Source organism: Salvelinus sp. IW2-2015, linkage group LG14 (assembly GCF_002910315.2).
Source record: "Salvelinus sp. IW2-2015 linkage group LG14, ASM291031v2, whole genome shotgun sequence".
Lineage (NCBI taxonomy): Eukaryota > Metazoa > Chordata > Actinopteri > Salmoniformes > Salmonidae > Salvelinus > Salvelinus sp. IW2-2015.
This window is the reverse complement of record NC_036854.1, coordinates 39,842,664-39,986,842: the sequence shown is the minus strand read 5'-3', so window position 1 is coordinate 39,986,842 and position 144,179 is coordinate 39,842,664. Positions and strand designations below refer to the sequence as shown.

The following is a 144,179-nucleotide window of genomic DNA, read 5'->3' as shown; positions in this document are numbered from 1 at the left end:
TTGGCGTTTCACTATATTTTTGGACGGTAATTCTTGTTATTTGATTTACTTCAACCCCAGAATGTTGTAATCTCTAATCGGAATTAAGGAGGTTTCTTATGACTACTCCTTCGTTCTTTCCAACAGAGCTGTGGAACCAGGCGAAACCCAGAAGGTTGTTTGCCAGAAGAGGAATCCAGGAACGCCAGAGATTGCATGTGACGGTAAACTGCTGGGGATTATGTTAGGATCATTTCTGAGTTACAGAGCAACTGCTTTGTGATAACATCATATCCCCACCTGTGTCCTGCCATGTGGATAGCAGCAAGCCCTTAGCCTTTAGCCTTTTGCCCCAGCAGGTTTCAGTAGTAATTCACCCCAAAATCAATCAGACATTTTGTGGTGACGGCATACTGTAGCCACACCTGTCTGTGGCCTGGGGACTGCAGCAAGCTTCTAGCCTAGCGTGTTACACTGATACACTATACTGTATATACAAATGTATCAGTATGTGGACACCCCAAATTAGTGGATTTGGCTATTTCAGCCACACCCGTTGCTGACAGGTGTATACAATCGAGCACTCAGCCATGCAATCTCCATAGACAAACATTGGAAGTAGAATGGCCTTACTGAAGAGCTCAGTGACTTTACATTTTTGTTTGTTTTTTTATTTCACATTTGTTTAACCAGGTAGGCTAGTTGAGGACAAGTTCTCATTTACAACTGCGACATGGCCAAGATAAAGCAAAGCAGTGCAACACAAACAACAGCACAGAGTTACACATGGAATAAACAAACATACAGTCAATAATACAATAGAGAAAGTCTATATACAGTGTGTGCAAATGAAGTAGGACAAGGGGGGTGAGGCAATAAATAGGCCATAGTGGTGAAATTATTACAGTATGGCAAATTAAACACTGGGGTGATAGATGTGCAGAAGATGAGTGTGCAAGTAGCGGTACTGGGGTGCAAAGAAGCAAAATAAATAAAATAAACAATATGGTGATGAGGTAGTTGGATGGGCTATTTACAGATTGGCTATGTACAGATGCAGTGATCTGTGAGCTGCTCTGACAGCTGGTGCTTAAAGCTAGTGAGGGAGATATGAGTCTCCAGCTTCAGAGATTTTTGCAGTTCGTTCCAGTCATTGGCAGCAGAGAACTGGAAGGAAAGGCGGCCAAAGCAGGAATTGGCTTCGGGGGTGACCAGTGAAATATACCTGCTGGAGAGCGTGCTGCGGGTGGGTGCTGCTATGGTGAGCAGTGAACTGAGATAAGGCGGGGCTTTACCTAGCAACGACTTATAGATGACCTGGAGCCAGTGGGTTTGGCGACGGATATGAAGCGAGGGCCAGCCAACAAGAGCATACAGGTCGCAGTGGTGGGTAGTATATGGGGCTTTGGTGACAAACGGATGGCACTGTGATAGACTGCATACAATTTGCTGAGTAGAGTGTTGGAGGCTATTTTGTAAATTACATCACCGAAGTCAAGGATCGGTAGGATAGTCAGTTTTACAAGGGTATGTTTGGCAGCATGAGTGAAGGATGCTATGTTGCGAAATAGGAAGCAGATTCTAGATTTTATTTTGGATTGGAGATGCTTAATGTGAGTCTGGAAGGAGAGTTTACAGTCTAACCAGACACCTAGGTATTTGTAGTTGTCCATGTATTCTAAGTCAGAGCCGTCCAGAGTAGTGATGCTGGACGGGCGGGTGCAGGTGCGGGCAGGCAGTGATCGGTTGAATAGCATGCATTTAGTTTTACTTGCGTTTAAGAGCAGTTGGAGGCCACTGTTATGCTGTGGAATGAGGACCCAAAAGCGACGTAATAAGTAACAGAGTCTTTATTCCAGTATTAAACAAATAATGATTCTCCTGGATATAATCAATGGTAAATCCAAAACAGGAAACTGAAATCCTCTCGTCAATAGAGAGACGACTGGAGACGCGACCACAGACGCAGGTCGCTTCGGGAAGGCACTGGCCGTAGCTGACATAGACACCTGCTCACACGCAGCATCTGAAGAAGGCAAAGAAACGACAGGGCGGAACAAGGACACAGGAACAGCAACATCAAACAAGAATCCGACAAGGACAGAAGCGGAAAACAGAGGGAGAAATAGGGACTCTAATCAGAGGGCAAAATAGGGGACAGGTGTGAAAGAGTAAATGAGGTCGTTAGGAGAATGAGAAACAGCTGGGAGCAGGAACGGAACGATAGAAGAGAGAGAGCGGGAGGGAGAGAGGGAGGAGAGAGAGAGAGAGAGAAGAGAAAGACCTAAATAAGCCAGCAGAGGAAGCACAGGGACAAGACATGTAATCAATGACAAAACATGACAGTACCCCCCACTCACCGAGCGCCTCCTGGCGCACTCGAGGAGGAACCTGGCCAAGGACGAGGAAATCATCAATCAACGAACGGTCCAGCACGTCCCGAGATGGAACCCAACTCCTCTCCTCAGGACCGTAACCCTCCAATCCACTAAGTACTGGTGACCACGTCCCCGAGAACGCATGTCCATGATCTTCCGTACCTTGTAAATAGGAGCGCCCTCGACAAGGACGGGGGGGGGAGGGAAGACGAACGGGGCGCGAAGAAAAGGCTTGACACAAGAGACATGGAAGACAGGGTGGACGCGACGAAGATGTCGCGGAAGAAGCAGTCGCACAGCGACAAGTTGACGACCTGAGAGACACGGAACGGACCAATGAACCGCGGAGTCAACTTGCGAGAAGCTTCGTAAGGGGAAGGTTACGAGTGGAAAGCCACACTCTCTGACCGCGACAATACCTAGGACTCTTTAATCCTAGGTTATTGGCGGCTCTCACAGTCTGCGCCCTGTAACGGCAAAGTGCAGACCTGACCCTCCTCCAGGTGCGCTCACACGTTGGACAAAAGCCTGAGCGGAGGGAACGCTGGACTCGGCGAGCTGGGACGAAAACAGAGGAGGCTGGTAGCCAAACTACTCTGAAACGGGATAGCCCGGTAGCAGACGAAGGAAGCGAGTTGTGAGCGTACTCAGCCAGGGGAGCTGTTTCTGCCCAAACGCAGGGTTTCGAAACGAAAGGCTGCGTAATATGCGACCAATCGACTGATTGGCCCTTTCTGCTAGCCGTTAGACTGGGGATGAAACCGGAAGAGAGACTGACGGAAGCACCAATCAAACGACAGAACTCCCTCCAAAACTGTGACGTGAATTGCGGACCTCTGTCTGAAACGGTCTAACGGGAGGCCATGAATTCTGAACACATTCTCAATGATGATTTGTGCCGTCTCCTTAGCGGAAGGAAGCTTAGCGAGGGGAATAAAATGTGCCGCCTTAGAGAACCTATCGATAACCGTAAGAATCACAGTCTTCCCCGCAGACGAGAAGGCAGACCGGTATAAAGTCTAAGGCGATGTGAGACCATGGTCGAGAAGGAATGGGAAGCGGTCTAGACGACGGCAGGAGGAGAGTTACCTGACTTAGTCTGCGCGCAGTACGAACAAGCAGCCACGAAACGGCGCGTGTCCCGCTCCTGAGTAGGCCACCAAAACCGCTGGCGAATAGAAGCAAGCGTACCCCGAACGCCGGGTGGCCAGCTAACTTGGCAGAGTGACCACTGAAGAACAGCCAGACGAGTAGAGACAGAACGAACAGAAGGTTACTAGGACAACGCGCCGCGACGCAGTGTGAGTGAGTGCTTGCTTTACCTGTCTCTCAATTCCCAGACAGTCAACCCGACAACCGCCCTTCAGGAGAATCCCCTCGGGGTCGGTAGAAGCCACAGAAGAACTAAAGAGACGGGATAAGGCATCAGGCTTGGTGTTCTTATTTCCCGGACGATAGGAAATCACGAACTCGAAACGAGCGAAAAACAACGCCCAACGAGCTTACGTGCATTAAATCGTTTGGCCGAACGGATGTACTCAAGGTTCTTAATGGTCAGTCCAAACGACAAAAGGGACGGTCGCCCCCTCCAACCACTGTCGCCATTCGCCTAGGCTAAGCGGATGGCGAGCAGTTCGCGTTACCCCATCATAGTTGCGTTCCGATGGCGACAGGCGATGAGAAAAGTAAGCGCAAGGATGGACCTTATCGTCAGACTGGAAGCGCTGAGACAGAATGGCTCCACGCCCACCTCTGAGCGTCAACCTCGACAATGAAATGTTTAGTGACGTCAGGAGTAACAAGGATAGGGGCGGATGTAAAAACGCTTCTTGAGGAGATCAAAAGCTCCCTGGGCGGAACCGGACCACTTAAAGCAAGTCTTGACAGAAGTCAGAGCTGTAGAGGGGCAGCCACTTGACCGAAATTACGAATGAAAACGCCGATAGAAATTAGCCGAAACCGAGAAAGCGCTGCAACTCGACACGTGACTTAGGAACGGGCCAATCGCTGACAGCCTGGACCTTAGCGCGGATCCATCTGAATGCCTTCAGCGGAAATAACAGAACCGAGAAATGTGACAGAGGAGACATGAAAGGCGCACTTCTCAGCCTTCACGTAGAGACAATTCTCTAAAAGGCGCTGGAGTACAACGTCGAACGTGCTGAACATGAATCTCGAGTGACGGTGAAAAAATCAGGATATCGTCAAGGTAAACGAAAACAAAAATGTTCAGCATGTCTCTCAGTACAATCATTAACTAATGCCTGAAAGACAGCTGGAGCATTAGCGAGACCGAACGGCAGAACCCGGTATTCAAAATGCCCTAACGGAGTGTTAAACGCCGTCTTCCACTCGTCCCCCTCTCTGATGCGTACGAGATGGTAAGCGTTAATGAAGGTCCAACTTAGTAAAGAACCTGGTCCCTGCAAAATCTCGAAGGCTGACGACATAAGGGAAGCGGATAACGATTCTTACCGTATGTCATTCAGCCCTCGATATCACGCAGGGGGCGCAGTACCGTCCTTCTTCTTAACAAAGAAAATCCCGCTCCGGCGGGAGAGGAAGAAGCGACCACGGTACCGGGCGTCGAGAGAAACAGACAGATATCCTCGAGAGCCTTACGTTCGGAGCCGACAGAGAGTATAGTCTACCCGAGGGGGAGTGTCCCCGGAAGGAGATCAATACAACAATCATACGACCGGTGAGGAGGAAGGGAGCTGGCTCTGGACCGACTGAAGACGTGCGCAGATCCATGATACTCCTCCGGCACTCCTGTCAAATCACCAGGTTCCTCCTGAGTAGAGGGGACAGAAGACACAGGAGGGATAGCAGACATTAAACACTTCACATGACAAGAAACGTTCCAGGATAGAATAGAATTACTAGACCAATTAATAGAAGGATTATGACATACAGCCAGGGATGACCCAAACAACAGGTGTAAAAGGTGAACGAAAAATCAAAAAGGAAATGGTCTCACTGTGGTTACCAGATACAGTGAGGGTTAAAGGTAGTGTCTCACATCTGATACTGGGGAAAGACTACCATCTAAGGCGAACATGGGCGTGGGCTTCCCTAACTGTCTGAGAGGAATGTCATGTTTCCGAGCCCATGCTTCGTCCATAAAACAACCCTCAGCCCCTGAGTCTATCAAGGCACTGCAGAAGCAGCCGAACCGGTCCAGCGTAGATGGACCGACAAGGGAGTACAGGATCTTGATGGAGAGACCTGAGTAGTAGCGCTCACCAGTAGCCCTCCGCTTACTGATGAGCTCTGGCTTTTACTGGACATGACATGACAAAATGTCCAGCAGAACCGCAATAGAGGCAAAGCGGTTGGTGATTCTCCGTTCCCTCTCCTTAGTCGAGATGCGAATACCTCCCAGCTGCATGGGCTCAGTCTCTGAGCCGGTGGGAGGAGATGGTTGAGATGCGAGAGGGGAAACACCGTTAACGCGAGCTCTCTTCCACGAGCTCGGTGACGAAGATCTACCCGTCGTTCTATGCGGATGGCGAGAGCAATCAAAGAGTCCACGCTGGAAGGAACCTCCCGGGGAGAATCTCATCCTTAACTCAGCGTGGAGTCCCTCCAGAAAACGAGCGAGCAACGCCGGCTCGTTCCAGTCACTGGATGCAGCAAGAGTGCGAAACTCTATAGAGTAATCCGTTATGGATCCTCACCTTGACATAGGAAGCCAGGACCCTGGAAGCCTCCTTCCCAAAAACTGAACGATCAAAAACGTATCATCTCCTCTTTAAAGTTCTGATACACGTTAGAACACTCAGCCCTTGCCTCCCAGATAGCTGTGCCCCACTCCCGAGCCCGACCAGTAAGGAGTGATATGACGTAAGCGATCCGAGCTCTCTCTCTTGAGTATGTGTTTGGCTGGAGAGAGGAACACAATATCACACTGGGTGAGAAAGGAGCGGCACTCAGTGGGCTGCCCAGAGTAACATGGTGGTTATTAACCCTAGGTTCCGGAGACTCGAAGACCAGGAAGTAGCTGGTGGCACGAGACGAAGACTCTGAAACTGTCCTGAGAGATCGGAGACCTGAGCGGACAGGGTCTCAACGGCATGGCGAGCAGCAGACAATTTCTGCTCGTGTCTGCCGAGCATTGCTCCCTGGATCTCGACGGCAGTGTTGCGGAATCCGTAGTCGCTGGGTCCATTCGAGGTCGGATTCTTCTGTTATGCTGGTGAATGAGGACCCAAAAGCGACGTAATAGTAACAGAGTCTTTATTCCAGTATTAAACAAATAATGATTTCCCTGGATATAATCAATGGTAAATCCAAAACAGGAAACTGAAATCCTTCGTCAATAGAGAGGAACGACTGGAGACGCGACCACAGACTGCAGGTCGCTTCGGGAAGGCACTGGCCGTAGCTGACATAGACACCTGCTCACACGCAGCATCTGAAGAAGGCAAAGAACACGACAGGGCGGAACAAGGACACAGGAACAGCAAACATCAAACAAGAATCCGACAAGGACAGAAGCGGAAAACAGAGGGAGAATAGGGACTCTAATCAGAGGGCAAAATAGGGGACAGGTGTGAAAGAGTAAATAGGTCGTTAGGAGAATGAAAAACAGCTGGGAGCAGGAACGGAACGTAGAGAGAGAGAGAGCGGGAGAGGAGAGAGGAGGAGAGAGAGAGAGAGAAAGAGAAAAACTAATAAGACCAGCAGAGGGAAGCACAGGGACAAGACATGAAAATAAATGACAAAACATGACAGCCACGGAAGGAGAGTTGTATGACATTGAAGCTCGTCTGGAGGTTAGTTAACACAGTGTCCAAAGAGGGGCCAGAAGTATACAGAATGGTGTCGTCTGCGTAGAGGTGTATCAGAGAATCACCAACAGCAAGAGCAACATCATTGAAGTCAGAACCGTCCAGAGTAGTGACGCTGGACGGGTGGGTAGGTGTGGGTAAGTAGTTGGTGAACCAGGCAAGGCAGTCATTTGAGAAACTAAGGCTGTTGAGTCTGCCGATAAGAATGTGGTGATTGACAGAGTCAAAAGCCTTGGCCAGGTCAATGAATACAGCTGCACAGTATTGTCTCTTATTGATGGCGTTTAGGACCTTGAGCGTGGCTGAGGTGCACCCATGACCAGCTCGGAAACCAGATTGCATAGCGGAGAAGGTACGGTGGGATTTGAAATGTGGCACCATCATAGGGTGCCACCTTTCCAAAAAGTTATTGTCAAATTTCTGCCCCGGTCAACTGTAAGTGCCATTATTGTGAAGTAGAAACGTCTAGGAGCGACAACGTCTCAGCCGCAAAGTGGTAGGCCACACAAGCTCACAGAATGGGCCCGCCGAGTGCTGAAGCGCGTAGCGCGTAAAAATTGTCTGTCCTCAGTTGCAACACTCAGTACCGAGTTCCAAACTGCCTCGGGAAACAACGTCAGCACAAGAACAGTTCGTCGGGAGCTTCATGAAATGGGTTTACATGGTCGAGCAGCCGCACACAAGCCTAAGATCACCAATGCGCAATGCCAAGCGTCGGCTGGAGTGGTGTAAAGCTCGCCGCCATTGGACTCTGGAGCAGTGGAAATGTGTTCTCTGGAGTGATGAGAGAGAACACATCCTACGGACTAATCTGGGTTTGGCGGATGCCAGGAGAACGCTACCTGCCCCGAAGCATAGTGGCAGCTGTAAAGTTTGGTGGAGGAGGAATAATGGTCTGTGGCTGTTTTTCATGGTTTGGGCTAGTCCCCTTAGTTCCAGTGAAGGGAAATCTTAACGCTACAGCATACATTGACATTTCTAGACGATTCAGTGCTTCCAACTTTGTGGCAACAGTTTGGGGAAGGCCCTTTCCTGATCCAGCATGACAATGCCTCCGTGCACAAAGCGAGGTCCATACATGAATGGTTTGTCGAGATCGATGTGGAAGAACTTGACTGGCCTGTACAGAGCCCTGCCCACAAACCCATCGAACACCTTTGGGATGAATTGGAACACCAACTGCGAGACAGGCCTAATCGCCCAACATCAGTGCCCGATCTCACTAATGCTCTTGTGGCTGAATGGAATCCTTGCAGGAATGTGCCAACATCTAGTGGAAAGCCTTCCCAGAAGAGTGGAGGATGTTATGGTAGCAAAGGGGGAACCAACTCCATACTAATTCCCATGATTTTGGAATGAGATGTTTGATGAGCAGGGGTCCAAAAAAAGCTCAGCAAAAAAAGAAATGGCCCTTTTTCAGTACGCTATCTTTAAAAGATAATTCGTACAAATTCAAATAACTTCACAGATCTTCATTGTGAAGGGTATAAACACTGTTTCCCATGCTTGTTCAATGAACCATAAACAATTAATGAACATGCACCTGTGGAACGGTCGTTAAGACACTAACAGCTTACAGACGGTAAGCAATTAAGGTTACAGTTATGAAAACTTAGGTCACTAAAGAGGCCTTTCTACTGACTCTGAAAAACACCAAAAGAAAGATGCCCAGGGTTCCTGCTCATCTGCGTGAACGTGCCTTAGGCATGCTGCAAGGAGGCATGAGGACTGCAGATGTGGCCAGGGCAAAAATTGCAATGTCCGTACTGTGAGACGCCTAAGACAGCGCTACAGGGAGACAGGACAGACCCCTGATCGTCCTTGCAGTGGCAGACCACGTGTAACAACACCTGCACAGGATCGGTACATCCGAACATCACACCTGCGGGACAGGTACAGGATGGCAACAACAACTGCCCGAGTTACACCAGGAACGCACAATCCCTCCATCAGTGCTCAGACTGTCCGCAATAGGCTGAGAGAGGCTGGACTGAGGGCTTCTAGGCCTGTTGTAAGGCAGGTCCTCACCAGACATCACCGGCAACAACGTCACCTATGGCACCAAAACCCACCGTCGCTGGACCAGACAGGACTGGCAAAGGTGCTCTTCACTGACGAGTTGCGGTTTTGTCTGATGGTCGGATTCGCGTTTATCGTTGAAGGAATGAGCGTTACACCGAGGCTGTACTCTGGAGCGGGATTGATTTGGAGGTGGAAGGTCCATCATGGTCTGGGGCGGTGTGTCACAGCATCATCGGACTGAGCTTATTGTCATTGCAGGCAATCTCAACGCTGTGCGTTACAGGGAAGACATCCTCCTCCCTCATGTGGTACCCTTCCTGCAGGCTCATCTTGATATGACCCACCAGCATGACAATGCCACCAGCCATGCTGCTCGTTCTGTGCGTGATTTCCTGCAAGACAGGAATGTCAGTGTTCTGCCATGGCCAGTGAAGAGCCCGGATCTCAATCCCATTGAGCACGTCTGGGACCTGTTGGATCGGAGGGTGAGGGCTAGGGCCATTCCCTCCAGAAAAGTCTGGGAACTTGTAGGTGCCTTGGTGGAAGAGTGGGGTCACGTCTCACAGCAAGAACTGGCAAATCTGATGCAGTCCATGAGGAGATTTGGAGGAGATTTGGAGGTGGTCCCGTGTGGCTCAGTTGGTAGAGCATGGCGCTTGCAACGCCAGTGTTGTGGGATCATTCCCCACGGGGGGACCAGGATGAATATGTATGAATATGTATGAACTTTCCAATTTGTAAGTCGCTCTGGATAAGAGCGTCAGCTAAATGACTTAAATGTAATGTAAATGAGATGCACTGCAGTACTTAATGCAGCTGGTGGCCATACCAGATACTGACTGTAACGTTTGATTTTGACCCCCTCCCCCTTTGTTCAGGGACACATTATTCAATTTATGTTAGTCACATGTCTGTGGAACTTGTCCTGTTTATGTTTCAGTTGTTGAATCTTATGTTAATACAAATATTTACGCATGTTAAGTTTGCTAAAAAATAAACGTAGTTGACAGTGAGAGGATGTTTGTTTTGTTGCTGAGTGTACCTTTAGTCATGTAGTGTACTTCACTTTAAAATCAATGTTGGCCAGACCTTTACAGTGTAATGTCCATATGATTCCACATCCCACGCAACCTGTTCTCTATGTGCCTCAAACCCATGTGATGGGCACCTTTTTTCTTTCCAATCTGTCCCACACAACAGATGGCATGGGATGTGTACTCGTTAAATGGCATTTATTATTATTATCTTTCTAGACATTAGACCACAAATATCCCATTGACATCAATGCAAGATGAATGTGTTAGATTTGTCTGCAAACCCGTATTGGGTAGTAAGACCTTAACAATTTCGAACCATATTTAATTATATTCCTATTTCTCATACAGTATGATGATTACTAGCTTACAGAACATCAATAAAATGTCTTTTGCACAGCTGGAGGCGAGGCTGCTGGGGAAATGGAATGTACTTAGTTCTGAGGGGTTGACAGTCCAAGATAGTCTTGGCTATAATGTGTTGGCATAGTGATTGCATGTCTGCATCCCAAATGGAACTATATTCTGTATATAGTGCACTGACTTTTGACCAGGGCCCATAGGGCACCCTATTTCTATATAGGGAATAGGGTGCCATTTCGAACGCAGTTGCATGAGTGCTCAGTTAGGTCATAAATCTTGAAACAGTCAGAGGGTAAGGGCTTGTCAGTTAATCACTTTTTCCTTTTTGTGTGTGTGTGTGTGTGTGTGTGTGTGTGTGTGTGTGGTGTGTGTGTGTGTGTGGTGTGTGTGTGTGTGTGTGTGTGTGTGTGTGTGTGTGTGTGTGTGTGTGTGTGTGTGTGTGTGTGTGTGTGTGTGTTGCTATAAAAGCCCAAGGTGAAGCCTGCCCCCCCGACCCCTAATTGTTCCAAGGTGATGGAGAGCTGTATTCCCCACTCTCGCTGCTGTGATCCCTGTGCACATTCCTGTCAGCTTCTTCAATTCCATCTGCTACTGCTGGAAACTGGGATGCCACTGCCAGAAGAAATCTTAACATACTGACACAGACACACACACACACACACACACACATGCACAAAACATTCCACTGTACTGCTGGGCACTGGGCTGTCATACCTGAAGATCTGAAGACATACGTTTACATACACTCACACGTACACACCACGGGACACACAATCACTTATCCTCTAGTGCTGCCTGGAAGTAGCCCACCTACCTCCCCTTCAACCCCTGTACCACCTTATACACTCATCATGTGCTACAATATTATACAATATTCGTAGACTACATTATGTTTACATGTATTTACTGTATATGTCAACACTATCTACATGTAAAGTCAGATATATTTGTGGGGTATAATATAATTAGGATATACCTGACTGAAACTGCAAATAAGCTAATTTTGGACTGCCCAAATGTCTTAATAAGCAGTAGTTTTTATAAGGGCTAAGGATATACTTTCCATATATTTTCTCTCCACTGTGTAATTGTTTTTTACTGTAGGTTTGAGAGCAGACAAAAACCCACAAGTGGAATAATGGTGGGATAGTTATACATTATGTATGCTAATGAATGGCAATAAACATTTTATATTCATGATAAGCCAAAATTACTCAACATTTATTTAGGTAGCTGTAAAGACATAATGCATTATGTTGCAGGCTTCAAGCAAAGAGTTGCAGAAAATAGCACATGTTCCCTTGATGTTAGGTGGCTTAGTGACAAGCTCCAGCCTTACTAGTGAGAAACTAGCAAATGTAGGATAGCCCGAGTGCCCGTCTGGTTTTGCTATCATGCCAACTCCTTGTCACTCTGTGCGTTTTGGCTAGACAAAGGACAGCAATAGAGTTGGATCGAGAGCTCAAAAATATCTAGGTTAAGGGTGGTACAGTAGTTTGCTTCTGGTAGCGCCAATGTTGCAGACTATTTTATCTCTTCTTTTCAATAAAAGGACTGCTTGTCAGCACAAACTTTACCCAATACAAACCAATACTGCCTTACAAAGGCAAAACACAGTAACTACACTTTTGGTCAAAATTGAGTTAAGACTGAAATCAGGCTTTGTAGTATCTGTTTTATTTTGTGACAAAGTTTCCTGGTTCAATTATGTTCCGTTTCAGAGAAAGTGGTGTGTGAAATTTGCGTTAAATGCAGAATCCAAGTAAAACCAAGGGAAAACCTGGTGATCTGAAAATAATATTTGAGTTCCGGAAAATCGTTGGCAATAGAAAGAAGTGTAAGGAACTGGTACCACCGTGTTTTGACAACAGTTACCCGCTCTGCCATACAAAGGCAAAGAGCAGTAACTACAAAAACAGTGAAACTGAGAAAAATGGCTTTAAAGTTGATTTGCTTTCCAGACAAATATGTTGTGGGTAGATAAGTGAAGTAATTTTTTACGCATATCAACCATGACCACTGATTTAAACTATGGACCTTAAGTCAAATAAATTACCATACAACGTCAAACATGAAAAACAACAAGAAAGTTGGATAAACACATTTAGATTGTATATACATTTTTTAAGTATAAACATTCTGCGTGGTGAAATAGTCCTTACCTTATGGTGGAAGAAATGCTTGAGGGTTGCTACGATAGAACATTCAAAAGACGAAAACATAACTACATAACACTATTAAATACAGTTGGAATGTAGTTAGAATTATCGAACTGTACAACTATCATACTGTTTCCATCAAACATAAAAACAAGAAAGTTAAACATTTAGATTATAGATACTGCACTTTGCCTTTGCTTTACCCATATAGTTGTTTAAAGTCATACAAAGGCAGAGTGCAGTATCTGCATAGGTAAAATCAGTGGTCATGGTTGATATGCATAAAAATTACTTCATAATAAAATTATACATCAGTGCATTGTCACTTATCTACCTACAATATATTTGTCTGGTTATCCAAAAAACTTTAAAGCCATTTTTCTCAGTTTCACTGTTTCCATAGTTAATGCGTTTTGCCTTTGTAGGGCAGAATACGTCTGTACTCTTTTGGCTCATATTGATCCCACACTCGTACAATCCACTTGATGATAATCAATGTCCCTTTGCCATTAAAGGAATGGTGTGTCAAACAGGTACTTTTTTATAAAAACAGAATCTTACTGTTGTAAAAATAAGGGAGATCTTACTATTTTTGATAACCAAACACTGAATTACAATGTTTTTAACCAAGCTGCATGGTCTAAATAAAGCTTTATAATAAAACAAACTTCATGATTAACTCATTGTACTTCATTCATTTTCAACAACTGTGTGAAATGATTTCAACAAGAAAAGTTCAAAAACAATACAGTGCATTGTTCGTTTAAGAATGTTGCAGTTAACTTGCCATAAGTTACATATGTGAGGGGAAAATATGCAGAGTGGGAAGGAGGCTGTGCTAAGACCGAAATGAATGAGGATGTATTTTAAAAACAATACATATAGTTCATAGTTGAACTGATAAATTCAAAAGGAATAACCTAAGTGTACTTAATCAAAACTGAGACATGCGAGCAACCAGTCTGTGCCCAGTGGAACAGTACATCCAACTCCACTGAGACCTCAGACAATCTCTCACATTGTGTTTTTTTTTTCTGGACCATATGTTTTAGATCTGTTCCATGCAGAGAGATGCAGAGACGGGTAATACTGTAACGCAGCGGGACAGAAAATAATAGTTTTGGGCGACACAGATAAATGTGTTAAACTAAATTCCACAGAATGTGTTATTTTTCTTGGAAAACTACTACTGCCTGCTATAGATGTCTCCTATAGTACACGGATGACAATGATGAAAATGAATCAATGCAAAAGTTGAAATATGGTCATCTTATGTAACAGCATGTTTGGAGTAAGTTGGTGGGTTCCCCCACTCTTCACCATTACAAGCACTCTGTCAGTTGGATCACTATCTACAATTTGGCCCCAGTTCCACATGTATATAACTGCCATGGAGAGCTTTTTATTTTGAAAAAGTTGTTGCGCAGCAACTCACTGCCTCCCCGAAGACAAACAATGTATACGAAACGGTTCAGCCTGGTTTTAGACCCCATCAAACCACTTAGATGGCACTTGTGAAGGTGGTAAATTACCTTTTAATGACGTCAGTCCGAGGTTCTGCACCTGTCCTCGTGCTCCTAGACCTTAGTGCTACTTTTGATACCATCGATCACCACATTCTTTTGAAGAGATTGGAAACCCAAATTGGTCTACACGGACAAGTTCTGGCCTGGTTTAGATCATATCTGTTGGAAAGATATCAGTTTGTCTCTGTGGATGGTTTGTACTCTGACAAATCAACTGTAAATTTCGGTGTTCCTCAAGGCTCCGTTTTAGAACCACTATTGTTTTCACTATATATTTTACCTCTTGGGGATGTCATTTAAAAACATAATGTTACCTTTCACTGCTATGCAGATGACACACAGCTGTAAATTTCAATGAAACATGGTGAAGCACCAAAATTGCCTGTCTGTGTTTCAGACATAAGGAAGTGGATGGCGGCAAATGTTCTACTTTTAAACTCGGACAAAACAGAGATGCTTGTTCTAGGTCCCAAGAAACAAAGAGATTTTCTGTTGAATTTGACAATTAATCTTGATGGTTGTACAGTCGTCTCAAATAAAACTGTTAAGGACCTCGGCGTTACTCTGGACCCTGATCTCTCTTTTGACGAACAAATCAAGACTGTTTCAAGGACAGATTTTTTTTAATCTACGTGACATTGCAAAAATCTGAAACTTTCTGTCCAAAAATGATGCAGAAAAATGTATCCATGCTTTTGTCACTTCTAGGTTAGACTACTGCAATGCTCTACTTTCCGGCTACCCGGATAAAGCACTAAATAAACATCAGTTAATGCTAAATAGGGCTGCTAGAATCTTGAATATAACCCAAAAGTGTGATTATATTATTCCAGTGCTAGCCTCTCTACACTGGCTTCCTGTTAAGGCTAGGGCTAGTTCTTGTTAAGGCTAGGTTTTACTGCTAACCTACAAAGCATTACATGGGCTTGCTCCTACCTATCTTTCCGATTTGGTCCTGCCGTACATACCTACACATACGCTACGGTCACAAGACGCAGTTCTCCTTACTGTCCCTAGAATTTCTAAGCAAACAGCTGGAGGCAGGGCTTTCTCCTATAGAGCTCAATTTTTATGGAATGGTCTGCCTATCCATATGAGAGACGCAGACTCTGTCTCGATCTTTAAGTCTTTATTGAAGACTCATCTCTCCAGTAGGTCCTTTGATTGAGTGTAGTCTGGCCCAGGAGTGTGAAGGTGAATGGAAAGGCACTGGAGCAACGAACCGCCCTTGCTGTCTCTACCTGGCCAGTTACCATCTCTCCACTGGGATTCTCTGCCTCAAACCCTATTACAGGGGCTGAGTCACTGGCTTACTGGTGCCCTTCCAGGCCGTCCCTAGGAGGGGTGCGTCACTTGAGTGGGTTGAGTCACTGACGTGATCTTCGCCCCCCTTGGGTTTGTGCTGTGGGGGAGATCTTCGTGGGTTATACTCAGCCTTGTCTCAGGATAGTAAGTTGGTGGTTGAAGATATCAATCTAGTGCTGTGGGGGCTGTGCGTTGGCAAAGTGGGTGGGGTTATATCCTGCCTGTTTGGCCCTGTATTGTCGGACAGGGCCACAGTGTCTCCCGACCCCTCCTGTCTCAGCCTCCAGTATTTATGCTGCAATAGTTTATGTGTCGGGGGGCTAGGGTCAGTCTGTTATATCTGGAGTATTTCTCCTGTCTTATCCGGTGTCCTGTGTGAATTTAAATATGCTCTCTCTAATTCTCTCTCTCTCTCTCTATCTCTCTCTCTCTCTCTCTCGAAGGACCTGAGCCCTAGGACCATGCCTCAGGACTACCTGGCCTGATGACTCCTTGCTGTCCCCAGTCCACCTGGTCGTGCTGCCCCAGTTTAAACTGTTCTGCCTGTGGCTATGGAACCCTGACCTGTTCACCGGATGTGCTACCTTGTCCCAGACCTGCTGTTTTGAACTCTCTAGAGACAGATGGAGCAGAAGAGATACTCTGAATGATTTGCTATGAAAAGCCAACTGACATTTACTCCTGAGGTGCTGACCTGTTGCACCCTCGACAACCACTGTGATTATTATTATTTGACCCTGCTGGTCATCTGTGAACATTTGAACATCTTGGCCATGTTCTGTTATAATCTCCACCTGGCACAGCCAGAAGAGGACTGGCCACCCCTCATAGCCTGGTTCCTCTCTAGGTTTCTTCCTAGGTTCTGGTCTTTCTAGGGAGTTTTTCCTAGCCACCGTGCTTCTCCTACATTGCTTGCTGTTTGGGGTTTTAGGCTGGGTTTCTGTACAGCACTTTGTGACATCAGCTGATTATTTTTTTAATTGATAGATTGATTGACCGAGAGAGAGAGCTTGCGTTAAATGCAATAAGACAACATTTACATTCCTACCGTTTCAGGGACTTACAGTTGAAGTCGGAGGTTTACATACACCTTAGCCAAATACATTTAAACTCAGGGAAATTTAAACTCAGGGAAACATTTAAACTCAGGGAAAAAATCCCTGTTTTAGGTCAGTTAGGCACCACTTTATTTTAAGAATGTGAAATGTCAGAATAATAGTAGAGAGAATTATTTATTTCAGCTTTAATTTCAGCCAGTGGGTCAGAAGTTTACATACACTCAATTAGTATTTGGTAGCATTGCCTTTAAATTGTTTAACTTGGGTCAAACGTTTCGGTAGCCTTCCAAAAGCTTCCCACAATAAGTGGGTGAATTTTGGCCCATTCCTCCTGACAGAGCTGGTGTAACTGAGTCAGGTTTGTAGGCCTCCTTGCTCGCACACCCTTTTTCAGTTCTGCCCACAAATGTTCTATAGGATTGAGGTCAGGGCTTTGTTATTGCCACTCCAATACCTTGACATTGTTGTCCTTAAGCCATTTTGCCACAACTTTGGAAGTATGCTTAGGGTCATTGTCCATTTGGAAACCCATTTGCGACCAAGCTTTAACTTCCTGACTGATGTCTTGAGATGTTTCTTCAATACATCCACATCATTTTCCTGCCTCAAGATGCCATTTTTGTGAAGTGCACCAGCCCTCCTGCAGTAAAGCACCCCCACAACATGATGCTGCCACCCCCGTGCTTCACGGTTGGATGTGTTCTTCGGCTTGCAAGTATCCCCCTTTTTCCTCCAAACACAACGATGGTCATTATTGCAAACAGTTCTATTTTTGTTTCATCAGACCAAAAGACATTTCTCCAAAAAGTAAAGATCTTTGTCCCCATGTGCAGTTGCAAACTGTAGTCTGGCTTTTTATGGCGGTTTTGGAGCGGTGGCTTCTTCCTTGCTGAGCGCCTTTCAGGTCATTTCAATATAGGACTCATTTTACTGTGGATAAAGATACTGTGGATAAAGATACTGTGGATTACTGTGGATAAAGATGTTTCCTCCAGCATCTTCGCAAGGTCCTTTGCTGTTGTTCGGGATTGATTTGCACTTTTTCTCACCAATAGTACGTTCATCTCTAGGAGACAGAACTCGTACCTGTTTCCTGCCTCCAGCATCTTCGCAAGGTCCTTTGCTGTTGTTCTGGGATTGATTTGCACTTTTCTCACCATAGTACGTTCATCTCTAGGAGACAGAACTCGTCTCCTTCCTGAGCGGTATGATGGCTGCGTGGTCCCATGGTGTTTATACTTGCGTACTATTGTTTGTACAGATGAACGTGGTACCTTCAGGCGTTTGGAAATTGCTTCCAAGGATGAACCAGACTTGTGGAGGTCTACAGTTTTTTTTCTGATATCTTGGCTGATTTCTTTTGATTTTCCCATGATGTCAAGCAAAGAGGGACTGATTTTGAAGGTAGGCCTTGAAATACATCCACAGGTACACCTCCAATTGGCTCAAGTTATGTCAATTAGCCTATCAGAAGCTTCTAAAGCCATTACATAATTTTCTGGAATTTTCCAAGCTGTTTCAAGGCACAGTCAACTTAGTGTATGTAAACTTCTGACCCACTGGAATTGTGATACAGTGAATTATAAGTGAAATAATCTGTGTGTAAACAATTGTTGGAAAAATGACTTGTGTCATGCACAAAGTAGATGTCTAAACAGACTTGCCAAAACAATACTTTGTTAACAAGAAATTTGTGGAGTGGTTGAATAACAAGTTTTAATGACTCCAACCAAAGAGTATGTAAACCTCAGACTTCAACTGTACATACAAGTTGGGGGGAACATCCTATAAGTTCCAGGACTAACAAATCAGGGAGTGGACCCCAACACCCAAAGGGTGAGCTCGAATTCCTTGACTTGTCTCAAGCCTCCTGGTCGTAAAATCTTGAGGGGCCTTGAGTGCACCCTGCAGAAGGAAAAAAGAACAGCCTGTTCAGTAACCCAGGCATGCTATCCTGTAGTCTTCATGGTGGCAAGGCATCTTCCCCATATGAAATATATGTTCTCAAATCAGCGCTTGTGATCTTTCTATAGAAAGGTTCTCAAAAACAGGAAAAGCTTTGCCTGTCACCTTTATCATCTAGGGACATTAGTCAAGATGCTGTCAAACCAACACTGAACCCAGAAAGGTGATGAGTGGGATGTTTTGTGACAGGCAGACAAGCAGCGAGCCTAAAAATTGCTTTCTGATAACATTCCATGTGGTTTGAATTTATTTGAGGTAGAGGATTGACTCCTTTCTGACATGGAATGTAACTTTGATTGAGATAAAAAAAAAAAGGAAAGGCAGAAGCAGAAAAAGGGAGGAAAACGTCTCTCACACCATTGAAGCATTTGGAGCCCCTCCCCTATTGTGTACCTCTTTATGAAGTTGGCTCTCATCCCCATCCCCAGGGCTTCATTCCTCACAGAGCTCAGGTTGAATTCTGAGGCCAAAAGCAGCTACATGCTTCTGATGATTTCTGGATACTGTAAACCATAGTTCAAAGAAAACAGACAAGGGGAATCGGACCTATCACAGCTGTGTGCCCTGGCCAATATAGCACACTATTGATGCTTGACAAAGTAAGTTATACAGTTGGGAGAACCAGTATTTGATACACTGCCGATTTTGCAGGTTTTCCTACTTACAAAGTAAGTGTAACCGCCGAGTATATACAGGTATATACAGTGCATTCGGAAAGTATTCAGACCCCTTAACTCTTTCCATATTTGTTATTTTACAGCCTTATTAAAAAAAGGATTAAGTAGTTTTTTCCCCTCATTAATCTACACACAATACCGCATAATGACAAAGCAAAAACAGTTTTTTAGAAATGTTTGCACATATATATATATATATACAGTGGGGAGAACAAGTATTGGATACACTGCCGATTTTGCAGGTTTTCCTACTTACAAAGCATATAGAGGTCTGTAATTTTTATCATAGGTACACTTCAACTGCGAGAGACGGAATCTAAAACAAAAATCCAGAAAATCACATTGTATGATTTTTAAGTAATTAATTTGCATTTTATTGCATGACATAAATATTTGATACATCAAGAAAAGCAGAACTTAATATTTGGTACTGAATCCTTTGTTTGCAATTACAGAGATCATACGTTTCCTGTAGTTCTTGACCAGGTTTGCACACACTGCAGCAMGGATTTTGGCCCACTCCTCCATACAGACCTTCTCCAGATCCTTCAGGTTTCGGGGCTGTCGCTGGGCAATACGGACTTTCAGCTCCCTCCAAAGATTTTCTATTGGGTTCAGGTCTGGAGACTGGCTAGGCCACTCCAGGACCTTGAGATGCTTCTTACGGAGCCACTCCTTAGTTGCCCTGGCTGTGTGTTTCGGGTCGTTGTCATGCTGGAAGACCCAGCCACGACCCATCTTCAATGCTCTTACTGAGGGAAGGKGGTTGTTGGCCAAGARCTCGTGATACATGGCCCCATCCATCCTCCCCTCAATACGGTGCAGTTGTCCTGTCCCCTTTGCAGAAAAGCATCCCCCAGAATGATGTTTCCACCTCCATGCTTCACGGTTGGGATGGTGTTCTTGGGGTTGTACTCATCCTTCTTCTTCCTCCAAACACGGCGAGTGGAGTTTAGACCACAAAGCTCTATTTTTGTCTCATCAGACCACATGACCATCTCCCATTCCTCCTCTGGATCATCCAGATGGTCATTGGCAAACTTCAGACGGGCCTGGACATGCGCTGGCTTGAGCATGGGGACCTTGCGTGCGCTGCAGGATTTTAATCCATGACGGCGTAGTGTGTTACTAATGGTTTTCTTTGAGACTGTGGTCCCAGCTCTCTTCAGGTCATTGACCAGGTCCTGCCGTGTAGTTCTGTGTTGATCCCTCACCTTCTTCATGATCATTGATGCCCCACGAGGTGAGATCTTGCATGGAGCCCCAGACCGAGGGTGATTGACCGTCATCTTGAACTTCTTCCATTTTCTAATAATTGATGAAAATACAAGTGTTATGCATGGCATTTTAGATGCACTTCTCCTTATGCAACCACTGTGTCAGATTTCAAAAAAGCTTTATGGAAAAGGCAAACCATGCAATAATCTGAGCCCAATCAGAGCCCAATCAAGACAAAAATATATCCGCCATATTATGCAGTCAACAGAAGTCAGAAATAACATTATAAACATTCACTTACCTTTGATGATCTTCATCCGAATGCACTCCCAGGAATCCCAGTTCCACAATAAATGTTTGTTTTGTTCGATAATGTCCATCATTTATGTCCAAATTCCTCCTTGTTGATTTAGCGTTCAGTACACTTTCCAAACTCACGACGCACGGGCAAGTCCAGCGGAAAGTACGGACGAAAAGTTAAAAAAGTTATATTACAGTCCGTAAAAACATGACAAACGAAGTATTGAATCAATCTTTAGGATGTTTTTAACTTAATTCTTCAATAATGTTCCAACCGGAAAATTACTTTGTCTTCAGAAGTGCGATGGAACAGAGCTCGCTCTCACATGAACGTGCATGGTCAGCGCATGTTCAGGTCATGGTAGACCTTACTCAATCCCCTCTCATTCGGCCCCACTTCACAGTAGAAGCATCAGACAAGGTTCTAAATACTGTTGACATCTAGTGGAAGTGGAACATTACCAATATCCCACTGTATCTTCAATAAGAGCTGAGTAAGAAAATCAACCAAACTCAGATTTCTCTTTTACTGGTTGGATTTCTTCTCAGGTTTTTGCCTGCCATATGAGTTCTGTTATACTCACAGACATCATTCAAACAGTTTTAGAAACTGCAGAGTGTTTTCTATCCAAATCTACTAATAATATGCATATTCTAGCTTTTATGGCTTTGTAGCAGGCTGTTTACTCTGGGCATGCTTTTCATCCGGACGTGAAAATACTGCCCCCTACCCCAAATAAGTTAATGAGAGAACGGTTTGTCATAGAGTAAACTATGCTCAACTCAGTGGCCCTGCCCATGTGAACAGACATTGGTTATAAACTATGAAAAACACCCTTCTCTCCCCTCCTATAATAAAGCCCTTGACGAAAATGTAACTTTCTGTTCCGAGGACATTAGGGCGACAGTCCTACGTTAAAGGGGCTCAGATAATAAGCTGTTCCAAGGATGTGTGGACTTGAGGTCCCCACGTTGAAAGGACAAAGACCACTTACAGAACTAAGCCAACCTTAGAGAACATAACGAAATTAGCAATGTGAAGGTGACGACCTACATGCCGGAAGGATGAATTTTGACTATACCAGCCAGAATATAGCATGAGCATATAGCATGGCAACTTGGTATGAACTTTGAACTCTTATTCACTCCAGAAGTGATACCTCCTAGCCGCTGAGTTAGCAGCAGTCGCTAAACGTGGGCTTGACATTTTATTTGATTTAGGAGAGGACGGACAGAGTATCCATTCTACCACGCTCCAGTTCACCACTAGACATTCTTCAGAGGACCAGAGATCCATAAAGGACAAACCGGCCATCCATCGACGACCAATCTACCGAAGCGCAGCTCAGAGTAAATATTTATTGCATTCTCTTTTTTCAAATGGCCGGTAATTTAGAATGCATACGATACTGTATTTACGATAGCATAGCTTCTCCCTTTGTTACTCAGTCTTCCCGCCCTTTCACTCAAACTCAACCCCCTTTCCTTTGTGTAACCAGCCGTCATGTCGGCTCCGTTCACCAGGGACATTTTCTTTATGACATAATTTGTAATCAATGTATGATCTATTCTGTGTATATGTAATTCTGTGTGATTAGTTAGGTATTTAGTAAATAAATAATTAAACCAAATTTTGAATTGCTGATTCAACTTGTTAGCCAGGGTTCGTGAAGATAACCAAGAACTTACAACTTTCAGATGAGACTAAATAAGGTGAGGATTAAATATTGACTGCTATTGATGTAAAAGATTATCATGTCTTTAAGAGTTTATTTGGAAGATAACAGCTCTATAAACATTATTTCGTGGTGCCTCGACTTTGTAGTTAATTATTTACCTGATTAGCTTAATCAGGTCATATTTATTACAGAGAAATTATTTAATAGAATCGCATGTCATATCACTTAATCCGGCATAGCCAAAGACACGACACCACTCTACTGTAAAGGCCTGATTGGTGGAGTGCTGCAGAGATGGATGTCCTTCTGGTAGGTTCTCCCATCTCCACAGAGGAACTCTGGAGCTCTGTCAGAGTGACTAACACGTTCTTGGTCACCTCCCTGAACAAAGCCTTTCTCCCCCGATTTCTCAGTTTGGCCTTGCGGACAGTTCTAGGAAAAGTCTTGGTGGTTCAAAACTTCTTCCATTTCAGGAATGATGGAGGCCACTGTGTTCTTGGGGACCTTCAATACTGCAAAAAAATGTGCCACTCTTCCCCAGATCTGTGCCTCAACACAATCCTGTCTCGGAGTTCTACGGACAATTCCTTCTACCTCATGGCTTGGTTTTTGCTCTGACATGCACTGTCAACCCTGGGACCGAATATAGACAGGTGTGTGCCTTTCCAAATCATGTCCAATCAATTGAGTTTACCACAGGTGGACTTCAATCAAGTTGTAAAAACATCTCAAGGATGATCAATGGTAACAGGATGCAATTTCGAGTCTCATAGAAAAGGGTATGAATACTTATGTAAATAAGGTATATCAGGTTTTTTTTTATACATTTGCCTAAATTAAAAAAAAAAAAATTCACTTTATCATTATGGGGTATTGTGTGTAGATTGATGAGGATTATTTAAAAAAAATCTATTTTAGAATAAGGCTGTAACGTAACAAAATGTGGAAAAAATCAAGGTGTTTGAATACTTTCCGAATGCACTGTACATGCATGTTTTCATTGATAAATCAGAGCCATACTATATTATATTTTGTTCACTTTTTTATTTTATTTTTACAATTGTTATGTACAGTGGCAAGAAAAAGTATGTGAACCCTTTGGAATTACCTGTATAAATTGGTCATCAAATTTGATCTGATCTTCATCAACAATAGACAAACATAGTGTGCTTAAACTAATAACACAGAAATTATTGTATTTTTCTTGTCTATATTGAATACATCATTTAAACATTCACAGGGTTGGTTGGAAAAAGTATGTGAACCCCTAGGCTAATGACTTCTCCAAAAGCTAATTGGAGTCAGGAGTCAGCTAACCTGGAGTCCAATCAATGAGACAAGATTGGAGATGTTGGTTAGAGCTGCCTTCCCCTATAAAAAACACTCACAAAATGTGAGTTTGCTATTCACAAGAAGCATTGCCTGATGTGAACCATGCCTCGAACAAAAGAGATCTCAGAAGACCTAAGATTAAGAATTGTTGACTTGAATTAAGCTGGAAAGGGTTACAAAAGTATCTCTAAAAGCCTTGATGTTCATCAGTCCACAGTAAGACAAATTGTCTATAAATAGAGAAAATTCAGCACTGTTGCTACTCTCCCTATGAGTGGCCGTCCTGCAAAGATGACTGCAAGAGCACAGCGCAGAATGCTCAATGAAGTTAAGAAGAATCTTAGATTGTCAGCTAAAGACTTACAGAAATCTCTGGAACATGCTAAAATATCTGTTGACGAGTCTACGATACGTAAAACACGAAACAAGAATGGTGTTCATGGGAGGATACCACGGAAGAAGCCACTGCTGTCCAAAAAAACATTGCTGCACGTCTGAAGTTTGGAAAAGTGCACCTGGATGTTCTACAGCGATACTGGCAAAGTATTCTGTGGACCGATGAAACTACGGTTGAGTTGTTTGGAAGGAGCACACAACACTATGTATGGAGAAAAAAAGGCACAGCACACCAACATCAAAACCTCATCCCAACTGTAAAGTACGGTGGAGGGAGCATCATGGTTTGGCACTGCTTTGCTGCATCAGGGCCTGGACAGTTTGCTATCATTGACGGAAAAATGTATTCCCAAGTTTATCAAGACATTTTGCAGAAGAATGTTAGGCTATTTGTCTGCCAATTGAAGCTCAACGGAAGTTGGGTGATGCAACAGGACAATGACCCAAAACACGGAAGTAAATCATCAACAGAAGAAAATATGGCTTCTGGAGTGGCCCAGTCAGAGACCTGACCTCAACCCGATTTGAGATGCTGTGGCATGACCTCAAGAGAACAGTTCACACCAGACATCCCAAGAATATTGCTGAACTGAAACAGTTTTGTGAAGAGGAATAGTCCAAAATTCCTCCTGACCGTTGTGCAGGTCTGATCCACAACTACAGAAAATGTAAGGTTGAGGTTATTGCTGCCAAAGGAGGGTCAACCAGTTATTAAATCCAAGGGTTCACATTCCTTTTCCACCCTGCACTGTGAATGTTTACACGGTGTGTTCAATAAAGACATGAAAACGTATAATTGTTTGTGTGTTGTTAGTTTAAACAGACTGTGTTTGTCTATTGTTGTGACCTAGATGAAGATCAGATAGAATTTTATGACCAATTTATGCAGAAATCCAGGTATTTCCAAAGGGTTCACATACTTTTTCTTGCCATTGTATATATTCTGTGCATGTCAACAAACACCTCAATTCCCCCCAGGGAACAGTTAGGATCCCTTGCTCCTCACAGGGAGCAGAGGTGTAGTCTCCCCCTTGGTCCTATGTACCGTAGGCCAGGGACACAAACTGTAATATTTGGGGGTCCCGCTGCATTTAATGGGAATAGTTCAATCTACTGCACAGGGGGAAGCAGCCCGAGTCCTCAGAGATGAGATACAGAGGGTGACCATCCTGGTTTACAGCACCTTAACAAGCAGCTGAGGAAGTTGGAAGAAGTTAAGCTACAGTAAAACGACCCATAAGAAAAATATAGTTTACTCAACTCAAGTAACTTTGAAAAGTAGTTCACTCACTACATCTAAACTATTTTGTGATAAATGATCATATCTAAATCTGAAATGTTGTATACTACATGTTGCAAGAACAGATCACTCTGGAGTTAGATGTTAACGTAAGGTGTAATTTTGCCTATTAAACACAAAAACTATGTTTCAAGTGAATTTGGCAGGTCTGATGCTGAAAAAGAAAGGAATTTATTGTCACGTAGCTAGGAGTGGTGGGTGCGGAGTCAGGCGCAGAGAGCAGAGGTTTAGGGAAAACCGTATTTATTCCAGTAAGTATGGTCACGCCAAAAACAACAGGCGAAATAATGACCAACCCAAACAGGACACCGGACAGTCCGAAAAATAACAAACACAACCATCCACAAACAGAACAGAGAACAAGCCCGCACAAAAGCAGGCGGGCATAGAAGGCTTAAATAGCCCAGAAACAACCCCCAAACAAGAAACAGGTGAAACCAATACAGACTTAACCAACAGAAAAAGAAAAAGGGAATCGGTGGCAGCCAGTAGACCGGTGACGACGAGCGCCGAGCGCCACCCGAACAAGAAGAGGAGCCATCTTCGGTGGAAGTCGTGACAATGAATGCCTATTTCCCCCATTTTCCCCCCCAGGAAAAGCAGTGTGTAGGCTAGTTCCAGCAGTTAGCTACACAGGTACATGGTAAAAAAATTATTCAAGGCGAAGTTCACCAATTTTTTACAAGTAGACTTAATTTCGATCTTTCTGTGATTGTACAGTCGTGGCCAAAAGTTTTGAGAATGACACAAATATTAATTTCCACATAATTTGATGCTTCAGTGTTTTTAGATATTTTTGTCAGATGTTACTATGGAATACTAAAGTATAATTACAATAATTTCATAAGTGTCAAAAGCTTTTATTGACAATTACATGAAGTTGATGCAGAGTCAATATTTGCAGTGTTGACCCTTCTTTTTCAAGACCTCTGCAATCAGCCCTGGCATGCTGTCAATTAACTTCTGGGGCACATCCTGACTGATGGCAGCCCATTCTTGCATAATCAATGCTTGGAGTTTGTCAGAATTTGTGGCTTTTTGTTTGTGCACCCGCCTCTTGAGGATTGACCACAAGTTCTCAATGGGATTAAGGTCTGGGGAGTTTCCTGGCCATGGACCCAAAATATCGATGTTTTGTTCCCCGAGCCACTTAGTTATCACTTTTGCCTTATGGCAAGGTGCTCCATCATGCTGGAAAAGGCATTGTTCATCACCAAACTGTTCCTGGATGGTTGGGAGAAGTTGCTCTCGGAGGATGTGTTGGTACCATTCTTTATTCATGGCTGTGTTCTTAGGCAAAATTGTGAGTGAGCCCACTCTCTTGGCTGAGAAGCAACCCCACACATGAATGTTCTCAGGATGCTTTACTGTTGGCATGACACAGGACTGACAGTAGCGCTCACCTTGTCTTCTCCAGACAAGCTTTTTTCCGGGTGCCCCAAACAGTCAGAAAGGGGATTCATCAGAGAAAATTACTTTACCCCAGTCCTCAGCAGTTCAATCCCTGTACCTTTTGCAGAATATCAGTCTGTCCCTGGTGTTTTTCCTGGAGAGAAGTGGTTTCTTTGCTGCCCTTCCTGACACCAGGCCATCCTCCAAAAGTCTTCACCTCACTGTGCGTGCAGATGCACTCACACCTGCCTGCTGCCATTCCTGAGCAAGCTCTGTACTGGTGGTGCCCTGATGCCGCAGCTGAATCATCTTTAGGAGACGGTCCTGGCGCTTGCTGGACTTTCTTGGGCGCCCTGAAGCCTTCCTCACAACAATTGAACCGCTCTCCTTGAAGTTCGTGATGATCAACCATTTGGTTGATTTAGGTGCAATCTTACTGGCAGCAATATCCTTGCCTGTGAAGCCCTTTTTGTGCAACACAATGATGACGGCACGTGTTTCCTTGCAGGTAACTATGATTGACAGAGGAAGAACAATGATTCCAAGCACCACCCTCCTTTTGAAGCTTCCAGTCTGTTATTCGAACTCAATCAGCATGACAGAGCGATCTCCAGGCTTGTCCTCGTCAACACTCACACCTGTGTTAACGAGAGAATCGCTGACATGATGTCAGCTGGTCCTTTTGTGGCAGGGCTGAAATGCAGCGGAAATGTTTTTTGGGGATTCAGTTCATTTGCATGGCAAAGAGGGACTTTGCAATTAATTGTGTAACAGTTTAGCTTCCGTCCCTCTCCTCGCCCCTACCTGGGCTCGAACCAGGGACCCTCTGCACACATCAACAACTGACACCAACGAAGCATCGTTACCCATCGCACCACAAAAGCCGCGGCCCTTGCAGAGCAAGGGGAACAACTACTTCAGGTCTCAGAGCGAGTGACGTCACCGATTGAAATGCTATTAGCGCGCACCACCGCTAACTAGCTAGCCATTTCACATCGGTTACAGTTGCATTTCATCTGATCCCTCTTCATAACATTCTGGAGTATATGCAAATTGATCATACAAACTGAGGCAGCAGACTGTGAAAATTACTATTTGTGTAATTCTCAAAACTTTTGGCCATGACTGTAGCTGATCCCCAAAACCGTTTTTCTTTTACATTTAGTTTAATTCCAGATAAAATTGTTAAACACATTTTTCTGAGTAATCGCTTGTCACTAAATACAATGCTCATGTGTCTCAAGCATGTTATAGAATGTTACAAAACACTCCTAACCAAATCATGTTATATCAGAATCCCATTCTGAATGACGTGTCTGCTATAATTTTTTTATTGCACTGTCCCATAAATTCATATTTGCATATTTCTGTTGTTGTTGTGTACAACATCAGTCAAACATGGATTTATACTCATAGATAAACAACACTCAGCAAGATCACTGAATAATGTTAACGATGGCCCATGTTTATATGCATACACACATCAGCTACTCGCAAATAAGTTGGTTATTGTACTAGTTGTACTATAACTTGTGCCTTCCTGTATTATACTTATGCCAAATGATTTATTCTACTCTACTGAGCCATTTAATTTATGTTTCTATTCTTATCTTTTTAATTATTACTATTCTGTGGCATTGAGAAGGAACCTGCAAGTAAGCATTTGTTGGACGGTGTATACCATGTGTATCCTGTATGACTAATACAACTTGAAACTTGTTTACTTATAACGAGGAGGTTTTATAAAGCGCTCACATGATAAACCTGCTCACATGTGCACTGCACCTGTAAATGGTGAGAATCAGAGAGAGCAGCAGCACCCACATACTGTAGCCAAAGGGCCTTCCAAGACTTCATCCAACTCTTAGAACCAAGCTTAACTTATCACAAAAGAATTTACGAAACACATCCATGAATGATGAACTGCAGAATACCAAGGCACATTTTTGTAACACCCAACAACTTGTTTTTTTTTGCATGGATGAAACAGTATTTTTGTTTCTGCTGTTTAAATTTAGATCAAGGTCTAATTGAAATGATGAAGTACCTGTGAGAAACTTAGAGGTTCCTGGGAGAATTCAATCTGGATATAATTACACAGAGTTTAGGTCACCTTCATTATTCAAGTATATAGTCTGTGTATTCTTAAGTAATGAATGAGAATATTGGTGTATTGTAAAGTAATGGAGCTTTGTTTCATAGATGTGATTGAATCCCTTCTCTGTCTCTCTCTGTCTCTCTCTCTCTCTCTCTCTCTCTCTCTGCCTTTGTCTCTAATTCTCTTTCGGGTTGAGTCCACACACACAGCTTTCATGGGAAAGATTGTGAACATTATGGCTCGAGTCAACACTAAAAAAGACTTTGGCGTCCTCTGCTGGCCCGGGCACACACACACACACACACACACACACACACACACACACACACACACACACACACACACACACACACACACACACACACACACACACACACACACACACACACACACACAAAACCACCACACACACACACACACACACACACACACACACACACACTTTCAAGGAAAACAATTATATTATTATTTAAGTTGCAGTTCAAATTACAGTATACACACTGTCTTATTGTCAGTTATTCACTGATTGCATTACACAACCTCAGATCTTTGTCTCAAAATGCTTTCAATAGTTTGTCACATGCGCTGAATACAACAGGTGTAGGTAGACCTTACAGTGAAATGCTTACTTACAAGTCCTTAACCAACAATGCAGTTAAGAAAAATAAGTGTTAAGAAAGTATTTACAAAAAAAAATTTAAATAGAAAAATAACAAATAATTAAAGAGCAACAATAAAATAACAGTAGCGAGGCTATATACAGGGGGTACCGGTACAGAGTCAATGTGCGGGGGTACAGGTTAACTGAGGTAATTGAGGTAATATGCACATGTAGGTAGAGGTAAAGTGCATAGATAATAAACATAGAGTAGCAGCAGCTTAATTGGTTGTTAATTGATTGGAGAATGAGGCCTTGTCCTCTTGAATAAGCAACACAGGGGCTGAATGGCCCAATAATAATTATCTCTGGGGGATTGGGTGCAGGGAGCCAATGACTACTGACTGCTTGTTTTTGTCAATTCTGCTGTGGCCGGTCTTCACACTTGCACACAACAAAATGGCAAGGGGGTGGCCACAAGCAGGCCATCATACACCTGCCAAAAAAAACAGAAAAAGCTTAGAGACATAAGACTTATACAGGGAGGAAGCACAGTGACTTTGCATAGACTATAGCCACTACATAGCCTATGTCTGTCTGGAGGAGCCAAAGGGGAGGCATCAATAATCTTGGTGCCTGTAACAATAAGATTATATACTCATAGTACCTATTTGTTGTCTCAGGAACAGACAATCTCATTTTCAGGTGTTTCAGTGATATATGAAGTTTTTTTTAATAGTGTTAAAATTACTTTTAGAGAGCCTATTGACAAATCTAGCCATAACAGCACCAAAAACTTGACAATGCAATCTCTACAATAGACTGAGATAATCCAGCAAGCATTATTTTTTACAAATTCTTCTTATTATGGTCACTGGTTGAAATGTACATTTATTTTCGTAGCCATCAAAGTATTCGGTCCAGGCCAGCTACGAGCCTGCGTTTCCACAGGAAGCCCAAATCTGATATTTTTTTCACGAATTGGTCTTTTGACCAATCAGATGAGATCTGAAAAAGATCAGAAGTGAAAAGACATGAAAAAAGACGTGATTGGTCAAAAGACCAATTAGTGGGAAAAATATATCAGAATTGGGCTGCTTGTGTAGACGCAAACGTAGTGACATAGTTGGGGTGGCGTCAGACGTCGCCGTCTGCGTCTGTTTTTGCTGCAGGGTGTCTTGCTACCAGAGAGGGAGAGGCAAAGCGAGAGGATTTACTCTGCCCAAAATCTGTTTACGTGATATAAGCCTCTTTTTGTATGGAGGTCTATCAGAAAGTGTCGAACTACTTGAGGCTTATTTGATTGGATATAAGTTTAGTCATGTATAAGCTGTTACAAATGTACTGTTATAAGTGGATTCACGCGGCATTCCGTCAACGTTGAGAAAAACAACGTATTGTGCCTGTTGTTTATGCGGGTATTGGCCCTCTCATTGGCTAGAACGGTCCCATCTGCTCTCTTCTGCCTTCAATCATCGAGGACATATATTTTCCATTGTTAGAGCGGTCACTCTGTTATCTTGTCAATATAATGCAGGACTCATAAACTAGATTCAGCCACTGCCCGATTTTCTTTTCATGAGCGGTGGTCAGGGTGCCGGAACCTAATTACTAATACTTTGTAGACTGGAAATTGACCACAAGAAGCACATAAATATATAATATTTGACTAAAGCATAATCACTTCAAACTTTGCTTACATTTGTATACGATCATATATATATATATATATATATATATAGTATTATGCGTGGGAATACTTAGGAAACAGATTTCTAAAATACATATATATTTTTTACAGTTTATGTCCAACAATAAACCATGTCCGGTGGAGTTGAGCGATGAATAGTGTGGACTGGAGCTCCGACATCACATAAAATGACGTTTTTATTCAAAACGACTGATTTCAGGACAAAACGAATTGCCCGAAATTATACATTACATTGTTATATGCGGGCTATTCGTTGGGTGCAGAAATCAGTCGTTATAGATAAAAACGTCCTTTTTATTAAAATAAAGTATGCGTATGTGACGTTGGAGCTTCAGTCCGCACACGCAAATTGTCGCACAACTCCTTCATAAATCGTGGAGTTGAGTTTAGTCGGCTACTACCGTTTATGCGAGAACCCGTTTGTGACGTGAGACGGCAATCGTAGCTGGACGCTCAGCCTGAGAGGTTAATGCCTGGCTGTTTATCGAGAGAACATAGCTACAGGGAGTTTATAACACCGGGTTGGAGCTACAGGCACGGTAAACCACCCACACTTAGAGACGTTGGATGTTTGTCCTCTACAATTCTACATTCCTGCTTCAAGCTGAGCCTGCTTGTATTTCAGCTATCTCACATTAGCTAGGCTAGCTACGTTCCTCCAACTCAATTGACTTGGGATCTTTGCTTGAGGTAGCATAGGATCTTGTTTAGCGAACTAGATAGTAGCTAGCTAATTAACTGAAATAACAGATTAAATAGCTTAACTAGATACCAAGTGATTGGCTACTACTAGCGAGCTGATACTAACGTTAGCTAGCTACAATATATTTGTTTGAAATGGCTAGCTAACTTTAGCTAACGTTAACTGGTAATGGACCGTGCTATCATCATCAGTAAGTAATGCCAGCAAAAGATGGCGGACACCTAACCAAGCTACTAGCTAGCTATCCGACTGCTGCTATGGCCTCGCTAAGTAGTTAGCTAGCTAACTTAGCTGTGTTTGACCACCCGATTGTTTGTTTTTGTCGGTTGTGATCAGTGTGCCCGGTCTAATACACTCCCAAATGATTGCGAGACATGTAATGTTAACGATCTGGCTAGCCATCTAGTTAACTAACTTAGCTAGCTGGTTAGCTAAAATACACGGAATCACCCAATATTTCTCATGGTGATTAATGCCAACGTCCTTGCAATTTTATTAAAGATTAGCTAACGTTAGCTAATTAGCACCTTTACCATTTCATAAAACTAGTTACACTTGACTTGTAGCTAATAATGTTGTCGGTATATTGTGTACTCTGGGTAACTTCATGGTTATTGCCCTAGAGAACTCCATCTAGGGTTAAAGAAATAAAGCTAGTTAACGCTAGTTCCACGGTTGTTTTGTTGCAACACGAGTTGAACTATTGATGTAATGTTATAGCTAGCTAACGTTACGTTTAACTCTGGCTAGTGTCCGTGATGTGGTTCTGGCAATGTGGCCTCGAAATTGCTATGGTACTTTACAGAAACTAACAACTAACCTGTTTGGACACTATTTTGAGAAAATAGGACGATTTTCTAATAGACACTTCCCTCAGATACGCCAACTTTTAGATCTTATAGATTTGACTGCCTTCATTATTCTCTCAAATTTGTGTGAGGATTTGATGACGAGCCTAGATCAAATTATTTGTCCTCTGTAGCCCTATTGAGGCCTAGGCTATTTGGAGACCAAGCCTGTGACTTGGGAGAGAATGAAACAAATAAGGCCTCCAGTTTTTTTCCTAAGTGCTCTTCCACACATGTTGGGCTTTTGTGATTGCAGGCCTGCGGGTAGCATCCTCCCATTGACAGTAGTATTGTATGCTTTGGCTGTCACAGTGTGAAGGCATTAGTTATATGATGCTGTCACTTGAGCAGCGCCTTTGGCAGGCTCTGTCCATAATGCTTATTTTGCCTGTTTCCCGCTCTGTTGACCTTTCACAAGAAAACAGCTATGTGTGGGAGTTCTTGAGTTGTCTCTTGCACCCAACTGTGTGAGGCTAGTGGCTCATGCCAAGGTAAATAAATGTTGCAAGTGTAAAAAGGCAATGCCCCTGTTTTTGGTAGATAAGTCTGGGTGGGTGTTGTAACATCAGTTTGTCAATCATTCCTGTGTTTCAAAATATATATATTTGCATAAGCTGAATGCAATCAGTGGACATCTTGGTAAAACGGTTCATTGGTTTAGAGTGAAGTCAGTGTTTTGTGCTGGTGTGGTTGCAGGCGTCTAGCTAGCCTAATCTGTCTATTTGAAATGAAGACGTCTCTAATGCATAAAGTCTGCCGCTCCTTGTAGGTCAATCACTTTAAATATGAATAAGATTTCAATGCCTTAGTGTTGGCTGAAGTTTAGGCCTGCATGGAGCGAGACTACTAGGCCTAGATCAGATATCTCTATTCAGCCGCGGGCCAATTATTATTATTTTTTCTTGAGTGGATGGTCGGGGGCCACTTAATTGAAATACTTGACCAGATTTCCAAAATTATATTAACTTGAATCTGATTTCCTGGTGTTTTTACAGCCTTGTGTCCAACAATGAAAATTCATCAACAGTTTTTTTTATTATTTACATTTACATTTAAGTCATTTAGCAGACGCTCTTATCCAGAGCGACTTACAAATTGGTGCATTCACCTTATGATATCCAGTGGAACAACCACTTTACAATAGTGCATCTTAAACTCTTTAAGGTGGGGGGGGGGTTAGAAGGATTACTTTTCCTATCCTAGGTATTCCTTAAAGAGGTGAGGTTTCAGGTGTCTCCGGAAGGTGGTGATTGACTCCGCTGACCTGGCGTCGTGAGGGAGTTTGTTCCACCATTGGGGTGCCAGAGCAGCGAACAGTTTTGACTGGGCTGAGCGGGAACTGTACTTCCTCAGAGGTAGGGAGGCGAGCTGGCCAGAGGTGGATGAACGCAGTGCCCTTGTTTGGGTGTAGGGCCTGATCAGAGCCTGAAGGTACGGAGGTGCCGTTCCCCTCACAGCTTCGTAGGCAAGCACCATGGTCTTGTAACAGATGCGAGCTTCAACTGGAAGCCAGTGGAGAGAGCGGAGGAGCGGGGTGACGTGAGAGAAACTTTGGAAAGTTGAACACCAGACGGGCTGCGGCGTTCTGGATGAGTGTAGGGTTTAATGGCACAGGCAGGGAGCCCAGCCAACAGCGAGTTGCAGTAATCCAGACGGGAGATGACAAGTGCCTGGATTAGGACCTGCGCCGCTTCCTGCGTGAGGCAGGGTCGTACTCTGCGAATGTTGTAGAGCATGAACCTACAGGAACGGGTCACCGCCTTGATGTTAGTTGAGAACGACAGGGTGTTGTCCAGGATCACGCCAAGGTTCTTAGCACTCTGGAGGAGGACACAATGGAGTTGTCAACCGTGATGGCGAGATCATGGAACGGGCAGTCCTTCCCCGGGAGGAAGAGCAGTTCCGTCTTGCCGAGGTTCAGCTTGAGGTGGTGATCCGTCATCCACACTGATATGTCTGCCAGACATGCAGAGATGCGATTCACCACCTGGTTATCAGAGGGGGGAAAGGAGAAGATTAATTGTGTGTCGTCTGCATAGCAATGAAGGAGAGACCATGTGAGGATATGACAGAGCCAAGTGACTTGGTTATAGCGAGAATAGGAGAGGCCTAGAACAGAGCCCTGGGGGACACCAGTGGTGAGAGCACGTGGTGCGGAGACAGATTCTCGCCACGCCACCTGGTAGGAGCGACCTGTCAGGTAGGACGCAATCCAAGCGTGGCCGCGCCGGAGATGCCCAGCTCGGAGAGGGTGGAGAGGAGGATCTGATGGTTCACAGTATCAAAGGCAGCCGATAGGTCTAGAAGGATGAGAGCAGAGGAGAGAGAGTTAGCTTTAGCAGTGCGGAGCGCCTCCGTGACACAGAGAGAGCAGTCTCAGTTGAATGACTAGTCTTGAAACCTGACTGATTTGGATCAAGAAGGTCATTCTGAGAGAGATAGCAGGAGAGCTGGCCAAGGACGGCACGTTCAAGAGTTTTGGAGAGAAAAGAAAGAAGGGATACTGGTCTGTAGTTGTTGACATCGGAGGGATCGAGTGTAGGTTTTTTTCAGAAGGGGTGCAACTCTCGCTCTCTTGAAGACGGAAGGACGTAGCCAGCGTTCAAGGATGAGTTGATGAGCGAGGTGAGGTAAGGGAGAAGGTCTCCGGAAATGGTCTGGAGAAGAGAGGAGGGGAAGGTCAAGCGGGCAGGTTGTTGGCGACCGGCCGTCACAAGACGCGAGATGTTCATCTGGAGAGAGAGGGGAGAAGAGGTCAAAGCACAGGGTAGGGCAGTGTGAGCAGAACCAGCGGTGTCGTTTGACTTAGCAAACGAGGATCGGATGTCGTCGACCTTCTTTCAAATGGTTGACGAAGTATCAGCAGAGAGGGGAGGGGGGAGTGGGAGAGGTCAGAGAGAGCATGCGTGAGCGATTGACTGTGCCAGTGTGACGGCTGGAGTAGGATGCGGAGGATTACTGCAAAAGGTGCGAGCGGTATAGCGACGATCGCTAGACATAAGTCAGAGAGTGCGAGGAGGGTGGAGAGGGTGGAGGAGGAGTATTAGAGGAGTTGTAGGAGGAGCGAGAAGGTGGCAAAGAGCTTCCTAGGGTTAGAGGCAGATGCTTGGAATTTAGAGTGGTAGAAATTGGCTTTAGCAGCAGAGACAGAAGAGGAGAATGTAGAGAGGAGGGAGTGAAAGGATGCCAGGTCCGCAGGGAGGCGAGTTTTCCCATTTCCGCTCGGCTGCCCGGAGCCCTGTTCTGTGAGCTCGCAATGAGTCGTCGAGCCACGGAGCAGGAGGGGAGGACCGAGCCGGCCTGGAGGATAGGGGACATAGAGAGTCAAAGGATGCAGAAAGGGAGGAGAGGAGGGTTGAGGAGGCAGAATCAGGAGATAGGTTGGAGAAGGTTTGAGCAGAGGAAGAGATGATAGGATGGAGAAGGAGAGAGTAGCGGAGAGGAGAGCGAAGGTTGGGACGGCGCAATACCATCCGATAGGGCAGTGTGGAAGTGTTGGATGAGAGCGAGAGGGAAAAGGATACAAGGTAGTGGTCAGAGACTTGGAGGGGATTGCAAGGATTAGTGGAAGAACAGCATCTAGTAAAGATGAGGTCAAGCGTATTGCCTGCCTTGTGAGTAGGGGGGAAGGTGAGAGGGTGAGGTAAGAAAGGAGTAGAGAGAGGTAAGGAGAAGAGAGGAGAGTAGAGTACAGAAGGGAGAGGAATGGTAGGGGATGAGTTAAAGTCACCCAGATCTGTGAGAGGTGAGCCATCCTCAGAAAGGAACTTATCAGGGCGTCAAGCTCATTGATGAACTCTCCAAGGGAACCTGGAGGGCGATAAATGATAAGGATGTTAAGCTTGAAAGGGCTGGTAACTGTGACAGCATGGAATTCAAAGAGGCGATAGACAGATGGGTCAGGGGAGAAAGAGAGAATGTCCACTTGGGAGAGATGAGGATCCCAGTGCCACCACCCCGCTGACCAGAAGCTCTCGGGGTGTGCGAGAAACACGTGGGCAGACGAGGAGAGAGCAGTAGGAGTAGCAGTGTTATCAGTGGTAATCCATGTGTTCCGTCAGTGCCAAGAAGTCGAGGGACTGGAGGGAAGCATAGGCTTGAGATGAACTCTGCCTTGTTGGCCGCAGATCGGCAGTTCCAGAGGCTGCCTGAGACCTGGAACTCCACGTGGGTCGTGCGCGCTGGGACCACCAGGTTAGAGTAGCAGCGGCCACGCGGTGTGAAGCGTTTGTATGGTCTGTGCAGAGAGGAGAGAACAGGGATAGACAGACACATAGTTGACAGGCTACAGAAGAGGCAACGCTAATGCAAAGAGATTGGAATGACAAGTGACTACACGTCTCGAATGTTCAGAAAGTTAAGCTTACGTTGCAAAAAATCTTATTGACTAAAATGATATAGTACTGCTGGCTGGTGAAATAGGCTAGCTAGCAGTGGCTGCGTTGTTGACTTTGTTTGAAAGTGTAGCTGGCTAGGTAACCTCTAACTGGCTAGGTAACCTCGACAATTACTCTAGACTACACAATTATCTTGGAAACAAAGACGGCTATGTAGCCAGCTAAGATCAAACAAATCAAACTGTTGTACTGTAATGAAATGAAATGTAATACTACCTGTAATACTACCTGTGGAGCAAAGCGGAATGCAACTACTCGCTCCAAACCAAACCGGGAGTGCGTATCGTAGAGGGAGAGGCAATAGAAGTGTTGTTTCTTGTATTATTGTCTTTTGTGTCTTTAGAGGACTGCTTCACCTTAATGTCCCCTTTCCCTTTTCTTCTGTCCTTATTTTGTCCCACTTTGTCCCTTCTTTGTCCCTTCTTCTCTTCTGCCAACTAGACACTCCTTGTTAGCTAGCTAGCTTCTTCCAGGAATGTCCCTAGCAACTGCCTAGCAACAGGTAAACAACTTAGCTAGCTAAGAAAACGGTATAATTTTATGAAAAATTGTTACTTTTTCAAAAGCCTTTCTTCTTTGTTTGCTGCTTGTTTGGTCTCCTATTCAGTTTGRAGTTTTCTTTTGATTTTTTTTCGATGTACTTTACTCTAAAAAAAACATTTAAATTTCAATATTTGTAGGAGCTCATCTTTTCAGCTGCTGCTGCTTAATTTGGAACTCCGGAACATATATATATATACAGTACCAGTCATTCCAAGGTTTTTATTTTTACAATTTTCTACCATAAGAGAATAATAGTGAAGACATCAACTTTTGAATAACAATCATGTAGAAACCCAAAAAAGTGTTAAACAAATCAAAACATATTTTATATTTGAGATTCTTCAAAGTAGCCACCCTTTGCCTTCATGACAGCTTTGCACACTCTTGGCATTCTCTCAACAAGCTTCATGAGGTAGTCACCTGGAATGCATTTCAATTAACAGGTATGCCTTGTTAATTTGTGGTATTTCTGTCCTTAATGTGTTTGAGCCAATCAGTTGTTGTGACAAGGTAGTGGTGGTATACAGAAGGTTGCCCTATTTGGTTAAAGACCAAGTCCATATTATGGCAAGAACAACTCAAATAAGCAAAGAAAAACAACAGTCCATTTAAGACATGAAGGTCAATCAATCCGGAACATTTCTTGAACTTTGTGCAGTCTCAAAAACCATCAAGCGCTTTGAAACTGGCTCTCTTGATGACCGCCACAGGAAAGGAAGAACCAGAGTTACCTCTGCTGCAGCTGATACGTTCATTAGAGTTATAAGCCTCAGAAATTGCATCCCAAATAAATGTCTCTTACTTGAACTCTGAAATGTCTCAACATCAACTGTTCAGAGGCTGTGTGATTCAGGCTTTCATGTTCAAATTGCTGCAAAGAATCCACTTCTAAAGGACACAAATAAGACGAAGAGATTTGCTTGGGCCAAGAAACATGAGCAATGGACTTTAGACCAGTGGAAATCTGTCCTTTGGTCTGATGAGTCCAAATTCCAACCACCTTGTCTTTGTGTGACGCAGAGTAGGTGAACGGATGATCTCCGCACGTGTGGTGCCCACCGTGAAGCATGGAGATGGTGTGAGGGTGTTTTGCTGGTGACACTGTTTGTGATTTATTTAGAATTCAAGGCACACTTAACCAGCATGGCTACCACAGCATTCTGTCATCCCATATGATTTGCGCTTGATGGAACTATCATTTGTTTTTCAACAAGACAATGACCCAACATACCTTCAGGCTGTGTACGGGCCATTTGACCAAGGAGAGTGATGGAGTGCTGCATCAGATGACCTGGCCTCCACAATCACTCGACCTCAACCCAATTGAGATGGTTTTGGATGAGTTGGACCGCACAGTGAAGGAAAAAGCAGCCAACAAGTGCTCAGCATATGTGGGAACTCCTTCAAGATTGTTGGAAAAGCATTCCAGGTGAAGCTGGTTGAGTGCCAATAGTGTTCAAAGCTGTCATCAAGGCTAAGAGTGGCTACTTTGAAGAATCCCAAAATATATTTTGATTTGGCTAACACTATGTTTACTACATGATTCCATATGTGTTATTTCATAGTTGTGATGTCTTCACTATTATTCTACAATGTAGAAAATAGTAAATAATAAAAACCCCTTGCATGAGTAGTTGTGTCCAAACTTTTGACTGTGTGTGTGTGTGTATAATATATCACACAGTACCAGTCAAAAAAATTATATATAATTTTTTTGCTTAGTTCTTGAGGGGCCAAATAAAACCATGGGCCAGTTGGAGAACCCTGGTCTAGATGCTAGGATTATGACGGCTTGTTTTTGCCTTTCAAAGTGTGGCAGGGGTGTGGGCTGGAAGATATTCTGACCATTCGGTAGACCTATGTCAGGAAACACCCCTCTCTTAATGGTCTCCCAGCCTGACTTGTGGTTACTGGTGTGTGTTTACTGGTGTGTGTATCAGCTGTTTGTCGTGGCCTGTTAGCGTGATGGAGGAAGTAGATGCCTTAGAACTATGTTCACAGCATCGCAAGCAAGTCCACTGTGTATGTAAACTGTCACACGTGTGAAGTAAAAGATACGTTCTGTGTTCATCCGAGTACAGACGATTGTGCTCTGAGGTTGTCAGATCCTGCTGGTAAAAGTTCAGAACACATTCTTCAAGACATACACACTACAGTCCGACCGATTTAATCGGCAGGGCCGTATTCATAAGAATCGGTAATCTGCATTTTTGGACGTAGATTACATTGCATTCCTCGAGGAAACTGCGTAGCCTGTTGCTAGCTAGCATTTAACTTATAAAAAAACAATCAATCGTCACAATCACTAGTTAACTACACATTGTTGATGATATTACTAGGTTAACTAGCTTGTCCATTTATTCCTAACAAAGACCGTAATTCATTTGCTAGAATTATACATAATTATGACATAACATTGACGGTTGTGCAATGTAAAAGCAAGATTTAGGGTTGCCACCCGTTCTATAAAATACGGAACAGTTCCTTATTCCACTGAAAGAATAAACGTTTATTTTTCGAAATTATAGTTTCTTGTTTTGACCACATTAATGACCAAAAGCTCGTATTTCTGTGTTTATTATAATTAAGTCTGACTGAGCGGTGGTAGGCAGCAGCATGCTCGTATGCATTCATTTAAACTTTACTGCGTTTGCCAGCAGCTCTTAGCAATGCTTGATTCGCGCAGTGCTGTTTGAGTTCAAGCCTATCAACTCCTTAGATTAGGCTGGCAATACTAAAGTGCCTATTAGAACAGTCAATAGTCAAAGGTATATGAAATACAAATGGTATAGTGAGAAATAGTCGCTGCGTCATAATTCCTATAACTTCTTAACTGGGAATATTGAACCACCAGCTTTCATATGTTCTGAGCAAGAAACATAAACGGTAGCTTTTTTTTTTTTACATGCACTTTTACTTCTCCAACACTGTTTTTGCATTTTTTAAACCAAAATGAGCATGTTTAATTATTTATTTGAGATTTAAATGGATTTTATTTATGTATCATATTAAGTTAAAATAAGAATATTGTTCATTCAGTATTGTTGTCATTAGTCTCTGTCTGCTTTTTTTTGGTCCTCCAATAATCGGTATCGGCGTTGAAAAATCATACTCGGTCAACCTCTAATACATACACATAAGGTCACACACACACTAACATGCATGGAGCTGGTAATGGAGAAGTACAAAATAGTTAACCTCTAACGAGCCTCTACCCCGGGTCCGGGATCACCCCCCACCCCCCCACACACTGATTAGCATAGCTAGCATAGCTTCACAAGTAGATAGTAGCATCTAAATATCATTAAATCACAAGTCCAAGACACCAGATTAAAGATACAGATCTTGTGAATAAAGCCACCATTTCAGATTTTTAAAATGTTTTTACAGGGAAGACAAAATATGTAATCTATTAGCTAAACACGTTAGCAAAATACACCACTTTTCTAACTCCATCAGTTTCTTTACTACTTCAGGTGCTATCACCAATTCGGCTAAACTAAGATATTGATAGCCACTAACCAAGAAAAAACCTCTTCAGATGACAGTCTGATAACATATTTATGGTATAGGATAGGTTTTGTTAGAAAAAAGTGCATATTTCAGGTAGAAATCACAGTTTACAATTGCACCGACCATCACAAGACGACTAGAATTACTATAGAGAGCAACGTGTATGACCAATTTACTCTTAATAAAACATTTCATAAGAATAGACAAAGCATAGCAATGGAAAGACCCAGATCTTGTGATTCCAGACAATATTTCAGATTTTCTAAGCGTTTTACAGCGAAAACACAATAAATCGATAAGTTAGCATACCACATGTGAAAACGTTACCAGAGCATCGATTCCAGCCAAAGAGCGCTAAACGTAATCACCGCCAAAATATATTATTTTTTCACTAACCTTCTCAGAATTCTTCCGATGACACTCCTGTAACATCATTTACACATACATATACAGTTTGTTCGAAAATGTGCATATTTAGCCATACAAAACCGTGGTTATACAATGAAAATAGTAGCAACTCAAGCATCAAAATGAGGGACGTCAGCTTTCAGAGTGATCTAGTTTAATRGAAAGCTAATCATATACTTGACTAAAAAATACAGGGTTGACAGGAATCGAAAGACAAATTAGTTCTTAATGCAACCGCTGACTTACATTTTTAAAATTATCCTTTTCAATACAGGGTTCGCCAAGTGACGCGATAACAAACAAAATGGCGAAATATGCGTTTAAAATATTTCGACAGAACAACGATTTATCATATTAAATATTGCTTACTTTGAGCTGTTCTTCCATCAGATTCTTGGGCAATGTATCCTTTCTATGTTGTAATCTTCTTTTGGTCGATAGATGTCCTCTGTCCTTCGAAATATCCACTAACGATCGAACGGGACCCCAAAACYTGTCCAAAGTTTCAGAGTGCACAACAAATAAATTCCTCAATCGCACTAAACGGATATAAATTGCTATAAAACGGTTCAAATTAACTACATTATGATGTTTTTAACAACTATAACGACTGAAAACATGACCGGAGAAATATCACTCTCTAAACAACGATTTGGAAGGAGGCAGGTCTGATGCCCATCTTGCGCACGACGCATGCAGGAAGAGAGCGGTACTTCTACGTTTTCTTGTTTTTTTTAGTGGCTGTGATTGTGCAATAGACTCCATTCAAAACGTGATGACGTACAGACACCCAGAGGAAGACGTAGGCAGTGTCGGTTTCTTCATAGCATTCACTGTCGCCTTAAAAACAGACTCCAGATCAGGGGTAAAAATTTCTGAAATCTGACCCCTGTCATGAAAAGTGCTGTAGATATTGTTCTGTACCACTCAGAGACAAAATTCCAACGGCTATAGAAACTAGAAAGTGTTTTCTATCCAATAATAACAATAATATGCATATTGTACGATAAAGAATTTAGCACGAGGCAGTTTAATTTGGAGACCCAAATATGCTAATGCGGAACAGCACCCCCTATAGTTCCAAGAAGTTAAAGTAATTAGTGGAACTGACCGTTTTAACTACTTTACAGATATGAAACAGACAATTTATAATATCAGTACAAAGTATGACATTCTGAGTTTGCTACATAGCCAACTTTGTAAGAGGTTTAAAAAAATAGGTTATATTCTACTGAAAATTCCATGTCGTACAGTAAGGCATTGTTGGCAGAATAGATGGATGCAGTTCAATGGATGATTAATATAATTCACCAACACATTTCTTGTTAGTCCAACAGATATTGCTATCAGGTTGTAAATCACAGCTGGCCGAGGAACATTGTTTGCTGCCGACAGTCATTCAGGATGCACTGTTTCAGAAAAAAGCAAATAAAGACTAATGTAACTACGGCTGGGAATGTCAATACAATTAAACTAGCAGGGGCAATGATCACAAATTAGCCATGTTATGACTGATAAGTTATCCTGTCTATTCATGTAGCTACTTATTTAGTGAGATAAAAACATAGAGCCTAACGCTAGCTAGCTGCTGGGAGGATTTCATACCAGTGGATGAGTTGCCGACTTTCCCACCCATATCGTTTTTCTGTGGCTACAGGTGTCATTTGGTTAGCTAGCAAGAAATGTGAATCACTTTGTTAGCTATCTATGCTGAACTTGAAAAACTGTTATCCACACTTAGAATATCTCTTGTCAACTTATATTTGGCATCAATCAAACGGGCAGGCATGTTCCCATTCAGTTGTCAAAACGTGGGTTGGGACAAGAAGGCAAGCTGCAGAAGTGCGAGCAGGCTACTATTCCCCATCGTTTATCATTGCAATTTTGACAGCAAGCTGTAAGTTTGAGAGGGTATATCTACTGTTCCCTTGTTAGATTTGAGGTAATTTTTCTCTGGCTAACATTAGTTGTTGATGTGCATAGGCAACTGAGGGAGCCTACCTATTCATGGTTGTTTGGTCAGTGGGATTGCAAAGTTCCCAAATGTAAAAGGACTCCCTTGGGATTTACATATTTGCAGAAATCCATTTAGGCGTGATTTTTGGCATTTTGGTGAATGTTTTCTAATGATCAAAAGTCACGATGTTACAAGACAGAAGTTTATTTCCTGAAGTGTCTATTAGTTGTCCAAACACACGGCGGCTTTCCCGATCTATATTGCTATAGAATTAAAATATGAAAACTTGAAAATGTCTGTGCTCGCTTGTCAGAAAATGTTCAGCCGTTCTTCCTGAGGTTGTATATGAACACATTTCTTTTTTTTAAAGATTTAATGTTGCTCAAACACTGTTCCACTTTAAAAGGCAGCTGTAGAATTTATAGTGGATATGTTATTACTCACTCACTGTATGTGTGCAGTTTGCCCATGTGTTTTCCCAAGCTGCCTTACAGAGATGTGGGCGTGTCTGTCTAAATATAAAAAAAGTCAGCACATACTTTTTATGTGAATTTTAGAATTTGGGTTCCAAATCCAACCATGCTTTTTACTTGTTTACACCAGGGATAGTGTTGTCACGATAGCAGAATTTTGACTTCGATTCCAAAACAATACAACTGCAAAAAAAGGCGTATTAGCCAAAGTCACAGAATGGAACTTGATCCAGATGGCTCTCTTGAGTTCAATATCATTTATAATAGAAATGTTTGATTTTTGGATGTATGCATTAATTAATCAATTATACAATTCATTTGACTTTGGTAAACTGACTAACTACATAACGGTCATTTATTTGAATGGTAAATCTGTAGTCTATTGATAAACTGGGTAAATCAAGTACAGGTGACTGCCTATTCAATAGGAGTGTGCACATTCATTGAGTTACTGAGCTTGTTTTGGCTGATTTCATGGGGCCACAGATGATAAACAATCGGTCTTCCATTTGGGACTTATTGTCCTGATCAACATTTGCGTAGAAGAAGCAACCACGTCTTTTTATAAAAGTGTGCGCTGTCTCTTTAAGACCGATGACCTCATTCACAGTCAGCTCCAGCAAAGATGATATTGATGGGGAGAGGAAGTGAATTAATAAAGTTTTCGGTGACAATCTTTGAAATCAGCAATATTTTGCGTTATGGTTTGAATATCACAAACAATATACTAGGGTAGTTAATTAATGTTAGGTTCAGCTGTAAGTTAGCAAGGAAAGTTAGCCTACAAAGCTGAAAGCTACCAGTATCGTCTTGTATTGTGCAGTGTTCTAGCCTGTAATGGACATTGTTTTGCGAACAGTAAATAAATCAACATTTCTACATGCTGTGTTGCGTTATTCGAGTGTGTTAACTTCTGTGCAGCGTAAGTGGTGACGCAACCAGACTCCCAGTGGGTGCAGTGGTTCCTCAGGACAGGCTAGACTGGAGCTAGCAGTGAGCAAGTGGAGCAGGCACGGTGCTCTCGCACTATAAAGGAGACATCGGCTGCCCTGCTAGACTTGATCCTCTCTGTCGATGACGTGTGACACATTTGACAGAAGTACAGAAAGTGCTAGTATCGGAAAAGTACAAAAGTTTTGGTATACCGTGCAACACTACAAGAGTATTGAGCACATGGTCTTCCTTTTACTGTCTGTGTAGCCTAGTTCTAGCCTAGGCCTATATGGTAGCACTGGAAAGCTACTCACACGCACTATGAATACCAAATATCACACAAACCTGTAAATTCCCCCCCCCCCCCCCCTCTCTGATCTAGTGAGTCTGATCTATTCTTGAGTCAGAGCCATTAGTTATAATGATATCCAATTCAGTGATGCTAGCTGCATGGGCTGTTGACGTCCCCAATGGTGTGCCAGCACAGAGGCCAGCTCTCAGCAAACTGACTGGGAGAACAATGTTCCTCAGCCTTCACGTTTAACTAGCAGCTTTACAAGCGATGAAGCGACACTGAACATATAATAATTCTTTGATTCAGTTATATTTTTGAGTTATTTATCCCATAAGTGAAGACCTTTTTGCTTCTAGACAGTGTTGCACCTCGGCACATACCCTAGTCTTTGATGGCTTCCAAGAAATCAAAACGGTATCTCAGAAGAATTCTAATAGAGAAATGTCTTAGTGTTGCAACTGCTCTGAAACACCGTACGATTAGATGCCTCAGTCTCCCCAGTCTGTCAAAACCAATGATGACACTTGTCTGACTGACTGGCCCTTAGTCAGGCTTTGTCAACCAGCCTAAATGACTAAACACGCACACACACCTCATCTTCTCTGTCTGTCCTTAGTTTTCCCTCTGTTTCCCTGTCACCTAAGGACAAGAAAAATAACCAACTGTACGAGGCTTTAAACTAGCAGGTAACCTTGTACCCGGAAGCTGCTTTTCTAATTGCCGGCTATTTTTTTAATTCCGCGTCTTTAAGACGCGTGATACCCAACTTCCATCTACACGTTTCCCTCGCCACTAAGGGCGAATAAGTCCTAGACCGTTGTTACTCTACCCAGAAGCAAGCATACAAGGCCCACCCTCGTCCCCCATTCGGCAAATCAGATCATGACTCCATACTCCTGCTTCTTGTATACAAGCAGAAGCTCAAACAGGAAGTACTTGTGACTTGCTCTGTTGAGAAATGGTCCTCAGAAATTATGCTACAGGACTGCTTTGCTAATGCTGACTGGAACATGTCCCATTCTCCACCGATAGCATCAACGAGCTACCCACCTCCGTCACCGGCTTCGTTAGGAAATGGTTCAGAGACGTTGTTGTCCCCACAGTGACGGTTTGCTGTTTCCCCAATCAAAAGCCCTGGATTAACAGAGGTTGGTGTTACGCGAAAGGGCAGGGCTATCGCAGCCAAACCTGAGGCTAAGGCTGAGGAAAGGTACAAGTACAAGAAGTTCCGCTACGACCTCCGCAGAGCCATTTAACAAGAAAAATAACAATATAGGAACAACAGGGACCTATGAAATCCATTTTCTTTTCAAATTCCTATTTTAAGATTTATTTTTCTGAACTGTGTTTTATGATTTAAGCTAATTTGATCATAAAGTGTCTAATGTGAATGAATAAAACAACAATTTAATAAGATAAACGTTAAATTTGTAATGATGCAACACATTGCACTTTTTTTATCAAGGCAAGTGCTTCAATACAGAGTTCTACTAAGTGTTTCATTATAAATAATAAAAAGTAATGCAAGAATATAGGAAACAATGCAATCGGAAAAACCTAATTATACTTGTGTAACAACTTTGCATTGTTTTTTTTGTGTTTTGTGAAATGAAGTGTTTCACATGTGTATCATTATAAATAAAGATTCATGCAATAGGCAACCTATGGAACTACCTTATGAGCTCCCATGTCTGTCCATTGTAAGTTTTCCATCTATCACAGACCACTCCATTTGAAGTACATGATTGTCTGTGAGTAGAGTCTTGTATTTGCTGAAACTCCTCTGTCGACTGGGAGTAGATGTAGGGCACTGCCACTTCTGCAACTCTTGGGAATCTCGCACCTAGGCCCCTCCAGTAATCAGCAAGCTCCAAAGCAGTTGAGGGCTTCCTGGACACAGTTCTGGTAGGCAATCCATTCTTCACTGAGCTCTGTTGATGGGTTTCAGTTGTGTGAAGCTGGAGGCTGGAGCCTGCCTGGGATCGAACACCCTAGCCAGCCTGTAGACCTCTCTGGTCCAAGTAGAATGCATCATGGAGATGGTCAAGCACCTCCCTTCTCTCTCCAATCGCCATCTTTCTCAATAGCTCATCTGTCTTGGCACTATACCCACATATTTTTGCCGTTCCGTTCACTAGTTAAGAGCCCAGATCTTCCATGACATTGTATGCAGACACTGCTGTGGGACGGTGGGTTCCTTCCAGGATTGACAGAGCTGTCATCAGTTTGGAGCAGCCCTCCGAGATGGTTCGCCTAACAGTGATGGCCTGCATCTTCTCTGTTTCCAGCTGGCTGAGGATGTTTGTGACTGCTTGGGATGGTGACTTTTCTGCCAACAAAAACTCTGTACAGATGAACATGCTCTGCATGGTACTTCACTGCCTCAAACCAGCTATTCCATCAGGGGCTCACTGCTTCAGGAGGTGCCTTGGCCTGCACAAACTCCTTCATAATGAGGAAGCTCCCCCATCGCTTTCTGGCAGGCTTCTTGACAAAGACAGATCTCATCCATGTTACAAGTGATGCAACTTCAGAGAAGTATTTGTAGTACTGCCAGGTCTCACGCACCAGATTGATGACATGGCGGGTATAGGCTAGTATAACTTGGGAGAATGTTCTCCACCAGAAAGTACTGGTTTTCAATACCTGCAATGAAAGTTGAGGAAACGTTTTAACCTAAAATAATATTGTGACAAAATAAAAGTGTAAAAATAATATAGAGATAGTTAGCTAGATGGAGAGACAGACCGCTGCTGACATTATGCATCGCTATATTTCACCATGATAGCTCGTCGTTTGGAATATCATAATTTGCGTGCGGACAATTAACACTGCGGAATGTAAATGTAGGCTATTGCAACAGTATATTAATAAGCTGTTAACTCACCAATGATTAGAATGCTGCAATCCCTTGCATCTGTCTCAACAACCACTGCAAACTTCTTCCAACGGATCTTCTGTAGAACGGCAGTCATATGTTGGTCAAACACACGGGGCAGGTGAATTTGAGAGGCTGCTCTCATTTTCGGGCAACGCTCCTCCCTGTTTGCAATGCTTCACTAGAAATGTCCATAGCTTTCTTAGCTTTTCTAAGGGGATGTCAGACTCGGCGCACACAGCCACAAAGTCCTGAATAAATTCTCGTCTTGAATCTGCTGATGCGCTTGCACTAGTAATGGTCGTTTGAAGAGGCATGCTCTGGCTAACACGGTACTTTTCCTTGTTTTTCACATGGGCTTTAGACTAAGTGGTCATCACACATTTTTACGGGTCTAATCAATAGTATGTTGACTGAATTTGCGAAACCGCTTATCACCTGACGACTCATAGTCCTTTCGGTGTTGCGCTGCTCTGAATTTAGAGTTGAATTCTAAAGTTTTTTTTTTGACGACTTGGTTGACATGTTTCTCAAAGTAAATGCCAAGTTAGGGACCCCCCCCCCCCCTCAAAACACCCCAATTGAAACATAATTATTTCTTTAGGCCTACTCATCTGTAATTTTAACAATTATGAAATCATTTAGGTTACTATTAGGCCTCCTTTTTTATCGATTTCAGCCATATTATGGAAACTGCTGCATATACCATGTTTCAGTTGATTCCATTTTTATGACCAAATTCTGCGATTCAGTCTGCATTTTCTGCATCGCGGAAATCATAGGGCCCTAGAACAAGGTGGAATCCTTTACACAGGCCCCGCCGCATGTGGCAGGGCCATTACGGATTACAAAGGAAGACCCAGCCGTGATCTGCCCAACAATGCCGCTACCAGACTAACTCAATGCATTTTATGCACACCTCGACAAAAACATTGCCGTCGTGAGGGCTCCCACTAACCGAGGACTGGCTGATCTCGCTCTCCGAGGCCGATGTAAGTTTTTTTTTAACCTTTGTCAACAATTGCAAGGTCGCGTGGCCGGACGGTATTCTAGGGCGCGTTCCTAGAGCATGCACTGGACAACAGTCATGTTCACAGTAATTTTCAACCTCTCTTTGTCCCGGTCTGTAATCCCCACATGTCCCAAGCTGACCACCAATCAGTCCTGTTCCCAACAACTCAAAGGCAACATGCCACAATGACTACTGCCCTGTAGCACTCACCTGTAAGCATGAAGTGCTTTGAAAGGCTGCTTATGGCACACATCTATCATCCTAGACCCACTCCAATTTGCATACTACCCCAACAGATCAATAGATGACGCAATCTCAATTGCACTCCACACTGCCCTCATCCACCTAGATAAGAGGAATACCTATGTGAGAATGCTGTTAATTGACTACAGACCAGCGTTCAACACCATAGTCCCCTTCAAACTCATCACTAAACTTAGGACCCTGGGACTGAACACCTCCGTCTGCAACTGGATCCTAGACTTCCTTACGTGCCGACCCCAGGTGGTGAGGGTAGGTAACATCAGCACAGCAACGCTGACCCTCAACACGGGGGCCCCACAGGGCTGTGTACTTAGTCCCCTCCCGTACTCCCTGTTCACCCATGACTGTGTGGCTACGCACGACTCCAACACCAAGTTAGCGGATGACAGCTGCACCATTGAGCATCTTAACTGGCTGCATCATTGCTTGGTATGGCAACTGCACCTCTTTTGATCACATGACGCTAAAGAGGGTGGTCCGGACAGCCCATTACATCACTGGGGCTGAGCTCCCTGCCATCCAGAACCACTATATCAGGTGGTGTGAAAGGAAGGCCTGGAAAATGCAGTATGTCAACACATTTCAACTGCATGAGTCTCCTGTTCTGTCCAAATTAGCTCCATCTGCTTTACAATGTCAACACAAAGGTCCAGTTTGTCTCCATCTTTGAAACGTGATATGTAGGCTAGAAAGAGGAAGAAAATAATAATCAAGCCACTGACTGTCACCCTCAAACATTGATAACTTGCAAGTTTCTTGTGGACAGATGCACGTAACATAAATGGTAGTGGTCGACAGACTTAGGGCTGCGATGACTAATGAGGAACTTTATTCCGGTACGCTGATGATCTTTCGTCACTAGCAATATGGTTTCCATCCAATTGGTGACAGATTTTAATGTGAAAATTCTCAAATCTGCAGAGATGTTTCCATCAAATGGACTTATAGCGGCTGAAAGGGTGTGTGATGACATAGTGATGGGGGGGAATCAATAGTTCAATATCGAGATATTAATACCAACTATATATCGTATCACTTTTGTCAATATCGCAATATAATTTTTTTGCCTGTTGGCTGTACCTGCACAAACTTTTGTATTTCCTTCATAGCTTGTTCTCCAGCTTTTTATATAGGGAGCCAATTAAATTTCAGGACTTTTATTTGCATGACCGATCAACTCGTTTTCTCATGGCTCTCGTCCCTCTGCAGCAGACTTATGGTGAGCAATATGTTTGAAACATCAAATCGCAATAAAATCACAGTATCAAATTGCAATATATATGGTATCGGCTCGTAAGTAGCGTGATGGGATGGTGAGGTCCCTGGCAAGTGTACCTGCCCTATTAGTGCTCATTAAAAAATGTACGGTTAAATTCCCATGTACCAAATAAAAAGATAAGTTCAATGGGGTTAAACTATTTTGATGGTTTTGTCAACTGTTTATAGAGCAAATTTGCCCATTCTGGTCTTGGCACATGCCCCTCCCCCAAAAAAAGAAACCTTTTTCCACAGGATCCCCAAAATGCTAGGGCTGGCTCTGACTGCATGTGTGGGTATGGATGTCAGCACAGAGACCTGCAATCCATGTTATATATAATAGTAGTTATATAAATATTTGCCCATAAAGGCTCTTCTACCCATTCTTGCATAATTAATTTTGCAAACACAAATATCCCACCATGGCAAACTTCTTTAAATTATTATTTAAAAAAAAATTCAACCATCAGTTAATTGCTGAGTAAATTATTTGTCATTTAATTTTTGCGGACCTCACGGTGAAGCCAATGCCTATGTGCCATGAGTTTCTCCCGGTCTTTCTCTATTGGCTAACTAAGGCCAAGTTTTCTGCGTTAGTCCACCAGACTCTTCGCATTTGGGGGGGGGACAGTGTCGGAGTGAGATTACCTGTGCTCTTGCCCTCTAACCCCAGACAGACTTCCAGGGCTGAGGGGATTATAAACTGCTCCCTGGCCTGTCTGGCTGGCAGTATCCCCTTTTCATTAGTCAACCTTCTTAATTAGAGACTGATGGCAGCTTACTGTTGGTCTCTGCTCTGCCCCAGTCCTATGTCTGTCACTACTCCTAGTCTGTGTCTCTCTCTACTCCTAGTCAGAGGTCAGAGTACTCTTGATGAGATATTGCTATAGGTCTCTGTGCTGTCAGATTAAGCAGAACATCACACTTTCTTTCTACGGAGGAAAAAATGAAATTTCCTTTGCAATCTGCACATTTAGGATGGACAGCTATGATGCTTTAAAAAAAATTGTTTTTTTTGCTGCAGCCTGTTCATTCAGCTCCAGACCAACTGAGCACTTCTGTCTTTGAGGCACGACATCACTGTAATGGCCATGACATTTTTGCTGACCGTAATTGGCCAGCCAAATGACCGCGGTCACCTTAATAACTGTTTTGACGCACATTTTCTCCTCCTCTTCTGACGGCATGGGCTGCCATAGAAATATAATGAATATAATTGGCTTCTCCATTTTAAGTTAATGATGGCGTAATGTGTTTACTGGCGGACATTGTGAGTGTACCCATGGGAGCAAAGCAGGGAGTAAATGTCTTAAGTGTTTTTTTGTGTGGTTTTCTTTACGGTTATTTCACTTTTCATGACGGTCTTCATCCATAACCGTCGGTTATACAGTAATTGTGCCAGCCCTAGATGTCGCGCTGGTTCACCTTTGAGGTTATGCCAGGTATCTGTTCTCCTGTCATGTCGCTGTTATAGCTGGAGGCGTAATGAGCAGAGTGGTGCTGCGAGTCGCTTGGTTGTTCGTTCAGCTGGTCAGAGGTTGTTAATCTCAGACATTGGTTGGTTTCCATGCCAGACTCACTCCGTAATGCTGTGTCATTGGTTCTGATGCCAACATCCCCACTCTCCCCTGTACTTCCCTTCCCACATCCTCCCCTACTCTCCTATCCTCCTCTGGTTGGGCTGCTCTGTGTCTCTAGACGGAGGGGATCAGGGAGAGGTTTTATCTTGCCTGCCTGCCGGTAGTCTCTGTGCCACTCGGCTGAGCTGGAGCTAATGCAAGGCAGACGCATACCGTCCGTCCCCCTATGCCAGCCAGACGGGTACAGGAGAGCAGTGGAGTTAGGTGTGAAGGAGAGGACAGGAGATAAAAGGTGAGCAAAGGACTGAGGGAAGTGTTTTGCAGAGGAGAGGATTGATAGAAGTGCCGCGTAGAAGTGAGAAAAGGGACGAGTGCAGTGTGTTGGAGTAGGGTGAAGTGCCCTTCAAGATCTTCTGGATTCTGCACCCTCTCTAATGACTTCTGCTGTGTTCCTTGAGATGTTTGGATGAGGATGAAGCCCCGGGGCATCTATATCAAGCATCTCACAGTAGGAGTGCTGATCTCGGATTAGTTTGGGCCTGAAGATCATAATACATAGCCTATTGATTATATGGAAAGGCAGGACCTGATCCCCCTGGTCTAAAGACAATGGAGGCTTTCTCCTGTCCTGATGAACAGCACTTCACCCTTAGTCAGCTGGGAGTCCTCTGGCTCCACTCATCTCAGCCTTTAATGCTCTGAGATGATGGCCTTGCTTGCCCTGTTTACTCGTGAGTGTATGTTACACTGAGGCAGTCTGAGACAATTTGTGTGCATATCTGCACTTTAATAATGGTTTGTGGCTGTTTTCATGTCCCTTTGCTTTGCCAGTGTGTAACATGATTTTCCTGTGTTTTTTTGTTTGTGTAGAAATATCACATGGCTATGTTTGTCTGTGGTGTTATGCCCTCAGAATTGAGTGGTGGTGGCGTATGTATGCTGACAATGGATCATTTTCTTAGCCTGCTCTCCCTCTCGCCTCCATCTGCACAGTTATCAGTTTTGAGCTCCCTGGGCCTGGGTCTGTGGCTCTCAGCTTCTAAGTACACGACTCCTAGCGCCCCATCTGTGTTTGGACAGGAAGGGAATGGATCTTGTGGGAGCTGTTTTATCTTGGCAGTTTAAGGACATTCATGTTGTCACTCCTCTTTACCAAACAAACCTTACATCAACACTTTGTTCAGATAAAGAAAGTTCCCCCTTTTTTCTTTTCCCTGTGACTGGTTCTGTTAGGTTAAAGCCTTCTTTGCACAACCCAGATCAGTGTTAATATAACAGCTGACAGTGCATGACTAACTTTTCCCGGTCTCCTGTTACAGGGCAATCATGGGCCACGGAGTCGGCTGAGGATCCGGAGGGTTCTGCAAAACGCACCAATCGTGAGTAGGGATGTATATTTGCCATTCTAGTACTTTCCCCCCCCCCCTGGATGTGAGCTCGAGCTAATGTTAGCCAAGGATACGAAAGTACCCACACCCCTTGACTTTTTCCACATTTTGTTACAAAAGTGAGATTAAAATGAATTTAATTGTTGTTTTTTGACAACTCAAAATAATACTCTGTCAAAGTGGAAGAAACATTCCAACATTTGTATAAAAAAAAATATGAAAGTTAAAAATATATATTTTATTAGATAAGTATTCAACTCCCCCTGAGTCGATACATTTTAGAATCACCGTTGCCAGCGATTACAGCTGTGAGTCTTTCTGGCTAAGTCTTTAAGAGCTTTGCACACTTGGATTGTACAATATTTGCACATTATTCTTTAAAAAATTCTTCAAGCTCTGTCAAGTTGGTTGTTGATCATTGCTAGACAGCCATTTTCAAGTCTGGCCATAGATTTTCAAGCTGAATTTAAGTCAAATCTGTGACCAGGCCACTCAGTAACATTTCAATGTCGTCTTGGTAAGCAACTCCAGCGTATATTTGGCCTTGTGTTTTAGGTTATTGTCCTGCTGAAAGGTTAATTTGTCTCCCAGTGTCTGTTGGAAAGCAGACGAAACAAGGTTTTCCTCAAGGATTTTGCCTGTGCTTTGTGCTTTTTATCCCCCCCATCCCTCAAAAAAAAATCCTTGCCGATGACAGTCATACCTATAACCAATGTTCCCTCATTGTTTTAGACAGAGGTAATTTCTGGTCTGCCGAGCGCAAGCTTGAACGTTGTGAAAATTCGGTGCAATTCTTCCAGCGCACGTTTACTGTGAACAGAGGCTGTACCCTCTTTTTAAGTTAGCCACAGTATCCTACTTGGACACTGTTAAAACTATTTGATCGTAATGTAGGCCTAGCCGATTGGCCTACCCGTCAAAAACAATGAAGAAAATGAATCCCGTAACATTTTAACACGTTAAAATAGCTGTTCTATCATTCAGCCTACAATACATTCCGTGAGATAAAAAAAAAAAAAAATCATGCAGGGCATGACATTAACCTGTTTTTATCCACTTGTCCTTTAGACAAGGTGACTGAAAGTGTTTGATGCAAGAAACCACTTTACAAAATAAAAATGCATTATTATTCCCATACCATTATTACAGAGAATCTGACAGATTATGCCACCCAGCATCCGAAGTGTAATTAGTAACTTCAACTTCAAAACATCTACAAATAGGTGCCCTTCGTTGCAAGGCATTGGAAAACCTCTGGTCTTTGTGGTTGAATCTGTTTGAAATTCACTGCTTGACTGAGGGACCTTACAGATAATTGTGTGTGTGGGGTACAGAGATGAGGTGGTCAATCAAAAATCATGTTAAACATTATTATTGCAACTTATCATGTTACTTGTTAAGCACAATTTTACTCCTGAACTTATTTAGGCTTGCATAACAAAATGGTTGAATACTTACTGACCGAAGACATTTCAGCTTCTCATTTTGTATAAATTTAGAAAACATAATTCCACTTTGACATTATTGGGTATTTTTTTGTGTGTGGTAAGCCAGTGACCACCTCAATTTTAATATAATTTTTTGTATTGTTCCGCGGGTCGCCATTTCTATCAAATGTCTCACGGATCAACTCTGTATATCAGCGCAGTCATCAACCGATGTCCCCCTTATGATTAAATTGGCCAAAGATTTGGCTAATAACTTCATTGTTTTGCTGTGGTGTCATTCTTGGTATCGTGATACTCGGTATGGAAGTCAAAAGTTATTGCAGGGCAAGTCATTAATGGATAAGGAGTTCAATGTCCGAATACATTTCATTGTAATTGGAAGCACATATTCGTGCATTCGGAAAGTATTCAGACCCCTTGAATTGTCCACATTTTATGTTACAGCCTTATTCTAAAATTGATGAGGGGGGAAAAAACGATTTAATCAATCTATACACAATACCCCATAATGACAAGGCACATTTCTTTTTTTTTTTATGTATTAAATATAAAACATAAGTATTCAGACCCTTTACTCAGTACTTTGAAGCACCTTTGGCAGATATTACAGCCTCAAGTCTTCTTGTGTATGATGCTACAAGCTTGGCAGACCTGTATTTGGGGCGTTTCACCCATTCTTCTCTGCAGATCCTCTCACGCTCTGTCAGGTTGGATGGGGACCGTCACTGCAAAGCTGTTTTCAGGCCTCTCCAGAGATGTTCGAGTCCGGGCTCTGGCTGGGCCACTCAAGGACATTAAGAGACTGGTCCCGAAGCCAGTCCTGCGTTGTCTTGTCTATGTGCTTAGGGTCGTTGTCCTGTTGGAAGCTGAACCTCCGCCCCAGTCTGAGGTCCTGAGCCGGTTTTCATCAAGGATCTCTCTGATCTCTTTGCTCTGTTCATCTTTGCCTCGATCTTTAGCAGTCTCTCAGTCCCTGCTGCTGAAAAACATCCCCACAGCATGATGCTGCCACCACCATGCGGTGACCCATAGGGATGGTGCCAGGTTTCCTCCAGACTTGACATTCAGGCCGAAGAGTTAAATCGTGGTTTCGTCAGACCAGAGAATCTTGTTTCGGAAAACTCCAAGCGGGCTGTCATGTGGCTTCCGTCTGGCCACTACTGTAAATGCCAGATTGGTGGAATGATGTAGAGATGGTTGTCCTTCTGGAAGGTTCTCCCACTTTCACAGATCTGTCAGTGACCATTGGGTTCTTGGTCACCTCCCTGACCAAGGCCCTTCTCCCCTGATTGCTTAGTTTGGCCAGGCGGCCAGCTCTAGGAAGAGTCTTGGTGGTTCCAAACTTCTCCCGTTTAAGAATGATGAGGCCGCTGTGTTCCCGGGGACCTTCAATGCTGCTGAATTGTTTTTGGTACACTTCCCCAGATATGTGCTTCGACACAATCCTGTCTCGGAGCTCTACGGACAAGTTCTTCGACCTCATGGCTTGGTTTTTGCTCTGACATGCAGTGGCACCTTATCTAGCGGTGTGTGCCATTCCAAATCATGTCCAATCAATTGAGTTTACCACAAGTGGACTCCAATCAAGTTGTAGAAACATCTTAAGGATGATCAATGGAAACAGGATGCACCTGAGCTCAATTTCGAGTCTCAAAGCAAAGGGTTTGAATACTTATGTAAATAAGGTATTCTGTTATGTTCAATTTTGCAAAAATGTCTTAACCTATTTCTCATTGTCATTATGGGGTATTGTGTGTAGATTGAAGAGAAATGTTTTATTTCATCCATTTTAGAATAAGCCTGTAACGTAACAAAGGGGATCAAGTCAAGGGGTCTGAATACTTTCCGAAGGCACTGTATATCACATCGTTTTAGATTGCTGGTGACTTTTCTTAAGGTTGTCCTCGTTTTGACCACCTTTGTTTTGTGTATCTTCAGGCTTCCACTGCGGTGTATGACATGGCCACGGCCTCTTCCAGAACGGAGTGTAGCTATAACCACGGACCGACGTCGCAGCTACATGCCGTCGTTGCCTGTGCCAAACTCAAGCGGAAGAAGAGCTTGTTTGGGACGTCCATCTATGTGGAGGTGACAGCGGAAGGGGAGTCGCGCCGCACGGCAAAGTCCCACAGCTCCTCCAACCCCAAGTGGGATGAGCGACTCACTCTGTAAGGAACCCTACCTTCTGTGTGTGTGTTCGTAATGTGTGTCATGAGTAGCCCATTTTAATTCGCTCACCACCTTAATCACTTACTGTGGTCTGTTTGGTATGCTCGAGCAACGTTGTATTCCTTTCTGAATCAAGTCCCACTCTTTTTAGAGTTAGACCAATGGTGGTGTGTTAATTCGGTATGAATCGTTTTCTGTAGTGCTTCAATCTAACGTGTTCTGTACTGGAATAGGAAGACTAGAGGGAGAAGGAATCTAGACTATTTTTTGTTGTTGCAGGAACCAGGTTACTTATGAGATGCCTGAGCATTTATGGTAAAACACAAAGATTAGTTTTCTCAAAGGTCTTATTTATCTGTGGGAATCTGGGGGTGGTGCTGAGGTGGGAACAGTGTGGATTCATTAGAACACACAGTGGGCTTGTGGGAGAGCTGACTAACAACTAAAAGTCTGAATATCTCTAATACTTAGTCATCCAATCTGGGCAGATGGCCTACAGCACAAGGAAATGACGATGATTGAAAAACCAAAGCAGACATACTGTAGCTTTCCTCTGAACACTCTGTTCCCAAAAAGAGCCTGTTGGCTTTATTGTTTTATTTCCCTTGTTGGTGCGGAGGTTTGAACTGTGCTGAAAAGACCCTTCTGTATCTGTTCAGTTGCAACTCTAGCAGAGCTGCCTGTAACCTAGCAGCTTTTATGGTTCTCTGGCTTTAATGAGTCAAAGCCAAATGTCAGGCTGTGTTCCAAATGACACCTTATCCCGTATGAATAGTGCACTAGTTTTGACCAGAGCCCTATGGGCCTGCTCAAAAGTAGTGCACTAAGGCAAAAGGGTGCCATATCAAACTTGCCCTCAGAAACTCATTAACCAGGCCACTAATTGCCTTGATGGGGTAATTATCTCAGACAACCTCCAGGGCTCTGTTTGTTTGGTTTGTTTTTGTGTATGCTACATGTTATAGGAGTAGCTAGCTGTCTGAAGCTCAGCTGTGGCCTGCAAGTCATAGTCGACTGGTTCTAAAACCAGCTCTATTATGGTGGCCTCTGGTACATTCTAATGCTAGATCGTATTTTCAACCAGCAACTGTCAGGAAATAACACTGATACCTTTTAAGTGTTGGTTTCATCAGCTGTTGTACGGTATATGAAACACAGGACAAAAATAATTGATTGCAAAGGGCCTTTAAAGCATACTGTAATAGTCTCCTGGCTTAATTTAACAGCAGGTAAGGAGCCAAATGCAAAGCTCTCTTAACGATGCAATTCGATAGGCTACTGACGAGTCACTCACTTTAATGTCTTGCAAGTCCTTATGGACTATATATCAAAAATACCAACGGGATCTTTAGTTTACTTGTCCTGAATTGATACCATGGAGATATAACTACGTTGTATGATTTATGAATGGTAAGGATTTATGAGGGACTTTATTCAGTCATTTCGACACCTTAAAAAAAGAAAAATGTCCAGCTTGCTGTTCGTCAATCAAGGCACAGTCAGCCTATGCGCCACCACTCTGTGGCCGCCTATGAAACACACCATGGTCCAACGTGGCCCGGTCGAGCCATTTGTCCAAAAATCTACTGGTCCGAACAGAATTTTTGCTGGCCCTGGCATGGTGTAGTTCTTAAATGCATTGGGGTCATGCAGGGCCTATAGGTTTGTATGCTTTCGCTCTGCTAACATATGGAATTGTTTTAAGATGGTCGTACCATGGATCATTTAGCTATTTGATATAGAATTTTAGGACCCCTGTAGGTAATTTTTTTCTATTTTTTAAGTGTGTGTGTGGGTGGACACCCCTTCAAATTCGGCTATTTCAGCCACACACGTTGCTGACAGATGTGTATATAATTGAGCACACAGTCATGCAGTCTCCATGTACAAACATTGGCAGTAGAATGGCCTTACTGAGCTCAGTAACTTTCAACATGGCACAGTCTTAGTATCCTACCTTTCCAACAAGTCAGTTTGTCAAATTTCTCCCCTGCTAGAGCTATCCCGGTCAATTGTAAGTGCTGTTATTGTGAAGTGGCAATGTCTAGGAGCAACGATGGCCACACAAGCTCACAAAACAGCACCGCTGAAGTGCGTAGTGCGTAAAAATCATCCGCCCTCGGTTGCATCACTCATTACCAAGTTTCAAACTGCCTCTGGTTTAAACGTCAGCACAAGAACTGTTCGTTGGGAGCTTCACGAACATTTATTTTGCTGACATTTCTTCCAGAGGCAGTTTGAAACTTGGTAGTGAGTGTTGCAACCGAGGGCAGATTATTAAGTGCTTCAGCACTCGGCGGTGCCGTTCTGTGAGCTTGTGTGACCTACCACTTTGCGGCTGAGCCATTGTTGCTCCTTGACGTTTCCACTTCACAATAACAGCACAAGGTAAGATCACCATGCACAATGCCAAGCGTCGGCTGGAGTGGTGTAAGCTTGCCGCCATTGGACTTCTCTGGAGTGATGAATCACGCTTCACCATCTGGCAGTCCGACGGCCGAATATGGGTTTGGCGGATACCTAGGAGAACGCTACCTGCCCGAATACATAGTGCCAACTGTAAAGTTTGGTGTAGGAGGAGTAATGGTCTGGGGCTGGTTTGGGCTAGGCCCCTTAATTCCAGTGAAGGGAAATTGTAACGCTACATCATACGATGACATTCTAGACAATTCTGTGCTTCCAACTTTGTGGCAACAGTTTGGGGCTAGGCCCTTTCCTGTTTCAGCATGACAATGCCCCCGTCCACAAAGCGAGGTACGTCCAGAAATGGTTTGTCGAGATCGGTGTGGAAGAACTTGACTGGTGCCCAACCTCACTAATGCGATTGCTGGGGGGACTTGCTTCCATTCAGGCACAATGTTCCAACATCCAGTGGAAAGCCTTCCCAGAAGAGTGGAGGCTGTTATAGCAGCAAATGGGGGGACCAACTCCATATTAATGCCCAGGATTTTGGATTGAGATGTTCGAGGAGCAGGTGCCCACATACTTTTGGTAGTGTATGTATACTTTAACATTGCAAGTCATTACTCTATTCTTTGTTGTATTAATTGCGTTCATTTTTGTTTCTAAATTAGTATGTGATTTGAGAATAGGACGCTGCCCCTGTAAGACAGACGTTCCAAAAAGAGATATTGACATTGCTATAGTCGGCTAGACAAGAGGAATGCTAGGCAAGGTTGCCATGTACTTGATTTTCCCGCAAAATTGGGGAACTTTTTGTAACCAATGTTGCGGGTGAAAATGTATTGGTTGCAGGTTTTTGGCCTACTTCTAAGTTGCACGGTGAACGTGGCCATGGCATTTCTCTTTAAAAATCTATATTTCACGATCAGGTAGTGAGTGCAGGAGTGTTTGTTGAGTGCTGCAGTCGGCAGCTGAGTCCACTTTTGGCTGAGTCACGTGAGAGGAGACGGAGCAGACAGGACTTTTTACCAGTTGTACAATGTCATTATGGAGACAATTACTTTCCAACCCTTTTTCCATGAAACATATTAACACGCTGGAACTGATGCGCATCAAGAAATAACGGTGACATTGTACTGAAACTACTAGTGGTGCACTAGAGCACATTAGAAAAAGTCGCTTGGAGGTGGTTCAAATGGTACTTTAATATCTACTTTGCTCATGGAAAGCCACATCAAGCGACGTGTTTTACACGTGCTCAGAACTCCTTTGCGTGCTCCTGTTATAGGGAAAATGTTATGGGGGGGGGGGGATTCCTCAGTGGAAAATGCCATTTAAATGTGGCCAATAATACATTTTCATCTGTTGGCCATCCAAGTATCCTATTAAATGATATGCCATTGTAGCCTACCATTTGATAAATATGTTAAAATGGCAATATCACTGGAGTCATCGCAAATCAACTTGTGCCACTTGTGTAGCCTAACTGGAGCTGCTAAACAGATTTAATAAATAGCCTATAACTATATTATGCATATTAATGGACATGTTTAGTTAATTAAATGAGATTGATGTTAAGTCAGTCAGAATAGGCTACAGAACAAGAAACAATGTCAACAGCCATTCAGTTCATATTATTTGATTCAGTGATTTGTAATTACAACCCCATCCTCTGTAGCCTATTCCAGCAGGATATTGGGCAACACAATCACTTCTTACTTAGAAATCGCCTCACTATTCATGTTGAATGAATTAGTTTGTCAATTTGAACTAAGCAAGCTGCTAAATCGTTTAGCCTACGCGACATGTAGGCAATCTGAAATTAGATGTAGGTCTATCAGGGGCAATAGGCTACCTGCGTCTAGCTAAGAAAACCATGGCAAAGTTGAATTGCAGTCATTTTAGTCTGTATTCCAGCATTTCCCAAGCTCTGTCATCAGGACCCCAAGGTGTGCACGTTTTAGTGTTTTGTCTTAATTTGAAATCCGCTTTGTAGTGTTAAGACAAAAACCAAAACGTGAACCCCTTGGGGTACTGAGGACCGAGTTTGGGAAACCCTGCTCTAGCCTATGACAATAGAGCCCCACAGTGGAGATGTCATAAAACAGAGCGGTCAAACACGGAAATAGTTACATTCATTTTTCCTGTAGGGGATTTTAAAAACACTTAAAACAAGGGTTGTGTTTTGTGTAGGATTACCCTGGCGGGATGTTTTGATAACTTGTCCGAGAGATTTACATAGTTGACTTTTATCAATATTTTTGTCTCTACTCTGATTCGAAAATGCTAATTGGTGTCAAAGTAGACCACGCAAGACTACAATTTCCTGCAAGCTCCTGCACATCTCTAGCTGGCACCTTTGCTAACATGTAAATGTAAATACATTTTGCCAATTTATTAATTACTACATTTAGCTAACATTTGATAGTTAATCAGATGTTTTTAATTGTTTAAAATAAAACTTTTTACCTCTTTTTCTCCCCAATTTGTCTCATCGCTGCAACTCCCGTACAGACTCGGGAGAGGCGAAGGTCGAGAGCCATGCGGTCTCCAAAACACAACCCAACCAAGCTGCACTGCTTCTTGACACAATGCCCGCTTAACCCAGAAGCCAGCCACCAATGTGTCAGAGGAAACACTGTACACCTGGTGACCGTTTCAGAGTGCATTGCGCCCGGCCCGCCACAGGAATCGCTAGAGCGCGATGGGACAAGGATATCCCTGCCGGCCAAACCCTCCCCTAACCCGGACGACGCTGGGCCAATTGTGCTCCGCCCCATGGGTCTCCCGGTCGCGGCCGGCTACGACAGATCCTGGACTCGAAACCAGGATCTCTAGTGGCACAACTAGCGGTGCAGTGCTTTAGACCACTGCGCCACTCGGGAGGCCAATCCAAAGATTCTTACCTTTGCCTTGATTCGGTAGTCTCGTCCAGATCCTCATTGCATTTGTATTTCTTTATGATAGCCACCTTAGCAGCTAATTAGCATTTCATTTGTTGGGGTAAATACAGGCGAACATATTGATTTAAAGTCACCTTGTCTAAGAGGGAGTACTCATACTGTTGTGCTCTGACTTGTAATTTCTATAATCTCACAATGGGCCGTTTTACAATGGTTTGTCGTCTTAATATCTGGCACATAGTAACGAAACAATTGCCAGAAAATAGCATACATTATTTTTTTTATAAAACTGGTCCAAGTATATATTCCGCAGAGTTTGAGATCCTCTGTCCAACTCATCACTCAAATTCTCCTGTTGGATTCATCTGTAGTTTATCAAGTTTGCAGACGTCACAACAGTAGTAGGCCTGATTACCAACAATGACGAGATGGCCTACAGGAAGGAGGTGAGGACCCTGGGAGTGTGGTGCCAGGAAAATAACCTCTCACTCAACGTCAGGGAACAGCAGAGGGAGCACACCCCCATGCACATCAACGGGGCCTCAGGGGGAAGTTGAAAAGCTTCAAGTTCCTCGGCGTACACATCACTGACGAACTGAAATGGTCCACCCAAACAGACAGTGTTGTGAAGAACCTCAGGAGGCTGAAGAAATTTGTCTTGGCCCCTAAAACCCTCAGTTTTACAGATGTACAATTGAGCGCATCCTGTCAGGATGTATCACCGCCTGGTATGGCAACTGCACCGCCCTCCAGAGGGTGGTTCGGTTCTTTCCAATGCATCACTGGGGGCAAACATCCCGCCGTCCAGGACACCTACAGCACCTGATGTCACAGGAAGGCCAAAAAGAAGATCAAGGACCTCAACCACTTGAGCCACGGCCTGCTCACCTCGCTATCATCCAGAAGGCGAGGTCAGTACAGGTGCATCAAAGCTGGGACAGAGAGACTGGAAAAACAGCTTCTATCTCAAGACCATCAGACTGTTACATAGCCATCACTAGCCGGCTTCCACCCGGTTACTCAACCCTGCACCTTATAGGCTGCTGCCCCATATACATAGACTTGGATTCACTGGCCACTTTAATGGAACACTAGGCACTTTAATAATGTTTACATACTGCTTTACTCATCTCATATGTATATACTGTATTCTACCCTATTTTAGTCAATGCCACTCCGACATTGCTCAATCTAATACTTTTATATTTCTTAATTCCATTCTTTTACTTTTAGATATGTGTGAATTGTTAGATATTACTGCACTGTTGGAGCTTGGAACACAAGCATTTCGCTACACCCACAATAACATCTGCTAAATATGTGTATGTGACCAATAACACTTTATTAGATTTTTATGCAGGAAAGGGATTTATTTACAATTTTATAAACCGGGTTTGAGCTCTGAATGCTCATTGGCTAAAACCTGGGGTATATCGGACTGTATACCACGGGTATGACAAACCTTTTACTGTTTTATTACGTTAGTAACCAGTTTTATAATAGCAATAATGCATGTTGGGGGTGTGGTATATGGCCAATATACCACGGCTAACGGCTGTATCCAGGCGTTCTTTCAACATTCGAATTCCTTTTACGTCTCGTCATGGCTCGCAAAAAATGTACGTATTGCTAGTATGTTCACTATTGAAGGTTTGGTTTTGCAAATCCCTTTCCCTAAAATAAATAAGCCTAGCGAGTAGATTGCTGGGTGCTACTTTTTGCTCAGGACAGCTCGCATGTGCTGTGTGAAACTATCAACTGATGTACTGCTCGAAGTTGTGACTCGTGGGACAGAACGTGGTGGTGCTTGAATGAACGGCCAATCCTATTGCTCAATGGTAGACGCGAGGTCTCCAATGGTAGTCTGTGACAGAGCAGGTAAATGTTGAACTGGAATGGAAAAAATGTGCTGAAAAGTTAATTGCTCTGTCGTGCCAGTGACTGACGAGATCCACTGGCCCCCTGGGCCGGTAATATCGGACCGTGCACAGGAAAATGAATAAATTAATGTGCCAGAAAACAATAGGCTAAGTGGATTTTGACTCGTTGCCACACTCCATGTAAAGAAATTCCGACGCAACCAACCCCAGCGCACACAACACACACCCATGTACCAAGTGGTGGGGCAGACTGTTAAACCAGGAGTGTTTCTCTTCATCGCCTGCTCTATCAATAGGTACTTTAAGTGGAAAAAGTACCTGGCTGAAAGTGAGTCTGTAGACAGCTGACACTAGTGCAAAACACTGCTGGTATATTGCACTGTATTTTCTGAGAGGGCCACCATTTGCATTGGGGTTAAACACACTTGGTTAGCTATCAGCTTTTCCATTTATCAAACGGCTTATAGAAGGATTTACTGAAGATGTGTCCCAAATGGCACTATTCCCTATATAGTGCACTACTTTTGACCTAAACGACTAGGCCAGGGGATGCCATTTGGGGCACAATCTGGATGTGTTTACTACCTTTGTCTTTTTTTTTGTTTACTTCCGGCATCTGCCTCTGTACGCTTTCTGGTCGTCTCTGTTTTCTTAGCTCTCATTCTTGCACTCTCTCTAGGTTGCCTGTGTTTCTATAGACCAGGGTAGTTCTTTATTCTGCAGTCAGAGGCAGCCCTCGGTCTCTGAGGGGGAGGGGACCCGTGCCTGTGAGGAATACTAACCGGTCTGATCTGCAGAGAGGGAAGTCTGGAAGAGGGAGTGTGATCAAAGGCTCAAGAAATTGTAATTGTCAAGGGAAATGGCCAATGCGATAGTCATTGTATCATAGCATGGAGGTGCGATTTAAAATCAATGCCTAAACACAACTCTTTGAAGTCTTAACAGGGTAACGACAAGATGGACTCCTGAGTCTCCCTTCCCTTCAGATGTTGTGTATGCCACAGACAGACCGCTGAGACCTCTCCCTGTTAAAGCGTGTCCTGTGTATAGAGCTGATTGGATTAGAGCGCTGTCAGTGGCTGTGCCCAGACGAACGCAGACATGTTCAGATTGATGAGGGAGCCCTTCTAAGGATGGCTGAAAAACATGAATTACCATTATTATCAAATGCTGCATATCACCCCAGGTTGTGACACCTTGCTAGAAGTCACAAGATCCTTCCTATCTGGCTGGCTGTCTGTAGCTAGGTATTCATCCAATTGGTAACAGGTTTTCAAGCGAATATTCAAAAATCTGGATAAAACATGCACATTTTCCCACCAGACATGTTTCCATCAAACTGATTTATTGGGATTAAAGTGTGTGTTGACGTAGTGCACATAAAAATAATGAATAACTAATTTTAGACACAAAAAAATCCCGAATGATTAAATTGTCTGTTGACATTTTATAAAATTGTTCCGGCAGTCCCCGTTTCCTTAATCCTAGTTGTGACTTTTTTTGTGTCGGGTAATTAATCTGCATGAAATGGTTGGATGGAAGACAAAAACCAGGTTGTCTGCCCATTGACTTCAGTGGAGCGACGTAAAGTCAGTGGGGTAACAGGCCTTACAGTCATTGCATTGAGTCATGGTGATATTGTGACTAATGTATGCTGTGCATCCTGAAAAGCATATCAGCACTGAATGTGCTGTAATAGTGCTGGTAGTTTGTTTCTATAGCAGAAGAATTGGATAAAGAAACCACCAGTTAGTTGGTGTAAGATACGATAAGAAAAACATGTTTGCTCCCAGGGGGGAAATTGGCTTGGACGCACATTACGGCTTTATAAGAAATGAACACTGTTGTGTAGCCTAACAGGTGTCCAGGTCACTTTCTGTGTGTGTGCGCGCTCACGTGTGCATGCGGTATAGTTGATGTGTGACCGCTGTGTTGCAGAAATGTCAGGCCACACACGCAGGTGGACTTTAAGGTGTGGAGTCACCACACCCTGAAGGCTGATGCTCTGCTGGGGAAAGCCACTCTGGACCTCCTCCAGGCCTTGGAGCAGCATGACAGGAAATGTACGTAGTTGGCAGCCCGCCTCATCTCTTATTCCTCACGACTTTTTATGTTCTAACCTTGACAAGAACAATGTCAATAGGCAACAAGCTGAACAGGATATCAGCTCTGATATTATTTCCTCAAAGAATTTGTTCTTACTCTTCAGGATGAGCTGCAGGATGCCTTTCTGCTGTTGGGCACAGTATTCCACAGTAAATGGTTTAGAAAGAATGCTGTTACAGTATTTGGGGCCCTACTTGAAAGTATCAGACATTTTCTCACTAATGAGTGTTACTAATAGCTGTTTTCTCTTCCATCCTGTCTCTGCCATGTTATGTCTCCCCTCCCTCAGTGGAGAACGTGAAGGAGGTGTTGAAGCTGGTGCTGGACAATAAGGGGGCTGTGGTTGCTACGGGAGAGCTGACTGTGTTCCTAGACGGTCTGACCGTCAACCAAGAACAACTGCTCAACGGCAACACTGCCACCTCTACCAGTGAGTACCGCTGTGTGTGTCTGGCTGTCTGTTTTAGTATGCGTGTGGCTTGTCATCATATCTTTGGCTTTATTTATAGTATGTATGCGTGTTTGTTTAGTTGTAGAATATTGTTTAGGATAACAGTGCCTTCGCCTCCCTTTCAGAAGTCCAGCAGAACGGCGATGCCATTCATGAAAATGGAGGGGACACTCCATCAAGGGCTCCCAACAGGTAAGAGAAGAACTCCTGGCAGAAAACCATGTTGTGAATGAATGGGCACTGAGTCAGCAGAGACGTTTGGTTTAGATGGCTGCGGAAAGAATTGTATCAGCAGAAAATGTGGTGCCGCTTATATTGGAAGCAACCATAAGCCAATGCTGAAAGGCAATGCGGTCGTCTCACACACACACACACACACACACACACACACACACACACACACACACACAGATAGAGCCCGGTTTTCCTGCCTTACGTCATTGTGGTAGGGACTATATTTGTCCGGCTCTTGGAGCGTTCTCAGAAGCCTGGGATATTAGAACTCACCTTGTAATTTATCAGAGCTCCGACTGCACATGTTCTGTCCCTCTGTCTCCCTCTGTCCCTAAATCAGGACTGCTTGCATGCAGGCCTAGCCACACAACCCTAATCTTTATTATCTCACTCACTCTGTAGAAGTGCAGTTAACAGGGCTAATATGGGTTGTATTAGAATCCTCAAAAAGTGTATGTTGGCAATTTATTCAGACCGAGAGGTGAAGGAGATGGCAGACAGACTTCATCTGCATTGCAGTTACTGCTGCGTCCAGCCTGTGATGACTGCATACACTGCCTTTGCACTTGTGTTGTCTCTCTCTCCGTCTCCCCCCTTTCGCCCTCTCTCCTACACTTCCTATAACCCCTGTGCCCCTTCTCCCAGCTGTTAAAACACATCCACTGTCCCACTAGGCCTGACTTTCACAGTATACACAACCTACTGTGGATCGTGTGCGTGTGTCCGCCCACCTCCAGCAAAAACACTGCCCAGACTGATTGTGTTAGTGGTGTGTTTGGGTTGTCCACATTGTGGCGCAATATACTGCATGTGCTGCCTGCCTCATGTAGGCTAGTTACATCTGTCCCTGGGACCTGTATGTCTGTCTGGTCTGTGGCAATGAGTGCAGAGACGAAACCTTGTGAACCAACACAAAGGCTCTCCTTCAGTCTTGCCTGTTTCATCACCATAGCACCCTGCCCCCTCTCTCCCTCATCCTCTGCCCTGCATGACAATAGTCTCAATGTCACAAAGCGTTGCCTCTTCTCAGAACAAGGACTGCGTCACTAGTGCCCCGTACAGAACAGGACATACGCAGGGCGGAGCGCCCAGGCTCCCTTTACTCCCACTCTGAAAGACTGGCATCACAAGTCCTTCCCTCACACACACACACACACACTCACATAGACGCACTCACATACCCTCTGTACTCTGACGTGCCACAGAAGCATTGATACAGAGGAAGTGGAGTTGGCTGCATGTGCGTGGCCTGCCTGAAAAACAGGAAGAGGGTTAATGGAGGTAGTAACATTTCTGCTTGCCGCTCTGAGGTATTGTGGTGCTGTTATCCTGGCCAGAAAACAGATATGGACATTTTCAGAACACACACTCAAAACACCATATATATATATATGTGTGTGTGTGTGTATATATATATATATATATATATATATATATATATATATATATATATATATATATATATATATATATATATATATATATATATATATATATATATATATATATATATATATATATATACACACACTAGTCTACAGAGAATGCTGTCAGGCACGCTCCATCATTAGTAGTGCTTTCAGACAGTGATTCGTCACCCCCATTGTGTTGTGGGAAGACGCGTTGTCTCAAGGTGGTTTGTCTAAACGAGGGGCCTCCTGACACATGGGGAGTCTAGCCTACTGCCCCCATGTTTAACCCCACCATCACATAGGTCATAGGATCTGTCTCTGCACACATGTGGATAACTCAGCATTACATCCTTATTTGCCGTGTCCTATTTGTAGGGCTGGGCGATATGGACAAATATTATTTTTTTTACGGTGTTTTATGTTTCAAAAATTAAAGTTGGGAAAATGCTTTGAGTAGTTCATGATCCTAGGGTTGCAACTAGAGGTCGACCGATTATGATTTTTCAACACCGATACCGATTTATTGGAGGACCAAAAAAGCCGATACCGATTAATCGGACGATTTTATTTTTTATTTTTTTTGTAATAATGACAATTACAAAAATACTGAATGAACACGTATTATATTAAGTTAAAATAAATCAATAAAATCAATTTAGCCTGAAATAATGAAACATGTTCAATTTGGTTTAAATAATGCAAAAACGAAGTGTTGGAGAAGAAAGTAAAAGTGCAATATGTGATATGTAAGAAAGCTAACGTTTCAGTTCCTTGCTCAGAACATGAGAACATATGAAAGCTGGTGGTTCCTTTTAACATGAGTCTTCAATATTCCCAGGTAAGAAGTTTTAGGTTGTAGTTATTATAGGAATTATAGGACTATTTCCCTCTATACCATTTGTATTTCATTAACCTTTGACAATTGGATGTTCTTATAGGTACTTTAGTATTGCAAATGTAACAGTATAGCTTCCGTCCCTCCTCCCTGGGCTCGAACCAGCAACACAACGACAACAGCCACAACGACAACAGAACAACTACTAGAAGGCTCAGAGCGAGTGATGTTTGAAACGCTATTAGAATGTGTTCTTAACTGACTTGCCTAGTTAAATAAAGGTACATTCAAAAATCAATTTTAAAAAATCGGCAAATCGGCGCCCAAAAATACCGATTTCCGATTGTTATGAAAAACTTGAAATCGGCCCTAATTAATCTGCCATTCCGACTTAATCGGTCGACCTTTAGTTGCAACACATACATGATAGCCCCATTGAAAATCAGTTTTCTCCATTTTATACTGTTCAATTCAACTCCAAACAAAAATAGTCAGCATTTTCATACATTTCTGGATTTCCTGCACTTTTATTATCAATTAGACTCTGCCACGCAGTATGATATGGGCAAAACATCTAGGCCTAGTTAATTGAACTGTTTGAAGTCATGAAAATATAATGATTATTCTAATTCTCTAATTGGAATATAGTGGCAGCACCTTGCTAAGAAAAGACAAACTAACAGACAGTAGTTTGCTGACAGTAAGATGCACTATTAGTTTGTGTAATTATTGAACGCTTGTTGAAAGCAGCATGTTACCAACATGGTTGCGTTCATCTGACCATGCTAAGTGAGTGGCTGTGGCTCTGGTCGAGCAACTGCTTTCTCCTTTAGTAACGGGGTACTGCTTGGTGTGTTTAGCGGCATGCAGGAGGAGAGCGAGAGAGGACTCAAGTATCAAATGGCGTAAACTATAAGCGCCGGAATTGTGTATCACATTTAACAAACCAAACATTGAAATGACATTTTAAAGGTTAAACTCAAACTGGTCCATTCATCAATACTGGTATACGGTATACTGCCCAACCCTATATTTGTACTGATATTTTACTTGATATTTCTTTGACGGTTTATTGAGAATTTCAGTATTTTTATGAAGTCTCTTTGTACCTTCAGAGCATTCGAAAACTTTTCAGACCCCTTGACTTTCTCCACATTTTATTTCGTTACAGCCTTATTCTAAAATTGATTAGTATTTTATCTATCTACGCACAATCCCTATAATGATGAAGCTAAAACAGGTTTTTATAAAACTTGTAAAAAATGTAAAACTGGGTATTTCTATTTTTACACAAGTATTCAGAAACTTTGCTGTGAGACTTGAAATTGAGCTCCGGTGCATCCTGTTTCCATAGATCATCCTTGAGATGTTTCTACAACTTGATTGGAGTCCACCTGTGGTACATTTATTGGACATGATTTGGAAAGGAGTGTGCGTGTGGATAAGGTCCCAGAGGTGACAGTACATGTCAGAGCAAAATTAAAAGCATAATTAATTAAAATTGTCCGTAGAGCTCCTAGACGGGATTGTGTCGATGTACAGATATGGGGAAGGGTACCAAAAGGTTTCTGCAGCATTGAAGGTCCCTAAGAACACAGTGGCCTCCATCATTCTTAAATGGAAGAAGTTTGGAACCACCAACACTCTTCCTAGAGCTGGCTGCCAGGCCAAACTCAGCAATCTGAGGGAGAAGGGAGCTCCAGAGTTCCTTTGTTGTTGAGATGGGAGAACCTTCCAGAAGGACAACCATCTCTCAGCACTCCACCAATCAGGCCATTTATGGTAGGGTGGCCAGACGGAAGCCATTCCTTCATGAAAGGCACATGACAGGCCGCTTGGAATTTGCCAAAAAGCACTTAAAGGACACTCAGACCATGAGGAACAAGGTTCTCTAGTCTGATGAAACCAAGATTAAAGTCTTTGGTCTGAATGCCAAGCATCGCGTCTGGAGGAAACCTGACACCATCCCTACGGTGAAGTATGGTGGTTGCAGCATCATGCTGTGTGGATGTTTTTCAGCGGCAGGGACTGGGATACTAGTCAGGATCGAGGGAAAAGATGAACGGCGTGAAGTACAGATCCTTGACAAACCTGCTCAGGACATCAGACTGTGGCGAAGGTTCACCTTCCAACAGGACAACTACCATAAGCACACAGACAAGACAACGCAGGAGTGGCTTCAGGACAAGTCCTTGAATGGCCCAGCCAGAGCCCGGACTTGAACATAACCGAACATCTCTGGAAAGACCTGGAAATAGCTGTGCAGCAATGCTCCCCATCCAACTTGACAGAGCTTGAGAGGCTCCCATTCTTCTCTGCAGATCAACTCACCAAGTACAGGTGTACCAAGCTAGTGGCGTCATACCAAAGTCTAACTATGTACTGAGTAAAGGATCTGAATACTTATTTCCATTTTTTTTTTTTTGTAAAAAGGTTTAACCTGATTTTCTTTGTCATTATGGGGTATTGTGTTTTAGATTGAGAGTGTAAAAAGAATAATGCTGTAACGTTAAACATGTGGAAACTCAAGGGGTCAGAATACTTTCTGAATGCACTGTATACAATACATTACCTTCATATCAAATATTTTATTCACATGCAGAGATTACAATTGTAAACTTTTCCTCCTACAGCTCAGTGAATGGTGCTCCCACCTATAACGGGGTGGACAGTGAGGGTCCCTCCACCTCCTCTGCCCACAGCGACTCCAGCCCCGGCCCCGCCCCTGTTGTCAACGGCGACGCAGCATCCTCCCCGACCCACCAGACGGCCATCCCCAAGCCCACGCCCAACCTCGCCCCCACCGACAGTGACGTGGCCAATAGTACTGGTGAGAGAAGCACCTCATTTGAATATAACCTATGGGTTATGTTCACTCACCCACATGTCATGCTGAGAAAAACAGGTTGTCACTGTTGTAGTAAGAGATTCTCCATTGAAGTGACTTTTAGTTTAAGACTTGGCTTAATCTTTGTCCGGGAAACTGTCCCTTATTGATTTTGACATCCAAAAGGCGAAATGTCCATGCGGTATATGCATACCAACCATTTGATCTCAATCAGTTTTCATGGGAATATGCTGAAGCATGCATGAGTTCACCAGCTGTTCCGGATGACTGATCACGCTCTCCGTAGCAGATGTGAGCAAGACCTTTTTAAACAGGTCAACATTCACAAGGCTGCGGGGCTAGATGGATTACCAGCACGTGTACTCGGAGCATGCGCTGACCAACTGGCAAGTGTCTTCACTGACATTTTTAACCTCTCCCTGACCGAGTCTGTAATACCTACATGTTTCAAGCAGACCACCATAGTCCCTGTGCCCAAGAAAGCAAAAGTAACCTGCCTAAATGACTACCGCCACGTCGGTAGCAATGAAGTGCTTTGAAAGGCTGAGGTCATCACTAAGCTAAAAACCCTGGTACTGAACACCTCCCTCTGCAACTGGATCCCGGACTTCCTGACGGGCCGCCCCCAGGTGGTAAGGGTAGGCAACACATGTGCCACGCTGATCCTCAACACAGGGGCCCCTCGTTTCCTTTCTTAGTCCACTCCTGTACTCCCTGTTCACCCACGACTACGTGGCCAAGCACGACTCCAACGCCATCATTAAGTTTGCCTACGCCACAACGGTGGTAGGCCTGATCACCGACAATGAGACTGCCAGGGCCCTCACCTTCTCCCTGTAGGCTGAGTAATGCCAGGAAAATAATCTCTCCCTCAACTTCAACAACACGAAGGAGCTGATGGTGGACTTCAAGAAACCGCAGAGGGCGCACACCCCCATGCACATCAATGGGGCCTCGGGGAAGGTGAAAAGCTTCAAGTTCCTCGGCGTACACATCACTGACGAACTGAAATGGTCTACCCAAACAGACAGTGTGGTGAAGAACCTCAGGAGGCTGAAGAAATTTGGCTTGGCCCCCAAGACCCTCAAAGTTTTAGATGCACAATTTACAGCATCCTGTTGGCCTGTATCACTGCCTGGTATGGCAACTGCGCTGCCCGCAACCACAGGGCTCTCCAGAGGGTGGCTCGGGTGGCGCAGGCAGTGTGCCCAACGCATCACCGAGGGTACACTGCCTGGCTTCCCAGGACACCTACAGCACCCAACGTCACAAAGGCCAAAAAGATCATCAAGGACATCAACCACCCGAGCCACGGCCTGTTAACCCCGCTAGCATCCAGAAGACGAGGTCAGTACAGGTGCATCAAAGCTGGTACAGGGAGATAGAAGCTGTTTTTCAATCTCAAGGCCATCAGACTGTTACATAGCCATTGCTAGCCGACTACCATCCGGTTACTCAACCTTGCACCTTAGAGGCTGCTGCCCCATAGACATGGAATCACTGGTCACTTTAATGTTTACATACTGCTCAAAACCATATTAAAGTGAGATTTCAGTTCACGTAACAGTTGACCTGTTTATTTGTTTACATAAAAAGTAATCACATTAAGTAAATATTAATCTCTAGAAATGACAAAATAAGGCTTTACAATGATGGTGAAAACTTACTCTTCCTAGAAGTCAGAGGGTGCCCAGTGGGACAGAGCAAAATGCAGAATTTTTGCCCTTTAGCAAGTCTTTTTCATATTAAATATCCTGACGTTTGCAGTGTACATAGCTGGGCTGCTGCAGAGTTAATTTCCCTACTGTTTTATTCTAGCCTTGTTCATGGTTGAGTTGATCCGAGGGAACAGAATGGATTCATTTAGATCAGCCTGTAATCCCTCTCTGCTGCTGTCCTGTCAGCACCTCTGGCTCTAAGAAAGCCCCTAGGAGGGATCAGCCAGACACCGAGGAGAGCAGTGATTAAGCTTACATATTTCGGCAAGCCACAGTGGAGAGGGGGAATATGGTTAGCTAGGCTCTCAGAGAATGGTTGGAGTAAGGTTTGAACCATATTAAGGTAGGTCATTGGAATCATTGTTTAACCCCTTAGAGTCTATGTCCACGCCCGGATGTCCTTCAGTTTAAGCTAGATGTTTTTTTGTTTGTTGCATGGGCTGCGTCTCAATCACTGCATCCGCCAATGTCGCCCTTCCACATCTGCAGTGAAAGGTGTCTTTAGCATCCGAACGGTTTGTTCTACAAACCTCACTGAAAATAAATATATTTTTTCATGAGCTGAAATAGAATATCCCAGAAATTGTTCCATACACACAAAAAGCTTATTTCTGCCAAATTTGTTTACATCTCTGTTAGTGAGCATTTATCCCTTTGCCAAGATAATCCATCCACCTGACAGGTGTGGCATTTCAAGAAGCTGATTAAACAGCATTGTCATTACACAGGTGCACCTTCTGCTGGGGACAATAAAAGGCCACTGAATTGTGCAGTTTTGTCACAATGCAACAGATGTTTTGAGGGAGCGTGCAATTGGCATGTTGACTGCAGGAATGTACCCCGGAGCTGTTACCAGAGAATTTAATGTTAATGTCTCTACCATAAGCCGCCTTCAACGTCGTTTTAGAGAATTTGGCCATAGGTCAAACCGTTCTCACAACCGCAGACCACGTGTATGGCGTTATGTGGGCGGGCGGTTTGCTTATGTCAACATGAACAGAGTGGCCCATGGTGGGGTTATGGTATGGGCAGGCGTAGTCCACAGATCACAAACCCAATTTGCATTTTATCGATGGCAATTTGAATGCACAAAAATACTGTGACGAGATCCTGAGGCCCATTTTTTTGTTTTTTTTGTTTAAGGTATCTGTGACCAACAGATGCATATCTGTATTCCAAGTCATGAAATCCATAGATTAGGGCCTAATGAATGTATTTAAATTGACAGAATTCCTCATGAACTTTAACTCTGTAAAATCAATGACATTTTCATGTGTTTTAAATATTTTTTATTTTATTATTGTTGAGACTCATGAACATGATGGGGTTCTCCTCTTTGCTCTACGACCCCCCCACAAACATCACGGGACTCGTTTGAAGTCGGTACAGCCGATCTGACACATTAAGACTCTCATGAGCACGTACATATCGGTTGTTTTGGACGCCCACAAGACTAATCTGAAGGTAGCCGGGTACCAGTTTTTAAAAAATTAATGGAAATATATATTATTGCTTAAAATAAAGGGTTAAATACATCTAAAAAAAAAAAAATCAAACTGCAGTAGTTTCCTGGTCTTTTTATTTCAGGAGGTAGATCAGCTTTCATATTGCAGATTGATGGAAGCTACAATCTAATTGTCTGCATCACTTCCAATCCCCCATATATATTTTTTTGCATATACACACACTCGTGTGTGTGAATTTTTTCTTCTTCATGTATTTCCTTTATTACCCTACCACCCCCCCTCCAATTGGAGCAAACTAGTGGTTTGGTCTTTTTATATCTCTCAGATGTAGGACAGACACTTCAAAACAAACTTCAATTTACATGTTTGTTTTTTTTACTATGTTTGTCTGTGTATGAAGCTCTTATTCAATGAGTTTCTATGGGCTAATAGCCATAAGGCCAAAACAAATGTTTATTCTTTTTGATACCTTTAACACTGCTGTTGAATCTCTTTTCTTCACCGATTTGTTGTCCTTTCTGTTTTCTCTTGCTCTTTTTCACTCCTTTTCAATTGTCCTTTCCCTCTGTACCTGTAGTTAAAGGTGAGGCCGCTGCTCCTGCCCCCACCACATCCACAGACGAGACCCTGCCCCCTGCAGACGGCCCTGAGGACTGCAGCGAAGCCACGTCTGACCCTGCCCCAGCCACCAACCCAGCCTCCACTTCCACAACTGGTCCCTCTCCCCCTCAACCCACCACAGAGACTCCCTCCACTGAGCATGACAGTGCTGCTGCTCCCCCCTTCTCCTCTTCAGCCTCGGGCCAGGCAGCCCCAGCCTCCTCCACCCCCAGCTCCACTCTGGAGGCAGCAGGGGGCTCCAGTGTGGCAGAAGCAGATGAGGCCAAGCCCAGACAACAGGCCCCCAACGCAGGCACTTCAGACCCCCTCCCCCCTGGGTAAGTGACGTCTCACTGGATTTTTAACTGTGTTTCTGCTGTACCTGTGTCAGTCGTGTTTTAATATCTGTGTTGAGTTTGTCATCCTGTCTTGTGACCATGTGTATTGCTCTGTAGGTGGGAACAGAGGAAGGATCCTCATGGAAGAACCTACTATGTGGATCACAACACTAAAACCACAACATGGGAGAGACCACAGCCCCTCCCGCCAGGGTCAGTAAGATGGCTATTTGCACTGTGTTGACTAACACAATGTCAGCATGTTACCAGGATCTGCTCTCTGCCATCTGTTATTGTCGATCCCTTATAGTAGGACATATTGCATATTGGTCTTCTGTCTCCATCCGTGAAAAATTTATGTACGCATGACTAAGTCGCTGCTAAATGGCATATAATAATAGATATACTTTCTCTCGCTCTCTCAGTTGGGAAAGGCGTGTGGATGACCGAGGCAGGATCTACTATGTGGACCACAACACCAGAACCACCACGTGGCAGAGGCCCACCATGGAGTCGGTGCGTAATTTTGAGGCATGGCAGTCCCAGCGCAGCCAGCTCCAGGGGGCAATGCACCAGTTCAACCAGAGATACCTCTACTCGGTAGGGACCTCGTCTTCCTCCTGCCCCCAGCAACTAATCGTTGGTTATGTCAGATAGGAAATATTAGTGCTTTCAGAAAGTATTCAAACCCCTTTACTTTTCCCACATTTTGTTGTTACAAAGTGGGATTAAATGTCAGTGGAAGAACAATTTTAACATATTTGTAAACAATGTATGAAAAATAAAACACATAGATCTTGATTTAGATAAGTATTCAAACCCCAGAGTCAATATGTGGTTACAGCTATGAGTCTTTCTGGTTGTTGGTCATTGCTAGACAGCCATTTTTAAAGTCTTGCTGTAGATTTTAGCGCCACATTTTAAGTCAAGTATAACTAGGCCACTCAGGAACATGCAATGTAGTCTTCATTAGCAACTTCCACGTACACCAAGTGTACCAAACATTAGGAGCACGGGTTGTACACTGTGGCCTATGTTGACTCCAATGCGTCACAGTTATGTCCAGTTAGCTGGATGTTCTTTGGGTGGTGGACCATTTTTGAGAGACACAGGAAACGGTTGAGTGAAAAACCCAGCAGCGTGGCAGTTCTTGACACACTCAAACCGGTGCGCCCAGCACCTACTACCATACCCTGTTCAAAGGCACTTAAATATTTTGTCTTGCCTATTCGCAGTCTGAATGGCACACATACAATCCATGTCTGAGTTGTCTCAAGGCTTAAGAATCCTTCTTTAACCTGAGTGATACTCATTGATGTGTTGTTGGATTTGCCCCAAACTTAATGCTTTGTATTCAGGATATATAGTTTTTTTTGCTATTTTAATTTACTGCCTTATTGCGAAATGAATGCATGTTTTGGAATATTTTTTTATTCTATATAGGGGTTCCTTCGCGTTACTCTGTCAATTAGTTTAGTATTGTGGAGTAACTACAATGTTGATCCAGCATCAGTTTTCTCCTATCACAGCGATTAAACTCGAACTGTATTTAAGTCACCATTGGCCTCGGTGAAATCCCTGAGTGGTTTCCTTCCTCCCCGGCAACTGAGGTGGGAAGGACACCATGATCGATCTTTGTCGTGACTGGGTGTATTGATACACCATCCAAAGTGTAATTAATAACTTCACCATGCTCAAAGAGCTATTCAATGTCTTCTTACATTTTTTTTTAACCCAACTACCAATGGTTGCCCTTCTTTGCGAGGCTTTGGAAAACCTCCTTGGTCTTTGTGGGGTTACAGAGATGAGGTAGTCATTCAAAAATCATATTAAATACTATTGCACACAGTGAGTCCATGCAACTTACTTGACTTGTTAAGCACATTTATACTCCTGAACATTTATAGGCATGCCATAACAAAGGGGTTGAATACTTATTGACTCAAGACATTTCAGTTTTCATTAATCAATTTGTAAACATTTCTTTAAAAAAAACATAATTACACTTTGACATTATGGACTATTGCGTGTCGGCCAGTGACGACAAATCTCAATTTAATCCGTTTTTAATTTGGGCTGTAACACAACCAAAAAGTGTGAATACTTAATGTACTGTATGTTAGCTACATTAAAGATACCTCTGTATTTTGAGAGGAAATACAATTCTCAGTTGTAGGCAACGATACACTTTTCTGTTTTGTGAGGAGCAAATGTCATTTCGGTGTAACATATTGCATATTCATATTGACCTTTCTGGCCCATCAAATAAACCCAGGGTCCCTGCCATCAGCTAAATGCCAATCAAATTATAGAATGTGTTTTCAGTTTATTCTCAGAATGATCATCAACCAATTACTCGGCAGCATAAACAAACCAGATAGGCCTCTGGTCTGAAGCTACAGGAGAACTCCTGGCTTTTATGTAAAACAAATCTAGTAGATTTCACTTTTTGTATGCGTATCCATGTGTTCATTTTAATCAGCCTTTTAAAATAAATCCTATCATTGATTGTAAAGGCACAGACATGAGTGAATCTTAATCTTACCGATAGACATGTCTGTCTGTAGTCTCACCCCATGACCTCACATCACTCATTGTTAGTTATCACTCAGTCCTGGTCCCTATAGCCAACATTGACACCTCTGATGTAGTGCTTTGAGAGGTTTCACTGGGCTCCCCTAACCCTTTGAACTCTCCTGTAATCTCATCTGCTCTGACGATGATTAGCACACTACACTGACTACCATGGCGGGATCTGATGTAGTCAGCATTTTGCTGATGGCTGGCTAGCTAGCTGCTCAGTCACTCACTAACGCAGTTACTCACTTTAGTTGGGAAATCATCTCATTTGGACTATTTTGCCTTCGTTCCTTCTCTTCCCTATCGATGCTTTATGCATGTGTATGTGATCTCCATTCCACGGTTCATCCAGGCTTCCATGATGTCGGCAGAAAACGACCCTCTGGGACCGCTGCCGCCTGGTTGGGGTAAGTTCAGTTCTGAGTTTGTGATGTTCTGATTGTTCTCACTGACTGTGTTCACTATTTGATCTGTAGTGAGGTTGTTCCATAGTTGGCTCACTGTCTATCACCGTTTGGATTTCATCATGGTTTATCTTGGCTTGGTTCGTGGCCAGATGTACAAGATTGATACTAAAATGATCTTGTATATATTTTTTTCATGCATATTCGGACTCTTTCTGTCATACCAATCCTTTTTGAACATTCACCTCTTGTCGTCTATTTGCAGTCTTGTCTGTTCCTCCTGTTCTCTCTCTCTTTCTCTCAATTCAATTTAAGGGCTTTATTGGCATGGGAAACATATGTTTACATTGCCAAAGCAAGTGAAATAGATAAACATTACACTTACAAAAGTTCCAAAAGAATAAAGACATTTCAAATGTCATTGTGTGTGTTAAATAATGTGCAAATAGTTAAAGTACAAAAGGGAAAATGAATAAATGGATACTTCAATTATATTGAGCTGATTTTCTGATGTGCTGTTATTTTCCTGTGGTGTATTTCTGTATTGTTTTAGTGATTCACCAGTCTCTGTTTTTGGTTGGATCGGTTTCTTAATTTCTTTCTTCGGTTTTTGCATTCTTCATCAAACCATTTGTCGTTAATTTTCTTCGGTTGTCTTCTTGACATTTTTAGATTTGATAGGGAAGCTGAGAGGTCAACAATAGTGTTTAGGTTTACTGCCAAGTTACACCTTCACTATTACAGTGATTCATTTTGTCCAGGAAATTGTCTAGAAGGGATTGAATTTGTTGTTGCCTAATTGTTTTTTGATAGATTTCCACACTACTCTCCTATCTATAGCATTGTCTTTATATTATTTAGCTTCTTTGGCTTTGATGCCTCATGTTTGAGCAAAGTTCTGAATTTGCTCTGATCTGAGGGGGTGTCAGTGGACTGACTGAATGCTCTTTTTTATTTAAGTAGTCAAGTCGGTTTAGAACAAATTGTTTAAAATTGCGGCCTACCAAAAGGCATCCTGCGGGGACGGGGGCTGGGATTAAAAATAAATATAGAACAAAACACACATCACGATAAGAGAGACGACACTGTTGGTTAGGGCTTGTAAGTTCTACACCTGTTGTATTTGGCGCACGTGACAAACTTTGATTTGATTTAAAGAGAGACCTAAGACGACAACGTAGCAACGCATGACAACAACATGGTAGCAGCACAACATGGTACAAACATTATTGGGCACAGACAACAGCATAAAGAGCAAGAAGGTAGCGACAACAATGCATCACGCAAAGCAGCCACAACTGTCAGTAAGAGTGTCGATGATTGAGTCTTTGAATGAAGAGATTGAGATAAAACTGTCCAGTTTAAGTGTTTGTTGCAGCTCGTTCCAGTCGCTAGATGCAGCGAACTGAAAAGACGAGCGACCCAGGGATGTGTGTGCTTTGGGGACCTTTAACAGAATATGACTGGCAGAACGGGTGTTGTATGTGGAGGATGAGGGCTGCAGTAGGTATCTCAGATGGGGGGGMGGGGCTAAGAGGGTTTTATAAATAAGCAACAACCAGTGGGTCTTGCGACAGGTATACAGAGAGTGCAGGGATGTGTCCTATAAGGAGCATTGGTGGCAAATCTGATGGCCGAATGGTAAAGAACATCTAGCCGCTCAAGAGCACCCTTACCTGCTGATCTATGAATTATGTCTTCGTAATCTAGCATGGGTAGGATGGTCATCTGAATCGGGGTTAGTTTGGCAGCTGGTGTGAAAGAGGAGCGATTTACAATAGAGGAAACCAAGTCTAGCTTTAACTTTAGCCTGCAGCTTTGATATGTGCTGAGAGAAGGACAGTGTACCATCTAGCCATACTCCCAAGTACTTGTATGAGGTGACTACCTCAAGCTCTAAACCCTCTGAGGTAGTAATCACACCTGTGGGGAGAGGGGCGTTCTTCTTGCCAAACCACATAACCTTGTTTTGAACACCTCCAAAACAAAAGGTAAAGGGCAGAGAAAGCTTGTTGGACACTAAGAAAGCTATTGTTGTAGAGCCTTTAACATAAAATCCGGGGAGGGGTCAGCTGCGTATGAGACTGTATCATCCGCATATAAATGGAAGCTCTCATCCTATTGCCTGAGCTATGTTGTTGATGTAAATTGAAGCGTGTGGGGCCTAGGCTCGAGCCTTGGGGTACACCCTTGGTGACAGGCAGTGGCTGAGACAGAAGATGTTCTGACTTTATACATTGCACTCTTTGAGAGAGGTAGTTAGCAAACCAGGCCAAAGGCTCAGAGACTCTGGGTTGAGGTCAGTGATAAAGTAGTCTACAGTACTACTGCCAAGAGATGTACCTACCATAGGAGTCCCCTCGACACCTACCATTGACTATGTACATTCCCCGTGTCCGAATTTGTTGGTTATGTTGCGTCTAGGGGGGCATATGTGGGTGGGAATGTTGTCACCTCCACGTAGGTTTTTGTCCCCCCGTGTGCCGAGGGTGTCAGGTTATGGCTTTTAGGTTGCCACAGACTAGTACATGTCCCTGGGCCTGGAAATTATTGATCTCCCCCTCTAGGATGGAGAAGCTGTCATCGTTAAAGTATGGGGATTCTATTGGGGGGATATAGGTAGCACACGACATTTTTCTCTGAGATAATTTCCTTATTTAATTAGCCAGATGTAAAATGTTCCTGTTTTGACTAATTTAATAGTGGGTTAGGTCTGCTATATACAAAATGAGCATACCCCCAGAGTCTCTTTCCTGTTTCACACCTGGTAGTTTGGTGGATGGGACTACCAGCTCTGTTTCTCTTTCCTCTCTCTCTACTTGCATGTTGCTGTGTGAGCTAAACTGTTCTCTCCTGTGTTTTTCCCCCCACCAGAGCGACGTGTGGACTCCAACGACCGGGTGTACTTTGTCAACCACAGCACCAAGACAACACAGTGGGAAGATCCCCGCACACAAGGGTGAGCCCAGCTAGCTCTGTGGCAACGCCATGTCGATCTGATAGTATCTATCAAAAACAGAATTTAGTAGTGTCTCTCTTTAATATGCTCGCTCGCTCTCTCTTGCTCGCTCTGCCTCTCACCCCCCTCTCTCCAGGCTCCAGAATGAGGACCCTCTTCCTCAGGGTTGGGAGATCCGGTACACGCGGGAGGGCGTCCGCTACTTCGTAGATCACAACACTCGGACCACCACCTTCAGTGATCCGCGCACAGGGAAGTCCTCTGTGTAAGTAGTGGACTGAACTCTTGATTTTTTTGGGGGGGGGGCTGTACGTATGACAGACTGGGCCTGTTTAAGAGCAACTGCTCATGAAACAGTCATTAGTTAGTGTCTTGTGATGCAATGAGCAGCAAACCTCTCTGCTTGTTATTGTTTAATTTACATATTCAAGAAAACCACCAACATCCCTGAATCATTTTAAGATCTTTTGGGATATTTTTCCAGTTCATTATGGCTTCATCAAACAATTATTCTGGCCACATGACGATGATTAGTTATATCCTGTTACTGTGCCCCTTGTCCCTGACCTCTAACCTCTGCCACTCCCTCCTCAGCACCAAAGGCCCACAGATAGCGTACGAGCGCAGCTTCAGGTGGAAACTAGCACACTTCCGCTACCTCTGTCAGGTAATATTACTCTCCCTATGTTCTTCTGTTTGGATTGTTTTAGTTCGGATGAAGGGATGGTTGTTTTGCACATTCCAGTCACGGTTTGATTTCACAGCCACTTTGTCTTTCTTTCTCCAGTCCAACGCACTCCCCAGCCATGTTAAGATCACCGTGTCTAGGCAGACGTTGTTCGAAGACTCTTTCCAACAAGTAAGAGTTGGTCTCCATCTGTGGAACCGGTTGTAAGAACATAATATGCAGGAGACACACAGGCAGCAACACACAAACACACGTACAGTTCCTTATGGCATGTCACATTGTTCCTCACTGACTGTATATCATTTGTGCAACTCAAAGTAAGACAATTGTATTATTACATGTGATAAGTTGCAGGATGGTGATTGTGTTTTATGTTATGGACTATGTTACCCCTGCCTGCAAACCACATTTCACTCTGGGTAAAATGTTTTAACAGTGGCTGGTTCTCTGTAGGCTAATGCTAGTATTTGTGTTTCCAGATTATGGCCCTGAAACCTTACGACTTGAGGAGGAGATTGTACGTCATCTTCAGAGGAGAAGAGGGACTGGACTACGGTGGTCTAGCCAGGTCTGTCACAACCACTCACATCGCATTTGCACACAATGATAATCACCCTTTATGTCTTTTAGGACATTTCTGTAACCATATGCCTGTCAGTAAGATTATTCCAGACTTGTTGTTTGAAAGAAACATGCATAATAAAATTACGTTCCAGATCTTTTTTTCATTGCCAGTCTTCACTTCTGACTCCCTCACTCTCTCTTGTTCCCACAGAGAGTGGTTCTTCCTGTTATCCCACGAGGTGCTCAACCCCATGTACTGCCTCTTTGAGTACGCTGGCAAGAGTAACTACTGTCTGCAGATAAACCCAGCCTCCACCATCAACCCTGACCACCTCTCCTACTTCTGCTTTATAGGACGATTCATAGCCATGGTACAGCACACGCACTGAGATCATGTACATAGTCTTGCATACACAAACACTCCTTCAGCAGAATCATGTGAACATTCCTGGTCTCTCCTGTCCACAGGCCCTCTTCCACGGGAAGTTCATCGACACAGGCTTCTCTCTGCCGTTCTATAAACGCATGTTGAACAAGAAGCTCATCATTAAAGACCTGGAGTCCATCGACCCTGAGTTCTACAACTCTCTGATCTGGATCAGGTAGGCAGACCTACCACTCTCTTGACCCATCCTGGCCAGGAACCACAAGTTTGTGGGTTCCATTCGCACAGGGATAAAAGCATCTGCTAACTGGCATATACAGTGCATTTGTAAAGTATACAGACCCCTTGACTTTTTCCACATTTTGTTACGTTACAGCCTTATTCTAAAATTGATTAAATAAAAACATCTCAGCATTCTACACACAATGCACCATAATGACAGTGAAACCAGGTTTAGAAATTTTAGCAAATGTATTAAAAAAATAAAACAGAAATGCCTTATTTGCATAAGTATTCAGACCCTTTGCTATGAGAGTCGAAATTGAGCTCAGGTGCATCCTGTTTCCATTTATCATCCCTAAGATGTTTCTACAACTTGATTGGAATCCACCTGTGGTACATTCAATTGATTGGACATTACTTGGAAAGGCACACACCTGCCTATATAAGGTCCCACTGTTGACCGTGCATGTCAGAGAAAAAAAACCAAGCCATGAGGTTGAAAGAATTGTCTGTAGAGCTCCAAAACAGGACTGTGTCGAGGCACAGATCTGGGGACGGTTCTTAAAACATTACTGCAGCATGTAAATCCCCAAGAACACAGTGGCCTCTATCATTCCTTAAATGGAAGAAGTTTGGAACTACCAAGACTCTTCCTAGAGCTGGCCACTGGCCAAACTGAGCATTCGGGTGAGAAGGGCCTTGGTCAGGGAGGTGACCAAGAACCCAATGGTCACTCTGACAGCGCTCTAGAGTTCCTCTGTGGAGATGGGAGAACCTTCCAGAAGGACAACCATCTCTGCAGCACTCCACCAATCAGGCCTTTATGGTAGAGTGGCCAGACTTCTCCTCAGTAAAAGGCACATTACAGCCCGCTTGGCGTTTGCCAAAAGGCCCCTAAAGACTCTCAGACCATGAGAAATATGATTCTTTGGTCTTTTGAAATTAAGATTGAATTCTTTGGCCTGAATGCCAAGCGTCACATCTGGAGGAAACCTGGCACCATCCCTAAATGAAGCATGGTGGTGGCAGCATCATGCAGTAGGGATGTAATCGCTGCCAAAGGTGCTTCAACAAAGTACTGTATAAAGGGTCTGAAATTATGTAAATTTAATATTTTAGTTTTTGCTTTGTCATTATGGTGCATTGTGTGTAGAATGCTGAGATGTTTTTATTTAATCAATTTTAGAATAAGGCTGTAACGTAACAATGTGGAAATAGTCAAGGTCTGAATACTTTCCGTATGCACTGTACACTGAATGTACAAAACATAAGAATCTACTCTTTCCATGACATGGACTGAACAGGTGAATCCAGGTGGAAGCTATGATCCCACTTGGTAAATCCATTTCAATCGGTGTAGATGAAGGGGAGGAGACAGGTTAAAGAATGATTTTTAAGTTGAGGCATGGGTTGTATGTGTGCTCTTCAGAGGGTGAACAGACAGGAAAAAATATTTAAGTGCCTTTGAACGGGGTATGGTAGTAGGTGCCAGGCGCACCGGTTCGAGTGTGTCAAGAACTGCAACACTGGTGGGTTTTTCATGCTCAACAGTTTCCTTTGTGTATCAAGAATGGTCCATCATCCATAGCACAGCCAGCCAACTTGACATAACTGTTGGAAGCATTGGAGTCAACATGGGTCAGCATCCGTGTGGAACGCTTTCGACACCTTGTCCATGCCCCGACGAATTGAGGCTGTTTTGAGGGCAAAAGGGGGTGCAACTCAATATGAGGAAGGTGATTACCCATTTTAATCATTGACTACCAAACCCCTAAGCAATTTTCTCCTGTGTAGGGATAACAACTGTGTGGTCTAGAGATGTACTTTGTTTATTCCTGAGCCACCCTTAGCGGGTCAGAAGAAACTGTAAAACATCCAGTTTTCAGGGATACAGCATCACCTAGATAGTATTTTTCCCTGAAAACCGGATGTGGGTGCCCAGGTCAGGCGTTTTATTTTCCGCCTGCTACTACATTATGTTAGTCCATAGCATTCTCCCCGTCTCTCCAAGGATAACAACATCGAGGAAATCAACATTGGTCCTGTGCTAGCCAGCTTACACTGGTGCTCTCTCCTCATCTCCAGGGATAACAACCTAGACAAGTGTGGGGCTAGAGGTGTATTTCTCTCTTAACATTGGACCTGAGCTTAGCCTTGATTCTGTGGTCCTTCACTTCAGGGATAATAACATCCTGCAGTGTGGTCTAGAGATGTACTATATATAATGGTGCTTGTCCTTCATGACAGGGATAACAACATCGAGGAGTGTAGTCTAGAGATGTACTTCTCTGTGGACATGGAGATCCTGGGGAAGCTCACGTCACATGACCTGAAGCCTGACGGCAGCGACCTCCTGGTGACGGAGGAGAACAAAGAGGAGTACATCGGGTAAGGAAGGAGGCGCCGCCCGAGTGACGGACCGATCACAGAGCAGCTTGTTCACGGAGACGCAGAGGCATCCAATGATATGCGATGAGCAATTGTGCCCATGTATTTTAGTATCATGTTAACATGGTGATAATAGTGCTGCCGCTTAGTGACGTACGTCTTCATTTTGCTAATCTTACTGCTGTGTTATGGATTTTTTTGCTTAAAGGTACTTGCAATAGAGATTCTCCATTGAACAAGCTTTTGAATCCAGGATTGGGCTAAATCTGTGTCCTAAACTGGCCCGATATCAACTAGCTAAATATTTGTCATCTTTGCAGTCCTTACATTGATCAAACCTGAGGCTGCTTAGGGTCTCATCTTTCTAATCATAACTGTCACTACATCATGTTTCCTACAGGTTGATGGCAGAGTGGCGGTTCTCCCGTGGCGTGGAGGGCCAGACCAAAGCTTTTCTGGACGGCTTCAACGAGGTGGTGCCTCTGCAGTGGCTCCAGTACTTTGATGAGAAGGAGCTTGAGGTGATGCTGTGTGGCATGCAGGAGGTGGACCTACAGGATTGGCAGAGAAACACTGTGTATCGCCACTACACCAGGAACAGTAAGCAGATCATCTGGTTCTGGCAGGTAGGTACATCCGAGCCTCCAAGGTCATGGGTTCAGTCTCCGCGACTGCCTTTATTTTCAGTGAAATGCCTTTCTTGCAAGCTCTAAACCCAACAATGCAGTAATCAATAACAATGTCATGCAAGAAAATAACAAGGTAATACAAAAACACAAGATGTATAAAAAAAATAAGAACACGAGAAAGTAAGCAAGCATACTATTTACAATGAGCAGGGATACTGGAGTGCTGGAGGTAGACGTTTATTGAGGTAAGGTGACCAGGCATCAGGATATATGATAAACAGAGTAGCATCAGCATATATGATTGTGTGTAGAGTCAGTATACATGTGGGTTTTAAGCAAATTATGGATTGTGTGTGTGCTGGAGTGTCATTGTGCATGTGTAGGGCCCTGTGAGTGTTTACAGTCTAAAAATAAAATACAATGGTCAACTCTCAAAATGGCTACACGGACTATGTTAGCTATTTAGCAGACTTATGGCTTGGGGATAGAAGCTGTTCAGGAGCCTGTTCGTGTCAGACTTGATGTACCACTTGCTGTGCAGAAGCAGAGCGAACAGTCTATGGCTTGGGCCTTCCTTTCACACCGCCTAATATAGAGGTCCTGAATGGCAGGGAGCTCGGCCCCAGTGATGTACTGGGCTGTCCGCACCACCCTCTGTAGTGCCATGCAATCAAGGGTGGTGCTGTTTCCATAGCAAGCAGTGATGCAGCCAGTCAAGATGCTCTCAATGGTGCAGCTGTAGAACCTTTTGCCAAACTTTTCCAACCTGCTGAAGGGGAAAAGTGGCTGTCACGCCTTCTTCACGACTGTGTGTGGAGCATTTTAAGTCCTTAGTGATTTGGACACCACTTGCCCTGAATTCCCATATGTTTCTGTACAGATGGGGTACAGGTAGGTAGGTAGGTAGGTATATGTTGGTAAGGATGTGTTAATGTTGTCGCAGTGTTAATCGTCTGTGTGTGTGTGTGTGTACAGCTGGTGAAGGAGGTGGACAACGAGGTGCGTCTGAGACTCATGCAATTTGTTACGGGGACCTGCAGACTGCCTCTAGGGGGCTTCGCTGAGCTCATGGGTTAGTGACACACACACAAGACTAACCTCCATGTCTACTGATATGGGGTTGAACAATTAGTCAGGATTTATCTATGTGCCGTTCTGGCTCGGAGAAGGCTTGCTTGTCTTAGACTTAATTACCCTCTTCTGTGGATAACGTAGATAGTACTGGGGGAAACGGCTATTTAGTTGGCAAGTATTTGCAGTGATTTATTTTGTTCACCTCATCTTTCTCTCTGTCTCTGCAGGTAGTAACGGGCCCCAGAAGTTCTGCATTGAGAAGGTCGGAAAAGACACTTGGCTCCCTCGGAGTCACACTTGGTGAGTGGTCCGTCTCCACGGCAACACCCTGCTTGTAAATCAAATCAATGAATGATGTTTCAATGTCAAATAATGTGTTGGGTGTAAATCATGTCATACTTTAATACAATGACTGTTTCTTGTTTTGCTTTCAAACTCAATTACTGGATTTTTGCTTATTTTCTTCAGCTTTAACAGGCTGGACTTGCCCCCGTACAAAAGCTTTGAACAGCTGAAGGAGAAGCTGCTCTTTGCCATCGAGGAAACAGAAGGATTTGGCCAAGAGTAGAGAAAGATGTCTCTCTCTCTACCACAGTATATCCAGCCATGTAAAACAACAAAAAATGAAACATTGCACAGAACTACCAATGTACATAAGCTATTTTGTCATTTTAAAAACCAAATCTTGATTCACAACCTCATTTTYGCAATCCCCCTTATATTATACCCCATAAAATATGCAAGAATTTCAGCTTTTCCTCTGCTTTTAAAAACTGAAAAATCTATGTATGATTCATTTTTTTCCCCTTTTTTGGCTGGTTTTTAAAAGGAGACTGAAAACGTAGAGAGGATTTTATAGTTGAACCATAACTTATGGCTCTAGTTTTATAGAGCTTTTAAGGGTGATTGTAGTGTTTGGTCCGGTGCCTGGGTTTTTTGGACCTGTAGTTGTGATTGTGCTGCGCTTGCATGGCTGCCTCCAGAAAAGAGGAAGACTGCCTCCAACCCCAACTGCACATCCACTCCTATCAACAAAAGCCAGCTACCCATCAGCCTGTCAGTATTGTCATTGAATAAAAACCAGTATTCAGTAGCCCTGACTCGAGTCCCCTCCAACTCTGCACCAAGATAAGAGTATGGTGATTAAACGTCCAATGCAGCTGTTTTTATCTCTATATCAAATCATTTCTGGGTAACAATTAAGTACCTTACTGTGATATTTAATAAAAATAAAAACATTTTAAATTTAAAACAAACCAATAGCTTCTTAGCAAAGAGCAATTTCGCAAGGAAGAATTTCGCTAGGACTGTCTGGCCGTGGTATGGGAGGGGATAACTGTAAATTAGCTGTTATTTGCAGAGGGGTTTGGAACTTATTGGTCTATTAACCAATTTACAGCAGGGTGACGTCACCATGGAATGCCAAAACCCTCCCACCAAAACAGGCAGAAATTTCAGGCCGTCCTTTCAAACAGCCCTTACACTAAAAGGGCATTATAATTTTCACAATATTATTCCAACCTCATAGTGTGGAGATATATATTCATACAAACAAGAATCACATTTTTGACTGCACTGTGCTTTTAAAGTCTGGATGAGTGGATGGTACCTTCACTTGAGATTATCCAGTCTTGTTGTACCTTGGATTATGTGTAAACTTGGAGCTGTCGACGAAAAGGAAACGCTTACTTTTTTTTCTGGGCTCGAGTCAAGAACCAACATCCTTTACTGTTGAAATTTGTGAGAACATGACTCAAGGAGGACGATCATCAGTTTTTACTCCGTGGTTGTGTGTAGCCTACACAGGTTTGTTGCTTCAGAAGAGGACATGGATCAAATAAGTGGTTCCATTTTATGAATCAGGTAATGGGACCCCCCCCCCCCCCCCCCTTTATTTTCCTTTTTTTTTTGTAGTTGCCTGATAGAATGGTACTTGCATAGAGATCCTATACTTTTGAGTTCTAGGACCTCTATGGGTGCTTGTTACTGGCTGTTTGTGTACACCAGCTCTGAGAGAGACATGTTGTGACTGAGTGGTGTTGACTGGTGGCCGGGGTTGGGGGCTTCTAGGTCTGTTGCAGTGGCAGGTTTATCACTGGCACTCAAAGCTTTGCTTTGCCATGGCACTGCACCTTGCTACTCTTCTTATATCATTTACCTGCCTATTTAATTTATTAAGTCGTGTTATTTTTTGAGAGAGAGCGATTTATATAGCCTTCGTCTCAAATGCTGTATGTTCACCCGACGCAAAGCAGTTGCTACTAATGGAGAGAAATAAACACGAAATGAAAAGGAGACATTTAGTTATGGATGTATCTATCTCCCGTGGCCATTTATTTATTTTTTGCAAGTGTGGTGCACGAACTCCCTTTCTGGGATAGTAAATTGATTAGTTACTTGACTTTCCCTGCTAAGAATGTTGATCTGTATGTCACATGCATACAACAGAAATGTCAGTACCAGAAGTGCTTCCTAGTGCTAGTTGCTACCCACTAAATGAATGCTCATGTATTCAGCAAAAGATGTCCAAAAATGCAGTAAAATCACAATGTTTCCTTGCCATGAAATGAATGAAAATCATCGAGTGACCTTTTTTCTTACTCATAGACTTAGTAGCTAAGTAACTGAGCAGCCTTCTGAAGGGACAATGATTGTTAGTGTTACGCAGTGTATATCCCACCTTGAAACCCTACAAGGTCATATGCATCATCTCTGTGCAAGGATACGTAGGTGTTCCAGCTCCCTTGAGCTATAGTGTGATATTGTGCCATCGCCGGTCAAATAGAATAACCTGCGATAACATTCTGCAGTGCAAACCCCCTGAACCCCACCCCAGTGCAAGTTCTTCCATTGGTAGCAAACCCCACACCATGCCAGTGCACATTCTCCTATAGGTAGTAAACCCCATACCAGTCCAAGTTCTATTAGTATGTCAGCAACACATTACCTGCCATGCCAACCTTGATGCTTTAGGCTGTCCTTCTCTTAGTTTGCAGATGTTTATTTTTTTGACATTTTTCTCTCTTGTAATGTGAAATCTCTACCAACACCTCTGGTGCTTTTTTTGTTTTGATTGTCTGGTGAGGGAGGGACAAGCCCTAGTCCATCAGCTGTGACAAAGCAGTCTGCGTTGAAATCTGTTCTGACCACTGCAAACCATCATTTAGATTATAGTTAGAACTTCACCATGAACCTATGTCATGTGTATATAACATCTATTCACTTCCTATTGGTGAGAGGGATGGCAGAGGAAAAGGAGCATTTGTGTAACTACCCTTGTATGAATGACAGAAGGAAATCAACCCGCCACCTAATGACATGCTTCCTTTTGAACGAATCAAAGTCAATTGTAAATGAACAATGTAAAAAAGTAAAGTACTTAATAATTATTCTTCAGAGCCTCACCAACATCGACAGACGGGCTCTGTGATGCCTCACTCATATCAGAGATGAACTGTAACATATCGACGTAGATGCACACTGTAAAACACCTAATGCTACACTGTACAGAGCGCCCCCCCCCCCCCATACCGGAGACTATAGAAAATGCATTTTTGGTCTGCTTTAACCCATGTTAATGAATGACTAGAAGATGGATTTATGAGACAAAGAAATAAACCCATACCCCTCATGCTTTTCTGTTTTGAGAGACGTGGGGGTGTCTGAGGCCTTCTGCTCAGGATTCACAAACCTATCACCTATTTTTGTTCTTAAAAACATGTATTTTTTTTTTTTGGTTGGGTCTTGCCTGTGGAAAGAACCATATTTAATAAATATATCTGACCATCTTTACAACTGGCTTTGAGTTCATTCAAATAATTGAGAGTGAAACTGCATAGATTTAAGGCCATGGTTGGGACTGAATACCATTTCAACAATGAATTGACCACAACTGACTAATGTTAGTTTTCCACAATTGTTTACACACGTATGCTGAATCTTGAGGCCATTTTCACAAAACCACAAACACAAAATGCAAAACTCTACCAATCTCTAGCAAAAGCAAACATTGCATTCAAAACTGTTATGTAAAAAAATAAATGAGTCATATGAATACAGTTGAAGTCGAAAGTTTACATACACTTATGTTGGTGTCATTAAACTATTTTTCAACCTCCACAAATTTCTTAACTATAGTTTGGAAAGTCGGTTAGGATATCTACTTTGTGCATGTCACAAGTACTTTTTCCACCAATTGTTTAGACAGATTATTTCACGTATCATTCACTGTATCACAATTCTACATACACTAAATTGACTGTGCCTTTTAAACAGCTTGGAAAATTCCAGAAAATGTCATGGCTTTAGAAGCTTCTGATAGGCTAATTGACATTTGAGTCAATTGGAGGTGTACTTGTGGATGTATTTCAAGGCCTACCTTCAAACTCAGTGCCTCTTTGCTTTCAAAAGAAATCAGCCAAGTCTGGTTCATCCTTGGGAGCAATTTCCAAACGCCTGAAGGTACCACGTTCATCTGTATAAACAATAGTACGCAAGTATAAACACCATTGGACCACGCAGCTGTCATACCGCTCAGGAAGGAGACGAGTTCTGTCTCCTAGAGATGAACGTACTTTGGTGTGAAAAGTGCAAATCAATCCCAGAACAAAAGCAAAGGACCTTGTGAAGATGCTGGAGGAAACGGGTACAAAAGTGTCTTTATCCACCAGTAAAACGAGTCATATCAACATAACCTGAAAGGCCGCTCAACAAGGGAGAAGCCACTGCTCCAAAACCGCCATAAAATAGCCAGACTACGGTTTGCAACTGCACATGGGGACAAAGATTGTACTTTTTGGAGAAATGTCCTCTGGTCTGATGAAACAAAAATAGAACTGTTTGGCCATAATGACCATTATGTTTGGGGGAAAAGGGGGAGGCTTGCAAGCCGAAGAACACCATCCCAACTGTGAAGCACGGGGGTGGCACCATCATGTTGTGGGGGTGCTTTGCTGCAGGAGGGACTGGTGCACTTCACAAAATAGATGGCATCATGAGGTAGGAAATTATGTGAATATATTGAAGAGACATCAGTCAGGAAGTTAAAGCTTGGTCGCATGGGTCTTCCAAATGAACAATGACCCCAAGCATACTTACAAAGTTGTGGCAAAATGGCTTAAGGACAACAAAGTCAAGGTATTGGAGTGGCCATCACAAAGCCCTGACCTCAATCCTATAGAAAGTGTGTAGGCAGAACTGAAAAAGCGTGTGTGAGCAAGGATGCCTACAAACCTGACCCAGTTACACCAGCTCTGTCAGGAGGAATGGGCCAAAATTCACCCAACTTATTGTGGAAGGCTACCCGAAATGTTTGACCCAAGTTAAACAATTTAATGACAATGCTACCAAATACTAATTGAGTGTATGTAAACTTCTGACACACTGCGAATGTGATGAAAGAAATAAAAGCTGAAATAAATCATTCTCTATTATTCTGACATTTCACATTCTTAAAATAAAGTGGTGATCCTAACTGACCTAAGACATGGAATTTTTAGTAGGATTAAATGTCAGGAATTGTGAAAAACTGAGTTTAAATGTATTTGGCTATGGTGTATGTAAACTTCTGACTTCAACTGTAGATCTGTCTACCAACCAACAACATACTGATGTGCTCAACACAAAACACTACTATGAATAGCCCATCAGTAGGTTTATGCCTTTTCAGTGTTACACTGTAGCCGGTTGCAAAAGATTGTTACAGTCATGTATACCTACTCAAATGTAGATAAAACAAAAGCAATACAGTAACAAAAACATTTATTTCCAAAATTCTGTATTTTTGAACACTTGTGTTTTGTATGTAACACTTCCCATACCCAACAGCAGAAAACCAGGAAAAACATTCAGTAAGAAAGGGTTTTCTGTACAAAAATAAAGACAAACTCTAAAGACAAAAACACTTGCAAAATGTAAGAGAAAATACAGGCTGCCTCCAATTTTGGTCTGGCCATAGCACCTCATCTAGATCACAAGTGATGTTCTTCCTGGCTAAACAGCGGGGAAAGAATCTTCTGGAGTGATGGTTCCAGCTGCCAAAAGCCCCCACATCAACTTCACCATATGCGTCCTCCATTGCCTCAGCAAAAAAATAAATGTCCACTCACTGTCAACTGTGTTTATTTTCAGCAAACTTCACATGTAAATATTTGTATGAACATAAGACTCAACAGCTGAGACATAAACTGAACAAGTTCCACAGACATGTGACTAACATAAATGGAATAATGTGTCCCTGAACAAAATGGAGGGGGGGTCAAAAGTAAGTCAGTATCTGGTGTGGCCACCAGCTGCATTAAGTACTGCAATGTATCTCCTCATGGACTGCACCAGATTTGCCAGTTCTTGCTGTGAGATGTTACCCCACTCTTCCACCAAGGCACCTGCAAGTTCCCAGACATTTCTGTGGGGAATGGCCCTAGCCCTCACCCTCCGATCCAACAGGTCCCAGACATGCTCAATGGGATTGAGATCCGGCCTCTTCGCTGGCCATGGCAGAACACTGACATTCCTGTCTTGCAGGAAATCATGCACAGAACGAGCAGTATGGCTGGTGATATTGTCATGCTGGAGGGTCATGTCAGGATGAGCCTGCAGGAAGGGTACTGCATGAGGGAGAAGGATGTCTAACCTGTAATGCACAGCATTGAGATTGCATGCAATGACAACAAGCTCAGTCCGATGATGCTGTGACACACCGCCCCAGACCATGACGGACCCTCCACCTCCAAATCGATCCAGCGTACAGGCCTCGGTGTAACACTCATTCCTTCGACGATAAACGCGAATCCGACCATCACCCCTGGTGAGACAAAACCGCGACTCGTCAGTGGAGAGCACTTTTTGCCAATTCTGTCTGGTCCAGCGACGGTGGGTTTGTGCCCATAGGCGACGTTGTTGCCGGTGATATCTGGTGAGAACCTGCCTTACAACAGGCCTATAAGCCCTCAGTCTTGCCTCTCTCAGCCTATTGCAGACAGTCTGAGCACTGATGGAGGGATAGTGCGTTCCTAGTGTAACTCAAGCAGTTGTTGTTGCCATCCTGTACCTCTCCCGCAGATTTACCGATCCTGTGCAGGTGTTGTTACACGTGGTCTGCCACTGCGAGGACGATCAGCTGTCCGTCCTGTCTCCCTGTCTTAGGTGTCTCACAGTACGGACATTGCAATTTATGGCCCAGGCCACATCTGCAGTCCTCATGCCTCCTTGAAGCATGCCTAAGGCACGTTCACGCAGATGAGCAGGGACCCTGGGCATCTTTCTTTGGGTGTTTTTCAGAGTCATTAGAAAGGCCTCTTTAGTGTCCTAAGTTTTCATAACTGTGACATTAATTGCCTACCATCTGAAAGCTGTTATTGTCTTAACAACCGTTCCACAAGGCACGTTCATTAATTGTTTATGGTTCATTGAACAAGCATGGGAAACAGTGTTTAAACGCTTTACAATGAAGATCTGTGAAGTTATTAGAATTTTTACGAATTATCTTTGAAAGACAGGGTCCTGAAAAAGGGACGTTTCTTTCTTTGCTGAGTTTATTTACTTGCACATAGTCATAACGCTGTTCTTTAACTCTCTCTGAGTTTCGCTCAAATGGCACCTGTAGACCTGTTTCATCCAGATTCGGTTGCGCTGTAATACACGGTCCAATGTAGACAAGCCCACATGGAGAATGTTATTGAATATTGTGTTGTCTGCAATTATGTGGTTCTGGATTTCTCGTAGTCTAATGGTATTGTTTGCCACCACCATGTTCACAATAGCGGTCTCCTGTTCTGGTGTGAACAGCCGGTGTCTTCCACCATGGCCTGGCCAGCTCTGTTCTGCAGAAGAGCTACAAATATGATATGATTGGTTACAGTAAGCTAAAATAATCTTTCTTTCAATATGAAATGACATTACTGACATTTGCTATTACTAACATTGGCCAACAATCACTGAGTAACATAGGCCTACTGATATGTCGGATTGCAGTATACTACAGTATACATACATAAAGAGCATAGTGTAGATGGTAGCCGACTTACCGGTTGTCATTTCTGAATGTACGGATGATAGATGCAACCGTGTAGCGGCTCAGGTTGGGCTGAACTCTCTGCCCAGCCTCCCTCATACTCAATCCACGGTTGAGCACATGGTCAACCAAAGTGGCCCTGATCTCATCTTTGACAACTGTCCTTCCTCATCCTCATTCTCCTCTTCCTCTCACTCCTTCACCTCTAGCTCTTGCTTCACCATTGACTTCCATTTTCCTCCAAAACAGGAGAGCTCATCTGTGGCCTTTTATAGTGCTAAAGCTCTGATTTCTAAGTGAACAATTCAGCAACTAGTGTTTACACCTGTGAGGAGTGGGTGTTGCCAATTGGTGTATAGAGCTTGGCATTGTGATTGGCGATGCTTTCCAAAGGGGCTAAAGAAATGTTAATTTTGAATGTTGTGCCTAATGTAGAGAACTGTGTGTCGTGTTTCGCAAAAAGTGTGATGTAGAATTGAAAACTGAGTGTAAAGCAGGAATTGTGCTTGCAATTTTGCAGACTTGGTTTAGGTTTCGGTGATTGCGTTTCAAGTTCCAATTTTAGTATGTAAACAATTGGGAAAAACTGTAATATTTGCATGGAACACATTGAATCCCATTCATTGACCGCATATTGGGAATTTAAAATCAGACACCCATTCTACTTTCTATTTACAAAGACAAGATGCCTGCCTGAATGTTACAATCCCAAGCTATCACAACAGACTTCATACGCATATTAAATTAAAATAAAGTTTAATTAAAGTTAAATCACAGCATCTGTAAATCACTATACACAGGTTAGTAGAAAAGCATGTATCATTTCCTGTTAAGGCCGTACAGTATAGCCTATGTACACTCTTGCGTTAGGAACAAAAATATACATACAGTAGATAGACATAGATTACACCTATTATCAACACAGTGCACTCTTGCCTCCATGTGACTAGGTCATCTTATGCACTGAGCTTCTTCAGAAGGTCAAGGGTTTCTTTATGGACCTATGAAGAACAGGAAATAAACCAATTAGCTCCTATACAATCAGAGTATACTGTGATAATGGTGCGTTCACGTGCTGTGGGAGTTCTCAAGTTCTGAGTTCCGACTGGGAAGTTTCACATCACACCCTCGAGGTCGTTGTGGGAAACTCAGAACATGTTGTTGCCTAGTTGTGACGTTTCACCACTGATCTTTCAATCAAAAGATGACAACAAATCAGTTTGACTATTACAAACTTGTCAATGTGGATAATGTAACTAGTATGACCATATTGTCAATGTAAATGAATTCTGGCTAACTTGATTATTAATAAACTTAGCTTATTTAGCTAGCTAAAATATTATTGGTTGAATCATTTTCCGTCTTCAAAAGCACTTGAATATAATGTCAGACTTGCGACTTCCTTACTGGGAAGTTTCCCACTTTCGGCGAGCACGTAAATGTCCAATTAAATTACAGTTAAGTTATAGGGCCGGTTTCTGGACACAGGTTAAGCATAGTCCTGGACACTAAAACACCCTTTCAATGGAGAATCTTCTGGACCAGGTTAAATATGTGTCCAGAAAACCGGCCCACACAGTATTGCATTTTACCTGCTTGTCTTCCTCTGTGTGAGGGGGGTAGTCCCGTGCCTTTCTCAGCCAGAGCACAGCATTCCCCTGGTCCTTCAATGCCATGTAGGACTTCCCCAGCATAAGTAGATTCTTACTGTAGAAGTTTGGGTCCACTATGGAAAGATGATCAAATGAGAGATAAACGTTGACTTGTAATTGCATAGAATTTGGCTTTAGAAACACAGACGGAACAATGAGACAGATATTTCATAGAATGTATAAGTGTGAAGCATCCGGTTGGCGTTTCCACTCACTATCAAATATGGTGGTGAGAGGAAGCCCAGTGGCCGGCAGTGGGAAAAGATGGAGCGAGATAGATTTTTGCAGACATTATGCTAATTTTCTCATCAATTAAACATTTAATTTCAATACAGTTTTCTGTTCCCAAAACTAAAATATTTTACGAACAGAGTGGAATATGTTTGTTAGATTTTTCGCTTTGCCAAAGTTGAAAAAATTGTGTTGATTAGAAGGAGTGCAAGGGCAAATTGGGTGATTGCACACATCAGAGTAGGCGTTCCCTAACGGATTGATGCAAATACATGCTAGAACGTGCCAATAGGATCTCGCTAGCTCATGCTTTGCTCTGCCCCCCTCCTTGCTTGTTCTGCATACTATGACTCATTTGTTCCTATTGGAAACGACAGGCTGTGGTCTATCTTTACATTGTATTGTGTTCGAATTTTACATTTAGAACAACGAACCTTCTTCAGCTTTCAGGAAGAATGCCAAAGCCTGAGGTGAAACAAAAATGATAGTCAAACATGATGCCTTACATTTTTCAAAGATCTTGTACTGTTCATATACAAAGAACTGTGGGTAAAAAAATAAGTATGACATCATCACGCATCTCTCCCAAATTGCCCCCTATCACCTATATAGTGCACTTCTTTTGACTAGTACCCATAGGTCCTAGTCAAAAGTAGTGCATACAGTGAGCTCAAAATGTATTGGAACAGTCCAATGTTCCATCTACTGCGCAGCTCACCTCAGACTGCCGCACAGAAGAAATATGAGCCAGCACAGAGAAGCACGAGATTGAATTTCACTCAACTTTCTCAACGTTTCACTCTACTGTGGCAATTGTGATCGAATCAACACAATATTAGCCACTTTCAATGTAATACTGTATACCGAAACAAAACTATTCAGGATTTATTATGCAAAACGAACTATGCAAGAGATTTTATTGTAAGCAGAGCGCATTGGAGTAGGATTCTATTCCATTTACAGGCACGACCTGCTGCATAACCAATCAGAGCTGCAGTAGGCCTATATGTAAATAGCCATTGCCATATGTGGATCTGTGCCATTCGTCGTGAGTAGATGCGCTTGTTTTGAGATCAAAGTGAGAACTGCATATTCTTAGCTAGTTAGTGAGTTATTAGCCCAGCTCTAGTCAACAATGGGGGAGTGGTTACTGCCAACAAGAGCATAAAATGTGTGCATTTCTAGCCATCTTTCAAAAGCGAGTCAGGCTTTTCTATGTCTTAAAGGGGTAGTGTTGTATTTTGAGACGTCTTGAATAAACTAAGTAGCCAATAGGCAGAGCGTAGCATAATTTGTCTGATTCTCTGTAATAATGGTATGAGAATAATAATTAATTGCATTTTGTAAAGTGGTTTCTTACATCAAATACAACATTTCAGTCAACTCGTCTGAAGGACAAGTGAATAAACAGGTTACTGCATGTTTTTCTTCTTCAGAAGTCTAATAGGATGTAGGCATTGAACACCACACATTGGCTGCTTCTGTAGGCTGAATGATAGAACAGTTATTTCCATGTCAAAATGTTATGGGATGTGTTTTTCTCCATTGTTTTTGATGGTAGGCAACTGCTAGGCCTACATTATGATCAAATAGCCACAGTATCCTACTTGGCCACTGTTAAAATGAACTTAAAGTGGGTACAGCCTCAGTGTTCACAGTAAACGCGCGCTGGAAGTCGCACAGAATTGTCATACTGTTCAAGTTTGCACTCATTGACAGTGACACATTTTCAGCAATGACATGTGTCACTGTCCCAATACTTTTGGAACTCACTGTATATAGAGGATAGGGTGCCATTTAAGATGTAACACACCTCTTCGTATGTGGCAGTGGGAGGAGAGGCGAAGATCATGGCTGCCACTTTACGTTGATACCACGCCAACTCAGCGAAGGCAAAACACCTAAATGAGAAAACAGGCTGTGTCACTACCCCATTATTAATTTTAATATTGTTTTAGACAGGAAACGTGTAATTAAAGATTGGGAGACAGACATAAAGAGGAGTACTGAAGGTACAGCACAGACAGTTGACCAAGCTGGGCCTCGAACCCCTGAAAACCTTGTTGCCCTGGTGCCATGTGTGGTCAGGAATCGGGATCTTAGACCACTACCCCAGACTCCGGCAAAACAGGCTGTGTATCTTTAGACACGGAACAAAAACTTGCCTAAGAAGTAACAGTTCCATTTTATATACACTACCGTTCAAAAGTTTGGGGTCACTTAGAAATGTCATTGTTTTTGAAAGAAAAGCTAATTGTCCATTAAAATAACAAAAAATTGATCAGAAATACAGTGTAGACATTGTTAATGTAGCTGAAAACAGGCAGATTTTTAATGGAATATCTACATAGGCGTATTATCAGCAGCCATCACTCGTGTGTTCCAATGGCACGTTGTGTTAGCTAAACCAAGTTTATCATTTTAAAAGGTTAATTGATCCAATGCTTCCCACAGTTGTGTCAAGTTGGCTGGATCATTCTTGATACACACTGGAAACTGTTGAGCGTGAACCCAATTCTTGACACACACCGGCACCTACCACCATACCCCGTTCAAAGGCACTTATATTCCTTGTCTTGCCCATTCACCCTCTGAATGGCACACATACACAATCCATGTCTCAATGCCTAAAAATCCTTCTTTAACCAGTCTCCTCCCCCTCATCTACACTGATTGAAGTGGATTTAACAAGTGACATCAGTAAGGGATCATAGCTTTCACCTGGATTCACCTGGTCAGTCTGTCATGGAAAGTGTATAACTCACCAATAACCCAAGATATGGATAGATGTGGCATCTTTTGGATTTAGCTCGATGGCCCTCTATGGAAGATACATTTTGTTTTAGAATGCTGCCAATATTTAAATGAATAATCATATGATATGACATACTGTAAATTATTAAAACACTTACCTGTAAATGTTCTTTAATGATGTAAGAATTTCCTATTTTTACTTTGACCCCCTCGTAATCGCCTATGTCACTGAGGCACACTGCATACCACTAACCAAGAGAGACGAGGGATAGAAGAATTAGAATAGCCACATAAATAATACTGTAGGGGCCGACCAGGATGCCAAAACCATGACCAAGATCGTCGTCCATATTCTCACATATTTTTGCTTATGATTAGCATTAGCATTAATATGATTCGCCTACTTAATTGCTTGCACAACTTTAAAACGGTCTGAAGTATTTTATAGATCTACAAGTGTTTTCTATTATCAGAGTTCAGAACACAGAATTATAGGTCTCAAAAACAGACAATCCTGCCTTGCACTTGGTTAACTGCTGAATTTTCCTCTTTGTACCAGTAAACATGACAAAGTAGCAAATGTTTCACTATTCAATTGAAAGTTGTATCAGTTTCCTATGAACCAACGTCTGTACTGATGCATGTATACATACAGTATATCACAAAAGTGAGTACACCCCTCACATTTTTGTAAATATTTGAGTATATCTTTTCATGTGACAACACTGAAGAAATGACACTTTGCTATAATGTAAAGTAGTGAGTGTACAGCTTGTATAACAGTGTAAATTTGCTGTCCCCTCAAAATAACTCAACACACAGCCATTAATGTCTAAACCGCTGGCAACAAAAGTGAGTACACCCCTAAGTGAAAATGTCCAAATTAGCCATTTTCCCTCCCCGGTGTCATGTGACTCGTTAGTGTTACAAGGTCTCAGGTGTGAATGGGGAACAGGTGTGTTAAATTTGGTGTCATCGCTCTCACACTCCCTCATACTGACTGGTCACTGGAAGTTCAACATGGCACCTCATGGCAAAGAACTCTCTGAGGATCTGAAAAAAAGAATTGTTGCTCTACATAAAGATGGCCTGGGCTATAAAAAGATTGCCAAGACCCTGAAACTGAGCTGCAGCACGGTGGCCAAGACCATACAGCAGTTTAACTGGACAGGTTCCACTCAGAACAGGCCTCGCCATGGTCGACCAAAGAAGTTGAGTGCACGTGCTCAGCGTCATATCCAGTGGTTGTCTTTGGGAAATAGACGTATGAGTGCTGCCAGCATTGCTGCAGAGGTTGAAGGGGTGGGGGGTCAGCCTGTCAGTGCTCAGGCCATACGCCGTACACTGCATCAAATTGGTCTGCATGGCTGTCGTCCCAGAAGGAAGCCTCTTCTAAAGATGATGCACAAGAAAGCCCGCAAACAGTTTGCTGAAGACAAGCAGACTAAGGACATGGATTACTGGAACCATGTCCTGTGGTCTGACGAGACCAAGATAAACTTATTTGGTGTCAAGCGTGTGTGGCGGCAACCAGGTAAGGAGTACAAAGACAAGTGTGTCTTGCCTACAGTCAAGCATGGTGGTGGGAGTGTCATGGTCTGGGGCTGCATGAGTGCTGCCGGCACTGGGGAGCTACAGTTCATTGAGGGAACCATGAATGCCAACATGTACTGTGACATYCTGAAGCAGAGCATGATCCCCTCCCTTCGGAGACTGGGCCGCAGGGCAGTATTCCAACATGATAACGACCCCAAACACACCTCCAAGACGACCACTGCCTTGCTAAAGAAGCTGAGGGTAAAGGTGATGGACTGGCCAAGCATGTCTCCAGACCTAAACCATATTGAGCATCTGTGGGGCATCCTCAAACGGAAGGTGGAGGAGTGCAAGGTCTCTAACATCCACCAGCTCCGTGATGTCGTCATGGAGGAGTGGAAGAGGACTCCAGTGGCAACCTGMGAAGCTCTGGTGAACTCCATGCCCAAGAGGGTTAAGGCAGTGCTGGAAAATGATGGTGGCCACACAAAATATTSACACTTTGGGCCCAATTTGGACATTTTCACTTAGGGGTGTACTCACTTTTGTTGCCAGCGGTTTAGACATTAATGGCTGTGTGTTGAGTTATTTTGAGGGGACAGCAAATTTACACTGTTATACAAGCTGTACACTCACTACTTTAAATTGTATCAAAGTGTCATTTCTTCAGTGTTGTCACATGAAAAGATATACTCAAATATTTACAGAAATGTGAGGGGTGTACTCACTTTTGTGATATACTGTAATTCAGAATTACTATATAATCTTGAGACACAGAAGAATCTTTCAGATTTTTAGCCAGCAGCCCATTAAAACATTTAGCCTCTGTGCTATTAGGGTTTGAATTTTCACATGACCACCTTTCACCAAAGCTCTGTATTAGAATGTTTACCTCAAACGGACTTGTAGCAACTTGTCCACTTGGTCGATAGCAGCAAACCAGGCGTTAACGGATTAATCTTATTACCATAGCCCCAAAATTATGCAGGCAAATTAACCTGATCAAAACCATGATTTAGCTTAGTTTCACAGCAGTAATAGTGTAGTAGGTTGTCTTCAGAGATTCAATGAGAAGAAACCATAGGCTTTATTACTTTGTGTGCTGCGAAGCAGGCCTCATTTTTCTCCAGGGCCTTCTTGGCATATTCAAACGCCTCAAAGGTCAGCCTCTTCTTCTCGTCAGCAGCAATGTGAGCGAGGAGGGAGAGGTCACGAGATGCCCGCGCCAGCCTCCACAGGAACTCCGCATCATCACTGGACACACAAACACACAAATATTTTATTTCCAAAAATGTCATTGCTGAATGGTCAGTAGAATATAGTGGGACAGAAACAGAAAGAACATTTTAACAGTATTTGGAGGGCATTCAGTGTTGTTGTTTTACGGCTTAAGTCACCTGACCTCGATTGCTGAGTTCCTGAACGGTACTGTAGCTTTGTCACGGATTTTTACTCGTTAGTTCAAAGACCCCAAACTGATGCCTAAACAGTGAGACAACCTGACTGGCAAACCCAATCAATACATACTACCATTCTGTTTTTGCAATGGTCACTGTCTGTCTTATACACATGCAATGGACAACACATGCCTTGACATGTTTATGAAATACAGTAGGGCTACCTGTCCTTATACTGTAGCAGAAGCTGGTAGAGTTTCTCTGTCTCCCCACAGCTGTACAGGTAGTCTGCTTGTTCCACAGCCTCTTCAGCTAGAATACAAAATAGAGATTGCAAAATGGAGGTGCCTCTGGATAGGAAAAAGCCCAAAATCATACATTTGCATGTTTAATCATGCATTTTTCTGTCTGATTCAATAGCTGTATCCCTTTCAAATTATTTTTATATTACATATAATTAAAACCCTTCTGAATTACTCATTTCCAGGTGGTGTGTACCTTTTTCCAGAGCATGGACCACAGTTGCACTCTGCACCCTCCTGTAGGCTTCCAAGCCTAGATAAGATAGTACTGGTAAGGTGAGAAAGAATGCAGTTCTTCCACCCTGCACCAGAGAACGGGACAGACAGAGGTAGTTGAGTTGAAGACATAAAACACTTGTCAATGTCAGTCACAGCCTGATAAAACCAGATATGACTAAGGACTGCTTCACAAGATGTTATATGCTCAGTAGGTAGACCATGCCTATATTGAAAATTTCACCACAGTTACCTCTCTGGCTAGTCTATATTAGACCCCCTGCCACCCACCCTTTCACTACTTGTGAGGAATCCACTTGTTGGTGTGCATGAGACGTTTTGTTTTTCACACTGGCTCAGGTCCCTCTGACCGAAAGTAGCCCTACCGAAAGTACCCAAGTCAAAACAAATGCAGAGCGACAATTCTGAGGGAGAATCTCAATTGCATACTCCTTGCGTCCTCTCTCCTCAAAAACCATTGGAGGAGAAGGTTAAAGGTGCAGGACCTCTGGCTTTCTCATCCAATGGGTTTTGAGAAGGAGGTGAGGAGAGAGGACGATATTAACTGAGATTCTCCCCTAATCAAGGCAGTAGGCCCATTGGCCTATTTATTCAAGACACACTGTTGTTGTTTGTCTTGGAACCTGTCCAAGCTTTGCAGGGGAAAAAATGTATTGTATGCAAGTAATATCAAATGAACACAACAATAATGATAACAAAATGTCAATATTGTCAAATGTAATTTATATTGTCATGTGTATTCTGTATCATGTGCATCCTATTGTCCTTTCAATAGTGATACTGAACAAATGTTAAACAATGTGCAGAGACAATCACATCACATAAGAATACCCTACCTACCATACTGTATAACCCTACTGACCTTTCACCTACATCCATTCAGATAAGGGTAGTTAATCTAGTTACTGTATGTTTTACATATTCAGATACTTTCAACAAATAGCCTACCAATCTGGTTCTATTCTACCAGGTCGCATGTAACACTTTCACATCAGCAACTGTAGAAACTGGGCGGATGAAGTAAATAGAGGTTTATTTACGTTAATAGTTGAGGTATTGCTCCTGAAAGTAGTCAAGTATTGTCGATGATATCCTCGGATCTTGACGGCTTTACAAGCAGGTGCCGATAGCACAGTCCGGGCAGCAAATCGCATAAAAGTTGCTCCTGACATCTTTTTCCCTAATCAAGTCAAGAGCTGAATGATCACTTCTAAGTCTGAGCCGAACAGCCTGGACTTTGAAAGGTAGAATGCGATACAAACGCGGGTCATTCAAGATCGCAATTAGCTAAAACGTTGCGAAACAACACGAACTTCAAATCAGGTTGTTGTAAATCTGTTTAAGATTAATCGGGCATTTTTACAGTTTAACTTGTATTTCCCACAGTATTTTCTCTGGTATCAATTGTTCAACTTCGAAACTATTGCACTGGTGGGTATGCTTTTCAAAACAGTTTTCCGAATGGTTATCTTAAATGCATCTTCGCAAAATACGTCCTCGGTTTATGGTGTCGACTAGAAACAAGAAGCTACTTCATAGGTTCCGTAGTCAGAACTGACATCAACATAATATATAATTATATGAGACCAGTTTCTCACCGTTGCAAACCGTAGCAAAACGTTTTGCAACAAAAAAAACAAGGGTTTTAATTGGACACGTTCAGTACTCCCTCTCCATTTTGGTCCGTTTTTCTCCGTTTGTTTTCGACACAACGCAAAGTATGTATCTGGGACACACCTAAGGCGGGGTTTGGGCCGGAGGGTCCATTCGACACGGAATAGTTGTGGAACAGCTCTTGATCCGAGTAGCACACAGATTACTTCAGGGACTCAAAGTATTGTAAAGTAAGTTAATTTAGGTAAGAAACGATTTCATAAATAATACCGTGCATGGCTTGTTTATGTTTAGCTATTGCTGTGAAATTGTTTGACGCGTTGTGTTTCAGGAGCTAATAGAAACCGCTAACGTTAGCTAGCTAGAGAAACAGCTAACGTTAGCTAAGCTAGAGAAACAGCATGCTAGCCAGCTGTCAGTTACATGTCAAACCAAAACCAGGATAGAAAGACAGCAACAACTGTCATTCGATTACTGTGTCTAATATGTTATAGGTAATACCGGTATATGGCTAGGTATGTTATTAAATTAGCTAACAAGTAACATTACTCTGCTAGCTCCCACGCACCATCGACAGTATGATAAATTTGTGCTGCGTTCATAACCAAGTGGGAAGGTGGTAATTACTATTAGTTAAGTCGTAAATACTAGTTAGATGTGCTTTGAATTCGTTGAGAAACGCTAATTAGCCAATGGTCATCAAGCTGGGTCATAAACTAAAAGGTACAGCTATCATGCTTGTAAAATTAGTGTTAAAAAATTATACGAATATGTTTTACATTTAACTTTTGAAAATGCTGTAATTTAGGTCATTTTTTAAGTCGGTGATGCCAGAGGCCAGCATGTGGGAGAAGTCAGAGCTCAGGGATGATAAACGATTTTCCTTTTACACTGATTAAAAATATAAACGCAACATGTAAAGTGTTGGTTTCATGAGCTGAAATAAAATATCCCAGAAATGTTCCATACGCCCAAAAAGCTTATTTCTCTCAAATGTTGTGCACAAATGTGTTTACATCCCTGTTAGTGAGCATTTCTCCTTTGCCAAGATGATCGATCCACCTGACATGTTTGGTATATCAAGAAGCTGATTAAACGGCGTGATCATTACTTGACTCCCGAGTGGCGCAGCGGTTTAACGCACAGCAGTCCCTGGCTTGAATCCAGGCTGCATCACATTCGGCCGTGATTGGGAGTCCCATAAAATAAAACAGGTGCACCTTGTGCTGGGGACAATAACAGGCCACTCTAAAATGTGCAATTTTGTCACAAAATGCAATGCCACAGATGTCTCAAGTTGAGGGAGTGTGCAATTGGCAAGCTGACTGCAGGATTTCCACCAGAGCTGTTGCCAGAGAATTGAATGTTAATTTCTCTACCATAAGCTGCCTCCAACATAATTTTAGAGAATTTGGCAGTACGTCCAACCGGCCTCACAACCGCAGACCACGCCAGCCTAGGACCTCCATATCTGTCTTCTTCACCTGCGGGGTCGTCTGAGGGGGTATTTCTGTCTAATGAAGCCATTTTCTGGGGAAAAACTCATTCTGCTTGGCTAGGCATTGTTCCATCTAAACTGCTGTGAAATATATTTTCAATTACCAAAAATATTGTATTTTCAGCTGTTTGAATCTGGTGTAGAAAAGTAAAAGACAAAAAACGAAATTTTAAGAATGGGAAGCATAGAAATAGCGGACCTAGAACAGATCTACCGCTTCTTCAACTTGCTTTCAATGAGAATGACAGATCTATAACTCACATTTAGCCCAAAAAGTTACATATTGCAGCTTTAACTCAGCTGTATTGATATAATTTTTAAAACTAAAATAAAAATAATAGCTAATGTTTCCTACTGTAGTGCGTTAACAGTCAAAATAATAGTGACGTTAGACATTTAGCTTAGCTGTCCACACCCTTGCTACTCAGGTTTATTGCCTAGCCTCACAGTTAATGTTGGTAAAGTATCTGTAATAAAAGCAAACTTTACATCAAACCTAGTTAGAAAAAACACATCTTTGGATGCTCGTATGTACAGTAGCTCACAGATTGTTTAATTTTGCCTAGGGACATTATCTGTCTCTTCTGTGTTACAGGCAGGTCCAATGGCGACACAGTGTGTGACAAAGGTGGAGCTGACTGTCTCCTGTGAGAATCTTCTGGACAAGGACATTGGCTCCAAGTCTGACCCACTGTGTGTTCTTCTCATGAACACTACTGGGTCACAGTGGTACGAGGTCAGTCACAGATTCTTGTTTGTCCAAGAAACACTGTGACATTGTTAAATGTTAACCCAACTAGGCAAAAAAACGATTTCTCCCCAAAGCCATCATCATGCAAAATTGATTAGCTTGAATCAGTATTCCGCTTCACTGTTTGGAAAAGCAGCTCAGCGTTGTAGAATGGCTAAAGTGAGCATTAACTATTTCCAGGAAGAATCTGAAATGTTGGGCCAATTCAGTATCACTTGATGTTGTTGATTAGTTTCATGAGGGTGTGAGAGTGTGTTTTGATTACTAATTGACTGAATTTGTGTTCGTAGGTGGGCCGCACAGAGAAGGTACAGAATTGCCTTGCGCCAAAGTTTGCCAAGAAGTTCATCGTCGATTACTACTTTGAAATAGTGCAAAAGCTGAAGTTTGGAATTTACGACATCGACAATAAAACTGTTGACCTAAGTGATGATGATTTCCTGGGAGAGCTGGAGTGTACCTTGGGACAGGTGAGGTCTTTTTCTTTCCCCTCCTCACTTAATAAAGCCCGAGAAGCCTGTGTTTGTGGGATATATTGGCACGGGTGTTGTTAGGCCAAACACCGACTTCGAGGGCATCACTTTTTATACAACGGGTTACCAACATGTTCAAATATTGATTGATATATTTTAGTTAAACTTTATTTTTATTAATTTATTCATACTATTTCATCCTTCCACGAGATATAGTCCTCACACAAATCTAGGGTTGCTACCCAAGCTGGCAAGTCGTTTGTTCTATCGGTTCGGTTGCCCGAGACGTGACCCAGTCGTTAAGTCTTTTTTAGTTCTGCATCTATCGAACCGACCCAGTCGTTCGTTCTAGATGTTCTATTGCCATACTGGCTGGCAAGATTCTTATCCCTTGCTTGCTAGCTAGCCAACTACGGCTAACTCAGTCACATCAAACAGTGCAGCTAGAATAACAACAAAGTATTTGCATTTGTTTAAGCTGTTTTCTAGAGACATTTATTTGTATATGTCTGTAGAAATGATGCTGATTCATGATTTCGACTGGCTGAGAAAAGCTGCCTGTCTGTCTCGTCCTGACTCCCACAAGTTTTATACAAATGTTTGCTATTGAAAATCAATTGCTAGTCTAAAAGAAATGGGAGATAATGTCTAGATGCTTTTTACAGTGGAAATCAAGTTTATAAATTGTCTGGCTAGGCTGATGAGACAGTGAATTGCGCAGTGAGATGGAACAGGGTAAATAGGCATTTCAACGTCATAGCTTTAGCCGGTGGTAACTTGTGGAATAGACACCGGCTGGATTGCGGTTTTAACCAATCAGCGTCCAGGATTAGACCGACCCATTGTATAACTATTGATAGACGTTGCAGTAGTCTGTTTTGGTGATTCCAGTCAGTGTCCCACTGTCACTCACGTAGAGAGTTAGCATCATGCACAGTCGATACAACCCCTATGCAGACGTGCAGTGGCTGTGCAATCTGTGACTTGACACTAAAGGTTTCTTTTAACTGTTTGTTCAGGTGGCTGAACAAACAATCTGTATGGACTTTGTCTGTCTCAAGTGCATCGGTGTCAATGCAGGCAATAAGGCCTGAGGTGGTGTGGTATTCACCCCCTTGGTTTTTTCCCACATTTAGTTGCGTTACAAAGTGGGATTGAAATAGAATTAATGTAGATTTTTTGTGTGTCATTGAACTACACAAAATACTCCATAATGTGAAAGTGGCAAGAACATTGTAAGAATGTTTACTAATGAATAAAAATTTAATTACTAAAATATAGTTGTTGCATAAATATTCACCCCTTTGTTTAGGCAAGCCTAAAATAGTCCAGGAGTAAAATGTGGCTTAACAAACCACATAATAAGTTACATGGACTCTGTGAAATAATAGATGTTTTACATGATTTTTGAATGACTACCCCTTCCTCTGTTCCCCATAGATACAACAAATAGTCCCTCAGTCATGTATTTCAAGCCCAGATTCAACTACAACAGCTACAATAGTTAATTGGCTGTGATTGGAGAAAACTTAGAATGGATCAACAACATTGTATTGACTCCACAATAATGACCAAAAAATGTACAGAGTAAACATATTTCAAAACTTGTATCCTGTATATTCTCTACTTTACGTGCAGATAACAGGCTACAGGTGAGGTTAGATCAACATGAGATAAAGCTGAATCGATGTCTGCAAGATCACGTAATGATCACAGGATTCTACTTAACATACATAACCGAATATAATAGCATAGTATAACGTTACTATAAGACAAAATAAACACCAAATTTTTCTCAACAGCGCGCGCCACTAGGCAAAATGCACAGGTAGGCTATGCTAATGCTACAGTTTAACACCATCTGCACTAAAATTAGCTCACTGTACATCATTCAAAACAACACTGTAGGCTACAACGACAACACTGTAACTCAAGATCAAAGTGCATATCCCCATGAAACTGATTGAGATCAAATGGCTCATTTACTATGGGTAAAACTCATTCACGATTGAATGCGGTGATGTTTGTGTCTTACAGTACTGTTATACTACGCTATTATATTTGGTTCTGTTCTGTAGAATACTGTGATCATTATGTGAGATCTTGCAGACATTGATTCAGCTTGATCTAACTTTATTAAACGACCACCATTCGCCTGAGTAGCCTGTTCTCTGCGCGTGAAGTAGAGAATACACATGTGCAGAATCTTCGGGAAGCTCTGGATCTTTTAGTCAGCTGACTAAAGATCCCCAACCTGAAAAAGTTGGATCTACAGCCATGGCCTAAAAATAATCTGGATGGAGCTAAGCACAGGCAAAATCCTAGAGGAATACCGGCGTCAGTCTGCTTTACACCAGACACTGGGAGAGGAATTCACCTTTCAGTCGGTCAATAACCTACAACACAATGCCAAATCTACATTGAAGTTGCTTACCAAGAAGACAGTGAATGTTTGTGAGGGGCCGAGTTAGTTTTGACTTAAATCTGCTTGAAAAGATCCCCAACACCTTGACAGATAATGGGCAAATATTGCACAATCCAGGTGTGCAAAGCTCTTAAGAGACTTACCCAACATGTTTCTAATATGTATTGACTCATGGGGGAATGCTTATCTTATTAAGATATGTTAGTGTTTTATTTTTCATTAATCTTCACACAAAAAAAGACCGTATTTTGTGTTGATCGCTGACAAATCATTTTAAAACCTCTTGGACGTAACAGGGACCTGCGTGGTTATGGTACCGGTTCCGACTGACATTTTCGCTTATAAATCGATCTATAGACACCGTAGATCAAAATGGCTTGCTTTGAGCGATAGCCCTGGTTCCCGCAGACAAACTAGTATTTTTTCTGAGCCTGTGTTGACGTAGAATGTGAAATCTGAAACCACTTGAAGCTGGGATGTCCCTCCTACCATTTCATTTGCTCTTTTGACTGTACATAAACTCCTGGCTGAACCCTACATCACAGCCACTGACATGCCTGCAATCGTTACATCGTAGCGCAGCAGGAGATAGTGGTTTCACCACAGTAGCCCATTCAGAGATCGATTTATAGCCATTAATCTAAAATAATTCATTGATTTTAAGCAAACACTTTCTGTTTGTCATAGACGGACAATATTGACATGAGATGAAAGGTGATTTCCCAGCGAGTTCAGGAAGCCAAGCTAGAGTTTTGTGAGACATTCACAGCAATAGGGGGCAAATGTTTTGATCAAGAGAGACCTTTAGAAAATATGCAAATGCTTTCTCTAACGCTAAACATACAAATATGTATTTTACAGTTATAAGGAAGGTGAAATCTTAGTTGGTAATTGTATTATTTGATTATGCTATATTTAGAAAGCATATGTAATTTCAAGCCTTATTCATACAGTTTTTTGTTGAATAGGAAATACATCATAAAATATTAATATTTTCAAATTTGTACTATGTACTTGAGCTTTTGTCCTCAAAAGTGACTACACCTCAGCAATTTATAACTCGTTTTACCAGGAAGGTGATATTTTGACCTTTGAGTATGTAGCATTTATAGTTATGGTTTATGGCCCTCATGATAAATAATTACTTTTTATGGATTGCGTAGATTACATTTTTGATTATATTTAGTTACATTTAAGTGATTAATCCCACTTTGTAACACAATGAAATTGAAGGAGGGTGAATAATTATGATAGGCCCTATACACAATGCAAGGCTGGGCGCCTGGATACAGCCTTCAGCCATGGTATATTGGCCACAAACCCAACATAAATAGAACCGTAAACAAGTATTTTTGCATCATACATGTGGTATATTGTCTTATATACACACACAGCTGAATGCTGTTTCAGCCAATCAGCATCCAGGATTCAAACTACCTGGTTTGTAATACATTTTATAAACCGGGTACCAGTTTATAATAGTAGTAAGGCACTTCAGGGGTTTGTGGTATTTATTTTTATTTCACCTTTATTTAACCAGGTAGGCTAGTTGAGAACAAGTTCTCATTTACAACTACAACCTGGCCAAGATAAAGCAGTGTGACACAGACAACAACATACCATGGCTAATACCAAGGGCTGTATCCAGGCACTCCGCTTCGAGTCGTGCGTAAGAACAGCCGTTAGCCATGGTATATTGGCCAATGTACCACACCCCCCCGGGGCTTATTGCTTAAGTGTCCATGTACATTACAAGTGTTTCTTACTCATCAAATTGTCTTTTTCAGGTGGTGTCTAGTAGAAAGCATACTAGACCACTGGTGTTGAAGAACAACAGGCCTGCAGGAAGAGGATCCATTACAGTGAGTCATTTACAGAGATGTTTGTTGTTTATCATGTTATGTTTGTCGTTGTCTGTTTTTTTAAACTTCATTTTCTTTATAGATAATTGCTGAAGAAATAAAAGACAACAGAGTGGTGAATTTTGAGGCTGAAGCAAGGAAACTGGACAACAAGGTATCGATACAATATTGAAGAATGTGCACCAAGCACGGGTCATCCCATGAGTGACGAATCTGTTGAAGTGATACTTGCTGCTGTGTAAAGTCAACAATTGAGGGAAATAAAGCCGAGTTGCTTGTGTCTGTTGTGTGACTGTTTATGACTTATGTTTTGACATTTTACTTTTTTAAATTTTTATTATGGCTGTTTCCAGGATTTCTTTGGGAAGTCTGATCCTTACCTGGAGTTCTACAAGCAGACAGAGACTGGATGGCAGCTGGCTCACAGAACGGAGGTACAGTACAACATAGACATATTTCTACGGAGTACAACACAGACTCTCATACGGCCCATTTCAACTGAGACTTTTTAACTGGTTTTACAACTATATACGACTTCCATCCAGTTATGCAGCACATAGTGTACTCCTGGTCTTCTTTTGCATATTGTGAATGTTAAAGGAAGTTTTATTGTCTGTGTGAAATGTGACGGCAATAACCATAGACTACGTAATATCCTGTTGCACACTAGAGATGGCACGGTTAATCGAATATCCGGATATCCTAACAGACATTAGGACTTTGTGAGTTCAATTTTGTCAACAAAGAAAAAGAGGCCTATTTTAACAAGCACACAAGGATACGACATTTGAAATGCTTAATTTAATAAAACAACAAACGTAAGAATGTAGTGTTTATGTACACCGCATTGAGCCACTGCTGCTTTAGATATCATGTGGCTTTGACAGTACGTTGTTTACAGTTGGGCATTGTAAATGTAGCCTACAGTTCTAAGGACGCACAAAGTAGTTTTATTTTCAAGCTAATTGCGTTTTACATGAAAAGGCATTTTACTATCATAGCGTATTTAGCCCTCCAACGTTTTGCTATTTTCCCCACTTCAGGGATTAGCCTGTATGCGCGCCAACGGAGGGTCCACAAGACCTGACACAGATCAATGCAAAATACTCACCAGATACCCTTTTTGAAACAATCAGTTCTTTGATAGTGAACATCGGACTTCTTTCACCTTTGCTGTTAGCTGAGGCTACCCTTAGCCAAAAACTACCGAGCTAGCACCCTGAAAACAACTATGCGCTGTCTGCATTTTGCGTAATTCTAATTGGTCAAGAGAGTAGCGCTTTTTTTTAAACTTCGTTATTATTCAAATAGTGAAATAGTTTCAAATGCCCATCAGTATTGTGCACTGTGTTCACTGACTGACACTGGAAACAGTATAACATTTGCATGGTTTCCTCCTTTTGTCTAGAAACTCATTACTCTCCTCCTATTCTTTGTCCAGATGCCTCTAATGTGATTGAACCAAATGCTATGTAGCTAATGAGTGTCTGCTCTTGTACTGTGTCCAGACACTGGTGTTGTGTTACAGATTGTGGTTAGTGGTAATGCGATACAGATAACGGTTACCATATTTGTCCCTGTGCCCTGCATAAGGTGGTGAAGAACAACCTGAACCCAACATGGAAACCCTTCAGGATCCCCCTGCAGTCTCTGTGTGGAGGAGACATGGACAAACATATAAAGGTATGCAGACCCACAACCACACCTGTACCAGTACTAACCTAACTTACACATCAGCAACTCTTACCGCACAGACACTGAACTATTCCATATCTTTTGTATTTGATTTGGGGAATGTTTTGTTGTAACACCCTTCCTGGAATTGTGTGTGGTTTGCATGATAATAACACAGGTAAATAACCTTAAGATACGGTCACCTCCACAATTATTGGCACCATTTGATAAAAAGATAAGCAAAAAAGATTGTATAAATAATACAAATATTGAGCTATATTGTATGCAAGAAAAGGGGGGAAATTATTATTTTATACGAATACAATTGCTCAGAGAAAGATTCTGTTTAACAAGTTTTTTTTTTTTTTTTTGCATCAAAAAGATAGGTGTCAATTATTGGCATCTACTTTGTGCTTCCTCCCCTTGCAAGGCTAACGCCACTGAACCTTTTTCTATAATGTTTTGAGATTGGAGAATTTAAAATTGATTAAATTGAAATGTTGTGTCACTGATCTACACACAATAGCCCATAATGTCAAAGTGGATTTTGTTTGTATACATTTTTTTTAATTAATTAAAAGAAATCTGAAGCTAAAATGCCTTGAGTCAATAAGAATTCAACCCATTTTGTTATTGCAAGCCTAAATAAGTTCAGGAGTAAAAATGTGCTAAGCAAATTGCATAATAATTTGTTGAGTAATAGTGGTTAACATGATTTTTTTAATGACTACCCTATCTCTGTACCCCACACATACAGATAATTGTAAGGTTCCTCAATTGAGTTGTGAATTTCAAGCACAGATTCAACCACAAAGACCAGGGATGATTTTCAATGCCTCGCTTAGAAGGGCAGGCACCGATTTGGTAGATGTCAACAACAGCAAAAAAGCAGATGCTGAATGAATATCCCATTGAGCATGGTGAAGTTAATTACACTTTGGATGGTGTATCAATACACCCAGTCACTACAAGATACAGGCGTCCTTCCTAACTCGGTTGCCAGAGAGGAAGGAAACTGCTCAGGTATTTCACCCAATGCAATGGCGACAATGGCGATTTAAAACAGTTTAATGGTTGTGATATGAGGAAACTGAGGATGGATCAACATTTTAGTTACTCCACAATACTAACCTAAATGACAGAGAGAAAAGGAAGCCTGTACAGAATAAAAATATTCCCATATATGCATCCTGTTTGCGACAAGGCACATAAGAAATACTGGGGGGGAAATGGCTGTAAAGAAATTAACACTTTCTATTTTAGACAAAAAGTTATGTTAGGGGCAAATCCAACACATCACTGAGTACTACTCTTCACATTTTCAAGCATGGTGGTGGCTGCATTATGTTATGAGTATACTTATCATCGGCAAAGACTAGCTATGGCAGGGGTGTCAAACTCATTCCATAGAGGTCCTATTGTCTGCTGGTTTTTGGGTTTTCCCTTCAAGTAAGACCTAGACAACCAGGTGAAGGGAGTTCCTTACTAATTAGTGATCTTAATTAATCAGTTAAGTACAAGGGAGGAGCGAAGACCTGCAGACACTCGGCCCTCCGTGGAATGACTAAGATGTTTTTTGGGGGGGATAAGAAAGGGAATACAGCTAAACACAGGCAGTTTTGACTTAAATTTGCTTGAAAATGTATGGCAAGACTTGGTAATGGCTGTCTAGCAATGGTCAACATTCAACTTGACAGAGCTTGAATAATGGGCAGATATTGTACAATCCATGTGTGCAAAGCTCTTAGACTTACCAAAAAAAGACTCAGCTGTGATCGCCACCAAAGGTTCTTCTACAAAGTATTGACTGAGGGCTGTGAATACTTATGTAAATGAGGTATTTCTGTATTTCATTTTCAGTAAATTTGCTAAAACTTCTCACTTATGTTCTCACTTTTATTATGCGTTATTGTATGTAGAAAAAAAATCAAATACATTTTGAATCCAGGATGTAACACAATGTAGAATAAGTCAAGTGGTATGGATACTTTCTGAAGGCAATGTATGAAGGGCAAAAATCATTAGTTTCTTCATTTTTGAGTTCTTTGCCTTTCCTCATGGTGATGGTTGACGTTTTTTTAATATATTTTTTTACATGTGTGTTACCTCATTTTTATACCCCAGTTGAAACAGGAAGCCATGGTTGGCCACAATAAAGTTCCTTAAACTGAGATTAACTTGAAAAAAGTAGAATGTTAATGCAGATTTGATTATGTTTGATTTTATAAGAATCTTTAGGGGTGCCAATCATTTTGACACCTATCTTTTTTTAGATTTTTTGTATTAGTTTAACAATCTCTTTCTCTGAGCAATTGTATTAGTGTAAAATAATATAATTTCCCCAATTTTGGAGGCCATACAATATAGCTTAGTATTTGTATTATTTATTTTATAGTCTTTTTTTGTTGCTTATCTTTATCAAGGGTGCCAATAATGTTGGAGGTGACTGTACTTGCTAACGGTTTTAAACAGAGCGGGGGGGAAATAACTGCATTAACTCTCACGTTTTATAATAGATTTTAAATGGTTCTTTCTCTACTATTAGCTAAGTGGACTACTACTGTACATAATCTGTACAGCATTAGAGGGCATTGATTGATGTTGACAATTGGTGATTTTTCAGCTGTAAATACCCCTAATGCAGTCTTTTAAGGAACAACTGATACCCACACTGGAGGACATGTGAGTTACCCTCGGACCTGGGTTCAAATTTTTGAGGGTTTGATTGAGCCTGCCTGTGCCTACACTTTAAGGACTCTTTCATTGGTGTCAATGTCACAGACAAGCTCAATCGAGCAGGAAACAAATCTTATTTAAACCCAGGTCATCTACCGTCATCAGCACGGTGTGTGTGTCCAACTCCAACCTCATGTGCCTTCAGTAGAAGGGTGAAGTGACTAGTCAGTAGTGGAAGACTGGAATGGGTGGGGAACACTTACCCTGTAGTAGGCTGTATCCATCCTGTACTGATAGCCACGGATCCAGCCCTTCCATAGACATCCATATTGTCTTTGTTGGACAAATGGCGGAAATTGATGAAGCCTCCTCTGTCATCATGGCATCATCTTTTTGTTGTGCATTAGTGTTAGTTAACTTAGTGTGTGTTACCTTTGCTCTGAGTTTGGTTTGCCGTCTTGGTTTGGTGTTTTCCATTGCATGATCTTCTTGTTCACCCGCTGTCTGATTCTTACTGAGTGTGATGTGAATGATGTTTGTTTGGGGTTTGAAACCGTTTGTGTGTTCATGTTACACACCTTTTTGAGGAGTCTATTTGTGGCTTGTTGCTAACCTGTTAACTCAGACTCTATGCTCGTCCTAAGGTGGAGTGCTACGACTATGACAATGATGGATCTCATGACCTCATTGGAATCTTTGAGACCACCATGACACGTCTGCAAGAGGCATCGCGCTCCTCACCGGTGAGATGGAGTCCAAGGGTTACTCTGCGTGTGTCTGCCTGTGTGGTTCTTCTCATCCTTGCTCCTCTGTCCCTCCCCAGGCTGAGTTTGAGTGTATCAACAGTAAAAAGCAACAGAAGAAGAAGGGATACAAAAACTCTGGTGTGGTGAGTGTGAAGCTGTGTCAGGTGGTGAAGGAGTATACCTTCCTGGACTACATCATGGGAGGTTGCCAGATCAACTTCACTGTGAGTAAAGATTTCTCTCTAAATGACCTCTAGCACAGAAATGGCCCTTTCATGCTGAGTTTTTCTGTATTGTACGTCACACTTGTTTGTTTTTATTATTCATTGTCTTTCAATTTGTGTCCTATGCCTGCCAGCAAAAATGTCTTGAATAAAGTTCATTGAATTGAACTGCCACCACAATAAGCTCGGTCTCCCTCTCCATCTGTAGGTGGGTATTGACTTCACAGGGTCAAACGGTGACCCCAAGTCTCCCCAGTCTCTCCACTACATCAGTCCACAAGGGGTCAATGAATACCTGTCTGCCATCTGGTCCGTTGGCATGGTGATCCAAGACTACGACAGGTAATCTGACCTGTACTACTCCCCATATGCTACATTATATATGGTGCGGTGACTGGGAAACTCAAACCCATAATATGCTGAATTATTTATTTTCCCCATGTAAATGCAATGGTGCTGTATGTTTTTACTTGAACTGCCTGCCTCTGGAACTGTTGGATGCAAAAATACCATTCTTACCATTTATCTGGCTTTGCATTCTGTTAACCTTAGGCAATAGTTGTATGTGTGAATATTAATGATTAGGAGGAGTGTGTGTGGATTGTCATGTTTAAAGATGGAATGTGCTGATGCAGGTTAGCAAGTTAGCTCTTTAGTTAGACTGAGGTGGTTTCAATAGACAAGGTGTGAGGATATGATCCTGCCTCTTAGTTTCCATTGTGGTTGTATCATTGTTTTGAATGATAGGGAAGTATCTGACTGAAATGTTCCCTGCAGTGACAAAATGTTCCCTGCCTTTGGCTTTGGAGCACAGATCCCACCTACCTGGCAGGTAAATATGGATTTTCATATGGTGAACATCATCATCTCTTGTGGACAGATGCATGTAACAGAATGATCCAAGGAAACCCTATCACAATGCTAATAAAATTAGCACAAACTAATAGCGAAATCACATTTTGCCGCCACTGTTAGCTGAACGCTAATGAGCGAAAACGAACAAACTAATTGCAAAGACATGCAAATCCATAAACTTAAACAAGCATAGCTAGTTGCCACCGAATGTCATTTTTGGTGGGTGTGGACATTTTATGAGCGAAATTGTGCAAAAGAACAAAGTTGTGATGCATGCTTTTCTGAAGGAAGAGTAGCATGTGTACGCAGAGAAGAACGAAGGACTAAAAACCACTATTAGGAAGCACAGGGAAAAAATGGCATCCAGAGCTCTGACTTCTGGCAGATATCGTATAATGGCTATCTGATGGCAAACATTTAGTAGTGAATTGCATGCAAGTGTAACTTCATCACCTCGTGCACCACATAACAGGGACTCGCCGGTAGATGTAGAACGCTATCGACTCAACAGCTCCCACTTTCTCCCGTTGTGATATTTACAAACACCTGACTGGCTCAGCTGTTCTAGGGAACTATGGTAAGCTTCATAATGTAATCAGTGAAATGAAGAACGCAATCTGCTTTATCTCCTAACGTATTTCACAAGTTGACAGCAGGTATTAACTGTAAAAAGTAGCTACAAATATTCAAATTTGGTGAAAAACTTAAAAGAAATAGGTTTGACGGTATTGAAAAACCATCCCGTGGCTTTTTCCAAATACCCCGGTATATGGCATATATGGAATACCGCCCAACCCTACCATGTAACTAAGAAATTTGCTGGAAAGAAAAGTATTTTTTGTTGAATAGTCATGACTGGTTCGAGATATCCGTCGTAAAATGACAGTGGAGAAGGATATCATTGCTACTTAACGCAGATCCAAGTTCAGTTTTGAGATCCAATGGTGTCATTAGTGTAGGGTTAGCTGGACATTTCTGATTGGTCTTGGAACTGTGACAACTGTCAGCCTCTCCCCGCTTGACTAAGTTGGATATTTGGTGATTTTGCCAACACAGCCAGATATGTTCACAATCTTTAACCCTTAACTTTGTTTAAACAATTGTATTTGTTGATTTAAATCAGACTTTATTAATGCAATGAGTAATCCAGGAATGTCAAGTTAATTGACACAAGAAAAATAGCAACTCTACAGGGCACAATGACTAAAATGAAAGGCTAAATTAATTCCGGACACAAAGGATCCGCGGAGCTCTACCTTCTCACCAATCTATTAGGCAAAGTTTTAGTTCTGGGTTTCTGGGATTGTGAACATCGCGATCCCGCATGAAATGATGTTCAGTTTATAAAGGCTTCATAAAGCCATAATGCCTTTATAAGCACTACATGTGTTAGAAAGCATCTGTCATGTGGCGTAATCACCAATGTCGAATGTGACATAACCCACTGTCAAATATGATATAAGCACATGCTTTATAAAGGGTTGCATGTTGTGCTACAGGGTGGCATATGCTCTGAAGTGATGTGCTGTCACATTACACCTAATCTCATTCCCAGACACTTCTACCCAAATGCCCGGAAGGTCTGGTGGACCAATGCATCAAACTTGGCCTTCACTAGTTAGGGTTAGGTTTAAACACTTAATTTAAAGTCAGACCCATTTGGTAATTTTATAACACATACATACATTTCTTGTATCATGACCCTCGTGTTTTTTTACATTGGATAAAAGTAGAAACTCAGAGCTAGAAAATGGTATATCACACACTACAGTTGATGAACAATGGGAAAGATATTCTGCTTTGAAAGTTGAAAAACTTGTAACCCCACTTTTGAGAAAATTGCCATTGAACGTTTTGGTACACCTACTAGAGAGCTTTTCTCTACACCCATTCAGCATTGTTCACACCCTCTTAAGCTTTAGCCCCACCCATCTCTTTAAGGATTCACATGTGAGGCCATGTGCTAAACAGAGTGAGTACGGTACTAAACAACCAAAGATTTCAAGACTAAAGGCTGGCTTATACTACGTCTATTGACATGTCTGTAGACAGTTGTCGCAGTGACATCATGAACATTCTGTTGTCGTTATGAAAAAGTATAAACACAAAAACGACAGGCTGCATGACATCAGCAGCCTGGTAGTCCAAAATAGTATAGTGTATTTTAACGACCAACCCATCTGTTTAAAAATGTATTTAGTATATGTCAATCTAGCAACTAAAAGCAACTTTCTAACAATGTTTTGGTTCGTTTCTTGCTTGTTAGCTAGTTAACGTTAAGTTCGCTGGCTAGCCAGTTCAAATAATGACCATATCATAGCTGACAATGTCTTAAATTTAGATCATTTGTATTCATTATTACAGAAAATAACCTCACAACAAGATTATTATTTACAAGTTAACGGCGAGCTAATTACCGACAATAGCTTACAGTTGTGAGTGCAATGAAATAAAAGCAGGGCATTCTACCGGAGAATTTTTGAACTTGCATAATGGAGTCTTTTGTTTAATCCCAAATTATAACGTTACTACCATGCATGAATCTGCAGGTAGCTAAAGCGAACCAACTAGGTTTAATGTTAGCTAGCTAGCTAACATTAGGCTATAACTAGTAACGCAAATGGCTTTCTGAGATACTAATAATGTTAGCTACTACACAGATCCTACTCGTAACTTTAGTTAGAAAGCCAGCCAGTTCATGATAGCTAGCTAGCTAACAGTATGCTTTAACTTGCAATGAAAATGATTTTGACAAAATTAGAAACGTATAATATCAGAAAATGTTGCTAGTGAGACTCTCTTACCTGTATACATGGATGAGCGCTTCTCCCTCTGTCACAGATGCCATGGTTTCCCTTAGTTTGAAGATATAGTCCAGAGACAGGTGTTTTATACAACAGCCTTCTGTGTGTTCTCATTTCGACTCCCTACGCATATTTTCAAACGCCAGAATTTTCTCCATCTCCTTAGCTATCATACTCTGCTTCCACTGGGCATTCCACTGATTTCAAAACTCAGACTTTCAGAAAGTGGAGAGCATTAGCAACACTTTTCAGGTCTTCTTTCATAAAAGCAGCGTTAGAAAGGATGACCTGAGCAGCTCATGTTACAGAGAAGTGTGCTACATGGCAGACCAATCTGAACTCATCATGTCCAGCCAATAATGGCTAGTGGGAAGGTTCCTGACTTTTTCTGTGGCTAAACCAACTAGGCTTGTATTATAACAATTTTATTTCTATTTACAGATGGCATAAACATTTGTTATTAAGGCACATGAAAGTTCCTGTTTAGTAGTGATGTGTGACATGCCCCTAGTTTCCTGAAACGAGTCATTAACTATTAAGGTCAGACACCTTTGGTCATTCATAACACATACAATAAGGCTTAATGATTTAAACACAAATGTATTAACACTTAGGGAATTAGCACTAACAGCTGAAACAAATAATCATTAGACATGTTTAAACCATACATAATTTATTTGTACATTTTTGAAACAATACAAACACATGAAGTTTCAAAATGTCCAGCAATGTAATTACATTAAACATTACACGGGGCTGTGAATAGTGTAGCTTGTCCCTGAGCTGGCGGACGAATGGTTCTTGCCGCTCTTCCTGCTGGAGGTACTGCATGTTGGTTCCAACCTTAAAGGTACATCTAAGAGGGTTAGCAGGCCTGTTAGGAAATTCCTTTTTCACACCATCTGGATAAAGGGAAGATTGTGAACTCCATTCAATTCATATTATTGTATTCCTCTTTCATTTACAATTCTCCTGATGTGACATGGCTGTATCGAGGGGGATTTAAATTTATCTGAGCCTGCTAGCTAGCACAATTTAATCTAGCTGACGTGATTTCCCCGAAATTATTTGAAATGACGACTGAGCTAGCTACAGTATGCAATTTAACTCAACACTTAACTACTACAGTACAAACTAATTTAAATGTAAAAAATAAAGCTTTACTTGTTTTTTCGCTGTCCAGTGGCAGCACAAGCGGGGTATTTGTTTTGCGAACTCATCACATGATCAGCGTCTCGTCAGCAACACTAAAAAAGTACTGCCTGATCACGAATTTTCGGAAATGTTCTAAATAAATGTCCCCCACGTAATAGTAGAAAAGTGTCAACCATTACATTTACATTTAAGTCATTTAGCAGACGCTCTTATCCAGAGCGACTTACAAATTGGTGCATTCACCTTATGATATCCAGTGGAACAACCACTTTACAATAGTGCATCTAACTCTTTTAAAGGGGGGGGGGTTAGAAGGATTACTTTATCCTATCCTAGGTATTCCTTAAAGAGGTGGGGTTTCAGGTGTCTCCGGAAGGTGGTGATTGCACCTTCCTCTGTATCCTGGCGTCGTGAGGGAGTTTGTTCCACCATTGGGTGTCCAGAGCAGCGAACAGTTTGACTGGGCTGAGCGGGAACTGTACTTCCTCAGAGGTAGGGAGGCGAGCAGGCAGAGTGTATGAACGCAGTGCCCTTGTTTGGGTTAGGCCTGATCAGAGCCTGAGGTACGGAGGTGCCGTTCCCCTCACAGCTCCGTAGGCAAGCACCATGGTCTTGTAGCGGATGCGAGCTTCAACTGAGAGCCAGTGGAGAGAGCGGAGGAGCGGGGTGAGTGAGAGACTTTGGAAAGTTGAACACCAGACGGGCTGCGGCGTTCTGGATGAGTTGTAGGGGTTTAATGGCACAGGCAGGGAGCCCAGCCAACAGCGAGTTGCAGTAATCCAGACGGGAGATGACAGTGCCTGGATTAGGACCTGCGCCGCTTCCTGCGTGAGGCAGGGTCGTCTCTGCGATTGTTGTAGAGCATGAACCTACAGGAACGGTCACCACCTTGATGTTAGTTGAGAACGACAGGGTGTTGTCCAGGATCACGCCAAGGTTCTTAGCACTCTGGGAGGAGGACACATGGAGTTGTCAACCGTGATGGCGAGATCATGGAACGGCCAGTCCTTCCCGGGAGGAAGAGCAGCTCCGTCTTGCCGAGGTTCAGCTTGAGGTGGTGATCAGTCATCCACACTGATATGTCTGCCAGACATGCAGAGATGCGATTCACCACCTGGTTATCAGAGGGGGGAAAGGAGAAGATTAATTGTGTGTCGTCTGCATAGCAATGATAGGAAGAGACCATGTGAGGATATGACAGAGCCAAGTGACTTGGTGTATAGCGAGAATAGGAGAGGGCCTAGAACAGAGCCCTGGGGGACACCAGTGGTGAGAGCACGTGGTGCGGAGACAGATTCTCGCAACGCACCTGGTAGGAGCGACCTGTCAGGTAGGACGCAATCCAAGCGTGGCCGCGCCGGAGATGCCCAGCTCGGAGAGGGTGGAGAGGAGGATTCTGATGGTTCACAGTATCAAAGGCAGCCGATAGGTCTAAGAAGGATGAGAGCAGAGGAGAGAGAGTTAGCTTTAGCAGTGCGGAGCGCCTCCGTGACACAGAGAGAGCAGTCTCAGTTGAATGACTAGTCTTGAAACCTGACTGATTTGGATCAAGAAGGTCTTCTGAGAGAGATAGCAGGAGAGCTGGCCAAGGACGGCACGTTCAAGATGTTGTGGAGAGAAATAGAAAGAGGGTATTAGGTCTGTAGTTGTTGACAATCGGGAGGGACTTCGGAGTGTAGGTTTTTTTCAGAAGGGGTGCAACTCTCGTCTCTTGAAGACGGAGGGACGAGCCAGGGTCGCGGTATGAGGTGATGAATGCGAGGTGAGGTAAGGAGAAAGGTCTCCGGAAATGTCTCGGAGAAGAGAGGAGGGGATAGGGTCAAGCGGGCAGGTTGTGGTGGCCGGGCCCGTCCCAAGCCGCGAGATTTCATCTGGAGAGAGAGAGGGAGAAAGAGGAGGTCAGAGCAGGGTGGAGGGCGAGTGTGCGAGACAGACTGTGGTCGAGTGGACTTAAACGGGGATCGATGTCGCTGTACCTTTTCAAAATGTTTGACGAGTCATCAGCAGAGAGGAGGAGGGGGAGGAGGGGAGGAAGGATTCAGGAGGAGGAGAGGTGGCAAAGAGCTCCAGGGTTAGAGGCAGAGTGCTTGGAATTGTAGAGTGGTAGAATTGCTTGGAGAGAGAGAGACAGAGAGAGGGAATGTAGAGAGGGTGGTGGGGGGGTGGTGAAAGGGAGGTGCAGGTTCCGCGGGAGGCCGAGTTTTCATCCATATTCCGCTCGCGGTGCTGTCGGGGGAGCCCTGTCTTGGAGCTCGCAAATGAGTCGTTCGAGCGACGGAGGCACGGAGGGGAGGACCTGATGCCGGCCTGGAGGTATGGGACATAGCGAGTCAAGGATGGCGAGAAGGGAGGGAAGAGGGAGGTGGGAGGAGGGGATGCGGGAGATAGGTTGGGAGGGGAGGAGGTGAATTGTGGGAGGAGTAGGGAGAGCAGGTGGCGTGGCTAGGAGTTGGAAGAGTAGTGAGTCAGGCGGAGAGAAGCGAAGGTGGGCGGCGCATCAGAGTATGGGGCAGTGTGGGAATGTGTTGGATGAGACGGGAGGGAAACGGATAAAGGTAGTGGTTCGGAGACTTGGAGGGGAGTTTGCAATGAATTAGTGGAAGAACAGCATCTAGTAAAGATGAGGTCAAGCGTATTGCTGCCTTGTGAGTAGGGGGTGAAGTTGAGAGGTGAGGTCAAAAGAGGAGAGGAGTGGAAAGAAGGAGGCAGAGAGGAAGATCTAAGTTAGACGTGGGGAGGTTAAAGTCACCAGAACTGTGGAAGGTAGTACCATCCTCAGGAAAGGAACTTACTCAGGCGCTAGAGCTCATTGATGAACTCTCCAAGGGATACTGGAGGGCGATAATTGATAAGGATGTTAATTGCTAAAGGGCTGGTAACTGTGACGCATGGAATTCAAAGGTAGGCGATAGACAGATGGGTCAGGGGAGAAAGAGAGAATGTCCTTTGGAGAGATGAGGATCCCAGTGCCACCACCCCGCCCGCTGACCAGAAGCTCTCGGGGTGTGCGAGAACACGTGGGCAGACGAGGAGAGGCAGTAGGAGTAGCAGTGTTATCAGTGGTAATCCATGTTTCCGTCAGTGCGCAAAGTCGAGGGACTGGAGGAAGCATAGGCTGAGATGAACTCTGCCCTTGTTGGCCGCAGATCGACAGTTCCCAGAGGCTGCCTGAGACCTGGAACTCCACGTGGGTCGTGCGCGCTGGGACCACCAGGTTAGAGTAGCAGCGGCCACGCGGTGTGAAGCGTTTGTATGGTCTGTGGCAGAGAGGAGAGAACAGGGATAGACAGACATAGTTGCAGGCTACAGAAGAGGCTACGCTAATGCAAAGGAGATTGGAATGACAAGTGGACTACCGTCTCGAATGTTCAGAAAGTTAAGCTTACGTTGCAAAAAATCTTATTGACTAAAATGATATAGTACTGCTGGCTGGTGAAATAGGCTAGCTAGCAGTGGCTGCGTTGTTGACTTTGTTTGAAAGTGTAGCTGGCTAGGTAACCTCTAACTGGCTAGGTAACCTCGACAATTACTCTAGACTACACAATTATCTTGGATACAAAGACGGCTATGTAGCCAGCTAAGATCAAACAAATCAAACTGTTGTACTGTAATGAAATGAAATGTAATACTACCTGTGGAGCAAAGCGGAATGCAACTACTCGCTCCAACCCGGAAGTGCGTATCGTAGAGGGAGAGGCAATAGAAGTGTTGTTTCTTGTATTATTGTCTTTTGTGTCTTTAGAGGACTGCTTCACCTTAATGTCCCCTTTCCCTTTTCTTCTGTCCTTATTTTGTCCCACTTTGTCCCTTCTTTGTCCCTTCTTCTCTTCTGCCAACTAGACACTCCTTGTTAGCTAGCTAGCTTCTTCCAGGAATGTCCCTAGCAACTGCCTAGCAACAGGTAAACAACTTAGCTAGCTAAGAAAACGGTATAATTTTATGAAAAATTTTTACTTTTTCAAAAGCCTTTCTTCTTTGTTTGCTGCTTGTTTGGTCTCCTATTCAGTTTGCAGTTTTCTTTTGATTTTTTTTCGATGTACTTTACTCTAAAAAAACATTWAAATTTCAATATTTGTAGGAGCTCATCTTTTCAGCTGCTGCTGCTTAATTTGGAACTCCGGAATTCCATTCATGATATATGAAAAATAATTGTCTACAAATTAACAATGATTCATATTTGTTCATATTTAAGTGACATTTGCATTCAATCTGGGGTTTAAAACCTGTTCCATGGTCAAGTTAATGCACACAATGCGAATCACTGTATATGAAATACATATTTGCTTAGAGCAAGAACCATTCTCGGTACAGCAGTAAAGGTATTTTAGGGAATGCTCAGTAGGGTCTGTACAATGCATATATGATGTCATTTCATGGGGCACTGAATAATACAGAGTGTTGCTGGCCTTTTACTCCACCCATTTCCATTGGTGGCCGAATCACATACAGTTGAAGTCGGAAGTTTACATACACATAGGTTGGAGTCATTAAAACTCGTTTTTCAACCACTCCACAAATTTCTTGTTAATTAACAAACTATAGTTTTGGCAAGTCAGTTAGGACATCTACTTTGTGCATGACACAAGTAATTTTTCCAAAAATTGTTTACAGACAGATTATTTCACTTATAATTCACTGTATCACAATTCCAGTGGGTCAGACGTTTACATCCTTGGGAGCAATTTCCAAACGCCTGAAGGTACCACGTACATCTGTACAAACAATAGTACGCAAGTATAAACACCATGGGACCCCTCAGCCGTCATACCGCTCAGGAAGGAGACGCGTTCTGTCTCCTAGAGATGAACGTACTTTGGTGCGAAAAGAGCAAATCAATCCCAGAACAACAGCAAAGGACCTTGTGAAGATGCTGGAGGAAACGCGTACGAAAGTATCTATATCCACAGTAAAACGAGTCCTATATCGACATAACCTGAAAGGCCGCTCAGCAAGGAAGAAGCCACTGCTCCAAAACCGCCGTTAAAAAGCCAGACTACAGTTTGCAACTGTACATGGGGACAAAGATCGTACTTTTTTGGAGAAATGTCCTCTTGTCTGATAAAAAAAATTGAACTGTTTGGCCATAATGACCATCGTTATGTTTGGAGGGAAAAGGGGAAAGCTTGCCAGCCGAAGATCACCATCCCAACCGTGAAGCACGGGGGTGGCAGCGTCATGTTGTGGGGGTGCTTTTCTGCAGGAGGGACTGGTGCACTTCAAAAAATAGATGGCATCATGAGGCAGGAAAATGATGTGGATATATGGGAGCAACATATCAAGACATCAGTCAGGAAGTTAAGGCTTGGTCGCAAATGGGTCTTCCAAATGGACAATGACCCCAAGCATGCTTCCAAGTTGTGGCAAAATGGCTTAAGGACAACAGTCAAGGTATTGGAGTGGCCATCACAAAACCCAGAACTCAATCCTATCCACTTGAAAATATGTGAGCAGAACTGAAAAAGTGTGTGTGAGCAAGGAGGCCAACAAACCTGACTCAGTTAATCCAGCTCTGTCAGGAGGAATGGGCCAAAATTCACCCAACTTATTATTGGAAGCTTGTGGTAGGCTAGCCAAAAAGTTTGCCCCCAGTTAAACAATTTAATGGCAATGCTACCAAATACTAATTGAGTGTATGTAAACTTCTGACCCACTGGGAATGTGATGAAAGCAATAAAAGCTGAAATAATAAATCACTCTCTACTATTATTCTGACATTTCACATTCTTAAAATAAAGTGGTGATCCTAACTGACCTAAAACAGGGAATTTTTACTAGGATTAAATGTCAGGAATTGGGAAAAACTGAGTTTAAATGTATTTTGCCTAGGTGTATGTAAACTTTCGACTTCAACTGTATATATAAGGCCTTTTTTAAGCGGTGCTTATGCCACCTTTTGTAAAGCATAGGTTTGTCATATTTGACAGTGGGTTGTGTCACAGTTATGCCACATTTTTGAAACCTTTATAAAGCATGACATACAGTTATAGATTTAACACATTTATGTAGAGGTTATGAAGGCTTTATGGAGCCTTTATAAGCTGAACGTCATTTCAATCGGGACCCATTTGGGTCTACAAGTATTATTTCTAGCAGAAATTCTCATAAAAATGTTCTGGGTGTATTGTGTTTTACAGGTTTCTCATGAGTTCCCTCTCAATTTCAACCCTGCAAATCCATTCTGTGCAGGTATGTGTGCAGACAGGTTTTGAAGGAAACAGTTATAATATGGTAATATAGGGTTTGGGAGTTTTTCAGTTTGTGTGTGCGTCTACAGGTATCGAGGGTGTAGTGGAGGCCTACAGAGTGTGTCTTCCCCAGGTGAAGCTCTACGGTCCCACTAACTTCTCTCCCATCATCAACAATGTAGCCCGCTCCGCTATGCAGGCTACCCAGCAGAAAACTGCCTCTGTGAGTAGCTATAGTATGCTACATACTGTACTGCCTCTGTCTGTACTGTAAGGTTTTCCAGCACACAGATTTGACCTACTACAGTAGCTATGTTGGTCTACTGTACTTCAAACAACATGTATGCATGTTGCTTAGGATTCCAACCTCAAATTGCCTAATTCATACTCCTCATCCTCTTCTCCTCCTCCAAGCAATACTTTGTCCTCCTGATCATAACGGACGGCGTGATCACGGATCTGGACCAGACACGCTCCGCCATCGTTAACGCCTCCCGTCTGCCCATGTCCATTATCATCATCGGTGTGGGAGGGGCCGACTTCACCGCCATGGAGTTCCTGGACGGTGACGACGGGCGGCTCAGAGCGCCAACGGGAGAGACTGCTGCACGGGACATCGTCCAGTTCGTCCCCTTCAGACAGTTCCAGAACGTGAGTAGATCGTCATGCTGCTTAAAGCTGCTCTGCTCTCTGGAAAGGCTTGGATGATGGTATCCATATGTTTCTACAACGTTGTTTATAGGATGACTGAGGTGTTGATACCATAGAAAATTGTCCACAATTATGGCATCATTGACTTGAGTGGGAATCCTGTTCTGCTCATTCTAGGTCTGTGGGTGTAGTCTGTCTCCTGTGCACTGACTAACTGCCTGCTTTAACTAAGGCCACCCAGCAAAAACATCTCCTTTCCAATCATCATGGATCCTCAATTGCTGAAATCTGCATCACTTCAACGATCCCCCCCAACCCTTAGAGCCTCTCCCACCCAGCATTGTTACTGTACCTTCTCATCTTGTTTCAGGCACCCAGGGAAGCTCTTGCTCAAAGCGTACTGGCAGAGTTGCCTGGACAAGTGGTGTCCTACTTCAGTATACACAAACTGAAGCCTCCCCATGACCCTGAGTCCCAGCCCTCAGCCCCGTCAGCCTCAGCCCTATGAGTCCCAGCCTCAGCCCAGTACTTCGTAGAAATGTAGGGATACATCCCCCAAATGCTTCAGCTACTTCCCATTGGCTTCTTCAACCCAACCCCTGCCTGTGTGCTTGCTTCCATGGTACGCCTGTCCTAGCTACTAGCTAGCTTAGAATAATCGTAGAGCATGGCTGCTTGCAGGGCTCACCCAGCCCTATTTTTGTCATTGGTGATTTTGTATGAAAATAAAAGTACAAGGGACTTGAATAAATGAAAGTAGTCCTATTCAATGCATTGTTCTGCTCACGCCTGTATTGTCAGCCTGGTATTTAATCATTGTCAAAATGCCTGCCCTATATGATCAGTTGTCACAAATTGATACTCATTTTCTCAAACGTTTTTTTTCCCACTCTGCATTTTCCTTTACTTTCTCCATTACCCCCTCTTTTCTTTCCATCTCCAGTCTCCTAAAGAAGCTCTGGCCCAGTCTGTGTTGGCTGAAGTCCCTGGTCAGGTGGTCACCTACTTCAACATGAACAAGCTGAGTCCTCCCAACACTGACACGCCCCCTGCCCCCGTCCCTACACCGCCAGCTACCGCAGACATGCCCACCCTCACCTCCTAGTGCCCAGGAGAGGAACCAACCCCAGTACCCAGCACCAACCCATCCCCACCTGACCGAAGACAAAGTACACTGTCAGGATGAGTAGACAGTCGCTCATCTCAGTAGCTACCATAAGCACACTCTGCTATTTATCATTGTGTCAAAGGGATCATGACAGGTATACAAAGCTCTAGCCATTACTAACTAGCATGTGTCAGGTTGAATTGAGCAGGATGGAAGTTTTGTAGGAGGAAATTCTACAAAACACTGCATGTGTACTTACAGCAACCAACAACACATTGGTTCAGTCTGGCTTGTTCCCAATCTCCGTCAGCAGGCCAGTCCCAGAAGCATGTGTACATATACCCATATGCACAGTGTCTAGTGAAAGTCTACACATCCCTTGCACAGATGTCACATTTTGCTGCCTTACAATTTAATCTCTTTTTAGATTTAGATTTATTTCTTCCTACGATATGTATTGCGATTTGAAGTTCCAAACATATTGCTCACTATATGTCTGCTGAACGCATGATACATTTTTTGTTTGTTGATCAGTCATGGAAAGGAAAGTTAGCTTTACTATTTAAAAAGATGGAGAACAAGCTATATAGGATGAAAAATACAGGCGTTTTGGCGCAGGTACAGCCGACTAGCCAAACAATTGTAATAATTTTTTTACAAATCAATACTTGTCAAAGTATCGATATAATATTATGACATGTAACTATCAATTACTGCCCCATCACTACTTTAATTGCTGCCAAAGGTGCTTCCACCAAGTATTAACTCTGGGGTGTACATTTTTTGCAATTCATTTTGACAATTTTCTTTACTTCATTCAATTTGAAAATGTGGAGCAGGCTGTTTAGATCAGTATGAAAAAAACATCTAATGAAATCCCTTTTAAAGATGTAAAATGTGACAACTGTGGAAGGGGCGTGTAGACTCACTAGGCAATGTATATATCTTTTTTAAGTAGCCTAATGCTTCTTAGTTGCTCCTATTTTATACTGTTTTGCCATTTTTAGTAGACACTTAACCATAATTGCTCCTGTAAGTTGCTCTGGATAAGTGCCTTGCTCAACGACATATTTTTCACCTAGTCAGCTCGGGATTCGAACCAGTAACCTTAGTTACTGGCCCAACGCTCTTAACCGCTAGGCTACCTGCCACCCTATTTCACTATAAACCTTGCTTCATCAGTTTTTTTTATAGTTTGGTACATTTGTATATTTTTACTACGTTTAATGCTCAGTAATCAAGCTGTGAGTAGCATTATATCTTCAGTAATTATCCAGTCCTCAAATTTTGAGGTAAATTTTGTTTATTCAAACAGGCTAAATTCATGCTTCTTTTTAAGTGATGGTTTTTAAACTGACGGCTTAGCAAATTGGATATTGTGTTGTGAATGCAGCTTTTGAGTGAATGACATTCATAGTGTATTAATCGTTCCACTCCAGAATAAGGATGATTTCTGGATGTTTGTGTATTGAGTCGCTATAGAGCGCTCGCTTTTCTTCCTCTTGTGCCAATTATGCTTGCAGAGCCACTTTATGGACTAGCTTGCAGAGTTCCTATTCCATTTGAGCATAAATAATTGAATTCAATTATGACCATATTCATTATGTAAATGTCAGCTTTAGCTCAGAGTATACATTTTGTGTTAATATAGGTAATATTGATAAACAATTTACTTTATTTAACCTCTCCTTCCCCACTGATAATTGATCAGGTTTAAACTGGATTAGTTATTTTGTCATTCATAATTGTTTATGGGTTCCTAAAAATTGAGGGCCTTATATTATAGATACTACTACAGTATAGTAAGTAACACAATCAAATGGTTCTTTCTGCTCTTCCATTTTATGTCAATGTTCTATATTATATACTGGGTGGTTCGAGCCCTGAATGCTGATTAGCTTAAAGAAGTGGTATATCAGACCGAATACCATGGGTATGACAAAAAAAGTACTTTTACTGATCTAACTAGTTTCGTAACCAGTTGCGTCGTGTATAAGAGCAGCCTGTAGCCATATACCACACCCTCTCTGGCCTTACTGCTTAAGTATACTCATGTGTGCCTTGTGCCATTAAAGCTGTTTTCCCCCCAAAGGAATTGAGCATATTTCTAATATTGTATGATGATCACAAGTAAACGTTGTTTATCTACCACAATGTGTCTCATCCTTCTTAGGGGAAAAAAAAAAAGTTTGCTTCAACTTGTTTTTTTAATGTTACATTGATTCCATAGAATTCTAAGGCTGCGTTTACACAGGCAGCTCAATTCTTAATTTCATTAATTGGTCTTTTGACCAATCAGATCAAAAAAATATCTGATGTGATTGGTCAAAAGACCAATTAGTGGGAAAAATATCATTATTGCGCTTGTTAACTGAAATGAAAAAGATGGCAAGACTGCAGTTGTAGTAAACATTTTAATAGTTTTATGAAAAGTACTATTTACAGTGTACAAAGTTTAACATGCTGGTATTCTCCATCATATTGGCTAACAGCTCAGAGATCAGAACTCACTCACTCACTAATCAAAGCATAATAAATTGTCAACAACGCACGCAAAATTTGGTTCTGGGTTCAATCAACAAACAAAAATATTTCTAACATGTTGCTAAACGTTTTGCTATGGTGTGCACTAATGAATGCACTCCAGCACAGTAGAGGAATATAAACGAAGATGGCGGATCCAAGTAAAGGATCAGATGTCTCACCCTCTACTCTTTTTTTTTTTTTTTTTTTTTTTTTACTTCCCCTGCTGCTCCTTCGCTTGTGCAGCCTGGAAAGAAAGAAGAAAACATGAACCTCATAGATATTTCTACTGTAGGTAGCCTTTATCCTTATAAATCAAATACTGTATGAGATTTAAGGGTTGATCACCTAAGCCAGATAGCATCTACAGTGCTGTGAAAAAGTATTTGTTCCCTTTCTGATTTTCTCTTTTTTTTATACTGGATGTTATCAGATCTTCAACCAAAACCTAATATTAAAGGGAACCGGAGTTTACAAATAAGAAAATGGATACCTATTTCCTAACAAAGTTAGGCATCACCCAATTCCCCTGTGTGAAAAAGTAATTGCCCCCTTGCGCTCAATATCTGGTTGTGCCACCTTTAGCTGCAATCACTGCAACCAAACGCTTCCTGTAGTTGTTGATCAGTTTCTCACATCGCTGTGGAGGAATTTTGGCCCAATCTTGCATGCAGAACTGCTTTAACTCAGCGACATGTGGTTTTTCAAGCATGAACCGCTTGTTTCAAGTCCTGTCACAACATCTCAATTGGGATTAGGTCTGGACTTTGACTAGGCCATTCCAAAACTTCAAATTTGTTGGTTTTTAGCCATTTTCATGTAGACTTGATTGTGTGTTTTGGATCATTGTCTGACCCAGCTGCGCTTCAGCTCACAGACGGATTGGTCCCATTATGCCTGGCGAAAACCAAACACTGCATTCCACAGTAAGAACCTTTTATACCAACGGTCAGGCATGGTGGTATTGTGTGATAGTTTGGGGATGCTTCGTTGCCTCAGGACCTGGACGACTTGCCTAATAGAAGGAACCATGGATTCTGCTCTGTATCAGATAATTCTACAGAAGAATGTCAGGCCATCAGTATGAGCTGAAAATAATCAAGTCTCATGAAAATAGTTAAAAGCAACAAATTTGAAGTTTTGGAATGGCCTAGTCGAAGTCCAGACCTAATCCCAATTTAGATGTTGTGGCAGGACATTATGCTTGAAAACCCACATGTCGCTGAATTAAAGCAATTCTACATGGAAGAGTGTGTCAGAATTCCTCCACAATAACGTGAGAGACTGATCAACAACTGTGTTATTTGTTCACTCAGGTTCCCTTTATCTAATATTAGGTTTTAGTTGAAGGTCTGATAACATTCAATATCAAAAATATGCAAAAGAAAATTAGAAAGGGCCTAATACTTTTTCACCGCACTGTATCCCGGTAACAGTGCTCAACTCAATATTGAACACAGTCTGGTTGACAACATGGACATGCTGCAATGTCAAGAGCTATATCTTGTCAGTGGGTGCTATGCCATGTGTAATGCGGGTGCTCTGTCGTAGTGCGTAATAATAATGTAAAGGGAGCTGTAGCTGAACTGTACCTTGAGTTTCTCCAAGAAGCCTCCTTTGCCAAAGCCTCCGAAGATCCGTGCCATTTTAGGAGTGGGGGGTTTGGGTCCGAACAGCGCCATTCCTTTCGTCTTGTCAACCTCACCCTTAGCACCAGCTGGACCCTTCGCCTTCATCAGTTTCCTTTCAGAGCAGACTCGCAACAGTCAATAATCTCAGAGACACACAACGATCACAATCTTGCAGAGCGGTTGATTAAAAACACACACAACTTGATTTAATTCTGGCAAGTCTAACTTTTCTCATTCTTAGTATAGGTCTCATACATTAGCTAGCTCACACAAAGAGCGTACCTTCCTTTCTTGGCCAGCACTCTCTGGGAATTTGGGTAGTGGACCAAGATGTCAACCAGGTCTTTCTTATCCAGGACAAAAAGGTTGACGAAGCCATGAGCTTTTACGTTAGCTGTCCTTCTGTTCCCGCCATCTTTGGCAGACTGTAGCAGACTGAGGAAGAGCACCGAATCAGAACGCTGAAGATCCTCGACCAACACTCACACTTAGAAATTCATCTGTAATAGTAACCCACTGGGCACAGACCACAGTTCAACATCTGCTTTTGATTTATATTTGTTTTGTATTGTCAACTAATGTGAATTTGCCGAAAAAGAAAAAATGTCATTGGATTTAGGATAAGTTGGGTGGGAAAAAATGAATTCACTTACATTGACTTTTTTCAAATATAATCAGTTTTCCACGTTGATTCAAGGTCAATCACATAGATTCTTTGGGTTGAAATGACGTGGAAACAACTTTGATTCAACCAGTCTTTGCCCAGTGGGAAACTCTTCTACTGGAGGTTAATATTATTACATTGGAATATTGTAGTGTAATGATATAATGATAATACCTGATTTCTCCAAACACACAGCCGGCCTTTAGCGTCACAAACACAATGGAGTTATCTGGTCCACCAACCACCTGCACCTCTCCACCCTTTATGATGTACATCTCTTTACCAATGTCACCCTATAGAAGACAACGATCAAACAGAACACAGATTGGAAAATGTAAACTCTGCAAAAAAAAACAAATGTCCTCTCACTGTCAACTGCATTTATTTTCAGCAAACTTGTGTAAATATTTGTATGAACATAACACGATTCACATCTGAGACATAAGCTGAACAAGTTCCACAGACATGTGCCTAACAGAAATTGAATAATGTGTCCCTGAACATAAGTGGGGGTCAAAATCCAAAGTAACAGTCGGGTGTGGGGTGTATCGGGTGTGGCCACCAGCTGCATTAAGTACTGCAGTGCATCTCATCATGGATTGCACCAGATTTGCCAGTTCTTGCTGTGAGATGTTACCCCACTCTTCCACCAAGGCACCTGCAAGTATAGACCATGACGGACATTCCACCTCCAAATCGATCCCGCTCCAGAGTACAGGCCTCGGTGTAACGCTCATTCCTTCAACGATAAACGCAAATCCGACCATCACCTCTGGTGAGACAAAACCGCAACTCGTCAGTGAAGAGCACTTTTTGCCAGTCCTGTCTGGTCCAGCGACTGTGGGTTTGTGCCCATAGGCGACGTTGTTGCCGGTGATGTCTGGTGAGGACCTGCCTTACAACAGGCCTACAAGCTCTCCGTCCAGCCTCTCTCAGCCTATTACGGACAGTCTGAGCACTGATGGAGGGATTGTGCATTGCTGGTGTAACTCGGGCAGTTGTTGTTGCCATCCTGTACCTGTCCGGCAGGTGTGATGTTCGGATGTACCGATCCTGTGCAGGTGTTGTTACACGTGGTCTGCCACTGCGAGGACGATCAGCTGTCCGTCCTGTCTCCCTGTAGTGCTGTCTTAGGCGTCTCACAGTACGGACATTGCAATTTATTGCCCTGGCCACTGCAGTCCTCATGCCTCCTTGCAGCATGCCTAAGGCACGTTCACACAGATGAGCAGGGACCCTGGGCATCTTTCTTTTAGTGTTTTTCAGAGTCAGTAGAAAGGCCTCTAATGTTCTTAGTTTTCATAACTGTAACCTTAATCGCTTACCGTCTGTAAGCTGTTAGTGTCTTAACGACGGTTCCACAGGTGCATGTTCATTAATTGTTTATGATTCATTGAACCAGCATGGGAAACAGTGTTAAAACTCTTTACAATGAAGATCTGTGAAGTTATTTGGATTTTTATGAATTATTTGTGAAAGACAGAGTCCTGAAAAAGGGATGTTTCTTTTTTTGCTGAGTTTAGTTTAAAACCACATGGTGACGTTGTGGATGCTCTGAAATTACATATTGACTTTTATCCTCATTGCAAGGAAGAAGCCCCTCCCTCATGGAAGGAAGCCATCATAACTGTCATACCAAAAGAGGGTAAAGAACAAATCAGTAATTATAGGCCAATCTCGATTTTGAATTATGACTATAAGCTATACACCTCGGTAATTACCAAGAGACTTGAAACCTTTGTCGGATCAAATTGAGTTGGACCAAACTGGGTTTGTTAGAAGCCGTCAAACCCAAGACAACTACATATCATAAATCAGATTAAGGAAAAGCACTATTGGTCCATTTAGATGCAGAAAAGGCATTTAACATTAATTTTACTCATGTCTAGTTTTAGAGAGATTTGGCTTTAAAAAGGACGCAATCCAATATTTAAAAAAACATTTGTCATTAAAGTGAATGGCCATCTGACAAAATAACTTTACAGCGTGGCACATGTCAGGGATGCTGCACCTCACCTGAGTTATCGCCTTGTACATTGAGCAGAGCGATTAAAGCAAAATTATGATTTACAAGGTATTAGCATCAGAGGAAAAGAGCATAAAATTGACTGACCATAACACTTGCTTCCCAAAACTAATGAACATTCTGGAAGAATATGCCATCAGAACAGCCTCAATTCGTAAGGGCATGGACACAGTGTCGAAAGCGTTCCACAGGGATGCTGGCCCATGTTGACTCCAAGTCACAAGCGAGTCACAAGGTCTGAGTCTAAAATCGATTCCCAAGTAGAATGGGTCTAGACTCAAGTCAAGTCCAAGTCATGCATTCTAAGAGCAAGCCTAAAAAAAAAAATCGATACATGCAACGACTTGTTCAACTACATATTTTTGTCAATTTATTGAGTCTACCAGACAACCCTTTTCATTACTTTGTCTATACACATTTTAATGATGTAAATTGTAAAATAGGGACCCCAGGACCATACCCAATTGGCAATAACAACCAATAAACTGGTTCTACAATGTAAAAGGCCATTTCTACATCCATTGTTACATTGGTATATTAGTCTTAATCAGACTAAATGATTATTATCAGGGCTTGACTTGGGCTGAAATAGGTGCAGGTACTGTTTATATTTAGGTTCAGGAGCTCCACAATAATTTTGAGCTAATATTCTATAAGAGGAACAGGAGCTCAAGCAGTAGAACATTTGAGGTGGCCGTACTCAGCTCTGATGAGGGACTGCCCAAGTCAAGCACTGATTATTCATGATATTCCAACACCATGCATATATCAAACAATCATTTTATCTTATTCAACGACTCCAACGTGTGGAGTGCAGGCCACGTAGCTTATTACTCGCTCTTATTACGCACAACCAGAATGACAGAGACAGAGGACACAGAACTCTGACATAACCCGGGAAATATGAACAAAGAAAACCAAACATTGAATTTAATAAACAGAACTTCTACCTCGTGAGTCTTGTGAACATTCATGTGCAGAATAAACATTGTGCCCACTGAGGGTAAGAAATGGTTGGCTATATAAAAATGTATCGTAGGCCTATCAAACAGAAATGTCTGTGTTGCAATAAACTCTACGGGGATGGAATGATGAAACGCCAGCAGTTATTGTAGTATGAGATGGAATATAGAGTTACCACATGGGGCCGGCCTATGCATTTAAATGTGTGAAAGCGAGAGCAAGCATTTCAACAAGAGAAAAAAAAGCACTCTCCACTAGCGGTAGTTTGGAGAGCGCAAGTTAAGAGCCGCGCCTATGATACGTCTTCGCCACAGTAATACACTATATATACAAAAGTATGTGGACAACCATTCAAATTAGTGGATTGAGCTTTTTCAGCCACACCCGTTGCATAAAATCGAGCACAAAGCCATGCAGTCTCCATAGACAAACATTGGCAGTAGAATAGCCTTACTGAAGAGCTCAGTGACTTTCAATGTGGCACAGTCATAGGATGCCACCTTTCCAACAAGTCAGTTTGTCAAATTTCTGCCGTGCTAGAGCTTCCCCGGGCAACTGTAAGTGCTGTTATTGTGAAGTGGAAAGTCTAGGAGCAACAATGGCTCAGCCTTAAAGTGGTAGGCCACACAAGCTCATGGAACGGGACTGCAGAGTATTGAAGCGCATAACGAGTAAAAATTGTCTTTCCTCGGTTGCAACATTCACTACCCAGATCTAAACTGCCTCTGGAAGCAACGTCAGCACATGAACTGTTTGTCAGGAGCTTCATGAAATGGGTTTCCATGGCCGAGCAGCCGTACACAAGCATAAGATCAGCATGCGCAATGCCAAGCATAGGCTGTAGTGGTGTAAAGCTTGCCACCATTGGACTCTGGAGCAGTGGAAATGCGTTCTCTGGAGTGATTAATCACACTTCACCATCTGGCAGTCCGACTGACTAATCTGTGTTTGGCAGATGCCAGGAGAACGAATGCATAGTGCCAACAGTAAAGTTTGGTGGAGGAGGAATAATGGTCTGGGGCTGTTTTTCATGGTTCGGGCATGGGGGAAATCTTAACACTACAGCATACAATGACATTCTAGACAATTCTGTGCTTCCAACTTTGTGGCAACAGTTTGGGTAAGGCCCTTTATAGTTTCAGCATGACAATGCCCCTGTGCTCAAAGCGAGGTCCATACAGAAATGGATTGTCGAGGTCGGTGTGGAAGAACGTGACTGGCATGCACAGAGCCTTGATCTCAACCCCATCGAATACCTTTGGGATGAATTGGAACGCTGACTGCCTAATCGCCCAACATCTGTGCCTGACCTTACAAATGCTCTTGTGGCTGAATGGAAGCAAGTCCCCGCAGCAATGTTCCAACATCTAGTGGAAAGCCTTCTCAGAAGAGTGGAGGCAGTTATAGCAGCCAAGGGGGGACCAACTCCATATTAATTCCTATGATTTTGGAATGAGATGTTTGACGAGCAGGTGTCCACATACTTTTGGTCATGTTGTGTAATTAATTTTAAACAAATTCCAAATGCAAGCTTCATAAGTAAATGATCTATTTCAAGCAATTGTTACATACCACAATACCAGTATGCCTATGCTAGTAATTATTGCCCATTTGCTGATGAGCTTGCAAAGTAAACAGCTAATATTCTCGATCACCAAACCATTTAAGGATCTATCTATCCTCTCTTCCTATAATTTGACGTTGACGTGGCACCTGATCCGATAGCTGTACAGCAAGTCAGCAATCTCTGTTCGCTAGCTCACCACCCTTCCTGTTTTGATTGACAGTTTGCTGGAACAATCAGTGCCGAGTGTACCTTTCACTGGCCAATCTGTTGCAAGGGCGATGCTGCTGCGGCTACTCTCTCTGGCTGCGTGTAGAGTAATCCACGTAGATTCTGTGCCACAAAATGAGTGTCAAAACCTGGCCAGTTCAAATCATCAATCTCAAGTCAAAGTTGAGTCCCGAGTCTTGAGACGTCAAGTCTCAAGTTATTTTATATCAAGTCGAGTCTCAAGTCATCAAATTTGTGACTCGATTCCAAGTCATGTGACTCGAGTCCACAACTCTGACTCCAATGCTTCCCACGGTTGTGTCAAGTTGGCTGGATGTCCTTTGGTGGTGGACTATTGTTGATACACACTGGGAACTGTTGAGTGTGAAAAACCCTGCAGCGTTGCAGTTCTTGACACAAATGGGTTTGCCTGGCACAACCACCATACCCTGTTCAAAGGAATTAAAATATTTTGTCTTGCCCATTCTGAATGGCACACATACACAATGTCTCAATTGTCTCAAGGCTTAGAAATCCTTCCTCCCTTTCATCTACACTTATTGAAATGGATTGAACAAGTGACAATAAGGGATCATAGCTTTCACCTGGTCAATCTATGTAATGAAAAGAGCAGGTGTTCATAATGTTTTTTACACTCAGTGTATATAACAAATTATAAACCAATTATCCTAAATATTCCTAAAAATATACAGTAGAAAGATGGTCCCTTCATTTAGATTTCAGCTCTATAATAGAGACAGTTAAATTAATATTTTCCCCATATTGCTTTACCTATTCCAGTCTCTATCAGTTGCGGTCCCCCTGAAACAATTCATATCACGGTTCATTTGGAGGTAACCAAGGATTAGATATTAGACTCTTCAGCTCCCTAAAGACAAAGGGGGGAGGGCACTATCTAATCTTAGGGAATATTACTTAGCTGCACAATTTAGGCCAATAGTATGTTGGTGTGACTCACAATACAGTGCTATATGGAAAGATATTGAGGCTGCCGTTCAAGGTCGCCCAATCCAGTCTGTAGCTGGGGATAAAGACACATTTGGGACATTAACAGGAATGTTGAAATGGTTTGCGTTTTGATCCAAAATTTAAACCAGCTATTTATGATTTTTTTTAAAATAAGGAATGGCCTGAGAGAGGCATTACAACATGTAATGTAACATTGTAGAAGATGGAGAACTCTTAGGTTTTCAGAATTTAAAAGGAGGAATATGGCATGGAAAACTAAGATTTCTTCAGATACTTACAGTTAAGGGACTATTTTGAAAAAGAGAGAAATGTATTCAATACCAAACCAAATATGATTAACCATGTGATTTGAAATGCATATAGTAAAAGTTAAATTGGGAAAAGGAACTGAATATAGACATCTCAGAGGAAGACTGGGACAATATATGCAGTACTCAACGTACTTCTACAAACTCAAGAACATGGAGAGAGTTTTGTTGGAAAAATATTAGCAGTTTTTTTGTCACTCCTAGAATCAAAAGTCAACAGCTAGGTATACAACAGCCATGCTGGTGGCTATGGGACCACGTGGATGCCAACCACACCCATTGTTTTGGGGAATGTCAGAAGATGTCATTGTTTTGGGATTATGTATGTTCGGTGTTAAAAGATGTCCTAGTATATGAAGTCCCTAGAACTGTAATGTACCTTGGTAATGTTCCAGAGAATGTGATGGGCAGTGACAGATACCTGATAAAAGTTATCCTTGCTGCAAGTAGAAAAGCCATTACCAGGAACTGGTATAAAGCAGAAGCCCAAAATGTTAAGAATGGCAAAGTATAATCCAAGAAATCTTTAATATAGAAAGCTTGACATATGCTTTAAGACTCCAAAAACCTGTATTTGAAAGTAACTGGGACAAATGGATATTCACAAACCAGGAAGACCTGATTAACTAATATCTTGTTAACAATACAACTCTGTATACTTACTTTATATATTATTCAGTACGTATTGGATGGCATCTTCTGTTTGCTTTTATTTATTCTTCAGTTTCATTGTTTCTGTTGCTTTTTGCTGTATTGTTTTGAAAAAGACTAAAATCCAAGTCAGTGGAGGCTGCTGAGTGGAGAACGGCTCATAATAATGGCTGGAACGGAGCGAATGGAATGACATCACATGGAAACCATGTGTTTGATGTATTTCATACCATTCCACCTATTCCGCTCCAGCCATTACCATGAGCCCATCCTCCCCAATTAACATGCCACCAACCTCCTGTGATCCAAGTGTATATAAAGAAAATACATATTGACTATATTATGCAACAGTGACAATCCCATACACTCACCTTCTTCACCACAAAGTCCCCAGGTAGATATATAATAGACTTYAGCCTCAGCAACATGTCTACCAACATCTGCTTATCACAGCCCTTGGGAATAAAGACATCGAGAAAACAGTCAGATAACATTTAGCCAACATTCAGAGGGTGATGCAGGTGGGCTGTTAGTTGCCTGTTGGCATAATGACAAGTTCATTTCGACCTATATTTACCTGAAAAAGAGCAATTTTATCGAAGGTGGCAAAGTTTACATCCACACCAATGGCTGTTCTCATTACAAGAGGCATCTGCTCCAGCAGTATAGACTCGTCTGGAGAGAGAGGAGGGAGAGATGTAAGAGGAAGAAAAAAAATTGTCAAGACATTACTACAGAGCAAATGTACACCATGTTAGTTGACGATTTGCCATAAAAAGACATTTTAACATTATTTACAGCACAATTATGACAGCATGGAGTCAAGATTAATTTATTCCCCACTATTATTTATTGCTTACCCAGCATTCCCTGGGCGTCCCAGGTGTAGTTGTACCAGGTGCGTACTCTGTTCTGCACCAAGTCGGGGATGGTGAAAGTGTTCATGTATTCCACACAGCCGTCCATGGAGGCCCGGAAATATGTCTGGCCCTGCGTGGCAGCCCCGATGACATCTCTCATCTGTACCAGAAGAAACAAATAAAATACTTTCAATCCAGGACCACACAACAAACCAGTGTTGGGGTCAATTCCATTTCAATCTATCAATTCCAGAATTACATTTTAGTCCATTTCCTAATTTGAAAGAAATAAGAAATTTGATTTGCAATGTCAGTTGACTTCCTGAATTGAAATGGAATTTACCACAATCATAATTGTTACAAGAGGATGGCTGCCTCTTGCCTGGAGTGCATTCTGCATGTCTTTAGAATAGTGATACTGTACCTGTCCAATCAAACTGGAGAACACAAAGACACCAGTAAAGAAGTTGGTCATCTGGAAACAGATCTCAAACACAGTGCCAGGCTCAGGAAGACCCCCGATGTTGATCAG

General features: G+C 42.7%; 4 protein-coding genes and 1 long non-coding RNA gene across 8 annotated transcripts in view; 3 read left to right on the top strand and 2 right to left on the bottom strand.

Moving 5' to 3' along the window:
* LOC111972598 (uncharacterized) overlaps positions 1-11,177 on the top strand; it is a 17,211-nt gene extending 6,034 nt beyond the window's left edge. Inside the window, exons 2-3 of the long non-coding RNA XR_002878487.2 lie at positions 127-203; positions 11,038-11,177. This is a non-coding gene — a long non-coding RNA (uncharacterized lncRNA). The remainder of the gene's footprint in view (positions 1-126; positions 204-11,037) is intronic.
* Positions 11,178-31,644: 20,467 nt separating this feature from the next.
* LOC111973057 (NEDD4-like E3 ubiquitin-protein ligase WWP1) lies at positions 31,645-92,231 on the top strand. Of its 2 annotated transcripts, none has more exons than XM_070446702.1 (23): positions 31,645-31,817; positions 53,664-53,723; positions 57,119-57,348; positions 66,474-66,598; positions 66,931-67,071; positions 67,218-67,284; positions 72,207-72,403; positions 76,183-76,543; positions 76,661-76,756; positions 76,969-77,143; positions 79,476-79,530; positions 82,402-82,486; positions 82,623-82,751; positions 83,081-83,153; positions 83,274-83,345; positions 83,654-83,742; positions 83,950-84,109; positions 84,207-84,340; positions 86,593-86,733; positions 87,134-87,359; positions 88,338-88,434; positions 88,664-88,736; positions 88,905-92,231. In XM_070446702.1, the coding sequence occupies exons 3-23, from the start codon at positions 57,140-57,142 to the stop codon at positions 89,002-89,004; spliced, it is 2,805 nt and encodes a 934-aa protein (XP_070302803.1). In that variant the 5' UTR covers positions 31,645-31,817; positions 53,664-53,723; positions 57,119-57,139; the 3' UTR covers positions 89,005-92,231. The 2 variants fall into 2 exon arrangements, with proteins under 2 accessions (XP_070302803.1, XP_023855985.1); XM_024000217.2 differs by having other exon boundaries at positions 31,645-31,822.
* A 4,955-nt stretch (positions 92,232-97,186) lies between these two features.
* rmdn1 (regulator of microtubule dynamics 1) lies at positions 97,187-106,014 on the bottom strand. Its single transcript, XM_024000216.2, has 10 exons — positions 105,597-106,014; positions 104,516-104,621; positions 104,242-104,329; positions 103,715-103,874; positions 101,243-101,332; positions 101,096-101,151; positions 100,144-100,231; positions 98,765-98,795; positions 98,040-98,173; positions 97,187-97,448 (listed from the first exon to the last, which is right to left on the bottom strand). The coding sequence occupies exons 1-10, from the start codon at positions 105,726-105,728 to the stop codon at positions 97,404-97,406; spliced, it is 930 nt and encodes a 309-aa protein (XP_023855984.1). The 5' UTR covers positions 105,729-106,014; the 3' UTR covers positions 97,187-97,403.
* A 280-nt stretch (positions 106,015-106,294) lies between these two features.
* cpne3 (copine III) lies at positions 106,295-133,411 on the top strand. Of its 3 annotated transcripts, XM_024000215.2 has the most exons (16): positions 106,297-106,414; positions 108,264-108,404; positions 108,710-108,889; positions 113,105-113,179; positions 113,262-113,333; positions 113,533-113,613; positions 114,773-114,862; positions 118,174-118,272; positions 118,353-118,499; positions 118,708-118,841; positions 119,277-119,331; positions 129,448-129,499; positions 129,588-129,721; positions 129,913-130,149; positions 130,520-130,689; positions 131,093-133,411. In XM_024000215.2, exons 2-15 carry the CDS (start codon positions 108,273-108,275, stop codon positions 130,655-130,657), a joined length of 1,626 nt encoding a protein of 541 aa, XP_023855983.1. In that variant the 5' UTR covers positions 106,297-106,414; positions 108,264-108,272; the 3' UTR covers positions 130,658-130,689; positions 131,093-133,411. The 3 variants fall into 3 exon arrangements, with proteins under 3 accessions (XP_023855982.1, XP_023855983.1, XP_023855981.1); XM_024000214.2 differs by lacking the exon at positions 130,520-130,689 and having other exon boundaries at positions 106,295-106,400; XM_024000213.2 differs by lacking the exon at positions 130,520-130,689 and having other exon boundaries at positions 106,304-106,414.
* A 246-nt stretch (positions 133,412-133,657) lies between these two features.
* Positions 133,658-144,179, bottom strand: part of LOC111973561 (cyclic nucleotide-gated channel beta-3) — a 35,982-nt gene continuing 25,460 nt past the window's right edge. The window contains exons 13-20 of the mRNA XM_070446749.1: positions 144,072-144,179; positions 143,648-143,807; positions 143,365-143,462; positions 143,159-143,242; positions 136,250-136,368; positions 135,694-135,846; positions 135,373-135,523; positions 133,658-134,027 (exon numbers count right to left, since the gene is read on the bottom strand). The exon at positions 144,072-144,179 is cut by the window's right edge and continues 34 nt beyond it. Of these exons, the coding sequence (XP_070302850.1) occupies positions 133,995-134,027; positions 135,373-135,523; positions 135,694-135,846; positions 136,250-136,368; positions 143,159-143,242; positions 143,365-143,462; positions 143,648-143,807; positions 144,072-144,179 (906 nt within the window). The 3' untranslated portion in view covers positions 133,658-133,994. The remainder of the gene's footprint in view (positions 134,028-135,372; positions 135,524-135,693; positions 135,847-136,249; positions 136,369-143,158; positions 143,243-143,364; positions 143,463-143,647; positions 143,808-144,071) is intronic.

Bases quoted from the DNA above. Each gene is read 5' to 3' on its own strand.
- LOC111973057 (XM_070446702.1), top strand. From the start codon at position 57,140: ATGGCCACGGCCTCTTCCAGAACGGAGTGTAGCTATAACCACGGACCG. The intron at 76,544-76,660 runs GTAAGTGACGTC...ATTGCTCTGTAG, and splicing joins TCAGACCCCCTCCCCCCTGG to GTGGGAACAGAGGAAGGATC. The intron at 86,734-87,133 runs GTAAGGAAGGAG...TGTTTCCTACAG, and splicing joins AACAAAGAGGAGTACATCGG to GTTGATGGCAGAGTGGCGGT.
- cpne3 (XM_024000214.2), top strand. From the start codon at position 108,273: ATGGCGACACAGTGTGTGACAAAGGTGGAGCTGACTGTCTCCTGTGAG. The intron at 113,180-113,261 runs GTGAGTCATTTA...TTTTCTTTATAG, and splicing joins CAGGAAGAGGATCCATTACA to ATAATTGCTGAAGAAATAAA. The intron at 113,334-113,532 runs GTATCGATACAA...GGCTGTTTCCAG, and splicing joins CAAGGAAACTGGACAACAAG to GATTTCTTTGGGAAGTCTGA.
- rmdn1 (XM_024000216.2), bottom strand. From the start codon at position 105,728: ATGTCAGGAGCAACTTTTATGCGATTTGCTGCCCGGACTGTGCTATCG. The intron at 101,333-103,714 runs GTAATAAAGCCT...TCTCTTGGTTAG, and splicing joins CCTGCTTCGCAGCACACAAA to TGGTATGCAGTGTGCCTCAG. The intron at 100,232-101,095 runs GTGAGTTATACA...TTTCTCATTTAG, and splicing joins ATCCATATCTTGGGTTATTG to GTGTTTTGCCTTCGCTGAGT.